This window comes from Oreochromis niloticus, linkage group LG7 (assembly GCF_001858045.2).
Source record: "Oreochromis niloticus isolate F11D_XX linkage group LG7, O_niloticus_UMD_NMBU, whole genome shotgun sequence".
In the NCBI taxonomy this organism is placed as follows: domain Eukaryota; kingdom Metazoa; phylum Chordata; class Actinopteri; order Cichliformes; family Cichlidae; genus Oreochromis; species Oreochromis niloticus.
Genome location: NC_031972.2, coordinates 17,811,200 through 17,917,589, shown reverse-complemented (window position 1 = coordinate 17,917,589; position 106,390 = coordinate 17,811,200). Strand labels below are relative to the sequence as shown.

General features: G+C 39.5%; 1 protein-coding gene across 1 annotated transcript; it reads right to left on the bottom strand.

The window, feature by feature from the left end:
* Positions 1–25,024: 25,024 nt before the first annotated feature.
* hcn1 (hyperpolarization activated cyclic nucleotide-gated potassium channel 1) lies at positions 25,025–94,618 on the bottom strand. Its single transcript, XM_003451491.5, has 8 exons — positions 94,263–94,618; positions 87,870–88,293; positions 64,745–64,906; positions 52,528–52,746; positions 47,287–47,433; positions 42,928–43,168; positions 37,500–37,664; positions 25,025–28,407 (listed from the first exon to the last, which is right to left on the bottom strand). The coding sequence occupies exons 1-8, from the start codon at positions 94,616–94,618 to the stop codon at positions 27,320–27,322; spliced, it is 2,802 nt and encodes a 933-aa protein (XP_003451539.1). The 3' UTR covers positions 25,025–27,319.
* Positions 94,619–106,390: the final 11,772 nt, after the last annotated feature.

Below are 106,390 nucleotides of genomic sequence, written 5' to 3'. Positions count from 1 at the left end.
CAGATGGTTGGACTGTGGCAGCTCATGCAGTAAAAACGGGCATAAGAAGGATTCTTTTTCATCAGTGGACCCTTAAAACTAATGTGACATTTATAACAAAAAAGAGCTCGATGTCATTATGTTACCACTGTAACTGTACATGTAAACACAGGATTTTAATTTGGCATTCACTTTTGCAGTCAACTACTTAAAAAAAACCCTCTGTGGGTGCTGTGTTGGTCAGAATGTATGCAGGTTTCATAATATGGTTCATCAATATTTAAAATAGTTCTGAAGCATTGGGCACTGGGCCTGCATATCACTGATTTTATGGCACAGTTGAGACAACATGCACCAGTACAGCGAGCCACATTGTTGGGTGGGTGAAACTATTATCACACCCATTGCTTTTCCTGTCATGGTCATGCACTATATTTATTTGCAGCTGTAACACCGCTCACTAGTTTTCCATTCCAGTAGCTGTTAGTTAATGATTTAATTTCCTTATAAACATGCTGTTGCACTGTGAAGTTACTGTGCTATATTGTGGCTAAAGCCAAAGCCTTAATACTGACCTAAAAATATAATGCAGATGTGCAGCTATCACTAACACAGTGACCATTCTTGGCAAGGTGTAAGCACAAAGGTGAGGGTATTACCTCAGGAGGCCTCACTTCCCTGTATGTCTTGTCCAGTCTATGTCTGTTAAAAGCAATCTATGTTAACAGTACATGCTTTTCTACTGGAGGGAATCTCAGCATATGTGTATACACCAGAAAGCAAGCCTAAAGCATTAATGGTCAGTTTAAAAACATGTATTTGAAAAAAAAAGTTAATGCACAACAAACATATTTTCATGCATTTTGTTTTTCTTGTTGCAATCTGTTTATCAACAATACATTACTCTTGAGCTGCTAGTCTGAAACCTATGATAGAGTACTACTAGTTGTTTTTTCACATATGGAGCAACCCTCCAAAGCACCTGAAAACATACTAATAAAATAAGTGCTGTTCTCTCTTAATGAAGAATTAGTATTGTGAAATGAAATCAGTCCTGTTATCAAAGTCTGAGATACTCCATGTTAAGCAAGTTGATACATGACTTACTTTTGCTTTCTCACTGACGATCTGTTAATGTTTAATGTTGGGGTAAGATGACACCTAACAACTTTTGTCTGGTAGTTGGAGCCAGCACACATTAAACACAGGCTTAGTTATTTGGATGCTGGCCAACTTATTTGTTTTTCTACATCTCTAAAAAATCTATTTCAAATTAGTCTATATTTTTCTTCTTAAATCATGAGATCCACTTGGCTTAAAATGCTGAAATGATTCGCAGAATGGCCATTAACTCTATATACATGTAAACAAGGTTTTCTCCCTAAACTTCTCTTGTAAGCAAATATATGCAAAAGAAAGTTACCGTAAAGCAAAAGCAAAAGGTCCTTAGTGGACTTTTTGGCAGAGAAAGACTGTAGCTTGCAGAAATCTTAACAGTTACAGCACAGTGACTGGCAGCTTTCACACTTACAAACACCCGATAATATAATTACAGCCAAAACCTTTTGACGTGTTGGCACTTTGCATCATCTACTCATTTACATTTTTCCTCATCTGGTGTTTTTCTACCTATCCAGCCTTGTGTATTCTTTCAAATGTGTCCTAATGAAACGTTTTTCAGTCCAATATCTCATGCAGATTACTGCTATGTTGTCCAAACTGATGTTGTGTGAGATGACCTGCTGATTGCATTGGCTAATTCTATTTCTGACCCCAGCTGGCCAACTTGTCAGTCACAGACCACAGTCAGCCAAGGCCCTGGCAGTTATCTTAACATGCTTGAGAAATCAAATGTAAGTAAGATGGAAACAATTAGACAAAGTCATTATAGCTACATAGTTGTTGGCTACAGTTTGCGACTGCTGTGGGTCTTGCAATGTATGGCTCTGTCCAGCTGTAAGAAACTAATAACCAAAGACAAACATGGCCTATAGCAAGTTAGTGCACATCCCCCATTTTATATTGAACAGAAGTATGGGCATGTGATATTAATCATCTATGTACATGAGACCAAAATCAAAGGTTTTGGTCTCATTAAAAAAAATTCTCTTCCTTCTTTCTTTGTACTATAAAGCCTAATACATACAGGCCCTGGACCCTGTTTAGATCTCCTGTGGACAAAGAATCTTAGAGGACAGCTAAACTATATATAATCAGTCATATCCACATACAGTGCCAGTACACTTAAGTTTCTTTAATTTGCAGCAATCTACTGCAAACTGTTTTCTTCTTCTTCTTTTCTTTATTGTCTATCCTGAAACAAGATAGTACATAATAGGGATCAGCGTGGTTTGGAGCTCATGTGGTACCTCAGACTGTGGATGTCTAGCTGTGATAGAGGGAATCCATGTTGCTGGTGGTGCAGTCAGTATGTCGCCTTCTCTGGTTTTAATCTTGACATTAGCAAGGTTTCTTCCTATTAAAAGGGAGGTTTTCCTTCCCACTGTCTCCAAAGTGCTTGCTCATAGGGGGTCATATGATTGTTGGGTTGTTCTCTGTATGTATTAATGTAGGGTCTAACTTACAATAGAAAGTGAATAGAGGCGACTGTTGTTGTGATTTGGCGCTGTATAAATAAAATTCCATTGAAGTCCTCCTGACCTATAATGAAGCAATATGTGCATGAAGTATAAATGTGGTAGTTTAGATGCAGAATATCTGGTTGGGTCCTAATCATTGCTACAATGATTAGGGCAGCACAACACAGGGATGGTTCAGTATTTCAGTATTTATCCTGTCTACAAATGAACCTGTTTATTTTGCCCCTAATTGAGATATATAGCTTTTTGTGCATGGAAAATATTTAGAAAGTGACAAAGTCATTGCCAAATGGAGTTATTATCTCTCCTAGAAAGCACTCATGCTGAACTCTTTTAAATTTTTATTTATTTGTTTGTTTATTGTGATTCAGGCTTTTACTTCTATTACTTATTTATCTTGCTCTGCAGCACACTGCCATAATGCTCATCTACTCCAGTGCACACTAACAGATGTCAACATAATGCATATGCAGCTAGCTAGAGCTGCTTCTGATGTCCACATAAAATCTAACAGATTGACATAGCTTCCTATTTTGAAAAATGAAGCAAACGTTGAAGTGCCTGAAACCTGCATTTGCTATAGCGGCCTCCAGGGGGCGAAAACGCGGGTTGCAAAAAGGCTTAGGGTCCATAAGTCTATGGGAAAACCCTCAGCTAACGACCCCTGTAAACACGTTGCTGATTAGTTTATGGTCTCAGTCGCTCATTCAGATCATATTTTATTTTTTTTTAAAACGTATTTTTAGGTTTTAAGTTTTAGTCATTATAAATTTCAGAAACTAGGATTGATGAGTTGTTTCTAGTCAGATCTTAAAGAGATGCATCCTAAAAACAAGCACAATGTTGGCTTTTGAAAATCTACAGTTAACTAAGCAGTGAATATATACATGTCTTCACTGCTGCAGAAATATAAAGTATAACTCTTCTGATAGTCTGCAGTCAGTTCAAAACACTTGAAGCCCTCAAGCCTTTTTAATAATGCATTAAACAGTGGCTTTCAGGTCAGTGCTGGGAGGCGGTGATGGTAAATACAGCATCAATATGGATAAGACTCATACAGCCTTGTCACTAGAGTCTTGGCCACTTTGCCCTCTCTCTCCCACTTCAGCCACATAATCATCTCAGTCATTCAGCACCTCTCACAAACCAAAGCACATTTTCACACACACACGCACACATGATTGCATAGAAATGACACTAACAGTTTTTGGTTTATCACTTATTATTACCTTTCTCAGTCACATAATTTGGTTTCCTCTATGTGGACAGTAATAATTAAAATGATTTGCCGTAAAAAGGGGGGATGGAACAGGAAATGGACCTAAGTACATTTTGGAACAGTAAAGACTTTTCTGTCCTTCACTATGCATCAGAAGTGTCAAATTACAACTGAGACACACACTGAGTTTCTAACCATTCTCCATGTAGTCACAAAGGGTAGAAAAGCTTACAAAGCTATTTGGAAAATAGTGTCGGTCAACTTTTAACTTTTAAAAATATATAAATTGGTTTAAGTACCTGCACATGTCATCTGGCTAATTTAATTATCAAAAGTAGCCAGACTCAAGGACAAGCTTGAAATTCAGAACAAGGCAAAAAGAGACAGAGAGGAGAAAGAGAGAGAAGGGATGCATACTAACAGATGACACAATGAGAAATGTGTTCTTTTTAGTCCTTGACAACCTTTCCTAAAACACAATTAAACATAGAATAAATGAATGGACGGCATTTTGCTTCTGTGCCATATCCATTACTTTAGCTGCAAAGTCTAGCTGCACCACAAAGTACAAGCACGTTAACGGCAATCTGCACTAAATCAGCTGCCAAAAGATGAATGGATGGATGACTTTTACCAGGTCAGAAAAAAAACTGCTCCTTTCATCTGTTCATCAAAACAAATAGGTTGTGCACGGGATGCCATTTATCCGGGCTTGGCACTGGTAATAAACAAGCACAGGCATCCCTCGGCAGCTGAGTTCAGGTTTTCCAAGTCTGTTATTTCTCTGTTATGATAGGATGCATAGTTATGGTCAAAGGTTTGCATACACTCATGTCCCTGAATGTCATTGTAATTTTGGGCTTTTAATGATTTCTTTTTCCAGGGTGGAATGAATGTTCAGCACACAGCTTTAAGTTTAGGATGATTTTCTAATCCATGAAGAGTAAAAAATATACATCCAGGCTCAAATATACACATACATTGACCAAATTCATTCTGGAGAAAAGTTTTATGGTCACATAAGACATAAATGGAACTATTTGGCCACAATGACAAGAGGTATGTACTAGGTATGTATGTACTAACGGCGAAAATAAGGCTTTCAACCTAAGAAAACTGGACCAGCTGTTAGACATGGTGGTGGTAACATCATGATCACAGATCAACATTTTTTTTTCTATTTGATGGTGTAACATTAAGCTTCTAGAATTGCTTTTATAAAGCCCTGACTTTCAACCCTATTGAAAATGTCTGGACTCTGCTTAAAAGCTGGGTCCATATCAAGAAGCCCATTGATTTTAATGAAGTGATGGCTACCAAACGTGTGCCTTTGAGGTGCAACTTGCCAAGGGACCTTTAACCAAGAATTTGTGAGTTTGTTTAAAGAAAATCTAAAATAAATTCAAACTTAGGCACACGATTCTCCTTTTTTTAAAGTCACAAAGAGTTATGCTGTGCAATAATTTGTGCCTTGAAAAAGAACAGTTCAAAGAAACCAATAAAAATAAAACTACCCATAATGTAAACTTGTTACTTTTGACCACAAACGTTGTAAAATGTAAAGTCTTTTGACCTAAACTCTGTCTGCTGTATGTAGAAAAGATTCACCTAACTTAACTTAGAAACTCACTTACAGGATACAAAGAAATCTTGGTTGGATAAGGTGATTAAAAAAGTTTTGACACTGACAGTAAAAATATTTTCCAGCTTGACTTTTATTTGAAGAACCCAAACAGAGTCTGTTCTCAGATCTACTGCACTTCTTTGTGGTATCAAATAAATCTCTGTGACTTGCCTGTCACCTTTGCTTGATGCTACATGAATATCTGATCAACTCCTCATGGTTAAAGGACATTGTGGGCTGATCTAGAGAAGGTGTTGAAAAGGAAAAAGCTTGCACGGAATAAACAACACAATATGTCTGTATCTGGTGATCTTTTCTTTTTTAAACATCCAAGGGGGTAAGGTCATGCTGTGAGTCAGTCTCGTTCAACCAAGTCTTTATACACCACTCAATATACTGACAAGAAAGTTAGTGAGTGGGCTAAAATGGTATGAAATTGAGGATTTTTTATGGACACTTAGGAGCTGTTTTCACTTTCATTTATACAAGGAAAAACTTCTCAGCTGCAAAAAATAAAAAAAGAACCAGCGAGTATACAAAGTCAATGGCATTTTGTGACTTCAAGCAACTAATGGAGAAGAAAATGCTGCCAACATGAAGTGAGCAGACCCTAAGATCAAACTACCAAGGAGTCCAGGATGCTGGTGACTGTCATATCACAAGGTAGCAATGCACAATGAGCGATTCATTCCCTGTGTAGACACAACTTAAAGGGACTTCCACATGTTAACATCTTATATAAAAACTACCCTTTTCATGTCACCAATGTTTTCTTTGCCCGTTATTGCTTGAAAATGCTAAATTTCATTCATTTTCTATGGTCTTTGGTCAGCATGTTGCTACAAATCACTTCCTGTGTTGACCTGCGTGCCTAGGCAAACCTGTGATGTATTTACCAACCTCTCATATGTCAATCACTGGCATCCTGTGCTCTCATTGGTAGTCACTTCAATTGCTGGCTTTGAAGTAGAAAAAAAAATCTCCAGACCTGCCCAATTTGCGGTTTTCACCTGTAGTTGCTTGAAGTCGCTGCTTATCATTGGCTTCTGTTTCTGGTTGCCACGTTGTTGCAAGTCACTTCCTGTGTGGATGCAACTTCTGTTCACTTTGATGTGTGTGGCAAATAATAAAAGTTATAATAGAAAAGAGTAACCCAATCTCTGTAATTGCAATTGTGTATTTCCTCTCCATGAGAAAAACTAAACGAGAGGATAAATTGATTTATTTTTAGAATTTCACAGGGAAGAGGCAGTTTATAACCAAGGCCAGGGCCAAAGCACTATCCTAGCTCTCATTTTATTCCTCAGGACATGCAAATAAATAACTAAACAAACAAAAAAACATGAGGTACATGCCAGGGCCTTTTTCTCCTATAGCCACTTGTCTATTCTGTGTGATTTTAAGATGACAGAAAAAATGGATATCATTCTATGCGGTAGATGAAAGCGGATACTTTGCTGAGCGAGGCAATAACAGCAGACAGAACAGGCTCCAGATTGTATTGTGTGTTGCAATAGAAAATGTAAGACCGATGACTTGCTGGACTCAGCATTACAGGAAAACGATGCATCCAAACGATCGCGAGCAGCTTCTATTTCATTTGTAGTTGGTGTTTAGAGATGTTTCATGATGAAGGATGTCCATCACAACCATAAAGATGACCATGAACTTTGAGCAAATCTCAGTGTACTATGATCATCAAACAGAGAAACATGGAGGGAGCTGATTATGACATTACTAGCAGAGAAAATGTCTCTCAAGGAATTCAGATTCAGTAACCTCTGTGAAATGCCATTAACCTCAGGGGTAATACAAGCTTTTAAGAGACAGATCACCACTCAGCTAGTTGTCAGGATTCAGGGACCATAGACCAGCTGTAATTTGACATCAGGGCAAATAGAAGGTTAGATAACTGAAACAACCCTTTTATCTTTGTAGGCCACTCGAGAGAGCAAAACCATCCAAAATTACATTTATCTTGCTCTACCTTTAATGCATTTGTGCCTTTTTATTGTAGACTACAAATGTCAGACTTAATTCTGTCCTCACCAGAGTCTCTACAGAGTTCTGTCCTGTCTCAACACTTCATTAGGTGCACCTGTTCAACTGCTCATTAACACTTAGATGTAATCAACCAATACAACGGCAAGAACTCAATGTATTGCGGCTTGCTGAAATTAAAACTGAGCATCAGAATGGGGAAGAAAGGTGATTTTGAATGTGGCATGGTTGTTAGTCCCAAGATGGGCTGGCCTCAGTAATTCAGAAAAATGCTAATCTACTGGGATTTTCCCAAACATCTCAAGGGTTTACAGGGAATTAATAAAAATGTTGCATTCAGATGGTAGAGTCAGAATTTGGTGTGGTTTCTTCCAGCCATCAACAACGTACAAATTAAAGCGGATCTGAAAGCAAAGAAAGCTCTATCAAAGCCATAAACTATTGTTTTCAAAGTAAGCCACCAACAGAGTGCGGTGTGCTGAGTTTAAGAGAGGCAAAGACAAATGGTTTACAAAAAGGACATGCATGTATTTGCATGCATTTGTGAGACAGCAGAATGAATCCAGGTTCTCTAGACAAAATTAAGCTCTGGAATCCATAAGAAACTTTGACTTGTCTACTAAAAAACATCGATTTCTGTCCACTGCGCTCATTCAGGTCATTGGAGCTTTGGCCAGTAGTTTACGTCAAGTGGCCCAACTGTTTCCCTCCTGTCAATAAACCACCGGGACGCCAAATCAGAATCAACAAAGCACTGATCCACGAATAGCTCCCTCCTACGATGCTGACAGGAAGAAACTTTGCAGAACATCTGAGCACAGAATGCATTCAAACACGCAACCCACCCTCAAAGTAGGGGAGGGAGAGAGATCATCTGGCCTCTTTGTTATGTAAATTGACTGAATCAATATGACAAATGTACTGTGAAAGGGAAGAAATACAATGCTTTTTCATCCCCACCAGCATTCATCACAACCCTTGGACTTATCACCACTCCCAGACACGTGGAAACACCTGATTAATGACTGTCACGTGCCACCTCCGTAAATCATCGGGGCACGGGTGAATGAATAGAGCATGAATTAGATGGTGACACATAGAAATAAGGCTTTAGGATATACACTTGCAAAGGAGTAGTCTGTGCTAATTAATCTACTCTTTTAGTGATGTAATTTCTATTTTAAATACACCGAGATGGCTGATTATTAGCAAAAACATTGAAAATTTAATAAAAATCATGAGCTCTGTGTTGGACTAAAACAACTGCAACATAGGCAACATAGTCTTGACTTCAAAGGACTCTATAGCTGCGCTAATCACTTTGAAGGAAATGCTGACATCATTATTCTAACATGGACCTGATGGCTACACTAGCTATTTTATGGATACAGTCCTGTATACCAGCATTTCTTAATGAAACGGAGCCAAAGCTGACAATGCCTTGACAAATTGTACGGTTTACAGACAGATCTATATTTTATCCAGAAATGTTTTTTTTTTAATCATATTTCAGAGAAGTCTACCCTAAAGCTGTTCAAGCATTACTCTTAAATGCAAACCTGATGGTGGCACCAGAGTAAATGTTAGGAAGAAAACAAAGTTATTTTAAACTTTAGGAACTACTGCACTTCAATACTAAATATCATCATGTCATGCAAAAGCGGATCCAGAAGATGAAATTCTGCACAAGATACAGTACTGTGAAAAAGTCTTGGGTCACCCCTCATTTCTTTATCTTTTGCTCTCAAGGACTGTGAAAGAGAAGCGCTGATCTGACTTCCAAGGAGCTGGATTTCTTATCATTTTTAAAGTAGTCTTGAGCAATAGTTCTTTCAGAGTTTTTTCTTTGTATGTTGGCTATTTCTTCACTCAGTTTTAATCCGGTCCTTGTACCTGATCTGTCACATCTTAAAGGTGTCTAAGTTTAGTGGACTCTACAGCGTGACCTGAAAGAGGAAGTTTTCACAGATCACAGATTTATTTACACAAAGGAATAACTTGCACAGCGAAGATCACAACAAGAAGTATTTCCAGGAATCGATGCAGGTGACTGGGCGTGAATTCATGGCTAGAGAGGAGAGGGAGATTAGTCCAGGTGAGTCTGTCAGAAGGAATTTCACAGTGTTGCTCCAGAGGTGAGTGGTAAGTGTGAGTGAGGAACAGCTTACTTTAGAGTGTCGAGGGAGAAGCTCCGGAGAGAGGCACTGGTTTTCTCGAGGTAGGTGCTGGACGATGTGGGAGGATGGGCAGCAGGTGGATGATACCACATAGAAAATTTGGTGGAGACTGCATGCAGGAGCTGCCTCTTGACTACAGGCAGATAAGGCACATGTGTGATGGCTGAAGAGCGCTAGCCCGAGGCAAGAGTGGGAACCATGTCTTGAGGAAAGAAAGTCAGAAAGCCATGTCCTTAAGAAATAGGAAAAATCCAGCAAAAACCTGACACAGGACCAGAGAACAGTTGAGTTGATTCATCTACTGTTTACTGAACCCTCATCAGAAATGGTCTCAGTGGAAGAGTGGCTCAGTGGAAGAGTGGCTGTCAAGAAGCCATTCTTAAGGAAGGGAAACAAAAATAAAATTATTCAAGAACTGAACTGATGACCCAATACTTTTGCACTTTCTTAAATAACTAGAGAACTGAAAACTCTGAACTGCATTTTGCAATGTAGGAAAATTAAAGAGACCATTAGTCAAGCTATTAGCTTTAGTTTTCACAAAGAAAAGCACCTTTGTTGATGTGGCTTTAAAAGCCACGTGGCTATCCAGTGTGTAGAGCACTCTTGATCCTTAATTTCTGGTTGAGTACATTTAAATCTGTACATCTGTACATGTCGGTTCATTCTGTGATGTAATACTTTCCTCTAATGAGACCGGAACATTTGATTATCACGTGGCTTCTGACAGAGTCTGAAAGGCAGGCCTTGGAACATGAGGGCAAACAGATATTTTTCTCTGAACTTTTCAGCTTTACCGTTCCCTAGTAAATCTTAGACTTATTTTATGCAGTATTTACATGCATGATTTGCACAAAATGGCAAAATACTTTTATCTCTGCAATTTTGCTTTCCTTTACTCTTACTTCGTCTTTAGTTTAGTCTGTTTGATTTGGGTAAATATATATTTAGAAATTTTATGAAAACAGAAAAAAAAAAAAGCTTTTTGGAAAGTAAACAAGATTGTAGCAGAGTGCAGCATTGTTTTGCAAAACAAAATATTTATTCTATCTTTTTTTAAATTTACAAATATGTGACCCAGTAATTTACTGCATGTGAAAATATTCACATATGAGGAAAAAGAATCCATAGACCTATAGTGTGGCCCTTTAATGTGAACACTTAATTGCCCTTGACAGCAATTCAATATAGGCTCTGAGGAAGGATGCAAATCTGCACTGCAACAGCACTTCTCAAAACCTGAGGCTGTCAAGCTTGTGTGCAAAATAGGCCACAAAGATGTGCTTCTTACAATGATAATGATTATATTAATGGTTGAAAAAAAAGGCTCTATTGGTCCAACTTAAAGCCAGATTATATCAGGATTGCATCACACACCTGTCATGCAAAGACCAGGATATACTGGGCAGTATGTGACTGTCACATGATTCTGCTGACTTTAGAATAAAGGAAGACGTTTAGAATTGTGTTTGTATGTTTGGCATACTATAGCTTGGTAGTGAATGAAGATAGTACTGTCCAGCTTTCGTGCTTCTTGAATAAAAAGTTAAATATATACAAATGCATATTACTGTTTCAGTGTATGATTTTTAATGTACATTGTAAAGTCAGCATAACTGAGTTTTAAAAGCAGCACATGGAAAAAGTAAAAACTCAAACTTGTTACCTAAAGTTCAGTGAGCTGGTTTCAGCCATTGTGCAAATGTATCGTTTATAAGGATGAGTGACGAAATGTTTCTCCCACTGAAAACGCTACGTCCAGATAAACAGAATCAGGAGGTATTAAAGTTAACAAGGAAAAAATAATTTCATTATTTGTATATCACTTTCATCAGCAGTGTTACCAACGTATTTATAGGAATTAAACTTGGTTTAAATGATTATTTTAGCTAACATATAAAATAGCAACTAGATTAAAAAGGAGAACTAACTGAAACTGGATTGTGAACTGTTGGAAATCCCATAAGCGAATATTTTATTCCCAATAGGAAATTTAAAAAACATATCAAATGTTTAAATTGACAAACTGATAATATTTTAAGAAAAAAATAAAGTAATTTTGACTTTGATGTCAGTATCATGTTTCGAAAAAGTTGGGACCAGGACAGAAAAATGCTGGAAAAGTAAATGGTGCTAAAAACAAACAGCTAGAGGAACTAAAACCTAAAGACTAGTGACTTAAAAAAAAAAAAACACCCAATAAATCACTGTAAAAAAATACTGCAATACCATTAACTTATTGTCTCAGTTACAGCAGTTTTACCATATTAACGGAATCGGGTGCACGAGTAATAGCACTATTGGGGGAACTAGCGGTAGTAGCAGCACCATAATAGAATTACATCTGATCCCTTTCATTTTTTATTATGGGGAGGGAAAAAATAAAATAAAAGCTTATGTTGTCTAACAGACGGGTCGGGATTCCACAGCTTAGACTTAACAGGCTGCAGAGGTCATTCGCTCCTTAATCCATCAAATTACAAATACATATTTTTTAATGGATTTGTTTTTATGGATGGAACTCAGGCTGCTGACATCCCCCGAGTTCCATCCATAGCAGTTTTACTACAGTGTGATGGATGTGTAGCTGAGTCTGCTCTATGTGTAACAACCACAACAATTTGCAGTCTATTCAAATTCTTGTCCTGATGAGAAAGCGTGCGGAGAATCACAATATCGTCATTAATATGGTTATGGAAACTACAACAAAAAGTCGTTTCATGAGGGATTTTCTTTAATCTGGATGGCTTTAACGATGGTAGGATTATTTACTGTTACGCAGGAGGCTTTAGGTGTCACATGTCTGCACGGAGTTTAGTATAGGGATAGGACTCTATATCAGAGGGAAACCTCTGACATCCATGTGCCCTCCAGCTGACCAGATTACAGTTTACTTCAGTGATGAATAACTGATACAGAATGAGGGGGGATTTGAGTTCATCTGTGCATACTTTGCAAGAAAATGCATACATGCGACTTTCCTGCAAACCTAAGCACCCATGTTTAGAAAATGCATATGTACGAAATGCTGACAATTTAAAAAAAATAGCATCATTTTGTTTGTTGATGAATGGAAAAGTCCTTTTATTTGGAAGAATGCTTTAGACACAACACAACTGCCATGACAGACAAATGCTCCACCAGGAAAGAGGGTGAATGATGATCATGTGGCAAGATTGATGAGCATACACGCAGCCCTAAATATTTTCACTTTGCAAATGAGCAAAAACTGAAATGACCTTTCATCAGTACACTGTGTTAAAATTGGATGCCCTCACATGTGCCAGATTTTAAGACCAGATTCAGTTCATTCATGCTTGAACACAATGCAGACGTAATTTCCTCAGATCAGATATAATCCAACAGCATTGCGCTGTAGTTATTAATCGTTATGAGTAGTTCTCTGAAAAAAAAAAATCATCCACAAAAGGCCTACTGCCTACTGGCTGCTGTGTTCATATGTAAACTGGTGATATAACACATAATGTCTCGGTGCGTGGTGTACTTATGCAGTCATATGTAATATAATCACATGACACGCTGCCTGGGTAAACACCATATGGAAAGACATTTATTTATTTATTTATGTTGGTTGGTATGTTAGGAAATGCACTTTAACTATTCTTATGAAAGAATGACCAAGTACTGTACTATGTTTTCAAAGTACTAACGACACTTTATGGTATTTATTTATAGTACTTCGACTCATGATTGTTTGTTCATAGGTAAACAAATAGAGATTTTGAGTACTATACTACAGTACCACAATAGGTATTTATAGAAACTAAGAACTTTTGCCAGCTTTCTTTGCTTCCGTCTTATGAAGTGTGAGATCTGCTCCTTTTCTGAGTCTATGGCTTACATTTATTCAAGTACAACTGTGAGCTGCTTAGACTTTATTTCAATATATCCACATCTGCTACTCTCTAACAGACTTTGAGCTGAGGGTCTTTTTTACTTCTTACTTCCAACATCCAACATCCAATGCACAATAACAATATATGCAAAAGTCTATTCTCTCTTATTCTTCAGCCTCACAAAACCTTATTTCCATCATTTTGGATTAATAGTTGGCCTAAAGGCAAGAAAAAATGTTCAGTGAGTATTGCTGTGAGTACAGAGAAAGGGTGATCAATCACCTCGGCCTGGATCAGTAGCTGGAGCTTTTAGTGCTGACGCTTATGTTTGGCCATGTTAAGCCACAGAAGAGTGCACTTAAATGTATGGAGAAAAAAAGACAGATGGAGTGCAGTGATTTTTCTCTTGTCAATGCTGCCCTGTTCAAATGACAGCACACTACAACAGTTTTGCATCACTGCTTCTGAAAAACACTCAATGTTTTATGAGGGATGTTCAGTTCGGTTTAATTTGCTGGGTGATGCAAACAAATCCAGTAATTGTGTAACAGTTACTAGATTTGTTTGATCAGTCAGTGACTGATGCCCCATCCTTAAATGATTGTGTATTAGTGTAGATCACAAATTCAACAATAACTCGCACTCAATTATGTGTCACTGACACATAATTGAGTGCGAGCAGGTGTGACAAAATAACACAGGGCTTGATTTTCTGCTTAGTGCAGTTTTTACTGCTATTGTCATATAAACTCTTCTCAAAGGACCATTTTAGTTTGAAAGTCACCATTTTGGAAAGATGTGAGTATGGCAGGGCCTTTAAAGCAGTTATACAGTATCCGAATCTTTAGGCTGCCTGAGACCTTTCAGACTGTTTACATTTCGAGCAATGAAGTATCCAATTATCCAAAGAAAGCTTTTCATACAGTCTGCAAATTCAGGCTGTGGATTGCTGGCAACCAGAGGAAGTGCAGGCATGATTTTGAAGCTTATTGGAAATAAATTTGCAAACAGTCAAGACAGCAATTACACTAGCAGCAGTATCTTAACTTTTGGTGACCCTCAGTGACCACAGTGCCCTCCTGCTTAAACGGCTAATGGATGATGTACGATGGCATCTATGTAGAAAATATCCCTCTGGCATGTTCAGTGCGCTGTGAACTGAGCCTTTCCATATGTGTGTGTGTCTGTATGTGAATGTGTATTCAGTAGCACATTCGCTGACTTCACTTCATATTAAACTCAGACTGAACCCAAACTTATTACACCCCTACTGCGAAGTTGTTTTGGACAACTGCCATTAACAGTAACTATCCTTTACAGTACGGCCCCTTTATTTCCGCAGTGACAGCAAAGCAAGAAAAAGTGAAGATTCCTTTGGAGTATATAGCAAGTGCTGAGCCGCCAAGTATTAGTTCTGTTTACTGTAGTGACACACTCATATCTGGACTCTTACTCATTTCAGCTATATCTTGGCAGCCTGAATCAGCTGTGTGCTGTTGCTGATACACTCCATGCCTCCTCCAACAAATGACTTAGTAGTTCCACCTGCTTTGAAGAAGCATGTTTTTAGTGGATTAAAAAACAAGAGTCAAAGAAACTGCTTTGCAGACAGACATCATGTTTTAAACTTAATTAATTCCACACAAATGAACCCAATTTTCATGCTTTTAAGCTCACATTGCGTATTATGTTACTAAAAGTCATGCTATGGGTCTGTTCATTGCAAGGAGAAGGGCCAAATCACTGCATGCAAGTATGTGTGTGTTTGTGTGTGCGTGACTGCCTTCACACATGATCTTATTTTCTAATTAGTTAAGCCTGCTCAAAAACTGTATAATATAAAACAGTCCAGAAATGCAGTATGTTAGGTTTCCAAAGCTGATTACCACTTTTGCAATTCAATAAGAACAACCGTTCATCTTTTGAAATTGTCAGTAATCCAATGTGTGTGTGTGGTACTCCACTCACTCACTCACTCTAATGCGAACATCAGAAATTAATCACTACACTTATTCTCTCTAGAGTTAAATGGGATTTTATTACACCTCAAAATTACAGATGACATCAAGATTCCTGACTGGTGAAACTCTCCTTTCTGTCAGTGTCAAGAATTTTAACTGTACAATTTGTCTAAAATAAAGAAATGATGTTGTAGTAGATGAAATCTGATGGCACAACTCAATAGTTTTTAAACTGTTAGAAATAAATGTCTAAAGGTTCTGATTGGCCAAACTGTCGTGCAATTATGAGTTTTCTTGTCAGCTTTACTTTTGTGCATGCAATTTTCTGTTTAGTTATTGTTGCATACTTAGTTTTACATAGTTAGTTGTCGTCCATGTCTTGTATTCAGCTGTACTTCCTCACCTGTGATTGTGTTAATTGTGTGGATCTGTGTCTCATTTGTAATCACCATTAGCTCTCAGTGTGTAAGTATATTTCTGTCATTCCTGTGTTCAGTGTTCAACCTTACGTGCTTGTCTGCTGTTTATGGATTCTTGTGGTTTTACTTTTCTTTTACATTTCATAGACTTTGTAATTCTGAACCCCCTCATTTTAAAGGTTTGTTTCTTTGTTTACGTTTGTCTGCCTGGGAGTCTGCATTTGCTTCCTCACTTTGCAATCACAGATTATTGCTGGAGTGGAAGAGTGTGTCTGGTGAAGGGATATTGAATGTTGTCCTTGAAGCAATTGTAAGATAATGATCTGATTGAGAGCTGTTAAGAGAAGACTCAAGAGGTGACTACAGAGAGATGGCTAAAGAATATGACAGGCATTTGGCATCATAAATTAAACCAAAAGACAGTGTTTGGATAAAGATCTATGGTTAGTCCTCATTAAAATGTGAGACATTGACTTCTACAAAGGATACAAGATTACAGGAAGGAAGTCACTTCTCTGATACACATTACTCAAAAATTAGGGCAACACTTAAAGCCAGTTAAAGTTCAAGGATATTAGTCTGTACAGTTAGGAAGTGTAAACCATTAAGAATCCATTTCACCTGCTTTGCCACAAACAAAAGTGACAACAGGTGCAGTGACAGACCACAAGAAGATACAGCACCCTAAAGACAGCAGTTTGGCAGGTGGTGGCCACAGACAATTGCTCTCTCTTTATCCTACTACATGATTCTGCCTTTGCTTTTTGTCAGCGTCCTCGTCACCGCTGGTAGCATGAGACGGTACCTGCAGTGCATTTAGGTTGCACAGTTAGCCCAGCTTAGGATGGCACGTTCATAGGTTTGTTGAGTCTTGCAATCAACAATCTTGAGAGTGTGGAGGAAACGCCAGCCGATGCGCACAAGGAGTAACAGAACCTCACAAAAGTAGGATACTAATGCGCATGTTTGTGACCAAATTGTCAATGCCAGGCTTCATGAGTGCTGTGCTCACAGCTCACAGGTTGAATGGTATTCTCCAGAGAACACCAGAACCAGCAGGTCCACTGTCCTTTTCATAGGTTAGAGCAGGTTCGAATGGTAGCCAACATTAATGTGACTACCGATGCACGTCACCCTAATGGTGTCACAGACTGGGAGGAGATCCATCAGGAGGCCATTCATTCACCATCTCATCAGAAGCATATGGGGGGCATACACACTACTGAGCATCATTATAAGACAAATTTAATCCATGTATGATTTCAAGTTTTAGTTTTGCTTTGTGATTTTCAGCCCTCAGAGTTTTGGATGATTTTGTTTTTACTGATTGCTCTTATGGCTTTTTTTTCTTGACAAATCACACAGTAAAGATATCCATCTGCAATAACTGGCTCATCAAGATTCGATGGATGATTGAAGTGTTCTTTTAAATTTTTGGAGCAATTTTCCATGCAATTAGCCCGCAGACTAATATGTGTAGTTCGTGAAGCACAGACTATAAAAGCCTATGTGCTCAGTAGCTTTCAAAGTATTTGTCTTTTCATTTGAACATGTTGATGGTTCAATTTGTGCTGGTATTAGAAATTCAAATGTTGCTGTAGATGTTGTATAATAAAAAATGGGTGGAAAAGTCCTTTTTTCTACTTCCACTGTAATTTGCCCACTTTTTTCTGTAAATTTCACAATGAAAAATAAACAAACAAACAAATAAATACATGAATAACTCAGTCACACTGACTATAAAACTTCTCAACTTCTTAACTTTGCATAAGCTTGCATATTTCCTCAGTTTTCCTCTGTGTTACGAGGACAAGAACGGAAAACAAGACTGTACTGAAATTGGCTTAGGAAAAAAATTCTCCATGTGTAACTGATGGAGAGATGTGTTGCGTGAAGGAGATGGCAAACACCATCTGCTTACAGTTCATCAATAGGCCTTTGAGTGCTACATTCTAGGCAACATCAGCAATGTAGAAAGCTTTCATAAAAATAAATCCGAGGTAATTTTACCACAGGGCTTCCCCCTGCTTTCTTATTTATCTCTTCTGTCTTTGTTAAAGAATCACTTTGTGGGTAAGAGAGCATTCAAGAGGCTTTATCTGTCATTCATCATTCAGTCGCTAATGCTGCGTATGAAGGGATCCATCCAGAGAGAAACGGGATATGCGTGTTTGTTTCTGCTTGTGTGTGTCTGTGTAAGAGTGCATGGGTGACTTACAAGAAACCTCTAACCTCTACCTTAAGGTCAGGACAAATGTCCAGCAGTCAGATTTGAGGTTAAATACATGTGAAGCAAAGGTTCTTGTGAAAGGTTGAAGTGACTCACAGCACATCTGGGTACCAGAGAGAAGTAAAGCAGAGCAGTATATACAATACTATGCAACGGCCTTGAGACACCCATTTATATTTTGCTAAGAAAATAAGTGCAGTGATTTATTGAAACATGTGCAAACATACATGAAAGTACAGTGGGTATAAGCCCCTTTATTCTCCACAGCTGCACAGCCTTAACTCTCTTAGGCAAGCCTTCTTGTTTCTTTACAAGATGATCCTACACGGTTTCAGTAATGTTGATGTTCGAGCTCTGGGGAGGCCAATCCATGACTGAGAGTGTTCTGTTGTGTGCTTTTCTGTCAAGCAGGGAGCCTGAACAAGTGGTAGAGCTAAAAGCCAAGCTTAGGAAAGCCTTCCCTGAATAAAAGCGGATTTTGGGAACAAGGCAAGATTACAAGTGCTTATAGTCTCACTGGTCTCAGAATAAAATAAACTGAGAGGGGAAAAAACAAACAGAGGTTAACATTGTGATTTTACCACTGATTATTGCTGTCACATTAAGTTACAGAAGAGTGATGTTGTTGTCTTGTTGTAGATGGTGTCTAATATAACATTAATTATATGTCTGCAACTTCAGCATTTTACATAAACTCACAGCAAAACTTTTTTGTGACTGCACCAAAAACCTGTCCCATATGAGAAAAATATGGCTTCTCATGAAACACAGGCAGACGCCACACAGGGCTGTTTGGCTTTTCTTTTGCTACATCCTTTATTGTTGATTTCAGATCACTGCATCGTCTTTGAAAAACATTCGTAACATAATGACTCAATTTCCGCTTTAGTGAACAACAGCCGCCGACTTTTATTTTCTCTATATTGGATTATATAAGAGGAGGACAAAAATGTTTCCCTAAATTTAGACAAGTGCTCTTTTCTTTTAAACTTCATCTGAACCTTTTTGAGTCAGTTTCATATCTCCATATTTTATTTATTAGCCTACAGACGTGGAGCATCATCACAGCACAGTGGTGCAGTGGTTAGCACTGTGCCTCACAGCAGGTTTGGGGTTTGAAACTTGCCTGCTTTCCCTTTTGGAGGTTGCATGTTCTCCCTGTGCGACTTTGGGTTTCCTCTGGGTACTCTGATTTCCTCCCACAGTCCACAGCACATTAACTGGTGTTTCTGACACCGACTCTGGATGTGATGTAGCAAAAAAAGAGCGAAGAACAAAATGAGACAGGGGCAGAACAGTAACCTTTTTACTGTAAGGCAACAGTGCCCTTTATTTGTAATTATGCAAAACGCTCATGTTTTATCTCCTTTTCCTCCTACTGATGTTTGCATCAGCAATGCAACATAAAACAAGGATGGAAGTGTTAATGATCGGGCTTTAAACTTACAGCAAGCCTTTGAAATATTAGCTTTTGTTGAACTCAGCACTTGAAAACCTCATGCTTGCCGCAATGTTAGCAAATAGGACTTGCAAACCTTGTTTTAATAACATTACATGTGAAAAGTTGGGATAATTTGTCTTTTAGTTAAAAGGCTCAGGCAAAAATCCAAAAAATGAATAAAGTAAACTGAATCATTCTGCTGGTTTTGTGCATATCGCCCAGTACTTTGGTGAAATTTTATTTTTAAATTTATTTATTAGGTAGAAATGGGACTGCAGTGCTGTTGAGGGTATATTGTAAAAGTTTTTACTGTGCCGACTGTCGCTTTATAAATTTCGCATGCACATCTCGACACTTGGATTCACCTTCTTGTTTGATGGTAGAAAACTGAAAAATGCAGTGTGTGTGTACATGTTTAGACATCTTTGTGAGGACAGAAAATCGGCATGTCACTACATGTGTGTTGACCATCATCACTTATGGGGACAAAATGCCCGTCCCCATGAGTTTGAATTTCTATTTGAGGCTCAAAATGTGGTTTTAGTGTCAGAGTTACTATGAGGTTATGGTTAGGTTTAGGCTGAGGGTTAGGATTAGGCATTCGTTTTGGATGGTTAGGGTTAGGGTAAGCCACTAGGGTAAGCATCATGTCAATTAGATGCCCTCACTAATATGAAATATTGAAAATTAGTGAAATATATGAAAATTAGCGTGTGTGTGTTTGTGTGGATTCTTTGTTCATCTATGAGGCCAAAACAAAAGCAATAGTAATTTCTATTAGAGCTTGGTTATAATTGGTGGAAACAAGAATGTGATGATATGGAAACAGCAAGTTATTACCACTTAGTTAACAAAGTAATCCAAGTAATTACTTGTCTCAAAAGTGGTTAAAACACTGTGACACTCAGTTAAAACTGAGTAATATGAAACATATGCAACTAGTTAATAACAGGCTAGCAAGTGAAACAAATACCATGGCTAAAGTTTTGGCTTATTACCTCGAGCCATACGTGGTAGTTTTTGTGTAATAACCTTGAATCAGGGCTGAAAAATGCAAAATAGAATAAAATAGAATAATAATAAAATAGCTGTTTCTATCTAGGTCCATGTAAATAAGCTACTAAAACAATCTTTAAGAAGAGTGATAATTACCTGGAAATGTATGATTGTTTCTGTGTAATAACCTAGAATCAGAATTTGAAGTCAAACCTGGACACCGGGGCAGCAGAGTGGTGAGTCCAGTTCCTCAGTTTTGCTGGGGAATTTGGCACCAAATTGGTCCCGTAATATTATGCAGGTAATGTAGTTTTGCTGCACAACTACTTTAAATTCATGGTTATAAATAATAAGCAGAAAAAAATAAAAGCAATTACAATTAAAATCAAGCGACCATCTGGTGTGTGTGTGTGTAATCTGTAGCTAAATAGCAGATGCAAACAGAGACAAAACAGCAGCAGGGCAGCACTTGCATTCCAATCGTGTCCACTGTTTTGGCTCCCAGGAAGCTTTCATCCAGCAGTCCAGAACACTGTGCATCTAATCAGTGCTTGCACAAATACTGAGTAAACACAAACATACACACAGAGATACACGGGCTGACTGAGCGAAATGAGCCCTGCTCAGAACACAGGAGAAATATCAGATGTGAAAGAAAGGGTGGACCACAGGACAGCGATGGCCGTTCTGCGGTGACTTTGAACCGCTCTTGACCGGCGCTGTCCCCTCTTTTTTGTTTGTTTATTCTGACTTCTGTGAAGGCATGCTCAGCATTCGCCTGGATGGCAAAAACACATATTTGACCTTTGCATGGGGGCATGTGCTAACATAGCAATCAGAGTCTCAACATAAGAAGACACACCATGGCCATACTTAAACAAACATGTACTGTGATGCTGACTAGCTCCACAGTTTGTACTTGACAGGTACGTAAGTTGAGACTAGTGACATCATACAGAGTCAAAGCTGACATTTCTTAACTTCTTTCCCATAAATAGTGGGTCACTTTGTTTTTTTTTTAAATTATGTGTACTTTGGGAATCAGAGGGTCATTTTTGCAGTGAATTGTGGAAAATGATGGGGTCATTGTTTTTAAAATTTCCAGCAGCGTACTCCAAACTGCTCCAAACGCCAAACCATCATCATTTTAGCTGTTGTGAGCATCTACTCCGATAGATGTAATGCAGACAGCATACAAAGTAATCTAAAAACCATCTCTAAATGACCCCAAGCATCTGCATTATGCAGCTCCTTTGCATTATATTCTGTATGAAAACAGGACAGCACTGGTTGAGCTTAATATCAGTCGGGGACTCAGTCAGGCTGTTCGCTACAGCACTGTGTGCTTCATGCTGTTGTGCCCTTGGTAGAGTTTAATAATGTAGTTTAACTTACATGGCTGTGGACTCGGTTGCTATTGGTTAAACCAAAGACTTTGATATTTAATTCCCCTGTAAATAAATTCAATCAAGTCACGGTCATACCAAGGTTAAGGCACATGTTCTTCTCGCGTAATACTGAAACTACAAGCATCTGTCATTTATGTGGATGTCACTCGCCCTGTTGTGTTTCCTTCTCTTCCCCCTTCTCCTCCTCAGGGGTGGGATTAAGCAGCTTGTGTCATTCATGAATCCTTCTGAGCAACTCCTCAAATCCCATGCCGCTTTCAAAGCACAACAATGCTGAGACCAGTGTTTGTAGATAGGAGATTCTGAGCATGACTTGTGAGTAAGTGATGAGGGGCACGCCAGTCAGTCCCTGGTTTGATGCCTGGCTTGTTTGCACCCTTCATGTCAACCTTCCTGCTCTGTGCTGCAGCTAACCTATAAGGCAAATAAATAAATAAGAATATTTTTATGGAATTTGCTCCTCAAATATTCAGTCTGATGTAAATAGGAAGCGTGTTGTTGTCATGGGTGTAGTCTTCTTATTTCTTAACTGAAAAGTCATGTTGCATGAAGTCACAGTAGTTCGATTTTGCACTGCTCAAGAAAAAAATTCAAGAAGATGATGAGGCGTCGTCTACATTTATCTGGGTTGTCTATTTCGTCTTATTTCAGAGGCCTTGCGGACAGATCGTCAGGTTGGAATCAGTTACAGAGGGTTCGTGATCACATGGTCAACACTGTTGACAGGTGCTTGAGTTTCCTCTCACAGTGCAAAACATGCATGTCATGTTATTTGGCCCACGGTGTGGTTAGGAGAATGTGTGCTTGTTTGTCTCTTTGTGTTGGACAGTGACAACAACTCAGATCGGCTCCCATAATCATAAGTTTATGCCACCTGTTCTTGGATAGTGCCCCAGGTATTGTTCTGTTTACACATTTATCCACAGTGACAGCACGAGCTATTTAATCATGCATACTGACAATGACTGACTTCAGCCTCTGCACTAAAGCTGAAAGCAATAACATGGCAGGGCTTTTTTAAAATTTTGATTTCCTTGCCACCAACAGTTTACACCTGCCTTAATCAACAAGGAGGTGTTCATACGCTGGGATGAGAAGATGCTTGCTGCTGTACAGATGAAGCAGAGGACCGCTTCATCTGTACAGCAGCAGCGGTGGTCTGGGAGATTACACGAGAAGCGCCTTCAGGGAGCTGTCGTGATTTGGAACTAAACAAATCAGCTCAATTAAACTTGTGTCTGGGACTGTTGTAGATGGCAGCCAAACAAGCTAAACTCAATTCTGCTCAATATTAATTTTATCTTTTGTAAGTTTATTGATGTGATGTCCACAGGAGACCCAGTTTTTCATGCAACCGCTTGGTAAAAACTCACTGCACATCCCGTTACCATGACCCTGAACTGGATAAGTGGAAGTAAGATGACGGATGGACAGGTTCTTGCTCTAAAACAGAACAGAATAATGAATTCATTACCAGGATCACTGTAGATTCGTTTTTGTTTGCTCTACTGGATATACTACAGTTTTAATAAAAGTTTATTTAGCCTGCATTAAACACTTGCTGCATCTGTTTATTCCTGCTCTGTCCAGTCTGCTGCTGTAATAATGTGGAACTAATAAATCCCATCTTACATTAGCATGTATTTAGTAACTCTTCCCCTATGAATAGATACTGAGAAATCTATCTTTGTATTATGATTAGATGACCAATAGTTTGTTGAAATGTGCTGACAGAAATGTATTCCCTGATGCTCTCAGAGCCTCTCCATCACTGCTTCATCCCTTCTGAATATTTCTCCGTTTTCCACATTATCTAACACTTGTTAAAACCTGCGAATGGGCAAAAGCTCCATCGCTGTGAAAACACGACGACACGCACTCAGTTTAAATGACAATATGTTGTTTATTTTCTATATTTTCAAGGTTTATTATTTACAAACAAAATAAACAAAAAAAAAAATCAAAAAGATTTTTTGACAAACACTGTTTGTCTGCATATTCTTGTAAGAAAGTTTACATTTATCTTTCTTTCGTCCGTATTAAGTAACCGACTGACAGTTCTTTTTACTCTAAGCCTTGGATTACATGAATGAGCTGAACAGTGATCATGTGAGTGGGGTTTAAGAGGACCGAGCAGCTCACTGTCGCTCCCGCCCCTCATTCCACTACGCATATCATCAGTAAACATATGAAACCTGTGGTCGTCAAAACCAAATCAAACATTTGGTTTGTCCTCTCTGGGCATTGTCAGTTCTTTTTGCATCTCTCTTTTTTTCTTCTCCAAACCAACAAAACAAGAAACAAAAATATACAAATATATGTGCTGGTTTGTTGAGAGTCTCTATACTGCTAATATGTAAGCTCATTAGTTTGTGTTATACATCACCATTAATGCCCATTCCAGTATGTTAGTTGCGATTGGTATAGTGAAAAAAAGCACATAGTTGGGAAGCTCTCCCTCCAAAGGCAAGTATCAAAAACAGCACAAACCAACAGTGCCGCTGTCCATCTCGACTGTGAACTAGTTCCTATACACTATGGCGTATTCACGATTAAGCGCTCTTTGTTGTAAATAGAACATCTCCACCCAAATTCCCGGAGATATTGCTCCCTCACCGCGACATCTAACCTAGCTGAAAGAATCTACATGTTGTTATTAGTAAGTCAGAAAGTACAATTCAAAACAAAGACAATGACTTAAAATGTTTTGCTTTGGCCAGTTTCCTTCCACGCGTCGATATTCAACCCAAACGTCAGTGGTTAGCTACAAAGAAAGGTATAAAGGTGCTCAAATTTGTACAATGTCTCACTGGTGTCACTGCAAGTCTAAAGATTGCACTTCTTCTTTATTTATTTTTTTTAAACTGTACATAAACCTCACTGAATATCTATATAGCTTGACTTAGAATGTTAGAAACACCTGCCTCTAAAAGTTCGTACCGGAAGTAAAGATACCAATTGGATAAACGGAGACATTTGGCCATCTTCATTGCTTACTCCTTTCTCGTCTAAAAACACTGAGACATAGAACACATAGAGTATAGTAAGGATGATTGCGTAGTAGTGTGCAGAAGTGACCCGGACCACACCCCACCCCGTCCCACCCACCCACCCCAATATGCACCAAGCTCACACTCATAACAAAGGATGGAACATGGCTATAGTTTAGGCACAAATACTTCAGAATGTCCATGTGAAAAGTCAATGCTTCTGTTCACACACAGATAACATCTAGGCAGACAGACAATGAACAAAAACATAATCTAACATTACATTTAACGTCAACATTTTTGAGATAGTATCTTTTTAAGTATTTGTGACAGCGCATGCTTTCGTGATGGGGTTGACTGTATTGGTACACTATCGACACAACCTGTAGTGAAGAGCCATCTTTTAAAATGGTTGCTGTGAGGGCTTAGTCACTTTAACCCGATGGGACACGGGTGCCATGGTGACTCTGACTAGAAATTCTGCACGGCCGAGACGTTTGATCAAGAAGACCGCATAAGCGCAACGTCTTCTATAAGCAGGAAAACGACTGGTCATCCTGAGATTTCGTGTAGATTTAAATATTCAAAATATTCCCTTTGACAGATATTAAAATATTGCTTGCTCGACCTTGCGTCCATGCCTCAAAGTCCTGGTCAGGTTAGAGTAGCTAAGCCCACATAATGCATTTACATGAGACAGAAACCTTAATGCAAACCAGCATTTCGTTTTTTCTGTCACTAACAGCAGTTTATAAACAGCTCTCAGTGTAAATGTCCTCCTGCACAACCGAGTGACCGAATACCTGATGTCTTGAAACTAAAACGTGTACTAGAAATGTTGTGCTTCAACTACAGTAATTGTGATATGACAGCAGTACAGTACAAATTTACTCCAGGAGCTGGTTAGCTCAAAATCTAAATTGTGGTTTATATATAAAAGAAAAGGAAATATAATGGGTAAAAAAAAGGAAAGAGAAAGTCTAATTTTCACACCTAAGCCATACATGTTCATACCAGTTGTGTGGTAAATGATCCCTGGCAGTACTTTGGAGTAACGTTATAGAAAAGAAGCATTTGCTTTTAATAGGATGACACTGAAATGAAGTTGTGTACTGTAGGTAAATACTGTATACTGTATGTCCACTGGATGTTAAATCAGAAACTACACTAGGACTAAGGGTAGTATACAGAGAGACAGAAAGAGAGAAGAAAAGAATTATAAATGTCCCTCAATCAAGTAGTGCTAGCTATTGCATTAAGGTTTGTTTATCTCTCATAAATGATATCCAGGTTCCTGATAGAAGTAAGACATTGTTATGATAGAGAATGCACCACACAGTATCTGTAAATACTAGATCTACAAAACTATTTACAGGACACATATAGTTAATTTTTATGTCACAGTCTATTGCATAATGGTGATAATCTTTAGTTTATAAATACTATAAATATACACAGAAGTTTTAAGCAACATTAAGTAACATCTCAGCCATCAGAAATCAGAAATAGAAAACAATAACATCCATCCATATCTGTGCACACACTTCATTTTCCTCCAAAATAAACAAAGAAAGCAGCATTTCTATTATCTATTCCCTTTGGACCCATAACACTGCCATGGTTTGTGTGTGTGTGCGCCTCTGTGGGGATGTAGTGGTTCATCGGACTGTATTTTTCACCGCGGACAGCAACAGGATAGTTACAGTATTGTTGTTTTGTTCTTAGATGAGTTTTCAGGAAAATGGTTTGAGACCGATTGTGTGCTTTTTGAGATTATTGGTCGGAATTATTTGCATTTATTCTTGCACAGTGGTGCTAAAGCTGCTTAATAGGAGAAGGTAAGTTTGCTCTTCTTTTAGTAGAAAATGAAAAAGTCATTGTGAGAGTCCACAATGCAAACCAGTTTTTTAAAAAAAATCAACAGCAAAAACGAAAAAAAAAAAAAAAATCAATGAAAATAAAAAAACGTAATTTATATATCTATCTATATATAACTCTTTACATTTCTCAGAAAGGAAGACTCATGTTTATACTACAGATTTAAATTGCCATTGCCAATGTTGTTGGTGTTTTTTTTGACATGGTCCCATGCACACAAACACACACATCCCCGTGCACACACGTGCACACACGCTTTCACATCTATATATACATGTATATATGTATATATATATATGATCAAAGAAAGGACGTGTATCTGTATAATATACATTCTTAAGTTTAGGGAGACAAAATTGTCTAAAATATAATACAAGGGTCATATATACAGCATTTCTATGAGGTTACTTTAGAAGAAAATTGGAGAGAAAGAAAACAATGCCGAAGTTCCTCATTTTGACCTCTTTTGTTCTAGCTCCATTAAAAATGATTTGAAACATATTTCTGTTTAAAAAAAGAGAGGGAGGGTAAAATGGGATCATAAATTTGATGCAAAACGCATTTTGTCTTGCTCAGTCTCTGTACTGCTGAGCACTGAATCTCTTCTAGATCCGGGAGAATCCCTGTGCTGGGTTGAGGATGACGACGCCGCTGCCACTGCTGCTGCAGCTGCCGCTGCTGCAGCCGAGCGCACGGGAGGCAAGGCTCCTGACGACATCTGCCGGAATAAATTGACCCGCTGGGGCACAGTGGTGCGGATGCCACTCTGTAGATTCATTCCCTGGATCACCGCTGCTGTGGGTGGCACGATGGAGGCCAGAGAGTCTCCTGAGGTGGGATGCACTCTGGGCCCCAGAGATGTGTCATGTGGTAGTGATGGTTGGGAGGCTGATAAGTGTCGGACGTCTCGACTCAAGCTGCCTGATTGTAGAGCCTGCGTGCTCTTGTGGATGTCCCCCCGCTGAGGTGAAGGGACCTGCTGCTGCTGAGGTGACGCCTGCTGCTGCTGTTGTTGTTGCTGCGCTGCAGAGGATGTGGCTGCAGTTGGCGCAGCAGGCTGCTGAGAGAGCTGTTGCGTAGACAGAGATGGTTGGGCAATGGGTTGCTGGATAAGGGACAGCTGGGAGGCTGTGGGGGAGGCATACTGGAAGCTCCGGTTAGCCAAAGGGGTCTGCACAGGCGGGCTACACATGGCAGCTGTGAAGGAGCAGGGAGACATGATTGCGCCTTGCTGCTGTAGTGGGGTCTGTGAGGAATTTAGGGTGCCACTTTGAGTTTGGTAAAGCCCCTGTGCTGCAGCAGCAGCAACGGCAGCGGCTGGCATCATGCGGGCAGCGGAGGCATTAGCAATAGCTGAAGCGCTGTAGGTCAGGGGTACAGAGGACTGCTGCAGCTGAGTGGTGCCAAAAGCAGTGGAGAAGGGCGGCTGGGCTGGTGAGTTAATAATGGAATTTCCTGACATTGGTGTTGAGTTCATCCCGGTTACCGACTGCTTGCGGTCCACCATCATTACCATCTCCCTGTCCTGACGGATAATCTGCTTCAGCAGCTCGTTCTCCTGTGTGTTGAAAACCCCGGCGTTCAGATCCTTCTGGAACTTCTGCAGCAGCAACGAGTTCTTCTTCCCTGTTGGGACGCAGTCAGGAGAAGTGAATACACACAGCCACGGTAAACTTTGGATAAACTATACTGCACCACAGGAAAAAGCAGGATACAGGTCAGTAAAGACGCAGCTTGTGGGTTTTAATCACACTTTAGCTTCTTCCTTTGATCAAGGCCAATTCTTTAACAGAGGCATTTCATTGTATTCATTCCACATTCATTCATAAATGCGCTAGTTTTAACCACACAAACTGCATCTTTACACATTCACTAAAGGCTGTTACAGTGAATAAACCTTTGAAAGACATTAAATGGAAATGACTGTGGGAAATATACAGTTTGAGGGGGCGAAGGACACGTAAGGAGACAAAGATTACTGAAAGTGTGACGTGATAGCACAGACTGTGAAGTGGACAGTGAAACACAGAAGAATACTGATGAGTTGTACCCACACATGACATGACTGATTTTAGATATTTTAGAAGAAAAGGGTCTAAGGCTTAATTTAAAGCTGCGGTCTAGCTACATGGTCACACTGACATCAAAGCCATAACACATCACAAGGGCATTCTGCGTAACATTTAAAGTGTGGAAACAAAGTCAAGTAAGAAGAGAATATATGTTATTTTATACATTATATATCATATACATAATGTATAAAATGTAACTAAATATTAATCATCTAACCACACAATGACTGGGATTCTCTTCAAGTTATATTTTATATTGACTAGTGTAAAGCAGTTTGTCTGCATATTTAAATAACACAGTATTCCTTTAATACTGTAAACAAACTGCTTTTAAAAAGTACTCCAGTCATATGCACTATAAAGGGCATTTTGAGCCCACAGGAAAGTCTTTCCTAGCATGTCACAGGTCTTGAACCGTAATAATAAAAGGCTTGACAGATGGCTTTTTAAACACCAGCCACTTTTGTGGCTTTGGGAGTTTGAGTAAAAAAAAGAAACTGTTGTAAAAGGGCATATAAAGACATGTTCAAACGAGCCTATCTTAGAAGGAATTGCCAAATCTAAAGACCTAATAAACATATTTACTTTGAATGATAGTGTCCAAACGTCTTCATAGGAAGTGTTTCCTGTCATTACTACTGACCGTGTATTGACAAGCTGCAAAGCATTGCCGGTAAAGAAGACAAAGTGGACTTTTAGCGTGCTCAGGGCTTTAGCCACAGTCAATCAATCATTCAGCCCTGTCCTTGACGGGCAGAAGATTTTTCCACTGAGTTCACCATTTGGCAGCATATGCTGGATGGCTTTCACCTCTCAAGGCTGCTGGTAAGTCATGCATTCAACTATAAGACAGGACTTTTGCTGCTGTAGCAGCTGAAAATAGATTGCTGTCATGTTTTAACGCATTTTTCTCAGGATAAAGCCCTCAGTTTGATGTTTTCTCTTCGACTGCAGCAATCTCTACAGGGTGGGGTAGCTAAAACAAGCACCACACACTAACTATAAGACTATCATTAACTTACACGTCTGTTTTCATTGCATATTTAAAGGTGACAGGATTAAACTCTGTAGATTGGAAGGACAACACATGTTCATTGTTTGGTGTGCTTGTTGCTCTGACAGAAACATCTGAACACACCAACAAGTTAGAGACAAGGGCAATAACTGGGTTTCAGGGAAACAGGGATTCTTCTGTATACCTCTGAAAAGAAAAGTATCTCATTATCAGTGTTTTGCGCACAGTAAAATAGACTTAAAGTCAGGCAAACTTTTACTGTACAGTATGGTTACTGCATATTGATACTATACAAGCTAAAAGCATTTACTTTCATTTAATTATATCTGTCCTACAGACAGTTTCGAAAAATGCCAATAAAGCATTTTTAGCTACACATACGCAGCAACATTTAGGTTATTTTGTTAGAAACAAATTATTTCCGTTCATTACCTGGAGAGCTGTTATTTTCCATGGTGCATCATGGCTACAGCACATGAAATTGCCATCCCATACATTCATATATTTGCTTTACGGTTGATCCTATTGAATAATACAATTTATAGATATGCAGAATGATGAAAAAATTGAACAAAAAACCCTTGTTGTAAGCTAACTTAGTTCAGCTGCCCAGACCAGGCTGAGTCTACATTACATCAATTGTTCGTTCAGCTTATATATTATATACACTCTTTATTTGTACCTAAATAAGCTTTATTTATTTCATGTTGCACATTTACAGAATTACTGTCTTGCTTTGATCACAGAATTAAACTTACCCCAAAAAACAAATACATTGAGAGGATTGAGAGGCAGACATTTTTATAAGCTCGGCAAAACCCGACATATTGTGTATATTTTCCACTAATACTTTCCGGGCTAATGAATACAACTTGGTAGGAATCCATTTCTCCCTTTCTGTTTTTTCCTTCAATTTTTTATGTTTTTTTCAGCTAGGCACTTTGGGCATATTACTACTAGGACAGTAGCCCATTTATAAACTTGAATAGAAAGGCTGTGGAAATAATATGCTTTAAAAAAATAAAAAGTAAAAGTAAAAACCACTCAGCTTTGACAAAATTAAAAGAAATAATAGTAAAAAGATCAGATATGTCCCAAATTCCCACTATTTACATTCAATACACTCAACATAAAACAGGTTGATAACCAACAAACATCAACTAAACAATAAAAAACAAAACACAGAACACAATATAATGTTCACAGACATCATATATAATAAACAATGAAGACTGTATTAAAAATGCATATCTTTGAAAGATAACTCCAGATGCATTCATGTTTTTACAGATAGATATCTGTGTGTGAAAAAATTACTGTGTTGAGTCAATCTACAGGAAACTCGTTCACTTGATGTACTTCCTGTAATGCCATTACACTGAAACCTAGAGGGCACACATGAGATAGTCCTCAATGAACAGCTAAACAGTTAGCTTCAGCTAACAGTTACAAAAATGACTTACATATGCTAGAAAAGCCTTTATTTTAGTTTTGGAAATATGGACTTTATTATATGTCACAAGTGAAATAAGAAAAAATACAGATTTTGCTGTACTAGCTCACTTTTCTGTTTCTTTACTAATTATAATTTGTTTTGTTTCTATAGGAAACCAAATTTTGCCCATAAAATGTTAAATAATAAAATGTGCATATCACAAACTGTATATTCTAGCAGACTTTGGTGGTCAGCAGGAACTCAAATATCAAATGACAAAAGCTAAGAAAGCGTCTACAGCTAACATTCTATGAATTTTATGTTAGCGGGATTTGGCCTTTTACAGCGACTGAAAACTAGTATAAAATTTATTGTCTTAACCCCGGTCTTTAAGCCTGACGTCATTAGCCGTTTCCAGGTCCAAACTCTGCTTCAGGTCCCAAAGTCAAAGGAACACCGTGGCATCACTGACAGTTAAAAACTGTCTAAATTCTTTCATCTGTAATAAAATGATCAGTGTGGCTGCTCTACCAGGTGTAACAATTAAGTTTAACATCCAGACATCCATGAAAACAGAATTTATGACATTTAATGGAGTTAGAAGTTAGTAGGAAGTTAGCTCGCTAGTTTCCACGTAAACATAATATACCATGTTTTGACTGAGGGATTTCGTAAAAAATTAAAACATACAGCTCTGCTATCACTTCCGAAATAAATGAAGACATGAAACTAAATATTAGTGACGTTTGTGGGGTTACTGAAGTTGGGCTAGCTGGTATATAATGATGTGCTATGTGATGGCTGGCTACACAGCTGTGGTTAGCATAACATAAACATATTAGCACAATGAAGCTGGAGAATGGACACTAACTTTTTCCACTCCATGAAAGCTAACGTGAGGGATCCCGATGGTTAGGGACAAATGCAATTGCATGGCAGGATGCTGTAAACGGACCAACCTTCAGTCAGGAGAACAACTGAGATAATCGACCCACAATACAAGGTTAGTCATTAATTTACTGCTGCATGGGCAGGTTTTAAAAAGTGAGCTTTAAAATGAACAGTGGTAATAAAAACCAAGAGAGGCTGACAGTGATCAATGCATTTTTTAGGGGCTTGTTCAGATTAAAGAGAACAAGATACAAAACATGTTAAAAACACAACAGCCTTAATAAACGCAGAGTAGTCTGGACCCGGAAGCAGGATTCACTTAAAGACCAGATAGTCTTTTCAAGTTTTTACAAAAGTTGATGACATGTGGGCGGAGCCCAAGTGGTGGCAAGAAGTGGCAGCTGTTGCTAGCTTTGTCACTAGTTAAGCTAATTTTTTATGCTAGGGTATAAATCTTTCTCCAGTTATTTTAATCATTTGCCAAGCCAGAGGCCGGAAAATGCAGAATTCCTGCAGAAAATGTGGACCAACAAATCCAATACCAACATACTGACAGCAAACTGCAGTTGCTAAATTAGTATTCATTATTTTTCGGTACAAGTGCAAGTACCGTTGTTGCTACTAGCTACCACCCAGATGTATTTAAAAATGTCGTGCATAACTTTTTTAGGTTATACACAAATGGATTGCATTACTACGTTATATTACATATTACATACTTATATTTAAAGGTCTGAATATTGGTCAAAGAAGACTGTAAAGTGACTTAATGCATTTACCACAGGACCATTGCGGACTATTTCGCAGCTGCCCTCTGTGAAAAAGAAACGTCTCTGATTTTAGAGAGTAACATGTTCCATATTAAAGTTTAAGCCAAAAGATAACACTGACTTTCTTAAGATCAGTGTCAGTTTTGAAAATTATTAAAAACCCACATACTTTAAGCCAGACAATCAGAAACAAAGCTTTTCTGTCAATGATATATGAATAAATAATGAAATGGGATCTCGGCATGTAACAAAGATTGTGTGCGCCATTGCATTAGTAAAGGTTTTACTAATCAGCAGACATGATTTCATTTGTGAATATACTTTGAACGAAGCATTCAAAGATTTATTTAAAAATGTCTGAGCTGAGTTAATAATCCAGTTGATTATTCTGCGAAAAATCTGTTGCAAATCAAAGATGACATGTAACGCTGAATATGATATCTTTTGTTTCCTTGATTGTCTTATTTACTGACATTGACATGATGTGTTCATCAAAAGGTTTTCAGCTTTAGTGTGGGTGAATTGAGTTATGTGTCACTGATGCTGGAGTTAAACAGTCAATGTGACTTTGAGTAAAATTTCAAACTCTTGGAGGATGAATTTGAGACTGGATCCATTTAGCAAGCTTTAATAGGTCATTTTGCTCCTGTTCGAATACTGGAATTGGAATAAAGTGTTTACCTGTTGCCTACTCGTCGGCCAGGACACTCTTGAAAACGAGATGAGCTCGTCTCAAGACGGACTCCTGGTCAAATAATTTTTAGATAGATAAAAGATAATGTCAAATGTACAACACGTTATTGGTTTCAAAGCATGGTTACTTCTTTTTCTTTCCTTTTTAGAGCAAGACAGGCATGTAACCAAATGCAGTTCAGATATAGAAACGATACAACCAGCACAGATCATGACAAAGTGTCTTCCCTCGTATGAGACAAAACCCCCTTCATGGCTAGTCTGAAAGGATGGATCGAATCTATATCACTCTGAGAGGTGTCAGTCAGAGTGGGTAACTTTGAGTTTCCAACATTTAGTTAGAATGAAAAGCTTGGTAGTTATTATAAAAAGGGCAAATGTAAATTAGGCCTTATTGAGGTCAAAGGGCACTCAGTATGTTGTGAAAGCCTCAGCGATGCAAAATTAACACATTTTATCAAAGAAGATTATAAGAGTTTTGAAAAAATATGGTAGTCAAAATAACACAACTTTGTCTCCTGCAAATTATGCTCATATACAACTGAATCACAATTGGTTATTAGTGCTTTATTGCAGGGAGCAGGGTAATGTAAAAGCCTTTCTGTTGAGGGCTGACTGGATAGAAATATAAAGCCAAGCGTGTTTTAGCATGCGGTTAACTTGAGATATACGAACTTGCTAACTGTGTGTGCTAGGGATGTCACCAGAATGGATACCAAAATTCTGTAAATGTTTAGTAAGCAGTGACTTGTACTGAGTCATGTACTTGTACATATAAGCGTGCTAAATCGTGCCTTATATGGCGAAGAAGGGTAAGCATGAGCACAGGAAAAACTACAACTCGAAGAAGATGAGTACTGTAGTGCAGCTACTGTGATAGCTCTGCCCCAACAGCAATAAAAGTTGGACGTGATATAAACGCTGCTCCAAAAAAGTTGGGAAACTGGGTAAATGTAAATAAGAACAGAATCCAAGAATTTGCAAATCTCGAACACCCATATTTTGCTAACAAAGGAAAATAGAAAACAGTTTGAACTGCAAAAACATATAATTTTAGAAAATTATTATTGCACGCAGTTTTTATTTGCATTTTACAGGAACAAATACTTTAAATTTAGCAAACTATCTAAAAGACCGACATCCAGATCCAGAAATCAAGTTGAGTGAGGGTTCGGTTCTTATTTACTTCCAGAGCATTTTGGTTGTTGTCCTGAAATATACATCAGCCTTTTGTCTGTCACAGCTGGCACTGCCGATGTAAAATCCATAAACATATCATTACCTAAAATGCTCAACATAACATAATGTTACAACCCCTAACTAACATTATACCTCGAAGGCTACTCAGCAACCATCCTAACATTTCAGTCTCCACTGTTGGTTTTATTTACAGAACTAACATTCTTGTCGTATTAATTTTTTTCATAAAGCAGCTTATGTTTAAGTACACTGGGTAATTTCTCTCTTTCTTAATCAAACTGAATACCTACAATAGTGTAATTCTATTGGTATTGGTACCAGCTACTAAATTTCTGGTACTGTGACATCCCTAGTATGGGGGTGCAGTGCTTTCAAGTTCACAGTCACATCTACCTCTTGCTTGTGATCTCTAAGTTTAAATAACTAAAAATGGAAAAAAACAAAATGCTAAACTCAAAACTTCAAAACGATAGTGGGTCTTTTTTTTGACACACGTATGTTGTGTTTTGTCAGGAATTTTAGAATAATCCAGTCATCAGTCAACATTACCCCCTCTGCCCACCCACCAGCTTATAGTTGAATTTGAACATAATTCTGAGGAGCACGTGTCATGACGATGAGACACATCACTTGTTGGAGTTTGATTGATTTCAACACTACAGGATTCCAATTTTGAGTCAACATTTGGGTTACAAAGCAATTTGCAATTATTAATGTGCCTGTCTCAGGCAAAACTAAACCACAGATAGAAAGACATGACAAGGAAAAAAACAGCAATATCTGACAGAAATGTAGTTACTACAAAACTAACATGAGACAACACTGGAAAACTGTGAAGTTGCAAACTCAAGAATTTTTATTTAGTTACTTATTTTCCTGTTTTTAGGTGAAACTGTTTCCACGTTAAACAAATCACTAACAACATTATGGCCTCTTTTAGTAATCGATCAACAGACATAGAAAAATAAATAAAAATGGACAAGACAAGAAGGTGGCTTTATTAGTAAAGCCAGTAGCGATACAGCGTGAGAGGATTTGGCTTTTTTTTGCATATGTGCTACAATAAAAGCAAGGAAGCAGTGTTGCTTCAAAAAGGTAAAACATTTAACAGCCTTCATATGGGGAACATCACCCAGGTTGTTTTTTTTTGACAAATAGGCTGCACCTGAATAATTAACTTAATAAACCACCTTCTTTTCAGAGCAGTCATTTAGACACGCCATAGTATTCAAATACGGGTGTTTCTAGTGACATTAATTAGGGTTCTGTGGTATTTGTGCGCAAGCTTTAATTATAGTGATGAGAAACACCTGTGTTTACCTACTGTGTAACGTCAAAATGGCTGCGTTGAAAAAAGGTGTATGGTGCCCTGATTAAATCTGTGGGCAAACCTAGCACATGCTGGAAAAACTCTAAACGCATTATGTTTTTAAAGAAAATAGAATTCTACTCTTCAGAGATATTACTGTAGAGATATCATGTCATTTCTAGCTCGATAATCCTAGAGAATTATATAAGGAGTAAGAACGTTCCTGCTAGGCTTTAGAGACTTTACAGTGCAGTAAAATTCAAATTCTTTTACCTAGATAGATGTTGGATAACAAGATCACTACATTAATTCAGATATTCTTAGAGTAACTAATGAGATTACCCAGCCCAGCGGTTGGATCAGACTACACAGATACCACATCGTATAAAAAGTATAGTAAAATAATCCGCAGTATATTCGTTAAATATCTTTCCTGCTCCACTGTGACACAAGTGGAAAGTAATGTAACAGTGCGCCTAACTTATACATGAAGCATGCTGAATTATTACTTTTAGGTCATTCATAATGAAATGTTATAGAAAATGTTAGAGCAGACGTGAGAACTTAACGAAGTGGGAGAATGTGCGACATTAGGGTCAATGCAACCAATTATTGCCCTGTTTGTGTTACATACATGTGCCCCTTTTTTTTTAAACAAGACTCTGTGTCTGAATTGTGATCACGTATTGAACTATCTGTCATGATTGAATTTGTCTTTAAGCATTTCTGTACTAGACAGTAAAAATAACGTGATGACTGAATTAAGCTACACAAGGTCCTCGACTGGACCCGATGAATGTGGGGGCTTTCTTGTTACCTGACCCAGCTCTTTGTTTCTTTTTATGAGGTTTCTGTCTCGTTGATTTTGAGAACTCTAACATGGGGCGGGGTGCTGCTCATACCCAGGAGTGCAGATGAGTGGAAAGAGCGCCAGACACACATGCATGTGAGGTTAGCTTCGATCCACTCGCTGACATCCAGTGGGGGGGTCAACACCAAACCAACGAGGGGGCGACCTGACTCCCTCCCGGACAGCGACATGCACTGCCTTCCAGTTAATCCAACCACAAAACGCTACTTTGTTTCTTAAGAAGGATTAATGCTGGTAACAACAAAATTTTCTTTAATATATATATTTTTTTAAGGTAAAGAAAGAGACACGAGAAAAAAAGAAATCAATAGAGAGCATACAGGTCATGCAGCACAAGATGGCAGACACAATGCTTTTATGAGGAAAGAAGGCAAACAAATACTGATAAAGACAAGACAACAAGGCACTATGACAGGCAAGAGATCCGAACAATCAGAGAGAAATGAGGCTTGTAGGTCTTACCAATGCGGTCCAATCGGTCAATGGCGACCGTTTCAAAAGCACGTCGCATCATTGGGTACTCTTCTAGCACCTCATTAAAATGGTCAACAGAGAGGGAGAAGAGTCGACAATAGGTGTCTGCACGCACACTCGCCGTTCGTCTGCCCTTGGTGAGCAGACAGATCTCTATAGGGCAGGTAAAGGAAAACAAAGAGGACACATGATGAAACTGTAACAGGAGTGAAATGTACAGGAGGGAATCATCCTAGTAATTACAGTACATAGAGTATTCTCATATAAATGAGCCTTGAGTACAAAGGGTACAGGAGAAGAAGCTAATGTGAATGCAAATAGAATGTGAAGCCCATCAGCAGTGCTGTCACTTGCATTACGCTAAGATAATTCATCATGGTGCGGAGATATAATAGTGCAATGATATGATACAGTACCAAGCTTTATTAAGAAAAAACAGGGCAGGGCTCAATGCACCGCGTTAAGAGGACGAGACCGAAATATTTCTTACTGACACGACAAGATGTGAATAGAACAGAAGAATTCATCAGCATCGGATCATAATTAACTTTGCAGTCTTCTTCACATTAGATAACACAGAATGCCTGTCTTTATGTGTGAAATTAAACACAAGAGTACCATATACACGAAAATTACTCAGCTCATCATTATTAATAGTAATTACATTTTATTATTAGCAATAATATACTGTAGCTATAGCATTTTTCTTGTTTTGTGTTATTGTCATCAGTGTGGAAAGAGTACTTATACATTTAATTTACAGTTAACACGGACAACAAATGCACTACATGTTTAGATTGAGAGATTTTTAGTGTTTTGTGAAAAAATATGAGCTCATTTCATCTCAGGAGAAGAAACAGATCCAGACACACTGCTGTCTTTCCTGGGCCAAAACTGAGGCGAAGTGTAAAACTGTTCTGTGATCAGATGAAGTGAAATTTGAAATACTATTTTGAAAAGATGGATGCTGCATCCTCTGAAGTTAAGAAGAGAGGGAACGTGTTATTAAAATGGCTATATGGACATCTGAGAAGGCACTGTGAATGCTCAAAGGTGCAGCTGTGGTCAGAGTGTACAAGTTCGTATCATGGGCATGAATGTCGTGTAAAGTTGGGGCTTCTATTTATTTCTTTTTCCAAGGTAGCTCGATTGTCCTGCATACATCTTTAATGCCTCGAAATACAAGAACTGGGTGCACAATTTTGAATTTATTTCAGATTTTCTCGAATTATTAGCGGGTCAAAAGTACACAGTACAGGGTATTAGGTTAAATGTCCATTTGGAAGTAGGAAGTCAACCAGATGCTTTTGGTACCCACCAAGAAGCTTACAATGCTTTATATTCTATATGACTGTAAAATCTGACATATACAGCGTCTGAGCTCATCCAGAAGTTGAATGTGAACAATCCTTCCCTTAATTTTCTTTCTCTGAATCTTTAACACCACTGAACCCACACCCACATTTGTCCAGTCCACTGCACGACTTCCATCTTCATTAAATCGTTAAATGTTAACTTGTTATGGTGTGATCTTTCTGGGCTCTGCCAGGAGCTGTCATGAAAATAGAGCACAGAGAGTGCAAGATGTGTGAGCAACACTCTCAAGCTGTGCGTGCGAATAAGGTGTTAGTGCTGTTTTAATGGAAAAAGATTCACTTTCACTGGTACATCCACTAATGCAAGCAGACGCACAGAGAGAGAAAAACCTGCGTCATGTTCAAAGGGATAAACAAACACAAAAAGAGTGAAGTACAAAGAGTGGTTGGTTTATCTCTAAGAAAACGCTCTGGTATACCAGTAAACTGGAGACATCCAGAGACTAATGTGCTAGCTTGACACGTAGCAGCCAGTGACTCAGTTAAAAACAAAGGTGAGTTAATCAGCTGAGTGGGCGAAATGAAAATACTCTCCAAAGTTTGACCTGCTATGGCACTGAACGAGAACTGATAGCATATAGAGTCTTCACTAAATTCAAAAGCATGTAAAAATGTTGGTTCTGAGCTTTTTTTCTCTCTCTTTTTAAAAATTGAACTGAGTCTAGTTAGCTGTAGCTTCTCCTCCAATATATAGGTAACACTCTTTTTTTGGCCTAGCATCATATGTCTAACATGTCTAAGTACAGTTAGGAACATCTTTAAGAGGACTGATTATAGTTTCTGATTATATGTGCATATGCATATGTATAGTGCTAAAAAAATGTCAACTCTACTATGGCTTCTCTGGGTTTCTGTGACTATCTTATCTATGCTAAGATGCAGGCCAGAAATACAGTTACTCAGATAAGACACTGCTTAGCTGTCTAACCCATCTACATTTTCTATTTCTATGCTGCAGCAGGTGGGTGGAGTCAGCTGGAGACACCCGGACCCATAGTGTGCCAAGTAAAACCATAACCTGCTTCAGACCTCTTCTTCTTCATTTTCTGCCTCTCAGCTTTTCCATCGCCATGTAAATCAGTTATGATTGGCCTTCATCTGCCATCTCTCTTTCTCTTTTCTCATGGCTTCATACTAAACTTCCATACTAGTATGCTGACAATATTGTGTAAGCTGTTATAGTTTTTTAAATGTTGTTTGACATTAGGCACATATGAGCCTGTCTTTTCTGAACAAACTTTGTCTCCATTAACATCCTCAGCCACCCACAGCACAATTGTAAGTCTAATACCATTGTCTGGATCCTAGCTGTGCACACGTGGCATTCCTAGGTATGTTTTTTTGTGTGTGAATAAGTTAGAGCCCTGTTAACACTTCCAGTGATGCGGTTTGACACGTGTCTGTTGCCTTGTCACAAAGCATCACTGTTGAACCCTGGGGCATTGCGGATAATTTGTCATCACTTTTGTGTCACACACACTCATGGCAACGAGCTCTTCTTCCCTCGTCTCTACTTACGGCTGGTGCTGTGGAAATGTCTCATATGACATTAAAGACATTAAAGCCGAATCTGGATTTAAATCTCCTGTCGGTCATTGTCCCCGCATTGTGGTCTCTTTAGTCCCTCATAGAGCTGCGTGACGCCACTGTGTAAGCTCATTCACCACGCTCACCTGTGATTACTATGATATCTCTTTAGCATGCAGGTGAGTCACTGACCATTGTCAGAGGTGCTTTGTGACCTACTGTTCTCATAGATGTCCTACTCATTACTATGGTAATAGTTTCCTGTGTCTGGGCTCAGTTTTGTAACTCGCTCTCTCCATCTCTGGAGCTGTCTCAGTCCCCCTCGCTGATTTCTCATTCTGGCCACGATCTGGCCTGGTTGTAAGGGGGGTGTAAATCATTTGAGAAAAGGGGGAAGAGTGAGATGCCGGGCATAGCCAGCTGCTCCCAACGCAAGGCTAATGCCAAACAAATACGAAATAAAAATACCAACAGGGCAGAAGGCAGCAGCTCTGGTGGGGCTGTTCACCCCTTTTTATTAGGTGAACAATTTACACTGCGTCCCTAATTTAAACTATTACATGACTCATTAAATGTTAGTGCATGTTCTTAATTTATATTCTCCATTTTTATAATTAGGCTTATATTAGATTCTGATCGTTCACTGTGAACCCTCCATCTTTTTGAAATTTTAACTGAACTTGGGGGTGGGCAATCTGACGATCGTACGAGGTCAGTCTTCATAAGAACTGCTTTTCCGGGGAGTTGTACAAATTGTGTCATTAAAGCTGAGCTGTATGTGTATATTTCAGTCTCTCTTCCTTTAGAACAAAGTCAACACAAGAAGAGAATGCGGAAATGTAAGCGTTGCGCTCAGGTAACAATATGCACACCTTAACATGAGATCACTGGAGTTTAACTGGAACTGTGGGGGAAAGTAATGATTCAGATTGTGGATTATGAATGAACACAGAGACTGACACATCATGTTTGATCACCCACTTCTAACACTAAATAGCCTCTATGTATATTGCTTAATGGACTCAGCTGTAATTTGTGAAACTCTGGACGGAGTGGTAGTACACCCAATCTGAAAAATGTACATTTTCATCTTAATACTGACTGAACAGTTTGCTATTTACTACTTATTTCTATTGTACTTTAGGCTAAAGCTCAAATGGTTACTCACACAACTATGTAGCATTGTTATTAATTAAAAATGCTAATCATAATCTGTTTCCAGCTTCCTAATTTGTTTTCTTAGTTTTCAATTAATGTTTTTTCTTTTTTGTAAATTAATATTTTCTGTGCTGACTGTAGCACAACGCTAGGCTCTAGGGTGTAGAAAAAAAATTACATCCTATTAGCATCCTTTTATTAGAGCCTAGTTGGCCAAAGGCGTTATCCTGACATTTCACCTTAGTTTCATAAACATGATCTGCTTGTTCTGTGTCACTGAGCAAAATGTCTCTGAGCTGCAGCCTCGGAGGATACAAAGCCTGAATACGACACACATGCACTTCCAGCAAATCACTACATTACTTAATGCAGAGTTTAAAGCCACCTATATCTGAAACTCCATATCTGAAGCAGGTTTCTTTGCTAACTGATGAAAGAGTGTATGTCAGTACTCCTGTGTTTTGAACAAGCAAGGGGAGGAAAAGAAGGCAATGCATTTCTTTCTTATGTCGTTTCTTTCTTTCTTTTTTTTTGATTCGCTTCCTTCCATGGCTCGCCTCTGAGACGTGAACTGCATGGAACAGACACACCAAAGTGAAGGTATTCTTAGACTCCTCAGCCTCCTTCCATAGTGGGGATGAACTCAGGAGATAAAATATGCAAGAACCTCTAAAATAGGAAACTTTGCTTTGCTTTCACAGAGACACGACAATGTCTGCCTGCGGATTTTGTCGGAGTAAACAAAGTGCAATGAAATTACATTTGACATTTAAAAAATTAATGATATCTGGAACGCTTTGGATGGGGAGTGGGAACCGTGCCGAGAGAAAGAGAGAGGAAGAAGCAGAGCACAGCAGAGGACAGAACCGGGGAACTGCTCCTTGTTTTACACTGTGCCAAGTTATTGCAGTGGGAACATATAGATAGGGCGAAAGGAGTTCATGCTCATGTATGTGCGCCTAAGTCTGTGCTTATGTGTGTGTGTGTGTGTGTGTGAGGGTGGGGGAGGGACCTCTGTGTGTCCTAAGGGATGCCTGATCCACGCCTTGGCCCACTCCAGCAACCAGATGAGAGGTTACGTAACAGCGAAAGCTGACTAACATCCAACATTGGTTAATGAGAATCTACATTTACAATAACTTAACTTCAAAAAGCATTAAGGGCCTCAGGCTAGTCTCATATATATGGTATAACTCTAAGAACACAGTGTGCGTTGATGTAAGAAGCACAGTGGAATATGTAGCTGACATTTGGATTTTAATGTGAAAACAATTCAAAATAAGCAAATACTCCAAGAAAAAAAATATAAAAAAAACTGAAGTTCAATTTTCAGTCTTTATAGTTACAATTCTTACCTCCAAAATAGGATCCATCAGTCAGCTTCATCTCCTTGTTGAACTTGGTGATGACACTTGCAACGCCATGCTGAATAAAGTACATCTTTTTCCCCACTGTGCCTTCCCTGATAATGTAATCGTTGGGCTGGAAAACTTCAAACTTCAACTTGCTCAGCATCCCCGTCACAAAGTTGGGGTCCGCATTGGCAAACAGAGGCATGGTGGCCACAAGCTTGCGGCAGTTAAAGTTGACAATTTCCTGGTGGAGGGGGGAAAAAAAGAAAAAAGAAAAGTGTTGATTTAACAGATGAGATCATGCCATCAATAATTCAGTTATTTCCACCCAAAAGGGAAAAATGAGCTTCAGTTCGGCAGCCTGACACAGAACACCACCTCAAATCTTTCATCTCTGCCGCCTTCACAGTATCTGCAAACATAAATGAATTGGAATGCATATTGCTGCTTTATCCCTAATGCTCCTAAAGCACTTTCCATTTCTCCTGCGAAGAAACTTTTTGGCACACATTCCATATCCTGATGAGTTTGCCCTCTGGTGCCGGCTGCAGGCCATCTCTCTGGTCTCATCCTGTCCCCTCAGACCCAGCAGCAGATTAGGAGCTTGTTGTCTGTTTACCCACACATCTCTGTTGCTGTGCAGATGGAAAGCTGGGGCACTTGGCATCTGCAGCAATGTGTTGTTGACCCCACATGAGGGATAACTCTCCTCCACTGACAACAGGACATTAACAGAAAGATAACCAATCTCAGAAATGCTTGCTGGCTCCACGAGGGCAAAAAATATGTTAGCTAAGCTTCAGAAGCCGGTGTCAGGTAAAGCCACGGCTCCGACCTCAATCAAGCACCAGAACTAATGAATACGATAGTAAGCACTTTTCATGCACAGTCAGGATTCCTCCTGGGAAAACAATGTTTGGCTATGCCTATTTAAAGATTTGTCATATGGCAGAGAATAAAAGGCAGTGAGACAGAGGCGAGGAAGGGAGCAGGGGGAGAGACAGAGCAGCAAAACAGTCTGGCTATTAGGCTGTGTGGACTCTGGTTTAGCATATTTTAGCCGATTAGCTTCAAAATTCATCTAGTTCAACTGTATTGAATCCCTATACATGCTTCAGATATTTTTGTTTTACAACAGTCTGAAAGTCACCTTAGAAAAACATTGCGATCCATCACAACATGTTTTTTTTTTCTTTTTAATATTATTTTTTGTCAAGGTTACTTTGTCCTTGTTTTCCTTTGCCCTTCCATTGTGTTCATCTTTGCTCGTCTACATTGTACATCGGGTTGTCAGCTACCAGAGATAATCAATGTAATACTTTTTTAGGAGCTCACAATCAATTATTGGATGTTGCAGTGTCCTTGAATGTGACACGGTTTTTTCTTTAAAGCGAAGGCTGCCCGTGGCAACAAACTGCTCAATATGTTGATGGATTGCCTGTCTTAGGATGATCTTTACAGTTCACCAAATGAATAAGTTAAAAGCAGCAGGGCAATTTGGAAAAGCTTTGCAGATGTAGAAATATTCTGACATAAATGTAAAAATATATATAGTGGTGGAATTTTTTGGCTGAAAAGACACGTCATCTCATCTTACACAGGATATACATCAAAATCTGGAGATTGTTTAAGCCTACAGCAGCAGTAGCAGCATAATTATTTTGCAGACTTGTGATAACTGGCTTTGCCACAATCAGTTATAAGTATGCTTTAACTGATTCGGCATTCTTAGCTAGTCTGAGTGGTGCGAAGTGGAGCTAATTCACTTCCCAAATTGACCTCCAAGTCAGGACCCCACAGATTGTCCATACTCAGTGGCAATCAGAGCCACTTAGGTTTCAGTCTGTCTGAAAGTATCCTGGCTTTACTGATGATGGTCAGGTTTACAGCCACATTAATTGATTTTTGTTAAATGAGCTGTGGAAAAGCTCTAGATTGTTGCTCTTTATCTCCCAAAATTTAACCTCAGTAATTTATCCTATCTACTACCGAGCTGTTCACTCTGGGTAAGATATACTATACCCTATTTTAAACACAAGAAGGCAGTGGTCATACCACAATGACAAACAGGACAATAGTTGATATGACTAGAAGTTTCTATTTTTAGACTGTAAATTTATTCAAAATATGGTGAGAAAAGACAAACAAACAAAAAAACCCAAACGTAGTAAGAGCTATAATCTGCTGGCCAGAAGATCCTGAGTGAAAGGGACATTCAGGTACTTTCGGCTAAAAAACAGCTCACAGAAAGAGATTAATCAAACTAAGTCAGTTCCGATTATTTCATCATTTTATACGTCATCCAAGCATGCCAATGTAGTGGCCTTCAGCAGTGCATCAGAGCACTCAGTAGAATGGAAATCTATGGGAGAAGTTTGCTCCCTCCCACAAAATACTTAATCATCTGGTTTATTACAGCTGAACAGGAAAACATAATTGTATTGTTGCTCTGACAAATGCACACAGATGAGGTGCACAACAGCTTAAACTGCGCGGTGCCCAGCAGACCTAGTCGTTATTGTGATAAAGATGTAGGTAAGCTTAATTATTGTTTTTCTTAGAGCGTGGTATTTGTTTAAGTGTCTATTAAAGTAATAAAGGGCATATTACTCTATCAGCAGTAAAGTGACCTACTTCGGTGATGGGAGATCAAATAAAGAGCATACTTTTAGAAACAGAGAGGAAACAGGCTGCACACCTGACATGGGGGAAACCACGGCTGGTCGCCTCAGTTGTTGGATAGACGGGTTAGAACAGCTGACACTGAGTCAAAGCTGCCACATTACAGATGACGAGTGAGACGCACACTGTCTTGTAATGTAATAAAGCTTAGTCAAGTTTTGGTGTCTAATTAGGTTTTCCGCCACTCGGATTGAGGCATATGTCACAGGTGCTTTAAATGAACAGTACTAGTAATTACACATGTCATTTTGTGAGTTTCTGTAATGGTTCATCAACCAGTAGATGCAGCTATTTAATTAAAATTGTAAAATATAACATTTCACAAAAAAGATGAAAAAAACAGTAAAGCCCTTTATTATTTTTGAGATGCCAAATTACAGTCATTTACTTACATTCCTGAACAGGAAGATGAGTTTTGGTGACTCAATGTTATAACTGATTAATTACACAAAGAAGTTTAAATATGTACAAAAAAATAATTCCCAGATTTAATTACATATAAATTTTCCATGTAATTTGTTATTTAGTACAACATTAAATGTTAAAAAATTTAGTCAAATGAAGCTAAAAATAATTTATTCAGTCTGGTTAAATTAAATTTACTCGACTAGTACTCATTCAGTTTATACCAATTAATAATTTATTAATTAAAGAAATAAACCTTATTCAAAATAATTGCTTCATGTTTGCTGATGGTGAAGAATCCATATTTTCAATCTGGGTATAAAAATGTGAATTTTGGCAGATTTCTAAAATATTTTAATATTTTTCTAAGATATATGTGTATTATTTCTTGATTGTATAACAGGTGGTCTAACAATTTTTTTAAACACTGTACATAAAATTACAACAAAATGTAAGACTTACTGAAATTGCTCTGATGTGACCATGTTTGCTATTATCGATCTCTCTCAGTTTAAGCTGGATTTAACCTTTGCTTAGTGCACATATTGAACTAAGCCCGTGTTTTACTGTACTTTTAAATGCCTGCACCTTTCTTGTAAGTGCTTGGGACTGTGCAGCAACTCTGCACACCGTAGCATTCATCTCTTGAGCATATAACTCTGCAAGGTGACTTAATGGGGCTTTATGAGAGCTGGTCAGGATTCCTACACTACATTTATCCTACATTCGCTTTTTACTCCGCTGCTCCCCATTATCCCTTTGCATAATTACACATGTAATGTGCTTATGGGGGAGGTCATCCAAGGACCAAAACTGGTGCTTGACGTCACAGTAACCTTTATTGCTCTGTCTCATTACCTCTGTGGCAGTTGTTTAACAGCTCTGTAAATCACAAGCTCATGGAGTTTATCACAAGTGAAAGAGAGGCACGGGAAGTGTTTCTGTAGGAAATGTTTTCCTATTTTGACTTTCAGCCAGTCTAGTTTCACCTGGGGAGACTCCGTTTTGCTCTTTTTCTTCCTGACCTTGTAAGATGAGATGACAGGTGTTTCAGTTTAATGTGCTGCACCCAAATAAAGATTCACTGCTTATGTTCAGAAAAAAAGAAAAATAGATCTAACTCATGTTCCAAAACTAAGACATTGTGACACCTACCTTTCAGTGTCTATTTTTTTTTTATTAAGGTTCCAAAAATAAAATCAGAGCGTTCGAAAGGAAAAATCTGCAGATTTATAAATGTTACTCAAGAACAGAGCTTCTGAAATGTTGTGTCACCTCTTTGAGTGGGTCGTTGAGTTCACTCAGGATGTTTTCCTCATCAAAGATTTTCCCTTGGTAGCGGTGCTCATAGTAGTCATGGATTTTCTGTCTCATGTCTGCTGGAAGCTTGTGGAAGGACATGTATTGCTCCACTTGCTTATACTAGAAGAGACAAAGAAAAACAGTCATCACTTAACAGCTTAACATGCAAAAAAAAAAATCAGATAGTCCCAGTAAAGTCTTGAGTTTTATATTTGTTTGGAAATCGCACCTTTAATAAACAGCAAAGCAACAAAAATGTGGTCTACACAGAGTGCATATTTGTGTCTCTGTATTGAGGACAAGGCGTGCTCTCACACAGTCACAGTGCCATGTCCTGGTTCTGCGTGTGGGGAGGGAGAGGCAGAACAAGAGAGGCAGGTGGTGAAGAAAGTAGGAACGAGTACAGGCCCGGGGCTATGTCAGACCAAGGTAGCAGCAGATTATCTCACCGATGCAGGAAGCCCAGTGCTAATAGGCAACCGAGCTATGCTGTAATGTGAACAAGCGAGGCATACCTAGTATCCAGGAGCATGAGAGGATATTGGGTCATTTTCAAAGAAGAATTCTCCTTTTGACCGCATTATATATTATCATAGGGTCTTTACCTTATAATATAGAGCACCTTGAGGTGACAGGTGTTGTGATTTATTGAATTATTAAATTCAATGAGGATTCTAGCTTAGATTCTATGACTCCTCTTTCCTTTTCTGTTTTTGTCTTTGTTTTTTCTTGATTACATTAAAACGTCATTTAAGTTTCATCATTACAATCAACTTAATTTTCACCTACTATCACATTAATATGAAAATAATGTCAAAATAATAATTTTCAAATAATTTGCATTGGTTTTTGGGTTGTTTAATAACCGAGAAGAGAACTAGCTGCACTTTACATACAGTTCAAACAAATAAGAATATATTTCAAGCCCTTAGATTTAACTGGACATGCAGTGAATAAATCCTTTTGAGATGCTACGAATAAAAAAAAAAGTAGAATTTCTTTTTAAAAAAGTATAATGGTGTGACATTAAAAAGGAGCGAGGAGGGAGTCTGTACACTTGATGTCTCTGTTTTTCCCGTTTCCCGTAAGATCCCGTTTCTACATCCTGTTTCCAGTAATTAACTAAAAATTAGCAGGAGTGTAATGTCCAGCTGCATTATCCTGCAGGCAAGTACTGACCCACAGGAACACAGAAGAAACTTTGGCTCATTTATTTTGAGTAGTCAGCGAGCACGGCCATAGCCCCAACACCTGAAAATGAACCTCTATAAAGACAACAGAGCAGTACTGTAGGTGAGAGCCAGCAGCAGCTGTGAGGCTGGTGGGACAGTTCAGTTTGAGAGGCTTTGACCAATGTGACGCAGGCAGCCCCATAAAGCGATATTTGTTAGCGAGAGGAGCCACTCGAGTCCCAGTGCCTCCCTCATTGATTTCTCACCCGGCTGCAGAAAGGTGATAAGGGACCAGAGCTTTGTTTGCGGGAAATTGATTTATTTTGAGTTCACACAGCCGAAGTCAGAAGGTGTCTGCAGGGGCTCAACCGGTCCATTTCGACTCGGGTGGTCAGGGTGGGGCACAGAGTAGGCAATGGGGGCACATTTTGGGCTCGATATGGGGCCTTCAGCTTCAACGTCACATTATCTTTTCATTATGACTAATTTCCATTCTCATATTAATTCAGACGTGTAATTTTATTGGTTAATTACTTTCTGAAGGACCAATTTAGATAAATGCTGACTACATTCCTCATTATCCCACCTCATCCATTTCTCTCTTTATCCCCCCTCTCTCTCTCACGCTCTCTCTCTCTCTCTCTCTCTCTAGAAATAGTCAGGGCCCAGTCAGACTAACACCCACACTGGGATGTGCCACTTGGCAGAACCCACTTCTTTCCTGGCTGATGGCACTCCTGGGGCATTCCTGTGGATCTAATTTAACCCAGGCGCACTGCAATTTGCAAAGTTAAACATCACCCATAAATATATGTTTACCAGCATTATGTAAAATGATGAAACCTCCTCTGTTGCAGAATGTGTTCTAAGACGTGAAGGACAGTTTAAAGAGGGCAGGCAATTAGTGCAAAGACTTGAAATGCTTCATCCACTTTGTATCTGCTCAACGCTTCTTTTATTGAGCAGGAATTGATTTGATACCCGTCTGTGTCACGCAGAGGACGACGCATTCAAATGCAACCCCATTTGTAGTGCTTGCATGACATAAATGTAATTACAAGACGCTGTGTTTGACATCTGATGGGTGCACGGTCACAGTATTCCTTTACAGAATCATTTATGTTCCAGAAACTTGTTTTGAAACTATTTAATTATCTTTGCAATATTTCAGAGGAGGGAGGTAGTTACATTAGCTTTGCATTGAACCTCAGACCAAAATATGAAATGTGGGGCATCTTGGACATATCTTAAAGAGCAACTCAGCTGCACTGTGGCAGCACCAGGGCTTCACAGCAGGCATGTCTCTATATCATACATACTTTAAACCCTCATTTCCTTCCCTCTCCTCCCACTATTTCTCTGTTTCCTCTCTTCTCTATAGTTTTTGCATGGTCTGTTTTGCTTTTCTCCTAGTCTGGACAAAATTAGTTTTTGAGTTTTTGCAAATTAAGTAGAACCTATCGACAACAATCACTTTACTTTCTTACTGCCCGTCGTGTTCTTGTCATAAACATCCTCCGGCCTCAGATAACTTGTAACCTCACATCCCCATCCATCTCTCCATCCGTGTTTCCAACCCCCCAGCTGTGGCAGTGATAGATGTAATGGCTAGAGGCTCAGCACCCTGAACCCATCCCTGCTGCTCTGCAGCCTGCTCCACTGATATGCACAGCCATGCAGCAAATCAGCCCCTGCTGAACCTGGCTCCACACTGGAGCTCTGTTACCATGAACATGGCATTCGCGGCCCCGAAGCTGTCAGTTCGATTCCTGGGGTGACGTTAGAGGGACGGAAAGGGATGTAGATTAAACATAGTGTGTGATGTACATCTGCTTTGGAGCAACTGAGCTGGAGATGTGCCACTAATTCAAACAGTGACTTGGCACGGCTCGCTTGTTTGCCGAGGGCAACCTGCTGTCATGATTTTTTTAAATTTTTTTTCTATGCTGTGAATATAATTCATAATTATATCTGCATATTAATGATAAGTCAGCATTCCATTAATTTTTTTTTTATTATTTACTGAGCTAGCTCTTTTATTTGCTGTCTTGTTCTTTCAATCTGTTAGTTTCATCTGATCTGCTCTCAGTTTATGTGTCAAACAACACTTTTGTTATGATATGTTAATGATAAATGTGCATTTTACTAATTTGTGTGTATTTGTGATAACACTTTTGCAAAGACAATAGAAACTGCAGTTTTAATTTCAAGTTTTAGGTGACATGTAAGATTGCAATGTGGTGCCAAAACGCACCGAGGGGGATGTTCCTCTAGATTGGACTGACCATGAGGACAGCTGGCAAGGTCGGGCCATCACACTTGAATAAACCGACAATGGCTAAATGCTTTTATAAGCAAGGTGTAAATTAATGAAGTGGTATTTTAGCACATCCTGTAATAGCCAAGGTGACTCTACCAATGCTCTGATAAGAATTATGGCTACATCTCCCGAAGGATAAATAATGTGTGCTTCGTACCTCTGTCCAGTCGTGCCTGTGCGTGTGCGTTTGTGTGGAAATGTTCTGATAAACTCAACAGGGATGCAAGTTGCTGGAGGGCTTGCTTAGTGGATGGATATGATCAGCATTCATTGAATTCAGGGACTCAAAAAGTGTGCTGTTAAACCACATGAAACTTTTTATAGATTATTAAAAGATGAATAATTACAAGGAGAAAACAATCAAAGTAATTGGTAATAAGAATTTTAACTTCCTGACCCATTATAACCCATTTTCATAATATAATTTTAAAAAATGATGAAAACTTGAAAGGAAAACATCAGTTTTATTTTGTATATTCTAAATTAATCTGCTTAATTGCTTTTTATTTAAATAATATCTAAATAATTTTTCTGAAATCATAGACAAATACTCAAAAATTGTCTTAAATAACAAACTGAACAACTTATATATGAAGATTTATTGTCTTTATTTATTTAATTTTTGCCACTTCTGATATCACTTGACATGGAAAAATAGCAAATACTTAAAATTTAAAAAAAATATACTGAAATGCAGGAATTAGACTCCATTACTGGGTGAAAAAATGGCTTGAAGAATAAACCCTGCATTAAACACTGTTAAAGACTTAATTTCTGAGTAATTGTTTCAGCTCTCACACACACAGCGTGTCATAGTAAATAAGAATGTACTAAGACAAGATAATTAGCGCTTTCTGTTAATCGCATTTCAGCTGACTCACTGTCTTTAAATCATATTTGAAAAAACAAAACTATTTCCTTTGGGAAGAAAAGGAGTGTCTTACAAAATCAGTGTGACCTGATGTAACTGTTCTTACCTCATCCTGTAAGTTAAAGATTAAGTTATTTTAATCCTAAACTTGTTTGTGGATGAAGACATGCCATAGAGGACTAATCCCCACGCCCAACAGTGTGGTATGTACAATGCGTTCTGCAGCATAAGCACAGGCAAAGTTTGGGAGTTAAACTCTGCTTCTTGCGTGCAAACACAAAGCGCATCAGTCATGGCTGGGTGTTCTGGGAATTGCCCAGGCCCCACAGCGGGATCACAGATGGTGGCTCAGTTGAAATGCTGGATAATCATCCTCCACGTGAAAAAAAAAAGAAAAAAAAAAGATGTAATGATGTAATAGGAACTGAAGGAAAAGGGAAAAATAAAATGTGTCCACTGGCAGCATACAGACAGTGAGGTGGCTGCTCATGTCATAGACCTCATCACACTGTTGACCTTAAGTGATCTGCTTGGGGGTAGGTAGGAAATCCTCTTTCCTAGTCATCGCTGCGGATATATTTATATTTATATTGTGAGAGCTCAACCTATTGGTCCACAGTGTTATTGAGGCCTAATTTATTTAAATCCAGCTCCAATGAGCAGGACTTTACAGAGTCACAAAAAAGAAAAAAAAACACATTAACACTTTTAGACCATCTCAGTGGTACTTAGCATAACTTACCTTAAAACAACAAAAACATTAAAGATGTGTATGCATACATCATATCATACCCAGTGTTCTTTTAAATCTCCGGTATTTAATATTATGTGTGCCACTGCAGGACTCTTACCTTCTCTTGGTACTGCCTCCGTGAGGAATCCAGTGATTGGATTAGAGCTGTAGCATGGCCAACAAACATAGCGTAGCACGTGGCTCCTACAATCATACTCAGCATGGTGACCCAAAGGTCAGACATGCTGACGGGTGCCCGGGCACCATACCCGATGCACAGCATGTGGCTCATGGCTTTGAAGAGGGCATAGGAGTACTGCTTACCCCAAGAAACGTTCTGCAAGAACCAGAGGGAAAGAGAAAGGGAAGGCGAGACAGAGAGGTTTGGGGGGAGTTACTGCCAAGCAAGACAAGGAAGAAAGGCTCCACGGCAGATAAAAATGGAACAACAGACTTTCCTTTGATGGATCACTAATGCTCAGCCAACATAATCTTCATGCTTCTGAACCTTATGCGCTTACTGAATGAATGAACTTTCTACCTTTTTACCTTCTTTCTCTGTCTGCACCTACCTTATTCATTTTTCAGATTATCAAAGGGTGGAAAGCAGTTCATGTTTGCAAAGGTTAAAAAAACCAACTTCTAAACTAAACTATGTATCCAGTAACAGACTATATGGACAAAAGTACTGGGTCACTTACACATTACATCCAAAGGAGCTGCCCGGCCATAGAAATGCTTCTCATGAAGCTCCTGGTGCACTTTGGTGCTGATGTTAATGCCAGCGGATTAAACCTGCTGTGGTTTCTAAACACTTCCACTTTGCAAAAATGGCACATGCAGTTGGCTGTGGAATATCTACGAGGGAAGAAATTTCACAAACTAACTGGTTGCAGTACCTCACCCAAATTCAGTGACCTCTTTAAATGACTCATTCCTTCACAAATGTGATGGCAGACCGCGCGGCATCTACTTGATTTTATACCCCGTGGCAATAGGAGTAAAAACACCTGAAGTCAAAGATTAAGAGATTTGGCCCAGTATTTTTGTCCATATAGTGCACCTTGAGTTCATGGGTCCACTGTTATCCGATAATGTGTCCAGCAGGGTTTTTGAGGAGCCACATAATTCAGACTAAGTAGTTTGAAAAGAACTTGCTTGATTGATGAAGACTGGTGATAAAAGTTTAAATGCATGGAAGCAGAACTTTAAATGGTCATCGTTAGTTTTAGAAAATATGCTTTAATATCATGCAGGTAACCAATCTATATGAAGGCCAAAAGATGGACATCAGCTATTGACTGATTGATTGATTGAGTGCTTTCTTTCTTTCTTTAAAACTTGTAAAGAAATAGCCAACCTAACTGGCAGTCTTAGGATAGTCACTGACCATTTCTTTTAAAAGTCCCTTTTTTTTTTTACAATGCAAGGACATAGCTTGAAAGGCCTTTCATTTGCATTTCAGATTTCCCTCATTTCTGTTTTTCCTGCTTTTTTTTAGTCTCAGCATGTCTAATGTGAAAGTATGCCTTTTCCCTCTGGAGATGTGCAAAATCTCTAGTGGGCAACTAAGCGAGCCCATTGCAGCTACTGTATGTCTGTGAAACTCAGTAATCCACTATCTGGAGACAAATGTGACAGACTCCCCGGTACAAAGCTTGTGCCCACAGACATTTTGCTGACACCTCGAAAAGCTTCACCTCCTGCAAAGATAAAGTGCTGAGGAAGCACTCCATGCAGAATACCTATCACACACAGCAGAACAGCTAGTGATAGAAATAGGAAACTTAAGATAGTCTCTTTTTTCCCATTTGCCTCAGATCCATGTGTCACATGCCATCATGCCAATTTGTCCCCTTTTGCCATGCCATTCCCTGATCTGCTTGAGTCCACTCAGTTATTCAAGTGGGAATTAGTAAATGAGCACATTTATAGCAAATCATTAGCCCTGGATGACTCATCAGTTCTTATCTCAACACAGATTAGTTGTTTCTTCCAGAACTGATTACAGGATTTGTTATAAATTTCAGTGTGTTTCAGTTTGATAACAGGATACTTAACAGAATAATCAATAAAATATGGTGTGTGTGTGTGTTAAACCATCGAAATATTACCTTTAGGTTCAAGTGTTCCATCCATCCATCCATCCATCCATCCATCCACTTAACTCCTTATCCCACTTAGGGATGCAGGAAGCTGGTGCCCATCCCAGCTAACACAGTGCGAAAGCTGTGGCAGGTCATCAGTCCATGACAGGGATTCTGGCTTTCATTGTACTGGAAATATCTGCAGCTAGCATTTCAGCACAAGCACCCATCCTCTGTAGCACACAACACATACACACAATAACGTATTTCCACACAGAGAACAAAGTCACCCAACCATATACCTGGAACTAATGCAGTTTGGGTCCTAGATGTTCTTTCACACGTGTATATTTCACATGGTGGGTGAGTGTTTATTCAGCAACGACGGGCTGTGTTTGTGTTGACATATTTGTATGCATGGAAAAACAGAGGCATGGTTTTGCCAGATGATATCACAAAGTCCGAAATGACTCACTGCACCTTTTGCTGTTTTTCTCTGCATGAATCTGTCGCACAAATAAACTGCTCCAACAAAGAAATCTCTGCAGTGCTTTGGTCATTAAGGGCCTGGGGACTAACCTCACAGTTTCTGTCTGTTCAACTTCGCTGTCTTATTTCCCATCAATGTTTGTACATAAACCTCTCCAAAGTAGCAGAATTAGCTTTATCATTCTCTTGCCTACATTAATCCGCCCACCTAATCAGATTGAAACACTGGTCTATCACTTGTAACGCACAATTAATTAGGAGTCAGACAATCATGAATGACCTGTAGACAATTTGTAAAATGAATAAAGATTTTTCTTCATATGAGGCAAACTGACCAGCTGAGCTCACATTTATTATATCACGAGGTATAATATCTGTGAATATTTCCTTCTCCCATGTCCAAAGTCATATAATAATGAGCAAATAACTCAGGCAGTCAAAGTGGCATTAAATTTATTCCAGAGCTGCTTTGTTGAATATACTGATAATATTGGTAAGTTGGCTCTGACAGTGCAGTGTCAGTGATTCTTTAATAAAAAAAAATAGCCATGTGTTTAAGCATGGCTCACATGACCAACTTTAGTGATTCCTTAAGCCAAATTTTCGCTCTTTCTTTATCTTAAACAGACTGATAGAGACTGAATTGTTCAGAAGTAGCTCAGTTCTGAGTTGACATTTCACTGTAACATTAAAGCAGTCGGGATAATAGCTGCATGCTTGGGGCACTGCAGGTTATGGAGCCTGTTATGAAGGATTATTGTGAGTTCTCCAAATGTGGAACTGATCATCACGATCGTTTCCAGCTGCCCATTGTTGCGATTTGACATCTGGGAGACAGAGAAGCAAAATATCCAAAGGCGGCTTTACCAGACAGAGAGAAAATTCTCTCCTAACAAATGGAGCAAAGCCCACACGTTAGTTCAGGCACTCAGGCTTCAGCCGAACTGCGTCATACACACTCCTCATTCTCCTCGTGTCATACACCAAACACAACCTGCCAATTTGCTGGTCTATCTAAGCAGCAAAATTTCCCATCTCTCCCTCTGACACGTCAGCGCTGCTGCAGCCCTGCATCGCTGTCTGCTGTCTCAACCCCTCCATTACCCCAGCATCCCAGCAACCACCTTGTAAGCTCCCATAGAGGGTTTACTCACCCCCCCCCGTTTCTATACGTGACATATTTACGGGAAGTGATGAGCTCGGATCCCAGACGCCAAACTCTATTATGTTCTGCTGCTGTGATAAATAATATCAAACATGAGCTGTGTCACTGAAGTGATACTGTGGTAATGATGTCTGCGAAGTGGACTTTACAGGAGCTTTCTATCGAACATAACAAAACCAACAGCATCACCGCTTTTCACTTCGCTGTTCTTCACTCACTGCTGTTCCTCAGTGTGATTGCTTAAATTTGCATTTTGACTGCCATCACGGCATGTGACTCACAGTTCTGGGGCAGTGCGCTATGATTACAGCAGGCACTCATGCTCAGCACCCATTTTTTTTGTCTGATTAGGGTGGTCACAAAAGGACAGATACATGCACACTTTTATCTAATGCATAAAGAGTGATGAGAACTAGAAATCTCCAAGGCTGGTTCTGTACAGCCTTCCTTTGGGAGGAGTGAGTCATTTCACTCTCAGTGCAGAAAAAGCAGTTTCTAGTTGTTTTCCTATAGTTCACAATGTACAGCCCCCTTTGATCTGGATAGATTTTGCCAACACAACAAATGTATTCACTTCCTCTAGCATTATTCTAAATATAATTAAGCTGTTTTTTAGCAGGAAAACAAGTGACATCAGACACTGCATATTCATCTTTCAGCAGCCCCGTAAGAACAGCAGCGCGGGTTCAGACTTCATTACCACACACATTAAAGCGATCCCCATTCCGCACTATTGTTTAAGCACCAGCAACTTCAAAGTTTCTATAATTTATCTGTGCTTGTTGTTTTGACAGCGCGCTCGTGCATTTTAACCACTTGCTTGCATTTTAATTCATTAGTCACAGAATCAACAGTCCTCTCGCGCAAGATGAAACCGGTTACGTGACCAGGAAGGCGGCTGATGATTCACCATTATCCTCGTGTTCAGTGCGACCCAGAGGCTTTGGTTGTTGTTGATACTGACAAACTATGAGACTAACAGGATGTAATGCCTTGCTGCAAAGAACACAATTTCGCAAAAAAAGAGAACAGTCCTAGGACAAATGACAGCAATTAAACTTATTTTTCATCTGGACTCCCAAAGATTCGCACTGATACTTAGTTTCACTGCAGCACAAATTATACTCAATAGAGTGTGTAGCAAGATCTGGTTGCCCTGTAAATATTTTTTAGTTTTACAAACATTTTATTTTTTCATTTTCGGTAAATTGCCCCTTTGTGTGCGCTTGTGCGTGTCTGCAGAGAAAATAAGTGAATGAGCAAATTTGCCTTAACTGATGACTTTAATCACTGATTAACTCCCTAAACCCAACAAGCAGTCCTTGCATGGAAAAAAAAGCAATGCGCAATATTCATTTTTCAATTACATAATCAAACTACAAGCTGTTCTCCCTGGGAGCGCACAGAAGGCACGGCGGCCTTTAAACACAGATGACAGAGTAAAGGGATGTGCAGGCCTGCATCGACACCAAAAAAAGCGCGCCTGGTGATGTATCTCAGTGTGAGGGTTGTCATTGTCTCATGAGCTTTTATGTTCATCACCTGTAGCTGTACTAATGGACTTCATATCTCTACAGAAGCTTTCTCCTTAGCAGGTTTTTATACACTGGCACCAGTAATGTGGCCCGAGGCATATCTTCAGATTCATCTGTGTGTAACTCTGTTTGCGCCTTTCTTGTAAATGCACAATCACTTCAAAGGTTTGAGGGAAATTCCTCAAATTTTGGCATTTTGGCAAACTTTAACTTCAGCTCAACCAATCAGATATAGTAAGTAAGTAAGTAAGTAAACTTTATTTATTAAGCGCTTTTCGCAGATAGACAATCACAAAGCGCTGTACATAAATATTAAAATAAACAATAAAATCGATAGACAATGTACACAATATAAAAGATCAAATGTAAATAATGTAAAAAATATAAAATATGAAGAGATCAACAAAAGGCTTGTTTAAACAGAAAAGTTTTTAACTGTTTTTTAAAACAATCCACAATCCACACCTTGACTACCAGATATCTGGTAGTCAAGGGTCAAGGTCACTGTGGCAAGAAAAAAGATGTTTTTAACCATGAAGCCACAATTCAAATGCTAATCATGACCATATTCTATATAACAGTCAGATAGTATGAAATTATGAAGTGATAAGCTGAGAGGGTCTGCTGTGGCGACCCCTAGAGGCAGCAGCTGAAAGAACAGGCAGGAGATTATTATATCTAATAGGTCAAAGATCAATTCTGGACAATCGTGGATCTAAAGTGCAACTTTACTGACTGGCAGTGGTACACGTTCTTTCCTTCTTTCTTTTTTAACATTTTCGTGGCAGAAGTCTTCTCAGAGGTTACAGACAAAAAAGCATCTGAAACTTGGCAATATTTGGATTTCTTGCTTAGAATGGGAACTATTAACCAATTATCAAGATAGCTCTCATTTATAAATGTTTGCTTTTGTGATTTTCCACCCGAACTTTACGATGAATGAGGTACGGTGATTTTTCTTTGTCTTCTCACAAAGCTCTCCTCACAACAGAACTTTATTTTTTAAGATCCCACAACAGCCTGTGAAAGCTCAGCAGCTGTGGTCCAAATACCCTCACACAAGCTTGATTAAACCATCCTACTGTATCAATTGACAAATAGCACACAATTCTTTCAGCTAATGATAAATGATTACCATAGAGAGCCAAAAAATAATCCAGAAACAAGCTGTTCACATAGGGACTGAAGCAGTCTTGCATTTTCCTTCCATAAGCCCCATGTGTATGTTGAGGGGAAGTGTGATTTGAGAGAAGGGAAGAGGGTGAAACGTCTGATTAATTCATAAATTCCGGACTGAACCCGCCTTTTGGAAGTGATTCATTCAGGGAGATTGGGAAGAAGTGGAAGGAAATGAAGTGGGTGGTCCATGGATAAAAGGAGCCAGGAAGGGTGACTGATACTGAAGGGCAGTTGTGCATGGTTAGCCAGGCGTTTCTGTCCTTTTTTCCCTTTTTTTCCCTTGTGTCTACCTACAGTATATCCGCCTGTCTGTTGGCCTCTAGCTCTCTCTGAGACAGGAGCCCTCAGCAGGGCTACTGCTGTCTGTCTCTTGATATGAGCTTGGCCAGGAACAGTAGGCACACACATACACTCACAAATGCTCCAACACATGCATCTTTAAGCTGTACAACAGCCTATCCAATGCCACAGCCCACCACCTTCCAACATGAGCCAACATAGTGACAGCAGCATTATCTTGTTTGGTGATTAAGTAAATGCAGCCTCTAAAGAGTAAGAAGCTACTCTCAGACCATTAGTCAGGAAGATAACAGGCCTAGACTGTGCACTGCACCACTCAGCAGTATCTGCAGCCCTTGTTGCCCTCACTCTTCTACTCACAGCTGGAGACTGAAAGTACGGAGCCAACAACAGAAAAAAATATGATGCAATATATGGCTTTAAAGCTATCCTTTTTTGGACAGAGACAAAGACAAACCTCCTGATGACAACGTTCAACTGAATTTATTTATACCTGCAGCAAACACAGCAAACTGAGGAAAAGATACCTTATCCTGATTTTTAACTTGTGAATGCTAATGCATTGCGATGGTGTGAGAAGAGGAATCCCACATGCGAGCTGGCCTTATCACTTTGGATTTGCCAGACAGCAGTCAGTGCACAGGCCTGCACTTCTGCACAGATCCACAGGGAAGAGATTCCACAAATTGCTCATTCTGCCACATCACCATCAGTAACACTATGCTAGCTGCTCATGTGCAGATATCCTACAGTACCACTGGCTTAAACAGATTTTGCCTCTAAAATGCCTCATGGTTACTCTTTGTGAGTTATTTTTAGGATTGCCCCCTCATAAAACGGAGAAGAGAAGAATCTTAAAGCTATCCAGAAAATTATGAATTTTGAACTTAAATCCAAATATACTTCCACAGTTTCACATTCTTTGTGGCTTTCTGTCATTGGGAGTGTGCATAGCCTTCCCTTCTACGATTTCAGCATTCTTAGCCTTGTCGTTTAGATAGAAATTTGACAAAGAGTAACAATTATCATGTGTAGGACGCCTGCTTTTGGTTAAATGTAAAAGCAAACATAATACTGGCACTCACTGATGAACTCATATGCTCCTTAATGTTTTTTTAAAGGGCAAGATGAATATGGTTCAGCTGTAAGCGGCTCAGCGGGATCAAAATTGCCCTCCTTACTTACAGACAAATACATATTTGATGACCCAAACTAGATTTGCAAATTTGTATGAATATTTGTAAATAATATACAGCACTGTGCAGAAGTCAGACGCCTCCCTTATTTCTTTGTAATTTGTTTCCTGGGAGCCAGACTATTTTCCAATCTTTAAAAGTGCTCTTTGACACGTTTTACGAAAGTTCTTCTTTGGACATTGGCTGCTTTTTCGCACAGTATTTATACATGGCCATTTTAAAGGGATTTTTCCATTTGTTTTGTTTGTTAAGCCACCTGAGAGTGACTGCAAGAGGAGGTCAGGAGAGAGGTACAACAGTGGTGTTGGTAATCTGATGGAAGCGATGGAATTAATGCAGAAAAGTACCATCAGATTTTGAGCTTGTTTGCAATATCATGCATAAAGCATCTGATTGACAGTGGCTTCATTTATAGAAAGACAATGATCCCAAACGCAGTGCTGATACAGTATAAAAGCATATCAGGATGGGAAAACACACAATGGATTGGTCTCCCTAGAGCTCAGACCGGTACATCACTGAAGCAGTGTGGGATCATCTTAACAGAGAACAGAACAGGAAGAAGAGCTTCAAGAAGCCTGGATATCTATTCCTGAAGACTGCTTAAAGAAATATCAAATATCAAGAAAGCTGCCTGAGAGAGTTTCGGATGCGTCAGAAGAATAACGGTGGTCATATGACATATTAATTATATACTGTATTTCTGTGTATGTTTGTGCATATTTAAAAAATATAAAGAAATGATGGATGCCCTGAGAGTTTTCCACTGCACAGTATTGCATATCATTCACAAATGTAATTTCCAATTCACCAGCAAGTAGCTAACCCATCAGAGAAAGTTTAAAACAAACATACAAAGCCATCTTTGCAATGTTTTAGCTACATACAAGTGAATACAGCTTGGAGAAAGGGTTTAGTGTCATAACAGCTCACCCACAGGCTTCTAGCACTGATTTATGCCTTATTTGTTTTAGAGGCAATTTTTGCAGTCTGCAGCTATAGCCACACAGGGGGCACGAAATTAGGCTTGTACACCATCTCCCTTTGATATTGATTTGCATAGAAGAAGGAGGATGTATCTGCTTTATTCTCAGTAAGATCAGCAACACGCAGCGTGCATGCAAGGAGATGTTTATCATTAAGTTTTACAGCGACAAGTAATTATGAACCCAGAGTGTTGCCGTTTAAAAGGAAGTTTAAGAATCTGGGTTACTGAGGAGCTGTTCGCCCGTAGTTACCATTAACAAGGATGAATTGTGACAGTTCTGTGGGAAATTACATCAGTGCAAATTCCTTTGGTGCAAACAGAGATGGATAATGTCTGTTTGGATGAATAACACATGCTAGCTGGTATCGAACGCACTTGGGCAACTCGTTGCCTCGAAGTAAAGATGAGAGCTGTGACGTTGAGAAAAGCTGACATTTGCACCTCCGGTATGATGCCTCTGAACAGTTCGTGCGCCCGTGCAGCACAGAAATATTTGTCACAGAAAGAGGGAGAGGAGACGGCAAAAGAGCTCCGCGGGGGAGTATTTACAATCAGCATTACCCAGGAGGTCCGCACGCGCTCACATCAGTCCGAGACGGGCAAGCACAGTCCGCTTGACCTCAACTCAAGAGGAGAAGAGGGAAGATGAAAGATACAGAAAAAGTCCAAACGAGGGGACAGTCCCCAAAGAAATCAAACATACGCTGTGCTGACACTGTCCAGTTGTCCAGCTGTCTACTGTACACAGGGGACACACTGGCTTACATTTTTCATACATTGATACACATAACTACAAAGATTACGTCAGCATGTATTTTCAAATGTAAAATCATGCTAGACTTGGTTTTGTAATCGAATTAAAAAAAGACACTTATATTGCGTTTGACCTGCTCATAATAGACTGTGAGTGATGATTAAAAGTGAATGAAAATGATGATTATGAATGGCCAGTTTCAACAAAGCTCGCATGTTTAGGCCTCAAATTATTAATACTTTTATTGACAGACTTATAAATACTTAGTGTGGCTAACAGCCCCCTATCATGTAAAATCTCATCTATTAGCTGTAAGTCTGGATTTTTAGTGAGACTTACAGGTTTTAGTACCTTAGATGATCGTTCAATGTTTTTGCTGGTGTCAATGATAAACGGACCCCTGTGAATTTTCACCTAGGGCCCCAAAACACTCTAGAATTGCCATTCACTCTACTGTTACATTTACAGTCACAATCAGTAATACAAAAAACAGTAATACACAAAGTAATGTGTTACATTATGCTACATTTTTACAGTCGTGAAAAGGAAAGCTTTCATTGCTGTGAAAATCTCGGTGCACCCCATTATTCTGCAGCTTGTAGAAGCACTTTTAGCAGCAATAACTTGAAGTGATTGTTTCCGTATGACTTTATTAGTCTCTCACATCGCTGTGGAGGATATTTGGCCCATGCTCCTTAATGACGTTGTTTCAGTTCATTGAGGTTTGCATGTATTTGTTTATGCAACTTAAACAAATACAGCAACCATGGTTGAAACACCGACATCATCTCCCTGTCCCTGGTTTAAACTGGCTGCGGTATGACGGCAGTAACCAGACCGTGAGAAATACAGATCAGATCGTTGCAGAGAAGAAATGAAATACATGTGTCTTTGTTTGTTCGTTTGTTTTTTAACAGTGACAACTAATATGTTTAACACGTGTTAGTGCACACAAAGTCTTTTCCACATACAGAGACAAGTATTACTGGGGATATCTTTAAAAAAGCACACAAACAAAAAACAGCAACACTTTTTAGTTATTTACTGATCCTACTTCATATGTGGGATGGTGAACTTAACACATAGGACAATGTCACAATGTCTTACAATGTCACGCAGTGTCCCCATCCTGTCTCTGATATTAGTCTGACAAATACAGAAATGCTCCTCCTTTCGTCTGAAGCTGAATAGTTCAGTGGGATGAGTTGTAATAAGAAAGACTTAAAAGGAAGAGGAAGTGATTTTGAGTGACACTCGAGATGAGATATTTTGTGTTATTGTGATAAAGAGATAGTTATATTAATTCTTTAAGAGAAACTTTCTATTGCTAGGAGGGCTAACAATGACGCTGAGGTGCCACTGCTGCAACTTTCACTTTGAAACTATTTTGGAACTATAGCATTAGCAGACATTGTGAAGAGACCACCAGCTGATGATTATTCAAGGTCGGGTTGAAGTCTTTGTTTCTTTTTTTTCACCCATTCTGTTGTAGTTGGTGCTTTGCATGGACAGATGGCATCACATTTGACTCTACAATATTTTGGTATACAGAGGACTTCACAGTCAGCTCAATGACTGGAGGATACCCAGGTCCTGTAGCTGCAAAACAAGCCCAAATCATCACCCTTCCACCACCGTGTTTGGTTTTCAACAAATATGGCGCTGTGCATTATCAAATACCTTTCACCATGTCTTGATAAGATGAACCTTTGCAACCCTAAGCCATACTGCCATGTTTCTTTTAGAGACAAGAAGCTTCCTCCTGGCAACCTTTCCAGTTTTAACTTTTACATGCTAACTGAGGCCTGGGGAGTTTGAGATGTAACTTTTCAGATTGTGTCTCTGAGCATTAGGATAAATTTGCTGGGATATCCACTCTTAAGAAGTGGGAGGCGTGTGTTATCACACAGCTGAATGCTCCAGGCCAGCAAAAACCTTTTTATAGAGGTGGTCACACTTGCTGAAGATCAATTAAACAAGTGCATTTCCTGCCATTTGCTTACCTAGTGAAGCAGTAAAGGTGTGCTGAGGTTTTCACAGGACTGTGAAAACTTTATTTTTCACATGACTGTTTATAAAGTCTATGGGTGGTAATTTAAAGAAATGCCAAAGAGACCAAATCACTGTCAAACAAGACAAACGTTTCACTTTGCTGCCATTTTTTTTAACAATGTTTTGCTTTATTTCTATAATCTCTCTCTGTTACAATCTAATGTAATTTTAGGACTAATTAGAGCTGTGCTACAAAAATATATTTGTGTCTCTGCCTTCATGTTGTTCATATACATGATAAAACTGAGAATGCTATCCATTTTTCAGGGCCATGTACAGGTGTGTTATTAGCATGTTGTAGCGAGTTCATTTTAACAGGGCAAAACAAGCTGGACACATTTCAGTGCAACTAGAAAAGGTCCTTTCAACAAACCCCTGCACTTTTAAATTGTTAGCTAGCTGCATCTGATCACATCTGCTCATTTATGGTTTTGATTAAAAAATAAGAGTTAGAAAACTGCTGTATAGGAATGAGATAGTTTCCACAGGCTTGACATGTGGCAGATGTCAAACAGCGAGTCTGCTGTACAACTTATATACAGTAAAAATCCAAAAATAACAAACAAAAGAGAAGAGTGTGTAATACTTACAACCATACCGTTTAGGGACACCCAGCAGTCAGGGGGGAAGTCTTGGAGCAGAGGCACCAGATACTGCAGACAGCCATCCCAGTGACACAGAAGCAGCATCATACCTATCAAATTAAATATTCTTACCACTGCACTAGCCAGGTCATAGGTCATATGGAAAATCTGCCAAAGAGAAAGACAGAAGAAAGGAGAGACAGAGACCTCATCAGCATCTGCTTGGTTGTGCCAAAACATTTACTCAAATTCTGACATTCGTAAATCCAATACAAGCACAGTGTTATGAAGAAATATGAACTTCAGTAAGCAACACAGACACAGCGGCCCAGATTTAGATCTGTAAGAGTCTCAAACGTTGGATGCACTGGTATTTCAGGGACACAAAAAGATTAAAAAAAAGATTAAAAACACTTAAAACGCTCACAAAAGTACAAAGTCACCTTTGAAGCTGAGGGCACAGTGTGCCTGTCTGTCCTCCAAAGAGTTTGGGTGCCACAGCGTCTGTGTGTGCCCGCACGTGTGTTTGTGTGTGTGTGCATGTATCTCTGCACTCACAGATGTTGAGCTCTTCATAACTGAACATGGCTGCTTTCCAAAAAAAAAAAAGCCTGACCAGTAGAGGAGACACATAGAGCTAGAGTAGGTAGCACAGAGCAAGTGAGGTGAATGATGAGGGGAAGTGCAAACTTCTGGAATAATTAGCCCGTAAGTGTGTTTCAATGCTGTGAGCTGGAAAAGGTGTCGGTGCTGGTGTGGCTATTTAATCAGAGCCCGAAAGTTTCAGAATAGAAAGTCATCAGCGGGGTGAGTAAGCATGTCTGCGGCGCAAAACGGTTTCATTTACGTCGGATCTGGCCGAAGAGAATTGACTCACGCCTGGTTGGCTGTGGCTTTAATTCAGAGTTTCTCATTAGCATCAGAAACCCATTACTTATTTCCAGGTTAGTTATTCCATAATCTTCCTCACACCGTAGCTCAATTTCTCCTCCCGCCCGCCCCCTCCCAAAATAAAAAGTTAAATATGGAAATAGACTGGTTCGTTTTGCATAATAAACCTGCCCCATTCGCCAGTTTGTTGAATTGAAACGTTTCAGGTAATTATTATCTATTTTAAGTTATGTCTTTCCATTCCCCATACATTACCTGTTCTGCCTATTATACATATAAAGGCAATTTAGCTGCTTCGCTTTTGTTTTTTAAATGAGAACTGATGAACTTTTTGTTTCGGGGGTTTCCTTTTACTGACAAAGGTTTACATTTGTATATAACACAAGAAATCAAAGATTTTCAGTTAAGTAAACATATATGTACAACACACACCAGTATCGTTATCTCTATATCTAAAACCTTGGTCATTTATGGTCTTTTTCTGTCCTTGTGTGCACCTAAACACTAACAAAAACACTACTACTACTGCATAAAATTTAGTTCCTCTTCTATCAGATCAAAGCCCAAATAAGATCTGCAAGAGCATGGACTTCAAGCTGTGCTGATATGCACCAGTTTTGCCATTTGTATGCAAAATCATCTGTTAAACCCCCCCCCACCACCACCAAACCCCAGGTGTTTTAGAGGCTCTTTTAATCTTCATCTCTCCACCCCGGTCTATTGTGACTGCCCTGTAACCTTTCTGCATAAAGGACAGTGTCCGCACACAGAACAGAGGAGAGAACAAGAGGCTGAGCTGGTGCTCAGATCCCTCTATGGTTCAACTCATCCATGGGGAGATATAGTGCACTGCCCTGAAAGGCTAAAATTAGCCACTAGCTTACAGGACGGCTGTCTCAGTGCACCCAGTGTCTCTTCTGCTGCCTATATCTGTACTCTTATTTTAGCAGAACTCGCTCTCCCTCTGTTATGTGCGCATGCATATTTACATACAGCCTGATGACATAATAAGGAAAGCGACAGAGCATAAGGTAGCCGTGAAGTGATAAAGGTAGCTATTTCTGGAGGTACATGCTCCTGAAGGATTGCAACAAGACTAGAAAACAGGAAGTAGTGGGCCCTGTTTGAATTGCAAATGACTCATACCAGGCAGAAATAGGAAAAGGCTGATCACTCCGTTTCTACTTTCTTTCTTCAGTTAATACATAAGCAAAAGAGTGAAAAATAAGGATGAAGTTTTTTGGGTACATTTCTATGACGTGCGACGGTTACAGGGAGGTCTCACAAATTCCCAGGGACCGTCTCACTTTGCTGGGAAGCCTCTGTGACCTTTGGGTCACGCTGAGTCAGAGAGGCCAGAGAGGAAATGATGTAGATGCTCATTAACACAATGTGGAGTTTATTTGGGTTTGCATTTCAGCGGCATCACTTTGAAAAGCCTGCAAGCGGCAGGAGGTAGCCACAAGGCAGGAGTGTTTTTTTGTTTTGTTTTTTTCAAATAGGGTTTTAAAGAAGAGGCTGCAGGTGTAGATCGCTGGTCAGGTCACAGGATTACAAAGGATAACCTTCACTGTGATGTGCAGATATGTAAGGATAAATTTGAACTGTGTGAGATGGTTCACTGAAGCGCACTCTGCTAATACAAACACAATGTCTCCATATTGCATTTACAGATTGTTTCTCATAATTAAAAGAAAGCATTTGCACATACTCGATCATCCAACTTCTCTTTCGAGAACTAACTGTGTTGGACGGCCTCTTTCTTTCTTATTTTGTGGTAATCTGTTGTTTTATCTCACTGTAAGGCTTCTAAGAAAACATGAATTGTATCAAATTGGGCAAAGGAAGGAATGCAGAGAGTGTAGGTCTGAACGTTTGAACGTCTGTTTCACTCAAGCAGACAAAGAAAACGCACAACTTGCAAAGCTTTCATGTAGCAGACAGCCGGTCCCTTGCTCGGGATATGTGTCACAACTAAAAACCATGCGCTTCAATTTGCTAATATGCACCTACTCGATCACCCATCAGCAACGTTCTGTTTCGTGCAGTCAGCAGTGTGTCTGAGCATCCCGCTGATGGAGAGGAGTGATTAATATATGCCCGTGTTCTGTTCAACATTTACTGTAAGGGAAATCAATCCAGATCTAAAAATAAAAGCACCAGAGTTCTGACAACAGCTGAACAGCTGGTCAAATAAAAAAAAAAGTGATTACTGCTGAGGACTTTACTGTATGGCATGAGTTATAAAATGTACTATGCAAGCAAGCAAGAAACAAATCGTTTGTCATTGTGGCAAGAAGCAAACTGATCCATTTACTAAACTCTTTAAAAATGCTTCAACTTTTGTCAGACCAGCATTTAAAAAGTCTAAATTTCTTCTTAATCTTGATAAATCGGCCAGTGCAGAGTGGTTACAGATTGTTAGCTCAAGGCTCAGTGTTTGCCATTTAAGAGATAAGTCTGTTTTCACAAAGACTCGAAGCCTATGGTGTAGGTTTGTTTGTTCATGTTTTCCCTCCATTATTGTAGGGTCTTTACCTTACAATATAAAGTTCTGATTTGGCACTATATAAATAAAATTGAACTGAATGGAAAATCTTTGAAAAATGTTGCTCTAATATAAGTTTATTCTGTGCTTTGAGATCCAAAACTGACAGTTTTTGCAGTTCGGTGGCAGTGAACTGCTCTGAGATAAACATTTGAAACCAAATTTAGACTCAAAAAAATGTCATATGACAGATCCGAGTTCATTTTGAGCAACTATAACGTTTTCATAAACCTCATGAACACAGGAAAGGTAGAGCTGACACAGAGCCAAAAGCATATCCAATGCTCTCCTTTTGCTTTGGCAAAATATAGGCTTAGAATTAAGTGCATCAAGCTTAAATTTGACTGGGGATTAGGGCATAGGTCAGCATAATCCTGTAATACATTGGAGACAAACAGCCAAGATTTGATATGATAGTGATAGAAAGTCACACGCTAGCTCTGTCAAGCCAGCAGGTCGCTCATGCAGTTGGTCTTTCTGCATCATTTTGACGGGTTGTTAGAACAGAGCAGAGAACATTTCGAAACTTTGCAGGTATATGTTTATGTAAGGTAGCATGCTGATACATAATACTGCAGGGATTATAATTCAAATCAATGCTGCCCACAAGGTATGGCACGGAGAGTTCTTGCTTACACGACTACGACCTGTCTGGTGGATGTATGCACTGTAGGCAGACATTTTGAATCCTATGCACCGAGAAGAGAGCATGCAAGAGAACTACTCATCACCAAGCATCAAGCTGTGGGCCTGAAACACGCAATTACAAACTGTTCTTTATGCATCTTCAAATTGGACATGAGTGACCTCTGTTTGAGGTTAGTGAGGATTAGCATGGGACTAATTTGAGGAGATTAAATCCACCACTGGCTATTAGATTGAAGGATAACAAAACTGCTTCCAGGAAAATCTGGAATTCTCCTGCTTAGCATCATCTTGTAAATCTCCTGCTGGATCTCTTTTGGTTTTGCTTAATCACGAAATTACAGTTGAACTTGGATTCTAAAAAATCATACCGTGACATAATGAGAATTCACTGGGAATTTGCAAGTTTCCTGTTTTCATTTACTGCCTTTCCTCTTCTGAAAGTTAAACAGCTTTTGCCCACTGTGCTTGGTCTATTTAAAAAAGGCAACAGCATGTAAGGCTAAATGAGCAACTTTCTATATTATCTATAGGCAAAAGAACATTTCAATGCCGGTCCCTCTCTCTTTCTGAAAGAAAAGCAGCCTGCTGGAAGTAATCATAAATCCCATGACTGTAATGCGCAATGTGTAATCACATTGGTGTAAGTATAGTTCAGCAATAAATAAATATAAATAGAGCTGGCATTATTTCAGAGCTTCAGGCAACATACTGTATGCGCTGAGACGCTAATCAGTCAGCAGATCTGCTTATCATACAGACTGGGATACTGTGTAAGAGGAGAGGAAAAGCCTTTCTAGCAATGTTATGCTTGTAACTTGGTTCTTGCCAAATCATGTGTGCAAGTACATAGGCTGCATAAAAAGCTCTGAATCTCAATGCAGAGGAACATTTAGGTAATGAGGCCCAGCAGTAATTTGGAGACAGAGACTTAATTAAGAGCCACATAGTGATCAATAGGATCTTAACACAGGCAGAAAACAAGCGGTGATCTATTACTATAGTAAAGAACCCCCTAAATCATCATTGCTTCTTCACCGCAGGCTCTCATGCATGCATTTAAAACTAAAAAAATAGCAGCATTATCAGTAAAATTTACATAAAACGTTGAAGGTAAAAAGTAGCATTAAACAGAAATTCACCAAATAACCTGGTAGGTTATTTAAGCAGTTGTTATTTCCAACTGCTGCATGCAGTTCATCTCTAAGCTATCAGTAAAGACAGTAGACAAAAGATTATTTAAAAAAAAATCACAGCCTCAGTTACTCTTCCAGATATCGATTTAGTTGTTATGAAAACAAAATATTTTCACCATACGGACTCATCCCACACAAAGCCCTGACACACTTAGAGAAGCCAAAGTGTTTCACATAAAAACAAGTCTCAAGAATCATATTGAACTGTATGATTTTAGAGCAGAACTGTAGTAAAAACTGCACACGCAGACATTTGCAGCTAAAACAGCGACACTGTGAATCAGATGCGTCTCCAGTTTAATACGAAGCACACAAAACGAAACAAAAATACGGGCCACTGATGTTTTTTCCTCTATTGGAATCACAAATGTTCTCTTTTTATTCCTGTGCACCCACTCTGATATGATTTCTGCAACATATTTAATCTACCAATGCTTGAATGTACCCTCATGACCTCAGCAGATGCAAATTTCTGAGCATCAAATACAACTGCTAACGTGCCTCAAATATCACCAGTAAATGTGTGAAAGCGAAGGGCTCAAACTGGATGTGTGATATCGCAGCAGATCCTGATGCTCTTCCTCACCTCGCAACTTAACTACCAGCCAATCAGTGCGCACATTTAACTAGACAACTCTTCCCCTCGGAACTTGTCGATCACAATCTTTCTGTCCAAGGAGATCTTCCTCACGGGAACGCTGCTGATCGTCTGCTCTGCTTTCCATCGTTTCTGTGTCCGTCAGCATTATTCTCTTGTTCTTCCACTAAGCACATCACACTTCACCGCAAGCCGAGCTGCTTTGCCCGCTGTCTCACCCGCTCTGCGTCTATTTTGGTCGTGTGAGCGTGATAACCTCAACACTTCTGTTCTGCCTTAATCTGCGCTCTACCATTCACAGATGCACTGGCAGAGGCAGCGTCCTCCGGGGCAGAAGCTCACAGACCCACAGGGATCAAATTTATGATCTTCTCTGGGTGGACAGCATTGGTGATCCACTCTGTGTGCTAAGCCTTTTTTTAAAATTTTTTTACTGTAATTATATAGACATCAGTCCCAGAGTCTGCAGGGATTCATGTATGCAGTTAATGTATGCGCATTCTTCTAGAAATTTCCTGCAGGGCTTATATTAGCCTGCTCTGCGCAGGACAGGCATGGTGCATTAGGACAACAAGTAAATGTATTTATGGATGAATGTTCTATTGATTTGTACCTGTAACCTGAGCAGTGGTAACAAAATAACATCAGCTCAGGTCTAATAAATCATGTACACAAACACAAGCAGTACTTATAGCTCGGACAGCAGCACCAGTGCATTTATAACTCAGTGCACTCGGTGCAATGAGAAAATTGCTGGGAAGTGAAAGAGGCATGTGTGGACATATTGTCCAAAACACGTTAGTGCCCTCAAGAATAACCGTTTTCCCACATGACCCATTTTTAACGTCATCTGTTCGGTTATGCAAGTCTGTTGACAGTTTCACTGCATCATTATAGGAATCATCATTACGAAGTAAGGCTGACGGAGGGAAGAAGGAAAAAAGAAGAAAAAAAAACGAGCTGTGAGCGGACAATGAGCTGACAGAGAAGCGTGCATCTTTCACACAACAATCCCCGGCCAGAAATAAAAGAGTTCTATCAAAGAAGAAAATACTAATGCTGACACAGTATTACTCTGTGTTCACATTGACCAGGGTAGATCAGATTTTTTCCCAGTCAAATTATCCCAAGGAGCAACTCTTCAGAAATGTAAGCGCACAATGCATCAATGAAAGAAGAAGCTCAGTAGAGTAGCATGTAGACCTCACATCCCCTGTATGTATGTGCACAGCATAAAGTTGGGTTTACTGCAATTCATTTAAGTATTTTTTTAGATTCGGAACCCTTATGCAGTGTGTGTGTGTGTGTGTGTGGGGGGGGGGGCAAATGTTATTATATTGTTTTATTGCTTCAGAAAAAATAAACTCTTTTTAAAGGAGAAATTACAAAATGATTGTGCTGTCAAATATAGTTCCTGAAAGCAGTAAAAATAGAAATAGCCAAAATCTGAATTGGCAGATCAGACTTCAGACAAAAAAATCTAATTTAGTCAAGACAATCTGTGCATCTCCAGTAGATCTGCATTAATGAAGGCTAGACTGAAAAAGAAAGAAAGAAAGAGGACTGCAAGTTTTTCATCTGTGCAAATGTCACAGCAGAGCAGTGAAAGAGAGACAGAGAGAGTGCTGTAGTCTGAGTTGTGGTTGTACTAAGAAGGTAGTCAGGGAAGATTAGTGCTCATGTGAGAGCAGGAGGGATTTGACTGGATTGCACAGGGTGACCCGCTGTGCTCATGTAAATATCAGCAAGATGGACCGTATCACAGTGTGCAGTGAGGACACACCCGTCCCAATACGCTTGGGGGTGGAGGGATGGAGATTGCCTGGTGATGTGATTTTAGACTGATTTTTATATATTTCTTTTTAATCATCATACTCAAAGTTGCAGCTGAAGCTTGGTTAAAAAAATATGATGGCATTAACAGTGTGTGTCTTTTCGGGATGATTGTTTTAGGAAGGGAAAAACATAAAAGAGGAAATCAGGAAATGGAAGAGTGAATGCATACACCCTTGAGGGCAGTCTGATGTTATAATTACTCATCTGAGTAGCAGTGGAGCAGCATCATACTAACTAGTTCCAGATATCTCTTGACTACATGACTACAGCTGACATGCTACATATAGTCCTGTCCATACTGTAGCCATGCATTTGTTTACCGCCATAGTGGTTCCTCCATATATGTGCTTAGATTCACATAAACAGCTGGATTTCAGCACATGAGCACGTCATCATGACAGATGGATGAAGGGTGCTTCGCTAAGTTGATCCACCGCAACATTAGCTCTTGGGAAGTGAAACCCTAATGCTTCAGTAGTTAGTAATCAATTAATTTGCACACAAAGCATCATTACAGGATGTCTGCAATGAGTGTCGGCGCTTATTCCTTTAAACAATCAAGGGATCGTTACACTCCTCATGCAGAATCAGTCAATAACAAACAGGTTTATAGTGATTGGTCAATTATTCAATTAGTTGGTTGATAAGGACGAATATTCTCAAACCATTTTGTCAATCAACCACTTTTTTTCAAGCTGAACCTTTGATGGTTTAGGTTTTGTTTTGTTTTTTAGTCATGAAGGCTTAGATCACAGAACAGCAATTTTTCTTTTTTCTTCTTTTGTTTCTGGAGGAAATTCTCAAAAGAGCATCAAATAAAATGAAACTTTTTGCAGTTGAGTGGATCGTAAAAAACCCAAACAACTGCAGCCAATAAGACTGTTCCTCTTGCCCATGCAACGTTTGCAATATCAGTGTATATATATATAAAAAGGAACCAGTGCTTTTTGGAAGTGAATTTCAGCTCTGGAAGAAGATAAAATGAGGATTAGCTAGTCAAGGTCAACAACCCAGCTCCCAACACTGTTTAATAAGTCCAAGAAGGGTGTTAGTCTTTTTTTAAGACATTTATATTTAAACTGTATTATTGTGTTGCCATCCAAGGGCATTTTCTTACGATGCATTCAAAATTATAATTTTTTTTGTACGCTGTGTACAGTGGGAACTGGATTTTACAATGAGATTTTATAATGCTCTGATTTTTCCTTTTTGTGGTTCAGATTTCTAGAATAAAAAATCAGAAGGTCATACTTTTGCAAATAAGAAAAATTTGTTGTTGCCCAGTAACCGCACTAACTGAGCAGCTTTGGTAACCAACTGGTTGCCAAGAGGTTGAGCATGCAGCTCAACCTGTGAGTGATCATATTTTCATAGTGATTGCAAAGGTTGCCTGATGGGAGGCAAGCTGACTGCAGTCACTATTAAACAAGTTGGAAAACATTTGCAAAAAACTGGCATCTAATTTCTGAATGTGGCCAGAGTCAGTCTGTGCTGATGAGCAAACCTTGTCTGTGACACATATCTTCACAATAGAAGACTCAACTCAGCTGGTTGCCAACTAGTTTTCTGGTTTTGTTGATATATAAAAGCAAAGTGCCTGTCATTTTGCAGTTAAATTGCAGTCCTGTAGAAACTATTTAGAAACTAGACATAATTCAGTTGCTCGTACAAAGTCACTTTGAAGTCACCAAGTGACTGCAGATGATCATGGAGCTGGTCCCCATGTTTGAAACAACCACAACAAGCACAAGTTGATAGCACGCGGTCACACTTGGTCATAGCACGGTCTCCAACCACTGTTTTCCAGTGTGTGACTGTAGCATTACGTACCAGGCATCTCGTCTTTCACTGTGACCCTGGATATGTCACCAAGATACTTCCTACATGCACAGCTACATCACTACCAACCAGTACTCAAAGTATTCTACTGTATTCCTTACACCGATCACTTGCCCCTCTGTTACAGTATTCCAGTAAAAAAACAAACCCATACATTGATTGCAAACCAAGAAAATGGAGCTAACATGGGTATTTTTCAACCGCCAACATGATCTTTTTCTGTTCTTAAGTAGTGTTTATGCCTAAAAATATGAAAAAAGCGAGTGAAAATGAAACAAAACAACGAGTGACAATAAAAATGTAACTGTTCACATACAAACCTTGAACCCATGTACCAGTCTGATGTTAAGTGTGCCTGTGCTTTGGACTTTGTTCCCCTTATTGAAACACTGGAAACACTGCAGCACGGCTTACAGCACATGAAGTGTGTTAGACTGCAGAAACAATCAACCAGCATAGTTCATTTGGAGGACTCTTGATGTGTCATGTGACAACTTTCTGTACTGTGCGCACCCTGCAGAGGGAAACTAGTCTCCATGAGGGGATATCCCATGGGAATGGACAGAAGATCAAAGCTGCTTTCACTGACAGCTTTTTTCTACTCAGAACTCCAGAGAGGGGTAACAGAAATCAGGACTTCTTTTTTACTGAAATACGATGTGTTTTCAAAAACAAAATTATGATAAAAATAAGCCGCAGTTGTTGGGATAAAAAGCTGGCTCTATTTCACTGCTCTGGTGCTGCTGCAACCAGTATAAGAAGAGAAGGGTGGTTTAAGGTGATTGGAAGTATTAATTACTATAAATTATAGCCAGAAACAGTTGGTAGTTTGAATATAATACACACATGACTCTGTTTCCTGTCGCTTTCTGTCTTGCCGTCTTTACTGTGCAGACATGTCCGTTCATATCTTATATCAAATAAAAGGCTGAACTGAGAGACGGACTGACAGCAACAGTAAGAGATGAAAAGAGTCAGACAGAGTATGCAATAAGCAGAAGTACTCTCAACGGAGCAGTATAAAACATTTTGAACATCGTGCACAGCTTATAATGACACTACAATACAAAGCGACCTGTAAAACCAGCCAGCAGTTGTTCGTAAAGGCAGAGGAATCTAACCTTGGTGAAATAAACTTTCAAGAGATGTTGACGTACAGTATGAAATACAGATACATTTATTATGGATATTCCAGATTTAACACGTATGGTCATCCCCATTTTGAGTACGTCTTATACCCCAGTGAGATAAGTGAGCTTGTGCACTATCAGCACCCAGACAGGCTGTCCTTGAGCCTCTGGAGGAGCAAAATGAAGGACACCAAACAGGAGACGCTAAGGTCATCATGCTCCAAAAGGCTCGTCTGGGCCTGAATCTATCAGGCATTCCTTAAATTGCGACAACCAAAAAGGTCATTCAGCTACAAAATAGCCATAACAGAAAGTATATAATATTACGGTGCACACAAAAGTAGATTTTATTACAACACTTGGAAAACTAACACCAACACACGCCGCTGTTAAGTATCAGTCAAATATCTGTATGGACCATTAACTGTTGGGCCCATATTGTCCCTTCATCTGTTGTATTGCAGTAATTGCAGCACATTATTAGTTTTACACATTAAAAATGCTACAGATCTGCCGATCCTGGAAGCATAAAAATGCAATCCCTGCAATCCCAACTTCTCACAGCAGATGAGTGCCCCTCCCTGCATCTGGTTCTGCCAAAGTTCTTCCTGTTAAAAGGGAGTTTTTCCTTCCCAATGTCACCAATTACTTGTTCAGAAGGCGTCGTTGATAGTTGTGGTTTTTCTCTGTCTTTCTCTTTACCTTACAATAAAAAGCACCTTGAGGTGACTGTTTCTGTAATTTGGTGCTCTATAAATAAAACTGAATTGGATTTTCAGTGTGATGGTTCATTATTTTGATTCAGTTTTCTGCCCTATTTCCAACTCATCTGACTTCACTGCTTCCTAGGCCCCCTCTCCCTCCTGCTGTTCTGTTTATGAGCTGCAGAAATTCAATATTTGACACTGCAGGAATGACACCATTTGTATTTTTTATTAACAGAACCCATATTTCAAAATCTCATATTTCCCATAATCCCTCTGTTTTTATATGTATGCTGTTAAATATGTTATATATGTTATGTATGTTGCAGCATATTGTATTTTAACCAAACCTCTGACTGATTCAATGAATCTTAGCTCTGCCGCAGAGCACTATACATTTCTGTCTGCTTTCAAATCATTGAGCCTGACAATTAACTCTGTACTCTAAACCATATGGTCTAGCAATTTACTGGAAGCAGTCTACTACAGTTAACAAGACCAACTAACAACAGAAGGAGTAATGAGAGACTTGGCAAAGGGGAAATTGGTTAAATCTGCAGGGAACAAGGAGGAAAACGTTCTTTCAAGCGGTGCAATCTGGGATTTTCCACCCTATGGGCCAAGAGCGAGCTTCCCTCTGTGAGCTGAGCAAGAACACAGTTCAAGGCACATTACATTCAACGTCAGAGCTTTGTCTTAAAACAGAGAGGACAAGAACACAGACAGCATGGAGGGGGAAGAAGCACTGTCCTTCATTTTTGTTTGCTTGACAAAATTGGACTGGAGGAGTCCATTAGGCTATTGTGTGGGACTTGACTTGCTTGTTTGTGTGTGTATTTGTGTGTGAGAAAATGGGAAGAAAGAGACGAAGCTAAGAAGATCCCTGTCTGTGCAAGGGAAGATCATTTAACATGTTTAATGTCTGAAGGGCTCAAGCTCTCATTTAAGCGAGTAGAAGGCCCTCTGCACACAAAATATGAAACGTGTGACAGGCACATTGTCACACATGAAAACACGTGACAGAGCTCTTTTGCAGCCTGCAGCCTGCAGCCTGCGACTCCCACACACAACACAAAACAAGTCTGCTTCGCCTCCAGAAACCTAGCATACTCTGCAGTACAAGGTGGAGTTCCCTTGTGTGTTTATACCAGTGACCAACAAAATGTGTGGATCCTTCAATAGCAATACACCCATCCACACGCTATGGAACAGTTTGATTTGGATAGCCCAAATAAACATGTGCAAACACTGTAAGCAAGAATTCATAGAAGAGTAAGAAGAGTGTTCTCTGGCTAAATGGTTAGCAACACTGGACAGAAAATATGCACAAGGTTTAGAGTCGTATCCAATATTGTTTGTTTAAGCACTTAATTTAGCTAGCTTTATTATAACCAGACTTGGGAATTGTATGGCCCCGAGCTACATCTGGTCCATTTGGTTATCCCTGACCGGCCTGCATGAGGTCAATGGCAATTGAACATAAATAAGTGTAGTTTTCTCATTTCAGCCAGCAAACCCTCTTTGATAACTCCTCCTCACAGAATGGGTTACTTTTCGGGTTATTTCAAAGGGAAATGCTATTTTTTTTATCAATTATAAAAGCAGGTTTGTGCAAGCGAATGCAGCTTCACTGTATTTGAATAAGCACAAACTTTGATGAGATATCTCGGTTTGCTAACCGTGAAGGTTGTCAGTCATTTAATGCAGAATGCAGAAGTTTTTAATAAGATATAGACTGAAGTCTGAGATAAAGCAGTGTGCTTAGTTTGTGGATGACAATTTAAATCACTCTTGGGACTAAACATGCAGAGAAGAGTTTCACTAGCTGGGCCCACGTCCTCATTTTAGGTTTGACAGCATTTTAGTAGGTAAAGGTGAATGCTTGGACATGAACTGAGCTGCGGTTTGGGGAAGGCCTCGAAGGGGACTGGCGGATCCCCATGTACTAAATAGGAGTGAAGAAGTTAAAGAATTGAGAACAAGGAGGGAGGGAAGGTGGGGCACGTAAACGAGAATGAACAGCTAGCAGAACTTGGGGAACCTCTATAAATGACAACCGGAAGGAGCGTGTTTGGAGGCGTGGTCCTGCTCCTCAAATTCCGATACATAATCTCCAATAAAACTTGGCTAATGCAGAGCAAGAACGTACAGCTAAACCTTTACTAGCAAAGCTGCAACAAGGACTTTTTACCAAGTTTCAAACATCCAGGGATGCAGCAGTCAAGACCAGCTCTTTGATTTCCCATAAAAATTGAAAAACAACAATAAGCAGTAAGCAATTCACTGATGGGGAGTTTTCCAAAGAGTAATGCGCTAACATACCCTGCAAAAAAAGAAGCATTTGAGAACCTGCCCCTCTCCAGGCGAATCATAACAAGGTGGCTCTAGGATATCAGTCTCTTTTTAAAAATGTTTAAAAAGAATTCTTGATTTTATTTGAAAAGGGACCATGTACAATATTAACATAAATGTTGCCACTTGAAGCATTGTACCAGCGTTAGCTTAAAGCTAATTTGCATCTGCAGTCACTTGGCAGGTTACATGCAGAATATCACAAAAAAGTCACACAAAAAGTAAATTGCATAACACACAAAAGTGTTTAGAAGTCTGTGAGTCTTTCAGGAGTTACATCAGTTTGGATTTTATGGATTCTCTTGGGTGAAAGTCAATAAAATAAAGCATTGTGGAAGGTACCAAGCCATTTAAAAATCTTAAACACCAAACACAAATTGGAAAACAATTTAAAATCCTTCAGCTTCAATTTTAACTTTTTCTACTTGGCTCTGGATGAGATCAGGTGTTTCCATGACAGCTCAGCGACTCCTCTTTGTACGTGGGATAACCAAAGAGTTTATTAAGGAGATGGAAGCAATGCATGCCGTGAAAGAGACTACGAGAGGGAGTTCATGGAGTTAACAGCATGTTTGCTGGGGCTAGTGATAAAATGTTGGCGCACTTGCGCCGCTGATTTCACATTTCAATCACTTAAATGTAGCATCTACTCTTACCAGTGGCACTTTATAAAGAGATAAAATTGATATTGAGCAGAACTGAATTCATCTCACTGGTACCTTTCTCCACAAGTTTCCCAAATTAGTTGCCCACCCCTCATAAACACAGCATTTGGATTTACAGGATGTAGCTATTTCATGTTTATGTTGCCTTTCTTCATGTGTATTAATGCTGCAGATGCTTTATGGTCTATGATTTTTAATTCAGTTCATAAAAACAATAGCACTGCCATTTTTATGTAATTAGTCATCAATTTAGTAAAAGTCTGTAGAGTCCATCGGCAACATGACTTGGAAAATGCATAACAGAAGATTGAGCTAAAAGAGCCACCGTTAAGAAAAGAGAAAGCATTAAAGCATATGTTTCAAGAGGCAGAACCCTAGATCCAAGCAGTCCCTAGACTCTCATGTAACAATATCCTAATGCAGACTAGAAATGCCCAGTCAAAATGTCATGGTACCGTCACAGTGGACATCAGTTTTATCAAAGCTGCAATACGTGAATCTTCTGTTTTCAAATGTCTGTTAAGCTAATGTACTTATCAATATCTTCAGGGGCCTGATCAACCAGCCTCACAGCATATCTCCTCCTTCACTTCACACACAAGCTGCTGCTTGGCTGCCGGCTCAGTTTGATAAATGACGTGCACATCACCAGGCACCAAGAAAACTATGATGCACCATATAAAGTATGGTGTTAAAGTCTTCCTGTCCTGCAGTGTCCTCGACCTAACCTATAAGCAAGAGCAGAGTGTTTTTGTGCTTTGAAAATCAATGCCCCCTGTTCATCTTGGGACATTAAATATAAACAACCAGCTGTGCAGCCTTGGCAGTGTTTGCTTCTTGAGTTAGCCCAACAGAAAATCTGGGCTAGCTCACACCTGCTCCACAGTTGGAACATGTTCACGGTTCAACTTCCGCTGCCTCAACTTTCAGTGGTGCTGCCACCTTTAAAGCTTTAATGCTGTTAAATTCATCTCTATAAACTATACTATTGTGCACATGTTTTCCTATTTTTTATTTGCAGTGATCCTATCCATGCTATTGTTTCATCAGCATTAAGTATTATAAAAAATACTGTACACTGTAGCAGCATCCATACATCAAAATGCCTCACAGGTATGAAATACACATATAAAAATAAACACATTTGGTAGATATGACACAATCTCACAACAACTCTCACATCACATCACATCAAATCTCAGGAAACAGGAAGCAGTTGTACATCGTCATCAGCCAGTGCCTTTGCTCCTTCACAGAGGAGAGAAGCGCAGCTGTCCCTCACCACTACTGCCTGTGCGTCCTTAAACTAAGAGGATGTAATGATGAGGACAGGCTCCTTTTAATTTTCCTCCAGTAAACACTGTGATAAAAGGATTGTATATCTTCTTTATAGATTCATGTTGTCTTTATTTAAGATTGTTGCTGACAAACTGGCGGACGATCTATCTTATCAGAGGTACTAAAAAAGACATTACTGCATCCAATTTAATTTCTCGTTCATCTTGCATAATTGTACAAGCTGTAATTACAGAAAAAACAGGGTCAGCACAATAAACAAAGGAACAAAGTATTAGAACGGAAAACTATAACCCTCCACCCCACCTCCGGTGCTTTCCTCTATTTGTTTCCTCTCTTTTTCTCTTCATGATCTCTCTTTTAACCTCACAAATGAGTCAGCACTTTATGATTCAGCACACTTTCAGTGTGTGTGTGTGCGATTATGCACCTGTGTCCCTGCATGACACCAGGGCAGAGACCTTAAGGCACCGAATACTTGGCATTGCCTATTCTGAGACAGGTGAATCGAGTCCACGGGACTCTGCAAACAGTCCCACTAATCTGCTTTGGCACCAAAGTATTTGTTGCTATCGTGGCAGACTACAGTACACAGTGGCTCACAGAACACTACGGCCTTTTTCACCTTACTGTTTCAGTACCTCGTGTCAGTTTCTATTCATCACTAAGAAGGTTATATCTTAATTTTCAGTGCCTGTAGTACTTAGTTGAATAATCAGCTGTTTATAAAGAATCCTTTATCTAGCAAAGACACCTTCTTTGTCTTGTTTAATACGTTTGTTTGGACATCTTAAACACATTTAATCAAATAAATTAGCTAATATTTAATTTTTGAAAGCTGTTTTCTGACTTAATAATTGGCGTGGCTGTTTGTTTGCGAGCCCGTGTTTAATTCACTGTGCATTATTTGAAATGAGCTACAGACAGAGGTCCGATGATCTGCTCTGGCTTTAATTTAGCATACCGATCAATCTGAAACATAAGCCACTGATGAAAACACAAACTGACAAACATCAGTGCGTTCACATATTTTGTCTGAAGATGGCAGGGTGTAAAAGGGTATGCTGTCAGGCTGTCACACAAATAGCATGGGATATTTCAGTGGGGACCAAATATAGCCAGGGAAATGCAGTTAAAGCCTCTTCTTCAGTGAACTGGATACTCGGGTCAGTTGGCTTGGCTCACATTTTCCCCCCTTTCAGATCAATTTACCGACAGTGAATTAAGCACCTTTGCTTAGGACGACAGATCCCTACAGGCAGATTCTAATTAATCAGATCACTTGCATCACGTTCTGCAGTCATCTGTAGCAGATACTACTGTTCATGTTTTTGTTTTTAAAGTATGCAACTAAAAAGCCTGAACCAGCAGTGTTTGCAGATAAAGTGCATTATTAATAATACCAGGTTAAATGTTTTTAGAAGGGAAATAAAAGGACAATTTGACTTATTCGGTAACAGAAACAGGTTGTACTATTCGTCTGTGACTCCAGTGCTGAGAAACTCAAGGTGCACATGGGAGGTGACGCTTCCTACAAGCAGCTGGTTAGTGTCTCAGCACTTGGACGCCACCTTTGAAAACTGAACTATCACATGCATGAAATCAGCCAACAGATCAAAGTAACAGAAGAGGAGAGAGAGGCTTGAAGGCAGCTCAGGGCAGCAAAGTCAACGCTGGTCACGACATATGTGGATGCTCAGCACACACGAAGAAAAGCTGGTGTCAACAGTAGCAATCCAGATGCATTACCAGCAAGTACTGAAAACATACTTACGACTATATAAACTCCACTGTGCCGTACACCACGACCCATCCTTTACTTATCCAGGTAAAAAGTATCACTGAGATTAAAATCTCTTTTCCAAGAGAGACCTGGCCAAAGAGGGCAGCAAAAGGGATGACAAATAAAACACATAAAAGTGGGGGTTTATGCTAAAACTGAAGCATATTTAACCACAGATGTAATGGTTATTTAATATCTTAGACCACATAACAGCAACTGGAGTAGTGGCAGCTGTTTTCATAATACGACCAACAACAGTTTTTTAATCTATTTTAAAGGTACAATAAACAATAAATATTGTATGACAGATGTTTGGGGGGTTTTTTTGTTGTTTTGTTTTTGTTTTTTTTGTCTGGTACCCTCAAAAAGGGTACAGTCCCCCTTGGGGGATGGTATGTTGCCACAAGCCCAACCTGAGCCCTCCTGCTTGAGCTGGGATCTGGCGGGAGGCCTGGTGACTGTGATAAGCCAGATGTGGCACTGGGAGCTCTGGGGATTTTCCACAGCAGTTTAAAAATGTTATCCTTTTGCATTTTTATTAAATAAAACAAACTAAAATCAGCATTGAATAGGATAGTATATAAATCGTTTCCCTGTAATACACGTCATTAAGATCTGCCTGACATTAGCACATATCCAAAGGTGCCAACATTCTGAGAGAGCAAAAAACAAAAAAAACACGACTGTGACTTTAAGGTCATTGGGATAATTAGCTCTGTGTCTGTGAGGGCATGAAATAATAAGAGAAACATAAGAGAAGCAGGGTTAGAAATGAATAGGAGCAGGGGGCAAAATGCCCTTGAAAGTTAAAACAAAAAAAATCATGTGAAATTAGGTGTAAAATAACCAGATAACTCTTCTCATTATTTTTCTCAGTTGTTAAATTCTTAATAATTACACATAATTCCCTAATGAAGCGCTATAGTTGAGAGGTAAGCTAGATGACTTTTTGTTTTCCCAATCCTCTGTTTATGGGAAATAATGAGCTGTAGGATTTCTTAACATCGTGAATGGCACAGTGCTGAATCAACCAATCACGTGGCAGCGCCTCAGTGCATTTAGGCACGTGGAGAAAAGAAGAGCAGAAAGTTACATTTTTAGCTCTGCACTTTTTAGCACTTATGAGCAGATATGGGCAGTAATGCGTTACTGTGATCTGATTACTTTTTTCAAGTAACAAGTATAGTAAGAGATTACTATTGCAAAAAAGTAATTAGATTACTGTTACTTTCCAGTAAGGATGCTGCGTTACCGTGTTGCTAAACTGTGATTTTATGAGAGTGTCTCATGACAAGGACGTACGAGTGTGTGACGTCCGTGGCAGCAACAGACGTGTGTATATCAACAGTGGATAATATGGAGTGCAGGAGAGAGTACGACCATGCAGCATTTAAAGCTTGGAAGTACTGAAAATTACTCTGAGTTTGATTGTGTAGAAGTTAAAGCTTTTAAAAGTAACTAGGTAATAAAATAACTAATTCATTTTGAAAATAAGTAATCAATAAAGTAATGTGAAAGTACTCAGTAATTAGTAACTAATTCCTATTTTCAAGTAACTTGACCAACACTGCTGATGTGAATGTATGAAAAATCAGTAGTTACTTTCATATGTGTAAAAAGTGCACAAGCTTCCCCTCGGTTGGTCCCCACTCAGATTGTTTGAGCACACAGAATTTACTGCTCTACGTGACCTTCACACTGTACACTGCAATTTCCCTAAGTACTGCACATTGCAATAATTATGTTTGCACACGCACATGATGAATGATTTAGAAAACACACAGGGAACCAGACAACTGGATACAGTGCAAACAGCAGCATGCACTCTTGTACAAGTAGACGTCTTTTCAGCCACCAAGCACTGCGCAAGTCTTAATATCTGTTGCCATAAAAAACTAGTAATGGTATTTTTTTTTCACTGCATACATTTTCCTTCCATCTTTATTACATTTCCAAATTGGCACAGGCAGAGTCATCGAAGTGGAGTTTATAATGTCTTTCTAATGACTGGCAGTTGTGCGAGTTGTTAAATAAGGCACGTCAGGTCCTGACTGGGTCCTAATACTGTAGCTGTTCAACTGTTTTACTGCAACCATAATACCCAATATCCACTCCCCAGCAAAACTGCTTGTAACAGGATCCTTCTTGCCACAAGCACTTTTAATAAAGGAAAGTGGAGTATTTACTGACAAATTTCATAGCTAAATCATTCAGACATACCTGCAGGTGACTCATTTTTTATATATTAGATACAGTTTCAGTATCGATCACGCTAAATGGGAAAATTCTGCTCTTGTGAACTAAAAATGAAGATTTTAGGAGTGTAACAACCCTAAAGAATAAGAATAGGTTTTCTCTGATAGAGACCGTGACTAGGATATTAGCAGAGATGGAAAAATGAAAAAAGACTGAATGGCCAGCCCGCACTGGTGCAATAACAGCCTCCTTTACTCCACAGATGGAGGGAGAAGATGGTGACAGAGTGAAGAGGGCGGAAGGGAGCAAACACCAGATGAAGGAGTGACGGATGGACGTACAGTTTGGAGGATGACTTATTGTAGAAACTGACTGAATAACTAGTTGGGTCCGTCCCACGGCTGATGTAACGAAGGTTCACAGCTTGAAAATCTTTGCAATGGCAGGAGACTTACATTCGTCCCTCCATTAAAGCTCTAATCCTGCATCCCACACCTAACATGTTACGACAGCTTGGAATGTTTCCACCGAGTGCCTTTTCTTCCCTCTCGCATCTCCAGTGGATGTGTCTGATTCACCGTTGTTTTATTACTCGGTGTGCTCGTTTAATATGGTTACAGCGAAATAAGTAAATTGATGCAAGCTTCTATACTAAACTATCTTCTTAAGTGCACAGGGGTTGGACATGTCTTAAAGAAAGACAACATGCCAAAGGAGGACATGCTGTGCGAGTGAGAGGGTGAGAAAACTGGGGGGAAGGGGGCGAACCAGAGGGAAAGAAGGAGCCACGGAGTTTGATAAGCAGCGAAATGATTGGAGGCAAAGATGAATGACGTGAGAGAGATGAACTGAGAGTAGCGCAGGCCTGTAAGCTCTGCTGTTGCAGCCAGGCATTATGACACATCCCTGTGTACTTTGTACTGCACTGGCTGCCTGCGTCCTCACTGCAGATTCTCATTAACCTTGCAGCACTGAATATTTGTGCATCTATCCTGGTCCAACGTTGTCTCATCCTCCCAATGTATACAAGTCTGCAAACTATGCTGAACCTCACAATCAGCTTCCCACATAGTGTGCATACCAGGAAAATAACACCAAGCAACCACCATCTATAGTGCGCTCACTTTCAGTGTATGTTGTGTGACGTATGTGTGCTTGTATGTGTGTGTGAGAATCCTGAACCAGAGACCGTATTCAGCAAAGCTTTAATAATGCTTTACTGAAGCATGAATAATGGTTTTGTTTTTCAAATGCCACATTACGCAGTAAGGATAATAAAAAATGTTTAAAGCACACACTGACAGAAAGCTATAAGCTACCATAAACACTGTAAAAGTCAGCTGCCTCGCTGGTACTTAAGCAGAAAGATGATCTTTTTCTGTATTATAAAAATTCACTGATCCGTAGTATGGGTACCGGGAATCAGGCAGTTCTGACTGGAGCTTATGTTTACACGGGCACAACAGCAGCTTTTATATAAAAGCCAGATGTGGCCACCGTGATGTCATCGATTGGTTTATAGCAGGGGTGTAAAATATATAGCCTGCGGGCCAGAATTGGACGCGCAAAGACTCTAATCCGGCCCACTGGACAGCTTTGGAAATGTGAAGGGCGGGATCAATTTTGGACTTCTAACTGTATTTATTCATTAGTTTTACAGCTTTTCCTCAGATAAAGACCTCCCCCATGGATATAGATACTACACCAAAGTAATTAATAACACAAAAGTTCCTGTTTTTTCACTTTCTGTTACAGAATTTTATGCATTTTATTAATGCAGTTAAAAAAAGGAATTTCTGTGAATTAAACAATTAAACTCTCTGTTTTATAATTACAGAGCAGTCTGGGCAACGAGCTACCAGAACATTTTCTGTAACTTGACGCTTGTATTTCTTACAACTTAAGCCCAAAGAATGTGGCTGACACACTTCTTTTATTTGCTACAGCAGCATTTCTTTATCACGAGGAAAAACCTAAATGTGCTGTTAAAATTGAATTCTTTGTCTTATATTAACACATCTCAGGGCTGTGTAGTTAAACATCTTTGCACTGACAGATGGGGGATAGTCACTGCTCTGGCACTCTAAGGCTCAAACTGGGCAGTATGTGGCCCACAATGAAAAATGAGTTTATCATCTCTGGTTTACAGATTCCAATTTTGTTAACTACTTTTGGTAAGTAATTAAGTATTTTTGGTTTGTTTGTTTTGTTCACTTTAAGCCAAATGTAATGATTTCTTGATTTCTCCAAATGACAAACCAAGAATGTTGGATGCTCATATAATATAGTGCCAAATGTGTAAGGCACAAGGTAGCCCCACCTGCAGGTATATCTTACATAATTTAACCATAAATTACAAAATAAGCACAATACTGTAGAATAAAGATGGATGAAGCTAGCAAATGAGGCACTAGATTAATTAAGAATGGGCTTACTGAGCTGTTAAGGGGTTACTCCCTATAACCTTCCCGTATACTTTCATACAAATTTATTCCACTTTTCAAACCTGGAGGCTGCATCCATCTTTTATATACAGTCCATGCACATAGCACATTATGCCTTGTTGCACTCCTCTTGCTGCTGATATATTTTTAATGCACTCTGTGCATATCAAACAATCTAAAAGAGCGTGGCTAACAGCAAGTATAACAATAATGGAGGAACGTGTCCCTGACGCTTTGCTGCAAGGACATTTAAAATAAGAGAGAGTCAAGTTGATTAAAAATGACAGCGTTATGTTCACCTATTTACATTTTAACTACGAAATCGTACACACGGTAATGACTTTGGCCGTGATATCGAAACTGGATCCACTAGCTGAAATGATAGGGTCATGATGATGTGTAGTTACTTAGTCCTTAGGAGAAGGATGAGAACGCTGGATTCAGGTTGGAAAAAGTGTGAGACATGCAGTGACTCAATAGTGGGTAAGTAATGCATCACTCTCTGTTATATCCTTTGGGTATAACCTTGTGATATTTACATTAAATCCACTACAGTTAAACTATTAAGAAGGTTGCTCACTATGCCTCAGATTCATCTTTTAACACTGGAGAACACTGGAATGGTAAACTGTTAAATGTGTTCCCAAAACGTTGATTCTGTTCATCTGGACGTAGCGATTTCAGTGGCGAAACACTTCATCACTCATCCACCTTCTTCAGTCTCTGGTCACGCTTCACCACTGAAAACGCTACATCCAGATGAACAGACTCAGCTGTTTGGGATTTCCTTACCTGGTTGACGTGCAGTATTTTTCTCCTATTGAGAGGATCTGCTCTGATTTCAGATTTCAAATTAATTTCACCCATCATAGAACTGAAACTGATTACACTAGTTACCTACAGATAAGGTAAGTCTCCTGACTAATCCCAAGCAAGGACCCCACCCAATCACAGTAAGAGACCGCACAACTTTGTTTATTTATGTGACAAAGACAAATATATACGCACCTCCTCCCACTGATGTATGTATCTGATGAGTCGGGACAGTCTTAGCAGACGCAGAAGACTGAGGATCTTGGTGAAGCGGACGATTCGCAGGGCGCGGGCTGTTTTATATACCTCTGAGTCAAAGCCTTTTTCCACTATCAAAAATATATAATCCACTGGAATGGAGGAAAGGAAGTCCACGACGAACCAGCTCTTCAGGTAATTCATCTTGATGACTTTGGGATCGAGGATGATCTCTGAGCTCTCCTCATTGACGATCCCCGTTCTGAAGTTCATGACCAGGTCCACCAGGAAGATGGTGTCCGAAGCCACGTTGAAGACCAGCCAGGTGGTTGTAGTCTGCTCTGAGAAGAAGGTTATTCCCACAGGAATGATGATTAGATTCCCCATCATCATGATGAGCATTATCAAGTCCCAGTAGAACCTGTGGAAAAACCGAAACAAATGAGTAATGCAAGGGATAAAACATGCTGTAGCCACAAAACTGAAGTCCACAGGGAAAAAGAAATCATGCTTCTTTTCTGCTTCTTCTGCCGATATTGTTTATATGTATAATTCTGTTTATCCCAGTGCATAGCATACGGTCAGAGGTGACTGTTCACTCTGTCACTGCATGTCTTATGAAAAGGTAGAACAGTCCCAGAAAAGAGCAGCACTGCACAATGTTGATTTATAAAGCTCTGCTTACAAAAATGCCCGATTACTCTGCTCTCTTCTGACATTTAAATACAGTATTTACCATGTCAGGTCACATGACTTTCTAACATTAGCTGGGCCTCTTATTCAATCTGAACTTGCTCAAATACTCTGCTGCCTACAAATGGGATAAGCTTCAAGAGCACGAAGCTACATCCCCTTCTTTTATTAGAACATTTAAAAGGTTACATATCAGCGATAACTCAATTCATTCTGAGGGAAAGGAGGGAAAGTGTGAAACAAGTTTCATTACGATAGCTATAACGCCAGTTTGCTCCAACTCCAACTTCATGTGGGAAGCAGAGAGGTAAGGGGATTATAAAAGTCAGTAGTAGCCACCTGACATCAGTCACTGCCTGTGAAACTCTTCACTGCAGCCTATCCAGTGCTTCAGCCTGCAGAGGTATACAGCCTGATAGATCTTACGTTGCCACTTCTGCTATCAGCAGATAACATGCAACATGTTTCAGAAGTATCTAAACAGCCGACAATATTAGATAATCTTTCAGCTCAGATCTGGAAAGGCTCTTACATGCAAGCTTAAGATCTCGCTCCGAGAAGTATATACTTGAGTTCGTACCAAAACTCTCTGGCTCAAAGTTAATTACGATTCAAGGACATCCAGTAATGTACTGCTATCACTTACTATATGTATTCAGGGCCCTTTAGACTGAGACCCTCTCCATCCTTCCTGGCTGCGTTAATGTCCCTGCCCTCTGCCTTTCGATGAACAGAGCCAGAAGTAATTCATCAGCACCCTGCTCTTTTCACAAAGTGTTCTGGGCCCCGAGTAAAGGCCAGACAACCATGAATGAAAATAGATGCTTTCAGCAATCCTATCTCACTCTAAAAACTCTCCACTGACGTTATCCCCGCTCCCTGACTGCCTGCCTTTGCTCTGCCTTGCTGACCATCACGTTGTTGTTGAAGGTAGAAATGAACTGGCTGGCCGGATGCCTGTCTGGCAGACTTGCCACCCAGTAATGGATCTGTTTCAATAAATTAAGCCGAGCCCTTGGCTTTATAAATACCCACAGATCATATGTCTGATAACTGTCTTCACTTCAACTAAACATTGAGGTCCACAATAGGTATTTTTACCCCAGCAGATATTGAACTGCTGAGCTCGTTGAGTTCATGCTAAACCATGATGCAAACTGAGTCCTCTCAGGTCAGCACAATAACAACAAAGTTACGCAACAAGTACAATGCGTACGAGGACCGAGCTATAGCATTATGAGTCATAAGAGCGCATTAAAAAAAAAAACATACAAAAGCTGTGCTTTTATAGTTTTTAGCACGTGTGCCATTGTATCAACCGTTCAATAAGCTGAAGCTTATTGACCCGATATGTCATGCTGTGTGTGACTTTTTTCTTCTTGTAATTGTTTATATTTCAGTTTTACAGAAGAGGCTACCATGACTGATCTTTTTCAACTTTAATCTAAGGGGATCAAGGATGATAGAAAATCAATGAACACAAACATATTTATAGTTAAAAAAAAAAAGGGAACAACGGTAGAGCAAAAATAGTTAAATAACAAATAATACACAAAAATGTGAGTTCAAGATTTACATTAAGCAACCTTGAAATATTTGTCATCAGGAAGAAGAATGCAAGAAATCTGTCAAATGGAGTGAAACCCCAATGCTACTAGAGTTTACATGTAACTCATCACATACCAAAGTCAAAAACAACAGAGTGTGTAACTTCAAAACTCTCCCTTTGACGCATCAGTGCATTGGCCCACACAGCATGGTGTGCTAGCCCCTCTACCACCCCACCATCCTCCTCTATGTGCCTCAGATCACTCCCAGGGGCATAGGTACCAAAGTCTAACTGTATTCTGCTTCTGTAATAAACTACTCATTTTAGGTTAAGTTTTCAGATTGAAATAATGAAAATACTAATTTGGAAGTTTAAATGCCAAAAACAGTTTTTTTATTTATGGTAAGACCAGTGCAGGTGGGCTCTTTTGTTTTACTGACCTAGTCACAGAGGCAGCTCTGATACTGCATTAAGCTTAAGCTTTTGGCCTAATGTGCCACTTCTAAGAAAGCACCCCAGCTAAACCAGTAACCGAGCGCAGTGCACTTAACTGTAACTGCAGCACCAACACTAGCAATGCATTCGGGCCCCAGCTAAAGTACTCTACTTCCACATTCACCCGGTGCTGTCGGAGTACAGCCTCCCCTTCCAGCCCATTTCAGCACTCAAGCCCCGTCCCAGCTATGGATTCACATCCAGATGAAATGTGCACTCTGCTAATCATCTTTTATCCCGAGTTTACAATCAATTTAAAAAAACTTGGTCTGAATGCTATAACACGCTGCTGTTGTGACTGTTTAAAATGGGAGACATTTCCCAAACACTGTAGGCTCTGCAGCAACGGAGAAACTGTGGCACTCTGGTCACTCTGCCGAATGTATTCACGCAGCATGAACTAGAAAAAAAGCGTATGCGATTTGAGTGTATCGAAGAAAAAATACTTTGAGACAATATGCTCCACTTATAACAAGAGCTGGAAGCTACAGAACCCCAAAAGGGGAAGCAGTGAGCCTCTAATAATCCAGCTGAGGCAGATTAATCACAAGAAAGTTAAAAAAAAATCTGCATGAAAATCAAGCCAGCACATTTTGTCTTGTAGGTTTCCTTCTTACAACAAGTGATCCATCATGATCAATGCCAGACCCTCTCCTGCCAAGCAACACAATGAAGTCCACATGATCCTACTCAGCACAACCCGGCCCAATCCAGTCTACAATGTAACAGGTACACCGTGGTACAGCACGACACATGCTCAGAGAGAAAAACAGAAAGACTTTGTTTTTAAAAAAAAGGATGTCAGAGTCATCTACGAATGTCGAGATGAGTAAAACAGAACATGTGGGAAAAGATTTGTTCAAGCTTGATTAAATACTCAAAACTAGCTTTACTCGCCTCTTTCTTCTTTTTAATAAGGCTGTTGTTGTAGGAATAAATTAGGGGTAGTAAAGCTACACTGTTAAATTTCTGCCTCTAACCACTCAGAAGAATGCAGGTTTTAGAGTACACACTATCTGAAAGAAACACAATTGACTCTACAATTACGTTCTGTTAATTAAAAGAACTGCAACATGAGAATTTACTTTGAAAAGGCTTAAAACCTGCACAGCGTCTTTGAACAACAGCATATGGAGCATGACAAAGCCACCTTTAGCAAAACCAGAGGTGCACGAGGCCGTGCACGGGCCCTCTCAAAAATCTATTAATAATGAATATTACTAACCTGCCATAAATCTTTAAGCAGCTACTGTGTACAAAGAATATGTTGAATATTGAGTTTCAACACTCGACAAAGCAATATAAAGCCCGTGTGAATGCTTGGTGTCATTCATGGTCTGTACTTACGTAATGCTTTTCATTAAAGATAGTGTTTTGTGTCTTCTGTTTTTGCTCACATAACTTTAAGATAAGAGTATATACCAGTATAAGATTAATGAACAAGTGGCGAAGACTTCCTAGCAAAAAGAATAAAAAAATGAAAGAAAAGAAATAGTACGTGGAGCCACGTGCAACAAAGAAGCAGCCTTGTCTCTTCCATCATTTGTGCGCCAGCACAAACTGGGATGAAAACCTCAAGGTAGCACTTTCAAGCCAGGAGGCGATCTCAGCGGCATAGAAGGGGGTCGTTTCATTGCACTGTCTGGAGGACAAGAGCGTCTTCTGAAAAACAGCCCTCTGGAAAATGTCATGAGGAAGTAACCTTAGGGTGCCTCTGCCAGCGTGAGTGAGAGAAACATTTTCTAATACTGCAGAAAGACGAAGGCCCAGTCTGCTTGAGCAATCACACATATGTTCTCATTACAGAGCCTTTTTTTTCCTGCTGATTTTCATTGTAATCCCCCACTGTATTTTTTGAAATTCCTCAAATATAACAAATGCAGCCCATTCACTTTGGGACCACTAATTAATCTCTTGACTCACTAATAGCTGTGGAACAGGTATCCATTTCACTGAACTGCTGTGGTCATACCCTTTGGCTATCTTTTGGAGGGGGTCAATCTTCTTACATAATTGTTTTCAGAGTCTGTTAAGCTCGTTGACTGTTGTGTTGTGCTAATCCTTGCCTACCATCATTGTCCATCTGTGTCTGCAGAGGGGCAAGCACATATGAGTGTGTCTTTGTGTGGCTGAGGCGATGATAGCCTAGTTATCTTTATTCTTATGCATGGAAAGGGCGGGGGGGATCTTGGAAGGGGTGGGGCATGAAGATTTATAGAGTTTAGCGCTACCATGAGTACCATGTGGTATCTCATTAATCACAACAAATGTATGTAGCTAAATAACCCAGCAGGAAATGTAACCTTTTACCTTTTTTTAATAAGAAATCACCTGCCATAAAAAAAAAAAATCCGCAGCAAAAGAAAGCCTTGCAGAAAAAGGGAGTGCTGCATTTTTCCAGCCTGCTCTAAGTTCAGGACCATGGACAGCTCTAAGCTGAAGGCACTGGGAGCCGAAGGGGGGGGGGACAACGTGCCCCGACACGTTACATGTTGCGACAACGGAAAACGGGGATGACTGTCACCACCAAGCTGTGCCAGGTGACACTGGTGCAGAGGCTGGACCAGATGAGATGCTTAATTGGTGAAGAGGTGAACTGTAAACATGCAGCTCGTGAGTGTCTGTGTGTGTGTGTGTGTGTGTGTGTGTGTGAGAGAGAGAGAGAGAGGGGGGGGGTGAGCCCGTACCGCCTTTACCTGGATTCATTTGTTTACTGTGTATGGAAATGTAAGCAAATTGGAGGCAGCTGGTCTGAAACTCAAACTCTCTGCTGCAATAAAGCCAGAGAGCTGGTGCAGCTGAGAGGAAAAAATAAATAAATCAGACAAACCAAAGACCAAATCCAAATGATCAACCACTATGACATTTAGTGGGTGCCGAGGAAGGAAGTGTGGCACGATCCTTCTGCGGTTCCTTTGAAACAAACACATTCCATCACATTTCCTCATTCAAGTCAGCTTAAAAAAATGCATGTAAAAACTCTCTGATAAGACTCAATGATCAGGTTTTTTTGTTACTAATTAATTCAAAACACGGCCATCTTCTCCTTAATCGTCTCCCTGCACGATTTTACCGCATTCTGTGCATTTTTTCCCTTTCTGCACGCAGGCCCATCGGCTCACATCCGCCTACAAAGAAATGTTTACAACCGCCGATGGTGCAATGGCATTGTCACGTTGTGTCCAGGTACGGTCGCCCCTATACGAGCAGGGAACGTGTCGCAATGAGAAGCTGCCACTGCGCCGCTGGTGTGAAGCAGTCAGGAGGGCTGAGCTCTGTGTGTGTTCTCCAATCATGACATTCACCATCCTTTACCCAAGGACGTTTCACTGAAACACCTTTAGCCTTAATGCGTCCCTCCCTTTTCTCTTATAATAATAATAACACTAAAAATGCCGCAATGAAAGACACACACACACACACAATCACCGAGCACATTTTGACAGAAGCCCCCCTCCCCTCCCCGACCAGCGGAAGCCTGATTGCCTAAAGACAGAGGTAGATTAGCGTATGCGCTTTGGGCCAGGTTGTGTGTGAGAGAGTGCCGATAACAAGTGGAGGCTATAGCTTGCAGACCTTAGGGTGACAGTGAGGGTGGATAAAATAAAGGGGAGGGGGAGGGGGTTTGAGCAGGTGTCTATTCCAGCCCTTACCTAAAATCGCTATATGGATGAATGATCCAGTATCCGGCCGTCTGAACCCTTTCTTGCTCTTTCTCCACAGCTTTCTGGCTGCCGAACATACGCAAGGAGAACTTATTGACTCCGGGCTGCATCATGGCCCCAAATTGCCTCTGCATAAAACCATATTGCCTGGACGCCCCCTCCAGATCATCAAAACCAACCATGGTCTCTTCCCGCTCCCCCTTGAAGCCCACTGAGTTGCCATGGTCCTTCATGTTCTGGCTCCCCGTGTTATTTTTCTGTATCGAGTCTTGCCTCTGAAAAACATTATTCCCATCCGCCTTCTCCTCCTTGTTGCTGGAGAACGAATTAGATTTGTCTTCCATGGCGCTCTTAGTTTTCCCGTTTTCTGTTTTTTGGGGGGGTTTCTTCTGTTTTCTCTCTGAGACTACGCGTTCCGTCTCCGGCTCGAGAGAGAGAGAGCGGGGGGGAGAGAGGACGCGCCGCGAGCTCTCCTGTTTCTTTTGATGTCCTTCAAACTGTTCGGCTCCTCTGCCTTCAACGCGAGTGCTGCAAACTGAGACAGAGTGGCCGAGAACCCGGTGGATCAGGTTTCTTGGGTTACCGCCATCTACCGACGGCCCCCGGCTTCTGCCGTCCAAAGCCTGTGCCTCATCTCACTTCGCACGACACTGCGGTTTAACTGGCACATGCTCCTGCACCTTATTTACATAATGTGGCTGACGATACCCCCCTCCTCCGTCTCCAGTCCCCTCCTTTGCCAACAGTTTCACACACGGCAGGGGGAAGCCGCTGCTATAGAAGAAAAAACACACGCATGACAAGTTAATGAGGGCTGATTTTATTATTTTATTTCTTAATAAACCGATATACATTGGGTACTTCCTATGGTTCGCCTGGCACCTGGTTTGCTTCCTGCTGAGAAGTTACAATAGAAGCCAACTGGATGAAACAGATTGTAAAGAGGGTGCCACCGGCCACATTAAACTACAAGTTAAACATCTTGTGGATATCGCAGTTTTTAAGGTGTTGCAGATCGGATCCAACATTTCCTGTAACTACCTGCTGCAGTTTGCTTTATTTCCAAACTTGACGTATAGGCTGCGTAGAAACTTTTATATGCACCACAAAGAGATGCTCTGTTCCATGTAGGAGAATTCCGTAGTTAATCAGGTAACGTCTGAATTAATGAGCACATTCTGACACGTTGTGTAAATTAAGAGATGACCAACTGTTCCACTGATGCTGTTTCCAAAGGGTGTTTTCTCTAATTATGCGAACCGTGGTTGACCGGACATGTATAATGGAATCACTGCGTAAATCTCCTAGAATTAGGTCTCTATCCAGAATAAATCTCAAGGATTGCAGGTAAAGATAGGATGAGGAATAGACCAAGAAAGAAGATGGACCAAAGAAAGGGTGTGAGTCTGAGTACTGGAATTACATTGCAGTGGGAAAATAATAGAATAAAGTGCAGAAATAATTGTTGTGAAGGATGGTAAAGACTGGAAGCTGGAGAAAGTAGATGGGAAATTGAACGGGAGCAATACAGAAACTACAGAAGCAGCCAACAAGTTAAAAGGAATTCTGATCAGCTAATCGTACTTTAATCGGAATTTGCTTTTTTTTTGCTTTTTTACATCCAAATTTATGATACATTTCTTTATTATTTGCAAAGCAAGGTATCAAGTCTGGAAAATGTTCATGTTTTGTCACTTTTTCTGACATTGTTAAGACTGAATCATTAAATAATTGATCAAAAGAATAACTGAGTTATTAATTAATAAAAGGAAATAGTGAGTAGTTGCGGTTTTATAGGTTGCTCGCTTGGGAGTGTGGATGAAGAGAAGCAGAAAGAGTGAGAGAGCACAGGGAGTGGCTTCCCCCTTAATGGCATAATTGCAGGACAGCCTGTCACACAAACCATCTGCCATGGAAACGCTGTTTAGACATTACTGCTAAGAGTCAGGATATTTTGTGAAGGATAAAATTTCGCCTTATGCATGGGAAAATCTAGTGCTGTGATTTTCATGTCAGACTCACAGCATGAAATGAGATTTTCTTCATTTCCACACTATCAATAGGTCTAAGAATAAGAGATATTTTAGAATACACACACAAACAGATGGGCACATAAATACATCCATTTATTTGCATATTTACACTCAGGTACTGTGTACATATGTGTACGTGTGTGTGTGTCCATTTATGCACATGTTTGACTGGGTGCAGAACTCTTAGAAAAAAAGGTACTCCTGTAAGTGTAAGAATGACTGGTTATGAGGCACTGGCCATTATACACTGGTCATGCTATAAATGCATTAAAGCTATTTTAACATGGCTCCAGTCCCCAATGGCATTGTTCAGTATACCAGGAACATTAATTACCATTAACATAAAATAATACAGGCTTCTGATGGTATTAACTGGTAATACAGTTTTTTAGATTCATGGGAAATCATGGTTTAGGTTAAAGTTACTAAACTGCTACTGTTACTGTTCAGAAAGCTTATGGTCACATTAGAAGGTTATCAAGGCAGTGTGCCTCTGTGTTGCATTCAGTGTACGTTCTCTCATCTTTCTATTTTTGTTGGGATTTTTTGGGGGGGTATTTCCTGTTTTACTTTGAAATTTGTCTCCTGTATCTAACTGTAAATATCGTTTTTTTTGGTGCTTGTACCTGTGTCTCATATCCCCAAGCTGTCTCCACTTCCCTGATTACCCTATGTGTACGAATAGTCCTTTCCATCTGTTTTAATCTCTTTGTGTTCTTTGCTTTCTCTGATTCTCTTTTCGGCTTTGGATTTGTTCTTCCTACTCAGGATTCTCTCTTGGACTTGGCTTTAGATATAGTTTTCACCCTGAGATTGTTTTTGAGTTATTCAACCTGCTGTTGAGTCCTGCACTTGAGTATGTTAACCCAGTAGCCTAAACAAAGGCACTGTTGACTACCCAAAAGAACATAAATCAATTAAAGTACCTCTAACTTTAAAAAAGCCAACTAGAAAAACTGGACTTATACATGAAGGTGCTGATATTAATAACCCAAAATACACACATAGTGAGCACCTGTTCTCTGGGCAAAAAATGTCTTGTTGGAGCCAGAGGTCAGAGGAGAATGGTTGATTCAAGTCAATAAACAGGAAGAGCAGCTCTCTAAGAACGACACATCAAATCTTGAAGCAGGTGGGCTACAGCTGCAGAACACCACTAAAGGGTCACCAAATTCATACAAAAGAAGATTGGAAAAATGTTACTTGATTTAAGCAGTCTAAATTTCTAATGACATTCAGATGGTAGAGTCAGAATTCGGTGTAAACAACACGAATCCGTGGATCCATCCAGGTTCAGGGTGCTCGAGTTATGGTGCAGGCTATATTTTCTTGGCACTTTTTGGGTACCTTACCACATGAGCATTCTTAAAACTCATTTAGCCTACCTGAGTATTGTTGATGACCATGTCCATCTCTTTATGAACACTGTGAATCCATCTTCTGTTACCTTTGATTTGATTGAGTGTAATTAAGATTTTGAATGTAAAATTTTGCTGAATAGAATATACTCTATTGAGAAAATATTTGTTTTTCTGAAGGAAAAATACATTTTTGACCTTTTTAAATTTTATATAAACTTGGTTGATATTTTTTAAATAACTTATTGGACAATTACATAGATAGAACTCTAACTAAGCTTTCTACAAGCACACAGTACTTTGTGCTTTTGGCACCTAGAGGAGCCAGGGCTTGAACCAACAACCCTCCAAGTGACAGACCTCTTGCTCTACTGCCTGAGCCACTGCTGTCCAATTAAGTGTGGTTGTCAGAAGCATTTCGTATCACCTGAAACTGTACTTTTTTACACAATGTGGCATCGTATACCCAAGCTGAACCCACGCAGCCACTCTTTTCCTGTCAATACAAAAAAACAAAACAAAAAATCTCACAGCTGGCTGTGTATATCACTAGAGGACATTAGCTCAGATATTTTGCATGTTTGGTAGTGGATTATTATGCAATGATCCAAATGTTATCATAATTGAAACAGACATCCCTTAATTTTTTGTTCATTTTCTCTCTCAGCTGGGTTAGTGTTGGATTGGATTAGCTGGCATGCCAACTGTTTCTACTACACAACGCTTGTGTAACTACACAGTTAATGGGACAGGGAGGGGTACTGCTAGAGAAAAATGTTGCATAAGATTTATGGCTTAAAGTAATACTGATATTGAACAAGTGCAAATCACAGATGGCCCATTCACATGTCAGAGAATAAATACAACACAAATAACTTTAGCGGGTGGAGAACGTGGATCACGGAGGAACACATTCATCTGGGAGTAAACCTTTGTTTGGGTTTGTCCAAACCTCATGATTAATTCACTGCGTCATCCTGCATCCAAATCTGTCTGATAATTCAGCCAGAGGAGAAGTGGTGAGCGGGGTAAAAATGTCAAAAATTAGAAAAACAAATTATTCAGAGATTTTATTTGACTTTTCTTTACACATCTAATCATGTTTAGGTAAAAAATAAAAGTCACACATATTGAATATGAACAGATCAATAGTGAGATTTCCATCCTCGTATGGAAATTTGTATTAAACACTTTAACATACAGTATGTTGCAGTTTAAGCTGCGAGTTTAATCTGATCCTAGTGGGATCTAATCCAGCTTTATAATATTATGATGAATATCCAGAGAATTGCGTACTTAATAACCCGCTTCCTACATTGTAAAATGTGTTTGTGATTCTTCTGATTGTCTCAGTGGCCTTTTTGAAATTGCATTGTGTGTCTAAGATTACATCCAGTTTTACACTGATAGATATGAAACCTTACATACCCCTGCACTGTCAGTCATTGCTTTTGCCAACAACAGCATCACCCCTCTGCAGGATAGTGGCACTGTGTGCCTCCTTGGACTCGTTTCATTTTCTGCAAGACATTAAATGTAAAACCAGATTTCCTACAAACAGGAATTGTTTTAAGGTTTAGCAGACACCTGTCACATAGGAATACATGAACTCTAGTCTTACCATTTCCATTGTATTCAAATTCTTCTCCACTGAATAATAACCTGTGGATGTAAATGCTGTAAATCACCTATTGTAGTCTCACTGAAACATCTGAGAGACCAAGCTTAATAACTAACACAAATTAAAAAACACAAATCTTCCACCTCTTGGGCCAGACGTGACTACTAATTCACTTGTCCTCGTTGGACGCTTGTCCCATGGCCGACTACTTTAATTAAACCGTGATTGGGGCTGGGAAGATGGTAGTGTTGTAATAAGATTGAAAGCTTTGGTCTGTCTCCAGCTGAGACTATCAGGGTATCATGGACCTCCGGGATGAGACTGAGGCATTGGAAAGGGACCAGCTGAGGCCAAGGTTGACTTAATCAGCGAACTGACTTGTACAAACAAATGAGAGCATTAGGAAGCTCAGTCAGCAAGATGACTGTGATAAAAATGATCGGTTATTGGTTTATAATCATCAGAATGAGCTGCCCAATTTGTGAAATGTCCAAAAGCAACAGATAGAAATGCAAATATAGAAATGGACGATTCTAAAGTCCAAAAGAAGCTACACTTACTTACTTCTTAATTGTGAGCTATAAGCCAACATGTCAACCACCATTTTTTTAAATATTCTTACTATGTAAAAAATCTATAAATAATAAAATTGTGGCAATAATTAAAATTGAAATAATTGCAGGATCATTATTATCATTATGCATTAGCTTGATGTAGAGCAGCAGTATGCGGTAGGTGGGGTGTGACTTCATCAGTCATAGTGGGACAAATGCTGTAATGCTGAAATGTCTGTTACTGCAGCTTAGTTAGATTTACATCACTGAGCTCTTGACAACATGCAACCTTTAAACATACAACATGAATTAACAATCATTTAGTGCCTATAAATGCAACAAAATTAGGTAGTTATGAAAATTTTTACCTATTAAACATAACATATTGTTATGTTTGCACCTTCTGCCACAATCACCTGTTGCAGTGAATATAATTTGTAAGTATGCAGGATTTCATTCAGTTTTCCTTCTGTGTGAGATGGATGGTATAGATGGGAAAACTCTGCATTCGCAGTCTGTGGATAGCTGTATAGGTTCAAAACTTTTTAACACAGAACTGAATGCAGAGTTATGTCTTTATAAGACATTCTTATTTTTATATTTACTACTCTGTTTTGTCATTTCAGTTAATTACCTGAACTACTCTGCCTTGGTTACTTGTTCCTACTCTCCTCATAAGGCCTACAGGTATGTGTACCAGCCATCCAGATCCACTCTGTGTCACATTGCTGCAGTGCACTCAGCTCTAGCAACCCAGCATACTCAAATGGCTTTGATTTTATTTTTCCCTTTCTCGGTTATCTCTGCTTATACTTACAGTTTTAATTGCTTTGTGCATTTGGTCCAGTATGTTTTTACTTGTGATGCCTTTGTTGCATGAATATACTAAATATTTATAATTGAAACTATATTGCACATCATATCAAATAAATATTTGTATTGGTCTGATGTCGAATATCCAGCAGAATATGGAAATGACATGCTTTATGCAACACACGTTACTGTTTATCTGGCTTAAACATCAAGAAAGCAGCTCAACATATTCTGAACTAAAACTAATTAAATAAATTATGATAGACAAAGAAATAGAAAAGGGCTATGAAAACAGATTTTAGGGTTATTATCAACCATAAATTATGTTGGAAAACAAAACAAAAATGCTCCAAACTAGTTTAATATTCTAAAAACTGAAGATCTTTTAAATTAAAAATAATTAGATATACTGTATTTATTCTTAATAGATCCATATATTGCCTGCTGTGTGTGTGAACTGGGGGTCACATAGAAAACAAACACAAATCCAGTTTATATGGTATGGTATGTCAAACTGTAGTGACAGTATTCTTTCTGTTGTATTTCTGTTGCATGCATTTCATGTTTACAAAGCTTACAGTCATACTGTATTTCTAGCACATAACCGCTAAAGTCTTTTTAAAGCACACATTTTATTATAAAATTACAGCTTTTAAGTGGCATTCCCACTAGTTTAATTCTTGCCAACCTTTTTCAAGAAAGTGAACAAAGTTCAGTGTACCATATGGTGCAGGTCAGTTGAAGTGACACACTTAACGACACCTTTGCCCCGGGCACGCATATGCCTAGACAGTGGATCAGGTGTTGATGCACCATTGACAGCCTTTCTCTGCCTAATTCCAGATTTGTGGCATGCACAGTGTCCACTTGCTAAGCGTAGTAATCCCAAAGGATTGGCAAGTATTTTTAGTAATGGATTTACTGACGTCCGTTGATCCCTTGATGGGTGGCGTCTTTCACAACAGTTATGAAGTGAGCCACCAAGCCTTGCTGAGTAAAGTGTTTAACATTAACCACATCTGTGTGTGCTGTGTGAGTGTGTGTGTGTGCTTGGACTTTTTGTACAGCCAGCCAAAGTGCTTGAACAAGTGAGAAACTGAATCATTTTTTCCCCTGTGAATTACAGAAAGTGGCAACTTTTTTCTCTCTGCTAGCTTAATGTGATCTGATAGATATCTCATCACACTAACCAGTTTATTCCTTCACAACAGAAGTTGGTAATTACTACACTATTACAACAGGTTTGTTACATTTAAAAAATAATCCTTAAAAAAATTCATACATTGACCCTCACGTATACATTTCAAGACAAAAGTGTCTGCAAAGTGCTTCTGCTAATGCACCAATAACTGTTTGAGTTCACACTGACACACACGTTTCTGTTCCAAGAAATAAAACAGAACAACTCAGGGTCTTCATCCCTCTGAATCTTTGGAGACGACTTTGTCTTAGAGAACAAAAAAATAAAACAAAAGCTTTTATGTTGGCAGTATTTTTTTTTTGCCAACTCTAGCTTTTTGCAGTTTCGGATTGAAAGTGTCTTTACTGCTGTTTTATATGTTAATATAAGAAACATCTTATCACTGCCTCTTCGCCTGTCTGCCTCAGAGCTTTTATTATCTGCTCCATTAGCAAGGGTGAATATGTGTTCTATATGTGCCTCTCTTTTCTCTCTGCAGCACCTGTCGGATGCATTGAGTTAACCTCGCAGAGTAAATTCTGGAAATATTCAACAGAATTTAAAGTGTCTATTCAATTTATTTTTTTCCTAACTGTCTCTGTCATTAGCTTTGATTTCATGCATTTTTCTTGTGCACCATGTGTAGACACTTGAAGATAAACATCCTTAACAGTAGCAGATGGACTGTATTTTAATAGAATGATCTTTTCAGATGAACAAATAATCTTCTCCAGTTTTAGAACCTCGTAACATCAGAAATGTGTGTACACGTGTCAGTTGTGCAGAAACCGCAGAGTAAAACAATGGCTGAGTGCTAGCTGGCTGAGTATGAGAGGAATCTAAATGTTAATTATGGCTCCAAAAAGTCAAATCGCCTAAATGTTGAAAGCCAGAGATTTTAGAGGCTGTTGGGAAAAGCTCATAGTAATCCATGATGATCTGAAGTGCTCCAGCTACCAGACAGCGCAGACCATAGCCAGCTGCAGACAGACAAATGTGCGTCTGTGTGTGTGCACGCTTGTGTGTCTGTCTGCATTTAGGGCAGGGAACAAGAGGAGGGAATTACTTTAGATGAATTCAGAACGTTTTAGGGTAAGAGGATACGATGTATTCCTGGTCCCGGGCTCGGGAAATGAAGTGAAGGGTTACCCTGCAGAGCATAGCAATACGTAACCTGTGACGTCATTACTTCCCTCATCCATCCTTTACCTTATCCCTCATTATTCCTGTTTAAACACTGCGCCTCCCCACCTCCCTACGAGTGGTGCTAGCCCTCACTTATTTCTGCATTTTTGATCCTCCTATTTCCTCTTTATCAGACTGCCCCAAGCCCCAATATATCCCTCAGTTCTCTCAATTTTCCCATTCTGAAATGGTTATGAGGCTTCCTGGTGTTTTGGCGTGCTGCTTCAGCAGAACAGCAAGGTTAAATCTCCCAGAAGAAAGAGGGTCCCCGCAGCTCTGCTCATTACCACATACAGTGCGCTCACCTTGAGAGTTACTGGGTTCAGGGTTGATTATACGGTTCACATACAAAAAGGGTAAACAAAAAGGAATATAGCAAATGTCTTTCTGTGGTCAGAATTTCAATGTAAAATCAACAAACGTATGTGTCAGGAGTGCAAAAACCCTCTTTAACCTGCTAACATGAAAGCATCATATTTAGCGTGGAGAATCTCACTGCAGATGGACAAAAAGAGTTGAACTCATGTCACAGAGGCAAAAATCTCTTAATCTCTGAAATTTGTTAATCTCAAAGTTTCCCCAGCAAACTGCAAAAATCAAATGATCACATCTCCAAATCAAATTTGTGTTTGTCTAAGGTGTACCACAACTCTGACACTTCCTGATCACAGTTTTGAATGGGAGTTACATTCAGTGATAAAAACAGATATGTAACCAGCCCTCTCATCAGAGATTCTAAATCGTCCACTCTATCTTGTACCTCCAAGATCATCAGTGCCTTTTTTCAGTTATTTTTCTGACTGTGGCACATTACAAAACAGTGACGTCAAACTCTTGATGCTGTAGCTTTTCCACACATGAGTCACATTCAAGTCTTTTTCTTCTACTCTGCTTCTGTTCAGACTCAGAGATAACAAAACAGTTACAATGCTAACTTATGAAGGCCAACTTTTCTAAAGACATATAAGCCCAATAGATAATAGGATTCTTAGAAAAGTAAAATCTTATCAATTTCTATCCTGCTGTATTATTTTTAAAATGAAAACGTACACAGTGCTTATTAAAAAAATCTGCTGATGAATGTAAATGTGACAACATTGCTAAGGAGTCTGAACATTACTGGGTCTGTTGTCTTCTTTACTTTTGTGTCTTGTGTTAGTTTTTTTTCCTGCTTCCAGCTGATGGTCCTGACTGTCTTCTCCTGCGTGTGGTTGCTGTCTGTCATGTTCCTCATGTGCTACCTTTGTCATTTTTGAGATTATTGTTTGTTTTACTTTACAACAAAGAGAGTTCAGAATACCCAAGGTATCTTTCCATTATCTGGATTCATTTATTCTAATATTGGCAACTGGAATAAATGGTCACACAGAACTGGTTATCAACCATCACCAATGGGCACATGAGTATCAAAACTAGACCATGGAGCAATGGAAGAAGGTGGTATGGTCTGAGGAATCAAGTTTTCTTTAACATCACATGGACAACCCGGTGCGTCACTTACCTGGGCAACACCTGGCATCACAACAGACTGTAGCAAGAAGGCAAGTCAGTGGAGGCAGTGTGATGCTTTGGACAATGTTATGCTGGGAAACTTTGGGTGCTGCCATCCATGTGAATGTTCTTTTAAAAAAGGCTACAAAGCATTGTTGCACCCTTTCATTAAAAAAGTATTCCTGATTGCTGTGGTATCTTTCTGCAGGATAACTCACCATGTGACAAAGCAAAACTGGTTCAGAAATGGTTTAAGGAATATAATGACAAGTTCGAGATCTTGATTTGGCCTCCAGATTCTCCAGATCTTATTCCAATTGAGTATCTGTGCGATGTGCTAGACAAAGAAATCTGATCCACGAAGGCCCAAACTTGCAACTTCCAGGACTTAAAGGATCTGTTGCTAACATTTTGGTACCAGGTACCACATGGACTCTAGTGGAGTCCATGCTTCAGTGGTTCAGGGCTGTTTTGGCAGTAAGAGGTCTGTCAATGTCCAATTTTGGACCAATGTTTCCAATTTCCAATGTTGGACCAATGTCCAACACAACATTTAGCAGGTGGCTGTAATTTTAAACCTAATCAGTGTATATTTATTACTGATGCTCCTCAGGGAAACACAAAGGAGGGTCCAAAAACCTTTAGACCTTCTTACCTCTGCAGAGGTTCAAGGGATCTTCCAGGAGTGGTGACACTATTATCCAGAGAATTGATTGGTCAGTGCCCATGGACATTGATTGGTTAGCAGGCGGTGATTTCATACCTACTAATCTGGAATGTAATCTACTCTGAAGCAGGTTAAGTTCACAGCACAAGTTACCATGGTGATATGTCCCGGTAAGACGTGAACCACCTTCTTAGTAAAAAAAAAAGGATGTATGGGGAACTGTTATTTACAGAGGACGAAATAAATACAGAAAAATATCAAGTGTGTAAACGCAGCATGAAAGCAGAACACAGTCGCTCCAAATAAATCCCTTATGTGGGATGAAAATCGCTGTGTGATAGCTGAATATCAACAGCACCGAATGAATGTATGTGCACTTCAAGCACTTGGATATTCATCAAGTTTAGCCTACTTCTCATTAAAGATTCTGTTAGAAAAATTTAGACCTTCCTTTTTGGAGACTTGATTGCTCCTGGATAATGATTTCATAGCTGGTGATCTCTAATCTGGTTAGTTTTACCACATAAGTTATCAAGGCAATATACCCTGATAAGAAGTGAACACCCTGTGTAGTACAGAAAACCCAGGGTTAACCCTGAAGTCAACATCCTGTTTCCACACGCCGTGACCAAAACCACAAGAGCCACATGCAAATTGGTGGATGTATGCTAAGCTTGTAAAGCAAATAGGCAATTATTTTGATGGGCGTTATCATTTTCTAGTACTTTGTTAAATCAAGACTAAATAGCTGGAGGAATTCTTAAAGTGCAATGTTTCCAAATTTTAACATGCTTCTCTAATCTTGTGGAAATCCTACAGTTTACGTGTTTGTTTCCGTTTGTTTTTAAAATGCTTATCAGATTTGGTTAAAACCCGAGTAAACATTAATAACATCAGTTACTGTGGCTGAGCCAGTTCCAAGGCAGTGCTGCCGTGTGTGCAGGGCGCATCAGTTCGGTCTGTTAGTCCCACCTCTTCCTCCTCTGACACGTCAAAAGGGCCATTGTGAGAAAGGTCTATTAAACATGTGAACACGTGTAGTATTAAGAGGTACTGACAGAAACAGAGACGGGAAATCCTCAGAGATAATTAAAAGTCACTTCAGAATTTTCGTGCTGAATATTGAGAGGGAAAAATTGATTTGAGTGTCTCATGTGGCCAGCTGACTGTGTACAGCATAATTGATTTCCAATGCCTTTCCTGTATCAGCACGC

Bases quoted from the DNA above. Each gene is read 5' to 3' on its own strand.
- hcn1 (XM_003451491.5), bottom strand. From the start codon at position 94,618: ATGGAAGACAAATCTAATTCGTTCTCCAGCAACAAGGAGGAGAAGGCG. The intron at 88,294-94,262 runs GTAAGGGCTGGA...GTTTTTCCACAG, and splicing joins CATCCATATAGCGATTTTAG to GTTCTACTGGGACTTGATAA. The intron at 28,408-37,499 runs GTAAGACCTACA...GCGTCCCAACAG, and splicing joins TGACCGATTGGACCGCATTG to GGAAGAAGAACTCGTTGCTG.